The sequence below is a fragment of the Cupressus sempervirens genome, chromosome 5 (genome assembly GCF_028749045.1).
Source record: "Cupressus sempervirens isolate cs-2001-9-10 chromosome 5, ASM2874904v1, whole genome shotgun sequence".
In the NCBI taxonomy this organism is placed as follows: Eukaryota; Viridiplantae; Streptophyta; class Pinopsida; order Cupressales; family Cupressaceae; genus Cupressus; species Cupressus sempervirens.
In genome coordinates, this window is record NC_143122.1 from 280,762,044 (window position 1) to 280,906,222 (window position 144,179).

General features: G+C 34.9%; 1 protein-coding gene across 5 annotated transcripts; it reads left to right on the forward strand.

The window, feature by feature from the left end:
* Positions 1-30,045: 30,045 nt before the first annotated feature.
* Positions 30,046-101,811, forward strand: LOC149555672 (protein S-acyltransferase 8-like). 5 transcript variants are annotated; one of them, XM_089829797.1, is made up of 6 exons: positions 30,046-30,296; positions 30,472-30,793; positions 40,209-40,394; positions 68,754-69,059; positions 70,417-70,650; positions 100,835-101,811. In XM_089829797.1, exons 2-6 carry the CDS (start codon positions 30,755-30,757, stop codon positions 101,375-101,377), a joined length of 1,308 nt encoding a protein of 435 aa, XP_089685923.1. In that variant the 5' UTR covers positions 30,046-30,296; positions 30,472-30,754; the 3' UTR covers positions 101,378-101,811. The 5 variants fall into 5 exon arrangements, with proteins under 5 accessions (XP_089685923.1, XP_089685926.1, XP_089685924.1 ...); XM_089829800.1 differs by having other exon boundaries at positions 30,129-30,296; positions 39,506-40,394; XM_089829799.1 differs by lacking the exon at positions 30,046-30,296 and adding an exon at positions 35,314-35,402 and having other exon boundaries at positions 30,396-30,793.
* Positions 101,812-144,179: the final 42,368 nt, after the last annotated feature.

A 144,179-nucleotide genomic window follows, 5' to 3' on the forward strand; every position in this document is an offset into this window, starting at 1 on the left:
AGTCCACCGATGCAATCATCAAGGGAACAATGAAAACCACAAGATAATTCACAAGTCATCAAATTGTATAGCTATAAAAAGTGTGCATACACGAGACAAATTGTAATGCAAGAACTCAAAGGTGATCCTTTCTCCAATTCATCACAATAGAGGAATTTGTTAGCAAATGACAAATACTAGAACTAATTGATCACATAACCACTAAAACACAATAAAACCATTGGCTTTGTCACTATTCATGAACATAAATTCACAAAGGAAACACACATTCCAACAAGAAACACTACACACAGAATGAGAGCACCAATAGCAGATTGTATTGTATGAAAATACCCACCTTGAATACATATTACATCTTTGTATTTATAGGAAACCCCATCCGTAATAATTTTTTTGGATCTAGACCTTTTCCCTTGCAAAATGTATGCTACTAATTTTAAGCAAATTATATACAAACATGCTTCTAACTAGATGCTAAGTAGGCCTACACTCCTTATTTTATTTACTAAATGGTGGATGGACCTTTACATGGCTCATAAACTCATAAAGAAGAAGAAGATAAGAAGAGAAAAGACTTGGGATGATCTAGGAGTCTCTGGAACTTATTTAGATACAAACTCAAGCTCCATTGTGTGTCTCTATCAATTAAACTACCACCAAAATGCATTTTCAGTGCATAAAATGCTCAAAAAAGGAGCTGGTAGTTAATAGTTGGCACCATCACAACTGATCCAAAATTGTCACCACACTTGTGCACCTTCAAAGGCATCAGGACCAAAACTAGCAAGATTTATCTAAGTATCAAATTTTCAATTTCTAGAATCTGGGTTTTTTGTCCCTTCTATCAAAATTGGATGTGTCACTTTGAACTTTTGGATAATGATGGTGATCTCTTGAGTATCCAACAAGTCTAAGGACTCATACTTAGTTCTCAATTCCCTATAGTATTTACTAACCTCTTGCCTAATTTCTACAAAATCGTCTAGCTTGGGGTCCAGCTCTTTTAATGCTTCTTTGGTCTTGAAGATGCGCCTGACCTCATCTTTAGAGGATGCTATTTTAAATAGCACTCAAAGTTTTTGTATAACTATTTCAACTAAACACAATTATGTCCTAGGGTCATCTCTAAAAATCTCCAAGTTGGCTGCTATAATATTTATCTGCCTCAAAAAATTGATCAAGAGCCCTCTTCTTCATATCCTGAGTATCTTTATACACTCTAATCATGACCCTATATCATGCCACTATCATTTTGATTCAATCATCTATTTCATCCATTGTATATACATATAACATTATATAGTACCTTTGACCCTTGATGGTCTTTAATGCTTCCAAGTCATTGGTCCAAGTGGCTACTTCATCCATCAACCCAAAATCTTGGTCAACCACTCTAACTAACATATCAATATTCTTCTAGATATTGTATAGTCGGTTCATGTTTACCTTAATTATATGTACACCGCTATCCTCAAAACCATGATTCCATCTCTTACATGCATCCAAAAATGAATCACTTTGTTTGATGGTTGGAGTTCATTTGTTAAGGGCAACCAATAATGTGATCTCAAGATGATCAAGGTCCAATGAACCTACTATCTCCTTTACATACTCCTACAATAGATCATCCTATTTCCTTAATGTCAAAATTTATGCTTCATCTTGGTCTAAGTGGCTTTTCCCAATGATCATCCTTTACATACTTTCTTTAGTCCCATGGTAGTCAAAACTTTGGTCATATCTCTAGTGGCTTTTCCCAATACCACTTCCTTCATTTGGTAATCCTTAGGGGGGATATCTTCTATATCTGAATGAAGAGGAGGAATAGCAATATGTGTCATTAAATCATCATTCTAGTTCTTCATGATGAAGGCCAATTTCTTAGGATCACCCTGGATGGGTGTTGGTGTTGTTACTGCCTCTGTCAAGGCCTTCAGTCCTTCTTCCTTAGCATACCCACATACATCTTTTGACGAGTCAATACTTATCATTTCAACCATGTTGGATTATTACCCACAGGCATCATATACTAGACAGCTAAGGAGGTCATCTATTAAGTTGGCCCTTTCCCCCTATCACTCCTCTTTGGGGTCTTCTTCGCTCTCGGTGGCTCCACCATTAGACTAGTCATTATGGTTCTCAAAAGGAAAGGTCCCAATTCTACCACAAGTCGCATTGGTTCACTTTCTCCAATAATTTTCCCTTCCTCCAAGACTTCATCTCTATGCAATTACATGAAGTCAACCCATCCTACCATTTGAATTTTGGACTCTGTGATTGAAGGAGGTAATGGAGTGGCTACCTATTGTGGTGGAAGAGGAGGCGGTGATGATAGATTCCTTAGAGATGGAGGAGGTATGTTGAATCACCCTTGTGGGAGTAGAGGTAGCTTATTCCAATCCCTGCCCAATGGTTCTCTATCAAGAGTATCCTTTATTACCCCTCCCTCCAAATGAGTCCATGTGGGCATAAAATCAAACCCTAAAAGATCAAACACATCTGATCCATCTCCCTCTATTAACTCAGTCCACCCTTCTTGTTCCTGATTGGTGGACTCTTCCATTTGAATTGGTTGTTCTTGAATTAGAGGGGGTGTCCAAGTAGCACTTCTCCTTCTTTCTTGTTTAGTGACCCTAGATGACTGAGTCCTCTTATTTGGAGGGAGATATTCAATTTCTTTCTCTTGCTCTTCACCCTCTTCCTAGGGTATGGTTTCTAGAATTCGAGGTGAAGGAGTGCTTTTTTCCTTCAATTTCCTCTTCTTCACCCCGACCACCACTATTTCAGTCCTAGCCATTTTGGCACTAATAAGAATGCCTCTATTTGTGTTGGGGCCTCTTCAAGTTGAATCTCTTTAGGTTTAGCCTCTTCTTCCTTTGTATATTTCCTCTTCTTCTTCCCCTTTACTATGTCGCTATGGAAGTATGCCACCTCCCACTCTTCTTTGTAAAGCATCTTTGGCCTGACTGAGGACTTCTCTTGGTATGTAGGAATAGTAACCTTTGTCCCTTTACCCTTATTGGGTCTTGTAAGTGCTTGTACAATTGGGGCATTAGAGACTATCTCCAAGTAAAAGGGTTTCTTAACCGAATCATTTATAGGTTGGATGACATGCCTTTCCCAATGCTGGATGTCATCATTCTCCTCTAGGCCAATCTTTGAATTCATTAAGGGGTGCTCAAAGATTTTTTTCCCTATAATAGATGGGGTCCAATACATTGGAGCTATCCTTATTCCACACCTTTAGGGGTATAGTCAAATTGAGTGCCTTTTCTGCAAGTTGTAGACTCATCCTACAATAGTTCCTAATTCAAACATCATAGTCACGTGGAGAAGATCTTGACCACCATTATTTTAGTCCTAGCCTTCTTTTGCACTGAAAAGGATGCCTTTTTTTGCACTAGGGCCTCTTTGGGATGAATCTCTTTGGATTGAGCCTCCTCTTCCTCAGTAGGCTTCTTCTTCTTCTTCCCCTTTACTTTTTCAGCATGGAAGAATGCCACCTCCCCCTTGTGTTTATACATAGTCTCTAGCCTGACAAGGGACTTCTCTTGGTATGTAGGAATAATGACCTTTGTCCCTTTATCCTTCTTGGGCCTTCCAAGTGCTTGTAAGGTTAGGACACTAGGGACTAGCTCCAAGTAAAAGGTTTTCTTGACCCAGTCCTTTGTGAGTTGGATGACATGCCTTGCCTAATGCTGGATGTCATTGTTCTCCTCTTGGCTAATCTCTACAATCATTATGGGGCACTCTAAGATTTTGTCCATGTTATAGAGGTGGTCCAATACATCAGAGTTGTCCTTACTCCACACCTTTAGGGATATAGTCAAATTGAGTGCCTTTTCTACAAGTTGTAGATTCATCCTACAGTAGTTTATGGTTTGAACATCATAGTCATCTACGCAGTTCATCCAATGATCTTCGTTGGTCGCATGGGGTATGAACTCCCTTCTTGCTAGATGTTGGACATTACAATGTTGTCAAAACAAGGGCGGGGCATTGGATACTCATCTAATGGATATTGGTTCCATTCCACTTCATAGGTGGCAATATTTTGCTTCTGCTTCACCTCAAAGGGCCCTATGGTGATTGGCCATATCCATGTCTTTTTGTGCATCTTCCTTACTCTATCATAGGTCGAAGCCAATTGCCTAGAAATCTCTAGCAGTGTCAACCTATCCAATGAATAGTGAGGAAGCTTCTTAGGGAATAGGAGGGTCCCTACTACCTGAATGTATGTAAAGTTTGCACCCATCTGTGTTATTTTGGAGTTTGCCTCCATCAATATCCTCTTTGCATAATCTCCTTCTAGGAATTGAATAATGACAAAAATAAAAGCATCATTTACCATTCTATATTCTGGACTCTTTTCCCGGAGCTTCTTCCTTACTAGTTGAGGGTATACTATGTAAGACTAGACATTCAGATCTAACATGCTTCCCCTCTTCACCAATCTAGGGTAGTTAGTTGGGCAGATTGCCAACAAGTAGACCACATAGGAGGTAATGTAAAACCTTGAATCTAATTTCATCAAAATGAGATGTTCATCCAGAGAGTTGTTGAGAAGAGTTCCCCAGTTAATCTGTAGGCCTCTCTTCTTAATGGTTCCTATAAAGTGGACCATCCATGTCTCCAAATGACCAGTCACAAGGAATATCATGACTCTTCTCAGGAGCACTATGCAATAGCCAATGTCATCTACCATATACCCATAGGTCATGTCCACTTTCCCAGCTCTTTTATTAGGAGGGGGCCTAGTGATAAGATATTTATCTTGCACCAAGTCTTTAGCCTCTCATTCATGTTCTTGGTACCACATGTCTGCTATATCATAAGTTATCTTCTAGTATTGGTCTATGACTGGTAAGTGGAAGACCTTGTCAATGTTATTTGGGAAAATATCTAGGATGATTTCTCCAATTACGTTTTTCACTACATTCTCCCTAGGCACGTAATGGTGGGCCAGTGCCATGATAAACTCAGAGGATTATATAGACACGGGATGTGAGGCTACATTCACCAACCCACTCAGAATCAATGACGAGATCATATTTAATTTGTCTCATGACTTGTTGCATAGGTTAAAGAATGCATTCCAGTCTATGTGTCCCCAACTCCTTGACACTGGTTTCCAAGTGCTTGTCAACGAATTGAGACTTCTTTGGCACACCTTGAAACTTGAATTTCATTGGCATAGGTATGATCTCTACCACCATGGATGATGACGAAGATGTTATTTTAACCTACAGAAGAGACAAATGTCATAATATCATTGTCAAAAGATCAAAAAGATGTTTAACAACTAAGCTAGACTAGCAAAAAAATGACAAAAAATGGGGGAACTTAGCAAAAAAATACTTTTAGCACACTATCACACATGGTGCACCTACGCAAGTGTGCAATGTGTGCCAAGCACATTGTCCAAGGACCACCTAAATATTTGGTGCAATTATGCAATATGCATAAATTTGTTAATAAGGGGCATCTTGGTGTTGTGAGTAGGAGGTGCACACGACACACCATGCACACAATAGGAGGTGCACATGGTACACTAAAAACTAACATTAGTGTTTGGAGAAAAAGGAAGTGCAAGTATTAAGGTGAGAATGTGCAGTGCTCGAGAGACTAGGAATGCGAATGAGCGCAATAGAGGGGATCGCATTTATGGGTGTAAAGGTTCTTTGGCACACCTAGTAAAGGTGAACATGTGCACCTCCTATGCTTGTGCACTACATGGAAGGTGCATTTTTTAGTACACTTTGCACACATTACAAGGGTACACGTGTGCACCTAGTGCACATATGCGCTTGAAGTTTACCATTTGGTGGAATTTTGACTTCCTAGCTTTCTGATGTAGAACGCCACCAACCAACTAGAATCCTAACCTAGAACTATTGGAGGTCTGATCTTCGAGATGCCTAGAGAGATGAACTATTCTAGAGAACGGATTCCCTCTATCCTAAAAAGTGAAAGAGGGGGTCCCCACTTTCGAGTAAAAAATGGAGCGTGTGTTGTGAAGCCACAATAGTGATGAATTTATTTAATTAAATAAATTCATTATAATAAAAATAAAAATAAGTAAATCATAATCAACTATAAATTAAAATACATTAATTAAATAATATTTAATTAATATTAAATGGCACGGGATGATTTTAGGCATCTACAACACTAAAGTTGAACAACAAACTGTATTCTCAAAACAATCTAATTAATGAAAAAATGATTGAGATGAAAGGTTGAAGCATTGAATTATATACTTATGAGCACATTGAAAATAGCAAAGCACAAAATAATAAGAAAAATAATAAGAACCACACAATACTATTTTGGTGATAAGAGTTTTTGTAATTTGGTGATAAGAACTTCTATAACCTAGGGACAAGATCTGAAGAACATTGGTGACATAACTAATTAATTAATAATTTATATTAATTCTCTAAATGTGACTTGTTTTAATTTCATTCAAATTATTATGACATCATAAAGAATAATTGGTTGCATTCATATAGCATGGTTATTGTAGAATATGATTATGTTCATAATTAAAAGGTAAATAAACTCTTGCACACAAATAACTTATTCCACACAAAACCATAAAAAAAACAAAAAAAAAATTAAGGAGTGAGTCATCCTCCCTGGAAGTTGATTGAGTAAAGCTTCACATAAGAGGAAAAAAAATTAGTGGAATGTGAATCTATTATTGGTATTATGTATTCTTGATTAACAACTAGTAAACATACATATTTATGCTTGTCTTGCAAACCATATGCATAACAACTCACAAACTTTATAAAGATGAGTTTAAGATAAATGACTAGAATTATATAGGTAATGCTAAAAATGGTGAATTGGTTGCATGTCACTATTTTTAAATAAATACCAACCCTATACTTAACAATTCAACTATATTCTAAAGAGGGAATTGTTGGAAACTACAATTGGAACAATTATTATGTTGTCATTGATGCCAAACCTACTGGAGAGACATTGAATAACAGTGTATAGTGCCATATGTGTTGATTAATGAAGATGATTTGAAAAGAGAGATAACTAGATGAACTAGTGAAGTTGTTGAGTGAAGAGGAGCAAGTATGTTGGAATTACAATGGACACTTGATTAGTTAGTCTTTGACAAGATAATCTATTGTTTAATCATCATATGAAGTAAAGAAGACAGTTGAATTGATGTTTCAATGTTGAACATAAGTAAAGCCTAGTGACCTATGGTCGATTAATGAAGGTTAATGAAGCAGAAGATTAAGGAACTAACGAGTTAGCCAAGTAATCAGTATTCATTGAGTGTTAGTTATGGCCAGGCAAGATGAAGAAGAAAATGTAGTAGCGACTGAGCGTAGTGAAGATTGAGCAAGTTAGTGAAAGTCGAACGATACATAATAGTAGTGTCTGAGCTACACAATTATAACCTAGGAGAAGAACACAGTAATGGTCAATTATCATCAAACTACAATTTGTGAAAGAATCAAGCTTGAGGCCGACATAGATAATTTTTCATATTAGTCAAAACACGTGGATGATAAGGATTGATGAGATGGCATATTAAATGCATGAATTGAGTTTTTTATGCAATTGAAGGCAAGGATTTAAGGAGAAGTTTCTAGAAGTATGAAGACAAGAATAAAAGGATAGAAAGATGGAGAGATTCATTAAATCTAACCTAACCCTAAGATCTATGATGATGTTTGAGTGATAAAAGATCAAAACTACCTATTTGAGGAGGCATAAGATATGTTTTCAAAGGTTCATTCATCGTTGATTGGAGATTTTATGGAGAACCTATGAAGAATAGAGTAGCAAAGGAAATGCAAGAAGACTGGTGAAGTGTGATTGCTTGAAGGGTTACCGAGAAAATCAGTCAAGGAGATGAAAATGAAGTCCAGTCAATGAACCAACAAATCAACCGAATGGAGATTTGCATTTACAAAGTGAGTTGTGTTTTATAGATCAAACGTGTTCTTACTTTCTAACCATTTTGATGGTCAAAATCCTTTAATCAAGGGTGACCTAACAACCACTTTGTAAATCCTTTAATCAAGGTGACATTCTAATGTAATGATCCAAAGTTCTCCAACCAGGCCACTCCTAATAGGATGATTAAATCCTTTAATAGGGTCACACCTAATAGTGTATTTTGTAACCATTAACAAGGTTAGCTCCTAATTGAGCTCACTTTAGAAGAGTGAAAAGTGGTAGCATGTTGTTTGGTGGTTTTTTTTTCAAATTGGGTTTCCATGTTAAGTATTTGTGTCATATATGTGTGATACATGTTATTTAATGTTGTTTATTTATTTTTGGTAAACATATACTAAACAAAGAGTTAAGTGATGAATGAATATGTTAAGTTGTTGATGGGTTGCCATATGGACCAAGTGGTTTTATGAGTTTGAATAAGTTGTTTGAATTTAGTAAAAGATGAATAGGTACATCTAGACTTGAGGACAATAGATTCACCCACAACCCTCCCCCCTCTCAATTACTCTAAATATTCTAACAAAAATAACATGAATCCAAAATCTTTAGCCCACTAGAGAATAAACTTCTACAATCTCTTTCTCGATCATGAAGAGTTGTATTTTATGTGAATACCCAAATGAATGCCATTTTAAAATGCCAGGTGCTAGAAAGATTGCATTCCTAAATTATTCATGCTAATTATCAATTCTTATATAATAATCATGGGAGATTACAGGATACTATGGGTAAATGCAATTCAAAATGGGTATAAAACTAGGTAAGTGTACAAAGTAATATAAGGCATGCTTTTCACCCATCACAAGACACTATATTTATTTTTGAAGTTTTGAAGGACATTGTAGAAAAAGCTAAACATGTATTTGACATTGTTAGGAATAAACCACAAACAGAAATAACAATTACATGCAAATATAACCAATATCATAAAATAATAGATCACACAGAAAAGAACACCAGACACCAAGATTTAAGTGGTTCACCCAAACCTTGGGCTATGTCCACCAAATAGCAAGTCTGATATTATTACGATCCAGTAATTACAACTTGATTACAATCCGTAATCCCTTATAGCTCAATACTACTGCAAGAACCAATTTTTGCATCTCCTTATGAAACAATACCTAACCCTAAACCCTTTTATACAAGTATTAAACCTCTTTAGGGTTATAATTAATAATTACGTGTCAGCCCAAAATCCCGATAAAATAGGGCCCAAATTATTTTTTATGAAGTATGTATAGCACTTTCCTAGTCAATCACCACAAACTAACAATCTCCCACTTGGGAACTGATCGAGCTCCACACTAAACAACAATCTCCCACTTGGAGACTAATCTTGTAGTTATGTCGCTACTCCATGAGACTCCCACTAGATCAAACCACCTTGGAATCTATTGTTCTTTTATTCATGTTTAGTCTAGGAGACCAACCAAAGCTGAAGAGGAGCTCAACTTCTCCCTTGTTACTACCTTTGTCAACATATCCACTAGATTGTCATCTGTATGTATCTTGTCCAGCTTTAACTGTCCATCCTCCAACACTGATCAAATGAAATGGTACCACAACTATATGTGTTTTTCTTTGAATGCAGAGCTGAATTCTTTGCTAGATGAATGACACTCTAACTATCTATAAATAAATAATTATCTTTCTGAAGATGTCCCAATTCTTCCAAGAAGAACTGAAGCCATATCATCTCCTTGGCTACCTTTGTAGCGACAACATACTCTACCTCTATAGTGGATAAAGCATTAATTTTCTGTAACTTAGAAACCTAGCTCATGGCTACCCCACCAATAGTAAAGACATAGCCTATAGTACTCCGCCTGGTATCAATATCCCCTATCAAATCCGAGTCAACATAGCCCTATAAATTAGTAGTAGAGCCCCCAAAGTGTAAACACTTATTGGATGTTCCTCTCAAATATCTGAGAATCCATTTAACTGCATTCTAATGCTCAATTCATGGATGACTCATATACTTGCTAACAACTACCACTGCATGTGCAATATCTAGCTTGGTACATATCATAGCATACATCAAGCTTCCTACAACTGAAGAATAGGGTACCTTAGACATCTTTTCCTCCTCTTGTTGTGTCTTGGGACACATTTTCTTAGTCAACTTCAAATGATCAGATAAAGGTGTGCTGACAGCTTTAGCTTTCTCCATAGAGAAACGTTGCAACACCTTCTCCACATAATCAGCCTAAGATAGTGTCAATTTCCTGTTCTTCCTATCTTTACAAATCTACATACCAAGGATTTGTTTTGTTGCCCCCAAATCTTTCAGAGCAAATGCATGTGCTAATTGGCATTTTAGCCCCTTAATGTGATCCATGTTAGACCCAGCTATAAGCATATCATCAACATATAAACACAAAATAATGTAGCTATCATCATCCAACCTCTTAAAGTAAACACAATGATCTGAATGACACCTATTGTATCCCATGCTCATGCATAAAACTGTCAAATTTCAGATACCATTGCCAAGGTGCTTGCTTCAAGCCATATAATTTTTTCTTTAATTTGCACACTAAGTTCTCCTTACCTTTGACCTCAAATCCCTGTGGTTGAGCTATATATATATCTCTTCATCTAGAACACCATGAAGAAAGGTTGTTTTAACATCAAGATGCTCTAAATGCAAATCTTTAGTAGCCACAATATTTAAAATAGTATGGATAGAAGTCATTTTAACAATAGGAGAAAATATCTCATCAAAATCAATTTCTTTTTTCTATGCAAATCCTTTTACAACTAACCTGGCTTTAAATCTTTTCTTACCTCCTTCCTCTTCTTTCAACCTATAAACCCACTTAATCTATAAAGTCTTTTTACCTGCAGGCAACTTGCATAAATCCCATGTCTTATTCTTCAACAAAGAGTCCATTTCATTTTTCATTGCAGACTCCCACTGAATCTTAGTATCCACTTGCACAAATTCAACATAACATTCAGTTTCACGGGCATTTGTTAGTAGAATAAAATACAAAGAGGGAGAAAATATTTCTGAAAGTCTAATTTGCCTTGTTGACCATCTAACATTCACTAGTGTGTGTGGTATTTATTTTTGTGTTTGTTGCACATCATGAGGAATGGCTAGAACATCATTTATTGGAGTATCATCCAAGACTACATAATTATCTTCTTTATTCTCATGTTGCTACAACAGATCTTTGTACAACACTTTCTCATTGAATATGACATCCCTGCTTCTTACAATTTTATGATTTTTAAAGTCCCAAACCCTATAAATAAATTCATTAATGCCATATCCAACAAATACACATTTCTTTGACTTAGCTTCTAGCTTGGTTCTATTTTCAAAATCTATGTGAGCAAATGCTTCACAATTGAAGGTATTAAGAAAAAAATAATTCACCTTCTTACCAGTCCATGCTTCCATTGGAATACCACAACCCAAAGGAGTAGAGGGACCTCTATTAATCAAATATACAACAATATTGACAGCCTCCACCCACATGTATAAGGGCAACCCAACATGCAACCTCATGCTCATTGCACGCTCCATTATAGTCTTGTTCATACATTCCGCCACTCCATTTTCCTGTGGAGTCCTTAGAATAGTTTTCTGTCTACAAATACCATTAGTGGAGCAATAATCTTCAAATTCATGACTGTAATACTCACCACCATTATCAGATCTGAGACATTTTAATTTCTTACCAATCTCATTTTCAACCAAGCATTTCCATTTCTTAAAAGTTCAAAATACATCAAATTTCTATCTAAGGAAATAAATTCATACCTTTCTAGTTGCATCATTAATGAATGTAACATAATAACGAGAGCCTCCAAGGGAAGATACCTGAGCCAGTCCCCATACATCAGTATGCACAAGCTCTAATTCTCCTTTTTGTTTTCCTTCCCAATCTTCACAAAACTCACTTTCTTTTATTTTCCATACACACAACTTTCACAGAAATCCATATTAACATATTTCAGACTTGGTAAAACATTTTTTGAATCAAGTAATTTCATACCTTTCTCACTCATGTACCCAAGTTTGTTGTGCCATAGCATTGTATCATAATTTACAATAGCTATTTGTTCTCCCTACTCAACTGCAACAATTGTTCCTGAACATTCATTTTTCTCTGAAACGATTAAGGAACAATATGACCTGTACAAAGATATGAGGTGCCTACTTTCATACCTTTTGCTACTACAAGAGAACCTTTTGAAACCTTCCACTTTGTATCATTAAATTTAACTACACAACCCTCATCATCGAGTTGTCCTGCTAAAATTAAATTCCTACTCTACCTTGGAACATGTCTTACCTCATGTAGTAGCCAATAATTCTCATTCTATAACTTAATCTTAATTTTTCCCTTTCCAACAATTTGACAGGGTTCATTATCCCCCAAATAAACAAGTTCAAAATCCCCTTGGACATAATCAATGAAATAACCTCTATGAGGTGTAGAATGAAATGAAGCATCAGAATCTAAAACCCATGAATCATCAACACTTTCTAAAGATAGAAGCAAAGCATCCTCTTTGGATTTGTTACTTACCACATTTGCCTCCTTGTCTCCATCTGGTTCATCTCCTTCATTTTTATTTCGATTCCAACAATATTGCTTTTTATGCCCTAGTTTTCCACAATCCCAGAAGTCATTAGGTCCTCTCGGTTGAGACCTCCTCCCCTTTGACTTTCCTCTTGATTTCCCATGATTTCCAAAATTACTTCCTCTCTTAGTCATTTTGCCTCGACTTTGTGTGTTCAAAGCACTTCTAGATGTTAATCCACCTAAGGATTTCCTATGAGTTTCCTCACTCAAAATAACAGTGATCACATCATCATATTTTATGGTAGTAGATTTGGGAAAAAATTATTCATAGTCATTACCAAGCCATTCCAGCTTTTAGGCAAAGAACACAAAATCAAGAGAACCCTAATTTCTTCATCAAAATTGATACCCACAGAAGATAACTAACTAGTAATAGTATTAAACTCATTTAAATGATCTGTAACAAATCCAACTTCTGCCATTTTTATACTAAATAAATGCTTCATGAGAAATACCTTGTTTGAAGTGAAGAGCTTTTCATACAGTGTCACTAGGGCATTTATCAACTCTTCTGTTGTCACTTTTGTAATATTAAATGCCACTGATGGTGCCAAGCATAATCAAATGCTTCCAAGTGCCTTTTTGTCTAAAAGATCCCATTCATCATTTGACATAGATCCCTGATTCTTAGCTTTGCCTTTCGACAACTTCCATAAATCCTTCTAATAAAGATAGTCTTCCATTTGCATCTTCCATAATTGGAAGTTCTGCCCATTAAACCTATCAACCCTCAACTTACCCTCATCTGCCATCACTCCCACTCAACCGTGAGACTTTCTTGCAAAGGATAACTGAAAAACAACCTCGCTTTGATACCACTTGTTAGGAATAAACCACAGATAGAAATAAAAATTACATGCAAATATAACCAATATTAGAAAATAATAGATCACAGAGAAAAGAACACAAGACACTAAGATTTAACGTGGTTCACCCAAACTTTGGGCTACATCCACCAAACAACAGGTCTGATATTATTACGAACTAGTAATTACAACCTAATTACAATCTATAATCCTTTACAACTCAATACCATCGCAAGAACCAATTTTTGTATCACCTTATGAAACAATCCCTAACCGTAAGTCCTTTTATACGAGTATTAAACTGCTTTAGGTTCATAATTAATAATTACATGTCGGCCCAAAATCTTGATAAATTAGGGCTCAAATTTTTTTTTTATGAAGTATGTACAGTACTTTCCTAATCAATCACCACAAACTAACAATCTCCCACTTGGAAATTGATCAGGCTCCACACTAAACAATAATCTCCCACTTGGAGACTGATCTTGTAGCTTGTTGCTACTCCATGAGACTCCCAATAGATCAAACCACCTTGGACTTTGTTGTTTTCATGTTTAGTCTAGAAGACCAACTAAAGTTGAAGAGAAGTTTAGCTTCTCACTTGTTACTACCATTGTCAACATATCTATTGGATTTTCATATGTATGTATCTTGTCCAATTTTAACTATCCATCCTCCAAAACTAATCAAATGAAATGGTACTGCAACTTTATGTGTTTTGTCTTTGAATGCATAGCTGAATTCTTTGCAAGATGAATGACACTCTGACTATTTGTAAACAAATAATTATCCTTCTGAGGATGTCCTAATTCTTCCAAGAAGAAATGAAGCCATATCATCTCCTTGGCTGCTTCTGTAGCAGCAACATACTCTACCTCTATAGTGGATAGAGCATTAATCTTTTGTAACCTAAAAACCTAGCTCATGGTTGCCCCACTAATAATAAAGACATAACCTGTAGTACTTTGCTTGGTATCAATATCCCCTATCAAATCTAAGTCAACATAGCCCTATAAATCAGTAGTAGAGCCCCCAAAGTATAAACACTTATTGGATGTTCCTCTCAAATATCTGAGAATCCATTTAACTACATTCCAATGCTCAATTCATGGATGACTCATATACCTACTAACAAGTCCCACTGCATATGCAATATCTGGCCTAGTACATACCATAACATACATCAAGCTTCCTATAGCTGAAGCATAGGGTACCTTGGACATCTTATCCTCCTCTTTTTGTGTCTTGGGACACATTTCCTTAGTCAACTTCAAATGACCAAATAAAGGTGTGTTGACAGCTTTAGCATTATCCATAGAGAAACATTACTACAGCTTCTTCAAATAATCAACTTGAGATAGCGTCAATTTCTTGCTCATTTTATCTCTACAATTCTTCATACCAAGGATTTGTTTTGTTGTCCCAAATCCTTCATAGCAAATGCATGTGCTAACTGGCATTTCAGCCCCTTAATGTGATCCATGTTAGACCCAGTTACAAGCATATCATCAACATATAAACACAAAATAATGTAGCTATCATCATCCAACTTCTTAAAGTAAACACAATGATCTGAATGACACCTATTATATCCATGCTCATGCATAAAACTGTCAAATTTTAGACACCATTGCCAAGGTGCTTGCTTCAAGCCATATAAACTTTTCTTTAATTTGCACACTAAGTTCTTGTTACCTTTGACCTCAAATCCCCGTGGCTAAGCCATATATATCTCTTCATCCAAATCACCATGAAGAAATGTTGTTTTAACATCAAGCTACTCTAAATGCAAATCTTTAGTAGCCACAATACTTAAAATAATATGGATAGAAGTCATTTTAACAATAGGAGAAAATATCTCATCAAAATCGATTCCTTTTTTTTGTGCAAATCCTTTTACAACTAACCTGGCTTTAAATCTTTTCTTACCTCCTTCCTCTTCTTTCAACCTGTAAACCCACTTATTTTGTAAAGCCTTTTTACCTACAGGCAACTTGCATAAATCCCATGTCTTATTCTTTAGCAAAGAGTCCATTTCATCTTTCATTGCAAACTCCCACTAAATCTTAGTATCCACCTACACAACTTCATCATAACATTTAGTTTCACCAACATCTGTTAATAAAATAGAATACAAAGAGGGAGAAAATCTTTTTTGAGGTTTAATTTGCCTTGTTGACCATCTAACATTCACTCGTGTGTGTGGTATTTGTTGTTTTAGTTGTTCCACATCATGAGGAATGACTGGAACATCATCTTTTGGAGTATCATCCAGCACTACATAATCATCTTCTTTCTTCTCATGTTGCTGCAACTGATCTCTGTACAACACTTTCTCATTGAATATGACATCCTTGCTTCTTACAATTTTATGATTTTCAAAATCCCAAAGCCTAAAACTAAATTCATTAATGCCATATCCAACAAATACAAATTTCTTTGACTTAGCTTCTAGCTTGGTTCTATTTTTAGAATCTATGTGAGCAAATGCTTCACAACTGAAGGTCTTGAGAAAAAAATAACTCACCTTCTTACTAGTCCAATGCTTCCTCTAAAATACCAAAATCCAAAGGAGTAGAGGGACCTCTATTAATCAAATATATAGTAGTACTGACAGCCTCCACCCACATGTATAAGGGCAACCCAGCATGCAACCTCATGCTCCTTGCACGCTCCATTATAGTCTTGTTCATATGTTCAGCCACTCCATTTTCCTATGGAGTCCTTGGAATAGTTTTCTATCTATAAATACCATTAGTGGAGCAATAATCTTCAAATTCATGACTGTAATACTCACCACCATTATCAGATCTAAGACATTTTAATTTCTTACTAGCCTCATTTTCAACCAAGCATTTCCATTTCTTAAAAGTTTGAAATACATCAGATTTTTGTTTTAGGAAATAAATCCATACCTTTCTAGTTACATCATTAATAAATGTAACATAATAATGAGAGCCTCTAAGAGAAGATACTTGAGTCGGTCCCCATACATCGATATGCACAAGCTCTAATTTCTTCTTTTTGTTTTCCTTTCTAGTCTTCACAAAGCTCACTCTCTTTTATTTTTCATGCACACAACTTTCATAGAAATCCATATTAACGCATTTCAAACCTGGTAAAATATTATTTGAATGAAGTACTTGCATACCTTTCTCACTCATGTGCCTAAGTCTGTTGTGCCACATTGTTGTATCAAAATTTACAACAACTATTTGTTCTCCCTGCTCAACTGCAACAACTATTCCTAAACATTCATTTTTCTCTGAAACGATTAAAGTAGAAGGAACAATATGACCTATACAAAGATATAAGGTGCCTACTTTCACACCTTTTGCTAATACAAGGGAACCTTTTGAAACCTTCCAATTTTTATCATTAAAAGTAACCACACAACTCTCATCACCGAGTTGCCCTGGTGAAATTAAATTCCTACTCTACCTTGGAACATGTCTTACCTCATGCAGTAGCCAATGGTTCCCATTCTGTAACTTAATCTTAATTTTTCCCTTTCCAACAATTTTACAGGGTTCATTATCCTCCAAATAAACAAGTCCAAATCCCCTTGGACATAATCAATGAAATAACCTCTATGAGGTGTAGCATGAAATGAAGCACCATAATCTAAATCCCATGAATTATCAACACTTTCTAAAGATAGAGGCAAAGCATCCTCTTTGGATTTTTTACTTACCACATTTGCCTCCTTGTCTCCATCTAGTTTATCTCCTTCATTTATCTTTCAATTCCAATAATCTTTCTTTTTATGCCCTAGTTTTCCACAATACCAATAGTCGTTTGGTCCTCTCGATTGAGATCTCCTCCCCTTTGACTTTCCTCTTGATTTCTCACAATTTCCAAAATTACTTCCTCTCTTAGTCATTCTGCCTCGACTTTGTGTGTTCAAAGTACTTCCAGATGTAGTTCCGCCTGAGGATTTCCTACAAGTTTCCTCACTCAAATAACACCAATCACATCATCATATTTTAGGGTACTAGATCTGGGAACATAATTACTCATTGCCATTTCCAAGCCATTCCAGCTTTCAGGCAAAGAATACAAAATAAAGAGAGCTCTAATTTCTTCATCAAAATTGATACCCACAGAAGATAACTAACTAGTAATAGTATTGAACTCAGTTGAATAATCTGTAACAGATCCACCTTCTGCCATTTTCATATTAAATAAATGCTTCATGAGAAATACCTTGTTTGAAGTGGAGGGCTTTTCATACAATGTCACTAGGGCTTTTATCAATTCTTCGGTTGCCTTTGATACCACTTGTTAGGAATAAACCATGGGCAAAAATAACAATTACATGCAAATATAACCAATATAAGAAAATAATAGATCACACAGAAAAGAACACAAGACATGAAGATTTAACATGATTCACCCAAACCTTGGGCTATGTCCACCAAACAACAAGTCTGATATTATTACGATCCAATAATTACAACCTAATTACAATCTGTAATCCCTTATAGCTCAATATTGCTGCAACAACCAATTTTCACATCAGCTTATGAAACAATCCCTAACCCTAAGCCCTTTTATACAAGTATTAAATTGCTTTAGGGTTATAATTAATACTTACAGGTTGGCCCAAAATCTCGCCCCAATGAATTTATGATGTACAGGACTTTCCTGATCAGTCACCATAAACTAACAAAAGTTCATCTCAAAATGCCATCCAAAAGCTAATGGGTAGACATGCGTGCAAAATAAAAGTCCAGGAAATTTGTTTAGATGCTTAGTAGGAGATAAATCAAAGGGGCAAGACTTGATTTTACTAGTGGTACAATTTCGATGCAATAATTTTGTTAATAGGAGCACCAGTAAATCACCATTCCACATATAGAGACATTCCTACAAATGCTTCTAAGTTGAGGAATTTGGACAATGAAGAGAAGAGTAGTGTTGAAGTTAAAGACTTTGTAGAACACCTGAAGAGTTTACATGAAAAGGTAAGAAATCATACTAAAGCATTCCAAAAAAGGAAGTGTTCGGTGGTAAAATGGAAGCACTTTAATATGATGTAGACTTCCATTTTATGGGGCAATAAACCATTCAAATATGTATATGTGAGGGAAGGAGGGGAATTTCTAAGTACAATTCCACTTATGATTTGAATTAGATTAGCTGGGACCCAAAGGAAGAGGGGTGCTAAAGCTAAATCTAGGTTGAAAAGAGGAATACAATATAGAGAAATACACTCTCTTAGGCACTTAATAGGATAATATGAATGTAAAATTGAACTAATTGCATAAGAAATGTAAACCTAGATGTTATATGAATACAATCAACCCAATTAAGATGCAAATATAGGGTAAAGATATGAAATTAAATTAAATGTAAAAGACTCACCTTGAAATGCATAAAGGAAGATATATTTTTGCTCAATAACTTTCGAATTTGAATCTTTTTTTGAACTTCTGTATGTCAGTCTTGGAATGAAATGACAAAAGGAAAAAAACCTAGAAACCTCCCCAAAATTTGAGATTGAAGGACTATGTCGACTTGGAAGAACATCCTACAACCAGGTTGACCTAGTCTGCAACTCCAAAACTGACGACTCTAGAAAGGTTGCAAACTATGGGTTCTAGATCTGCAAAAAAATTCTCCCAACTAATCAACATAGAAAAGAAAGGTTTGGGGGTTGGGGTTTGACAAGGGCTTGCCTTGGTCAAGTCCTAGGTTAAGGAATTAACTGTAAATGGGAAATGTAAATGTAAATGATTTTAAAGAACAAGATAAATGTTAGGATTCACCTTGCCCGGGTGTATGTAATGTAGATCTTAAATTAAGAATGTAGGATATCTCGACACTTTGTAATTGATCCATTATAATTTTGTCACGGTGCCATGGATATGGATATGATTAATGAAGAGGATGAATGCTTCAATGTGGATCTCCTCCCTTCATGGCAAATAATATGCTAGATCTTGAAGAGGAAATGCTCACAAAGGATTCTTCAATGCTAGATAGAATTCTCCTTGCTTGAATGCTTGAAAAATGCTTGAATGCTAAAGACTAAAATATTCACTATATAATAAGAGCTTGAGTGCATGAATGATCTTGAGACATGAATTGCTTGAGATGAGATGATGATATACTTGAGATATATGAAAATGAAGCCTCTAATTCTCCCTATATATTAGTTTTTTGGAAAAAAAATAGTATAGGATGATTAGATAAGAATCATAAACTAACTAATCCCCCAAGGATTTTTAGGTCCAGATATCTGGAACTATCAGGGACTAGGTCAACTCAAGATGACCTAGTCCAGGACTATGTCAACCTAGGAGGGAAAAATAGTATAGGATGATTAGATAAGAATCATAAGCTAACTAATCCCCCAAGGACTTTTAGGTCCAGATATCTGGAACTATCAGGGACTAGGTCAACTCAAGATGACCTAGTCCAGGACTATGTCAACCTAGGAGGACTAGGTTGACCTAGGTCAAGCTAGTCCAAAACTATGTTGACTTGGGAGGACTAGGGTCGACCTAGTCCAGAGTAGGTCAACCTTAGTTGAAATGGTCCAAGAGGATAGGTCATGGGTACCACAAAGAGCTAGGGAAGATGCCAGAGAGATGAGGTGGAAAGATGGAAGAGATAAGAAGAAAAGAGAGTGAGCATGTGCATATCCATGGTCCAAATAGGGAATCCTGAAGATGAGGGAGCTCTGGTCTTAAAAGGCAAGTGTTTTCATTTTAAGACGATACATTAAGCCCACACTTTAGCAAGAGTATGAGGTTCCTCAAACTCATAGTAAAGTAGATCAAGAGAAAATCTTATTATGACTAAAGAGGAAAGAAATCATCAAGCCCCCAACAAACTTTAGTCTTATCACATCCAAAGTCAAAATAAAAGATATAAGCACTACAAAACATAGGGGTGTATTTACTTGCCCAATAAGGTTTGTGTACCTTATTGTGAACCACATAGGGAAAAGGAACAAGGGAAGAACAAGGGGGAAAGGTCTCTATAAAAGGGGGTGGCATTGAATAGTCTAGCAAGTGTGTGTGGCATGTTAGTCAACCCATCAGAGATGAACCAAATGGTCTAGAAAGTGTGTATGGAATGCTAGTCCATCAAGAGATTCAACTTCAAGGGAGCTCCATGTCCCAAAAGGAAGAATCGAAAGGAAACTCGAGCATAAGGATGCATGTCTCCTTATGGGATAACGACCAATCTTCCCAGACTGTTAGTAGTCAAAAGAAGGTTAACAAATAAGGATCATGCCTCCCGAACTGTCAAAGTTTAGAGAGAGATCCAAAAAGAGACCAAGCCCTCAGGAACTATCTAGATTTCATGGAAACTAAAAAGTAAAATGCAAAAAGAGAGAGAATAAAAAGCATGAAATAACAATGCATAGATTTGGGTATATCTTAGAAATCATACCAAGGATTAAGGTTGAAGTACTCCAAGCTATACACATAATCTATATTTGTATTCCATGGAAAAAAGATGAGTGGAGTGTATGCCCCCACGTTATAGTGATTGTAAATACCTTAATAGGAGCAATACCTTCAATGAAAGTGTACATCCATCCATGAAATAACATTTCCACTATGAGATGCCCCCAAGAGGAGAAACATATCAAGAGAAATGAGTACAACAAAATGATAAGGTGCAAAAGGGATCTACTAACTAAGGGTTAGTAAGATCATATGATAATATGTAATATTATGTCAAGTATGCTAATATCAACATTCCCCAAAGGAAGTAGAACTATGACACAATGGAGGAAAAGACACAAAAGAGAGATAAAAATAAGAGTATTTTTGGGTCAATAACATGGAGACCAAAAAGAATCAATGCTACCATATCATAAGCAACCAAGAAGACTAAACAAGACCACTGGTATGAACAATAGCACATGCACAACATAACATAGAACGACAAATAGAAGAAAAGAGGTACAAATAAAAAAATGTAGATGATAGAGTGATCACTTTAACCCCTTGCACTCAACACAAAAACAAGGTTCATTTAAAGCAATCAAAAGAAAAGAAAACAAAAAAGCATAACATGGGAGAAATAGAATGCAAGAACACTAAAAACTACCATTATGGATGGAGATCACGTCAAGAATTTTGGGTGCCCCCCTTCCCCCCATCTCGGTCCAAAATGCTAGGGGAAGGAATATGACTTGTGAGAGGAACCACATCCACAATAATAGGAATCCCAACAAGTTCTAAGCAAGGACTTTGAGAGTCACTACTATCATGACTAGGAGTGATTGTAAGTTGCATAAAAAATATGTTAGGTAAATCATTATCTACAATAATTAAATCATCACCACTATTATCATCTAAGTTATCTTCCATATCTATATTAAAAGAATCTAAAATATGAATAGAATCATCATGTTTATCCAAATGCATAGTGTTACCTTATCAAACTTCCTCTAAAGATAAACGTAGGGTGTGATAAAAGGAAGGTAAAGGTTGAGATGAATATGTAGGTTGAAAAGCAAGAGAATGAGCTTGAGCTTGATGGTTCTTGTGATGTTGACGAGCATGTTGACTATGAACAATTTTACGAGGGATAGCAAAATGATTGGGATCAACTACCATAGGTTCCACAAAAGGAACATCAATAGGTTGAGATGTAGGAGCTAGAGAGATGGATGTAGAAGGAAAGAAATGTGCAAAAGTAGAAGGTGTAGATGAAGTAGGCAAGATAGGCAGAGGTAAATAACCCTTAGGAAGACTAAGCTCCATAATCTTAGCTACTTTATGTCTTTGATAGTTTCTATAAAGATGAATAGGATGAGTAGGTGGTTTTTCAGGATGAGATGGCAAAAATAAATCAATCTTAGTACAAGGAAATCTAAGGCATTTATGAATAGGAGAAGAGACAACTTGCATGACAGAAAGCCATGGAATAGCAAGCTTAACTTCAAATTGATCAGAAGTAGGAATAACCATAAAGGTAGTAAAAACAATTTTCTCTAAAATAGTAACAAATAAAGTGATAGAACCTTGAGATCAGTAAAGAAAACCATTACAAGTTTGAATCCATATAGGAGTTGAATCATAAGTATCTCTATGTAACCCTTTATTAAAAAGATGTTCTTTGTTGATAACACTCACAACAAAGGAAGGATCAACCAAAGTTCCACGAGAAGGAATATGAGCCACTCTAGCAACAATGTAAAGAGGACCATTAGGTGCCTTAAACATATTAGACTGACTAAAACTAATAATAGATGGTTTTTTTTGAGGATTAGGTGGAAAAGAAATAGGAGGTTGAGACTCTAATTCAACATGATTAACACATGATTCACTTCTTCTATCTTATCATCATAAGAAATATGGCAATCATAAGAAGGTTGATTAATGACATTTTTTGAGTGTGAAGGCAAACGATTAGTATAAATCTACAAATTCTAATTAGGTTTTGTAACAAACTTTTTCATATGAATAAATTGAGAATCAACATAAATAACCTTAGAATCAATAAGGTATTGAATAACATTATTCAAACCATAAAAATTTTGAGTATCATGACTTGGTTGATGGTGATATTGATAGAAAATATTATAATCAAAAGACTCGGGCAAAGGGTTGCTAGGATCAATAGGACAAATAAGAGGAAGATTAAGGACACAAGTGTGAATCAATTTAGTCATCACCTCAAGCAAAGGCTTAGATAATTTAGTATATTGATGATTAGGATAAATTATAGAGGAAAAAGTAGTAGTACCTCAAGATGTAGTAGCCACTTGATCACCATCTGTATGTGGAGATTTGATTTTGATAAAGTTGTTAGATTTAAAGAACTTGTTTGAATATCCAGTGGTATCACTCTTATCACTAGAATTAGGAGCAATTAGAGTAGAGTTCTCGAGTTGACTCACTTGTAACCTGGTAATTTTGAAGCACTGCTCATAGGTGTCGAAAAGGAGGTATACTGAGCAAAGATAATTTTATCCTAATGCCCTCTTGTAAACTATAAATAAAAATGCATTGAATATCATGATCAGGCACATGATAAGAAATCTAAGCATACAAATTTTTAAATCTACCAATAAATTTAGTAACTTTGTCTTTAACATTCTGCTTACAATGCATTAAATTAGTTAAAGAAAATTGTAGACCAATATTAATCTGAAACTGTTGAATGAAAGCATTAGCAAGAGTTTGGAATGAATCAATAGAATAAGGAGGTAGAGAGCAATACCATTGCAAGGCTCTATCCCAAAGGTGTGTGGAAATTTTTTTAGCAATAAGCCTATAGTTGTGAGAAAAATCATTGCATATAGTTTAGAAAGTTTTAACATGCATCACATGATATCCCTTACTATTATAAGTCGTAAGACTAGTACCTTAGCATGTTCCAAAATAACAACATGAAGGATATCTAAGGGGATTCACCACATCACATGTGAATATTGTACTTAAATTGGGTAAAATGTGTGAGTTGTTGTTGTAAAGGACAGATAGTTTTTTAAGGTACTAACAATGGGTTCAGAAGCAACGCTAGTAGCTATAGGTATACTAGATGGATTAGGAAAGGTATAAGAATCGAACGAAATATGTAAGGATGTCAACAAAGAATTAGAAGAATTGAGTAAAGGGTTTGAATAATTAAAAAGAACTACATTATACGAAGGCAATGAAGAAGGAACCGAAGTAGGAGAAACACTCACAGGAAATGAAAGACTAGGAAGAATAATGCTTAAAGGAGTGGAAACATGTGTAGAAGTAGTCATAAGAGGTGAAGCATATGAAGGTATGCTAGAAAGAGTGGTAGAAATCAGAATAAAAGGTTCAATAGCGACAAAAAAAGGAGGAGGGTATCCTAACTCTTGAGCACATTTTGTCAAAGAATTGGCATGAGTATTAATAAGGTGAGATATACCATGCAAGATAGAAATGTTATTATCATCATTATTGACAAGCTTCTTAAGAGCTTCAATGGTAATAATGCTATTAGGATTCTAATTTTCATGAGCAAGCCTAGTTTTGAATTTATCAAATTCATTAGAAAGCTTATCAACTTGCAAAGGGGGAACTCTTAAAGCATCATCCTCATCGTGAGATGAGTGAGAAGAGTTATGCTTCATGATAGGGTTAAGATCATGAGAAAAAAGGTGAGTATCATCAAATGAACCTATGAGTCAATGACTTTGCCTAACGAGAATGCTATAGGTAGGGCTTCGTGTAATTAAGCTCCTAAAAAGAGGAGATGAAAAAGGAAAAAACTATTGATATCTAAAAAAAGTAAAGAACATCCAGTATAAGAGGAAAAAATATGCAAAATAATCCAACACCAAAAAGACAAAGGGTTCATGTTAGGTTCACCAAAATATTCAGTGGTAAAATGGAAGCCCTTTAATAGGATGTCAATTTCCACTTGATGAAGCACTGAGCCATTCAAATATGTATATGCGAGGGAAAGAGGGGAATTTTTAAGTATGATTCCACTTATGATTCAAATTAGATTAGCTAGGACCCAAAGGAAGAGGGGTGCTAATGATGAATCTAGGTTGTAATGAGGAATGCAATACAAATAGATACACTCTCTTAGGCCCTTAATAGGATAATGTGAATGTGAAATTGAACTAATTACATAAGAAATGTAAGCTTGGAAGTAGTGTGAATACAATAATCCCAATTAAGATGCAAATATAGGGTAAAGATGTAAAATGAAATGAAATGTAAAAGACTATAAGAATTTGGTATAGCTCTCATACCATGTAATAATCTGGTATAGCTTTGATACCATGTAAGAATTTTCCCAAGGAAATAATTCAATGCCAAGATCAAGAAGCTCAATAGATAGCACAGGAGAGACAAATGATGATCAAATGAGAATGGATATTAGATGATTGGATTAATTGGATAATTGGATGAATACATTATAGAAGTGCCTTGTATATAAAGGCAATTGATATGACTAGGAGTCAACAAAGAGACAAGCATAACAACTAAGCACATGTCCACCGAGAGTGGATTATCCTCCACTGTGCATGAATGTACGTGCAACAATGAGAGGATAAGAATGTAAAGGTGTATCTCATCAAGAGATGTATTAGACAACATGTGCTTAATTGGAGTGCAAACTATTGTGTTGTCTATATGACAACTCATATGAATATGCAAACTCCTAGGTTTCTACATGATAACTAATGTGAATATGCATTATCCTAAATAAACTTAGTAAAGTGTAATTAGTAAATACTTAATTACATAAACAAAGACTCACCTTGAAATGTGTAAAGGAAGATGTATTTTCACTCAATAACTTTCAGATTTGAATCTTTTCTGAACTTTCGTTTGCGCTTTTTCAAATGAAATGATTAAAGGAACAAAATCTATAAATCTCCCTAAAATTTGAGACTGAAGGACTAGGTCAACCTTGAAGGGCATTATACAACCAGGTTGACGTATTCTGCGGCTCCAAAACTGATGACTCCATAAATCTTACAAATAGTAGGTTCCAGATTTGCAATTCTTTTTGCTCCCAACTTCCAAATCAACACAAAAAAGAAAGGTTTGGGGGTTGGGGTTTGATGAGGGCTTGCCTTGGTCAAGCCCTAGGTTAAGGAATTAACCATAAATGAGAAATGTAAATGTAAATGATTATAATCAACAAGATAAATGTTAAGATTCACCTTACCCATGTGTATGTAATGTAGATCTTGAATTAGGAATGTAGGATATCTCCACACTTTGCAATGGACCTATCATAACTCCATCATGGTGCCACGAATATGGATATGCATTAATGAAGAGGATTAATGCTTCAATACAAATCTCCTCCCTTGATGGCCAAAAATATGGTAGATCTTGAAGAGGAAATGCTCACAAAGGATTCTCTAATGCTAGATAGAATTCTCCTTGCTTGAATGCTTGAAAAATGCTAGAATGCTAAGGACTAATCTTCACTAGAGTGCAAGAGATTGAGTGCATGAATGTTCTTGAGATGTGAATTTATTGAAATGAGATGATTAGATGGTTGCGATATATGGAAATGAACCCTCCAAGTCTCCTTGTGTACGAGTTTTCAAGCAGGAAAACAATATAGGCTAACTGGATAACGATCATAAACTAATTAAATCTCCAAGGACTTTTGAGCCCAAGATCCAAAACTATCAGGGACTAGGTCAACCTAGTCCAGACGAGGTCGACTTGAGTTGACCTAGTCCAAGAGGATAGGTCTTGGGTGCCACAAAGAGCCAAGGTAGATGCTAGAGAGATAAGGTGGAAAGATGGAAGAGAGAAGAGGAAAAGAGAGCAAGCATGAGCATATCCATGGTCCAAAGAGGGAATCGTGAATATGAGAGAGCTCAATGGTTTTAAAAGGAAAGTGTGTCCATTTTAAGACAAATATAGGAAATATAAGGAATTTCATATTGGAGATGAAGTCATGGTCCATTTGAGAAAGGATATATTTCCAACGGGATCATATAATAAATTAAAGATGAAGAAGTTTGGACCATACACAATGCTAAAGAAGTCTAGCGAACTCAATAATTTACTTATGTTTAATACTTTAGATTCAATTAAGCATCATAAATGAATCGTCAAAGATAAAATAATAGAAGCATAACGGAATGAATTAGGACCCACTTGATCTTCTGAAGAGATAGAGGACATCTTGGATAGTTATTTGGTTAGAAGAACAAGAAATATGAAAGATGAAAAGTATCTAGTTATATAGAAAGGATGACATGTTGAAGATTCATCATGGTTATTAATGGAAGATGTTGATTGCCTTGGTTTTCCTTTGAATACTTAAAATGTGACAAGGTTACTTCTCAAAATACCCTAGGTTTCTCACACATTAGCATTTAGGGTGTAATAACAATCTTGCATCACCCAAAAATATTGTCTAGTTTTTTAATAAGGGTTATTATGGGCAGGGTTATCATTTTTAACGAGTTTACTATTTTCAGTAAGTTTTCAAATGTGCATACTACGACATAAAAATGGGTCTTAAGGAGCAAAATGGAAAAATATAATATTTGGGAAAAGAATAATGGGAGTATCTTGTATGGTTTTGAAGATATTCATTTTTTCTAATTTTTGGTGTCTATAAAAATTTCAAATACATTTGTGAGGGCCTTAGAAGCCTTGAATCAAGTTGGAAGACCACATCTTGTAGATTTGATGATGTATGATAATTGAAAATCCAATGGTTGGATTAAAAGATATGACCTTTGAAAGTTGTACACTTTGGGAGAAAAAAATCCCTTGAAATAGCTAAAACACATTATGGGCATATTCTTTACATATTGCAATGTAGGGAACAATAGCATAGATGGATCAACCTCAAAAAGAGGGTTACAATTTCTAAAACCTTTTAGAATGGTTAAATTTTCCAAAATATAGAGAAGACAAATGAAGGTTTACTAGGGGCAGTTCTAATGGTACATTTGGCGCTCTAGCTTGTAGACTGTTGTAATGAAAATGCACATTGCAATGCCATTTTATTGAATATAATACGAAATAAGTGTTTTTATTCTTGCAATTTTCAATGTATTTCTCTATCATCTTGTGTGTTTATGTTAGTTAGGGGAGTACTCTTCATTAGGTATGCTAAGGAACTTCTTTATATGGATAAATTTCTACAAAAATATCATCCTTAACTAAACTCAAAGATTTTTAAGTTTTACCATGCTCTTATATCTTCTTTTTGTAAGAAAAAAATCCCTTTTTTATTGTGCTAAAATAGGTAAAAAAAGATAGATGGTACTAAAAATCAATTTATTGGGTTTATTAGATTAAGTTGAAGAGCTTCAAGAAAAGATTGTGTTTTCAATTTTTGCATCAATATTTCAGATAGAAACATTATGACTCATCATCGCAAGATGAGTGGATTTGTAAGTCTATAATTAATTGCTAGACTTGTATCTCATGCCCAATTTTTTTTTTAATACGTCATTAATTATCTTCAAGTCTAGAACCCAAAATTTCATTTCAAAGGATGCAAATATCTCAAGGAATCATGCACACATCTACCTTTTAATGAAAATATCCCTATCTTGACTAATAAGGATTCAGTCCTTGAATATAGTAGAGATGAGTTACTAAAAACTTTCTCTATGATTATTACTGGTGACATATGTAACTATACTTCATTAAACTGTTTAAAAAAAAGCTCCACTAAGAGTGGAAATTCTCATATGCAAAGGAGTGTTTGATGAATCCTCATAAAAATCACATTTAACTAGATGTTCATGGAGGAACTCAAGAGTTGTAAAATAATGGATTTCATGTCTTCAGACCAGGTGTGGCTATTGGAGGGTGTGCTTCGACTCAAGGTGATGAACAACATGCTCATACTCTCAATGAAGCCATCATAATTAACAATACTAAGAATAGAACTATTGGTTGACAATCAACAATAAAGCCTTCTTTAGTCTTGTTCCTCCACAAATCCATAAAACCATGAAAACCTAGTTTTGTATCTTTTCTCCTACAAGAGTACCAAGAATGCACCATTCTATTGCAAATATTCTCCTAGACAAATAGGTCCTACTAGGTAGAAGTAGTTCTAATTTTGGACACCTTGGAACTTTGTTGTTACATTGTCCATTGAACTTCAAGTTGAATTATAAATTCCTTATTACCCTTGTATTCCAACAATGAGTTGAAAAAGCTAGTCATTACTTCCATTTTAATAAGTGATATCAAGTATGGTTTCAAATTTATTATCTACTTACCTCTTTTAGGATGATACCCCTGAGCCTTTAAATGCACTCACATATCCCTCCACCAAGCACACATAGTCAAAGAATACGAGAATGCTATTGTAGGGGTCCATGATCATCACCAAAGGAAGTGACAACTAGTTTATGGGTTTGATGACACCACCCAACATAGTGATAATGATTTAGGCGTTGATTGCTCACTATCATGAATGAAGGTTTTCCTTACATATCTGACTTCCAACCACTTTACTAATTAACAATTGTTGAGTATTAAGACTTCCTTTAGGTAGTTGCTAATATTCTTTGTCCACTCAGGATTATTAGATGAACCTTTTAGAAAGACTTTAATAATTGAAGTGAGAGGACTAGATTGACAACAATACTTGTATATAAGATTACTTAATCTTTGTAAAGACATAAAATGTCATTTTTCAAGAATGAAATTTTACAAAATTTGATAAATTGTTGAAATATGATACAATGATTATTTGTACAAATCAAAACAATTTATGTACTTAAAACATACATAGATTATATTCTTATATTCATAAATTATATAATATTAAACTAAACTTTTATGTTTAATTTTCTATGAATCGGTTCCAAAATACATCTTCTTTTGTATTAATTAATATATTTCTTTAATAATTTGAGTAAGTATTCTTTGGATCGTTTTAAACTACAATAGATAAAAGGAGTTAATTTTTTTTGAAAATCCTTTTAAAAACGATTTAGTATTCTCACGGATGCGTAAACATTAGCTCTACTAATAACCTACTTTATAATAAATTAATAGAAACTACCATGCTATTGATAAAAAAAAGATTTCCTAAAAATAAGTATAATATTTAATATAAAATAATCCTAGAATTTAAAGAAAAATTCTAAACCCAATTGCTTCATTCTCCCAAACTGCTTGGTCTGGGAAACGTTATCAAATCCTCCATCGCTGACAGGCAGTTGACGTGGGAATGGAATGAAGCTTTTGACCCAAATGCGATAAGTTTTAGGCAGAGACATATAAATCGGTAAAAAGGCAGCCAGTCGACCAAGACCAAAGACCAGGCGACAAGGCAGTGAAAGAAACAGTCCCCAACGGCGTAGACCCCACGCAGCATACGAACAACCAGACCAGATCATCCACTTGAGGCCGGCGTTGGCTCTGGGCTCCACTTCTCCCCACATCACGGATTATGACCAAAAAAAATCTTACTTATTGTGAGTGGTAAATTGTTTAGTGAATTCGAAGGATCTCTGATTTGCGCATTTCGATGAATTTTTTAATTTATGCTAGTTAGCTTTTCTTAGATTGCATTTGTTCCGCTTTTGGGGGTTTGTTTTTGGCACTTAAAAAGATTTTGCCATTGCTTTTGTTTTGATTTTAAAAGTGCAGGTACTATCTAATGCCAGCAATCATCATCTGCCCTACTTTTCATTCGAGGTTGAATGAACTGTGGAAAATTAAAATTCGGTCAAGTGCTCTTGTCTTGAAGTCTTGGGTTGGGCTGCAACAATCTCCCTGCGCTTTGTAAGGATGGATCGGTGAAATGTTTTTCAGTTGTGGAGGAGGAACACTGTGGGTTATTGTTGCCCGTTGGTTAATTACTCGTTGTCATAGGTTCATCAGTTGTTGATTATGGTTTTGCTGGTTGCCTTCGCGCTCACATCAAAAGCCCATGGCCCAACGAGTGTATCAAGCTTGGAAAGGCAATAACGTATGACCCCAACCCTTTGCCCTTCTCTGGTGGTTTTATGTTTTTCTCGTACATTATTTTTCCTGGGACGTTTTATTATGCATGGTTTCAGTAAGATTTCTCAGTTTTATAGTGGCCTGTATGAATACAAACGTCTTTAAAGTCGATGTGCAATCAGCAGGAGAGATTCGATCGAAGGAGGAATTGTCTGATGGTTTTACACAAATTTTTATTTTATTTTATGTGCATTCAGTAGGACAGCTGGGACAAAGGAGTTGCTGTCTGACGTTTTTAAATCATCTTTTTTTTATGTATTTGCAATCGGTACGAGAGACTGTATTGAAGGAGCTGTTTTATGATCATGGGGCAGTCATAAAAGTTGGAAATTCTCCCTACCCAGGCTTTAATTCCACTTTGTATGTGGCTGAGTTTGTTGTGTAGCAATTGTTGGGAATGTTTCCGTGTGATATTTGCTTACAGATATTTAGAACGTGGTTCAAGTTTACTGCACCTTATGTTGGCCGAAAGTAAACAATCAACAGGGTATCGTTGCTTTCAGGCTCCAAATATAGAACAACATGCCGGCTTTTTAAGCTCTTCTTTCTGTGTTGTGTTATTTGTACCACACATATGATGAAGTTGCTGTTTAAAAAAGGTAGAGAAGGGTCTTAGAGCATTTGCAATTCGTAAGACTGTAGCCCAAGCATTACTCCACACTTTGGTAAAGGCCACAACTAAGATTTACCAAGATAACAAATTCAATAAAGGGTAGAGAGAAATTTAAAGAGAAAATGTTTTATGGGTCGTTTTAGAATAGAACAGTGACAATCAATAAATTTGGTCAGCTGATGAATAACGATGCACATACCTTACAATTCTAATCTTTTTGTGTGCATTTTCTGATTAACTTTGTCGTTGCTTTTGAGGGATTTTTGAAATAGATTTTGCATCGATTACCAGTGGCCTTTATATGGTAACAATTTAAATTCAATCTTCCTGTCACTTTTCACATCAACACTCTGAAAATTACCAAAGTAATGATAGAGAACAGGGGATTGTAAGTAGATGCCACAAGATAGTATTTGAGAAATAACATAGCTGTCAGCAAATTGTTATTTCTACATGCATGGACCCTGAACAATAACAGGCATGACGTTATTCAGTAGAATATAATAATTTCGGGTGGTTATAGAGCATATATTTACAAGAATCATTTTAGTATATATGGGAAGATGGTACGGGTAATCACATAATTATGATGCATATTTAAATCCTTTAAATTTGACTGAGGATAACTTACAGGCCAATTTTAAGAGCTAAATTTGATATCTTAATGACTAAATATTTAGTGGAGTTGGTAGAGGGTGTAGAGGGTGTACGGGAAACGGAAAATCCTGTAAATGATTTTGACATGATCAGAAACTCTTGTATAGAAGTTGTGTGGATGATGAGAGAGTAATGAGATTGAGCAATGATATCAACAAGAGGTTGCGACAAAGATTTTTTGGGATTTATATAAGTTTATGAGCTAAGGTTATATATGGATCTAATCATAGTTACACCGCCCTGGGGGATGGGGGGATGGCGGAACAGGGGGACAAGTTTCTGGGATGGGGGGACAGAGGGGCCTTAATTTGGGGACGGTGGGGGACAAGAGGGTTGAATATATCTATGCATATGGTACTTAAAAATGCTAGTTATGAAAATATGTATTGCAATATAGGATATAAAGATGTAAAAGAGTGAATACTTGAATATTGCATTGAATTGGAACATCGAACATTAAACATAAATAGTCGAATCTGCAAATAGTGAATATCAGGATGTCCCCCATTCTTGGTGGAGGTGGCGGAATTTGGTGGCGCCGTTGGGGACGGCGAGATGGAGTCCCCAAGTCTCCGGTGTGTTGAAGTCTTTGAGACGTCGGGCAAAAAGGGGGGGGGGGGGGAGGCATCCCCGTGTTACTGTGGATCTAATAAACTACCAAGTGACATGCTTATGTGTTATAATTGTAAAATAGAGGGATCGATAGGGATCAACTGGCCTTAAATTGCAGAAATTAGCAACTCATAATACTCTAGTCTAGGATGTTAAAAAGAGTGACATTGTACTTCTGGAAAAAGATAGGGACCATATAGTCTGACATTTGCAGAAACAATCAACTCATCATGCCCTACAACCTAAAATAGGGCTTCTAGTGATGCCATCATAGTTTTAAAATGAAGTAGGGACCAACTAGTCTGAAATTGCAGAAACTAGAAATCTCTAATGCTCCAGGACCTGGATGAGGGATTCTGGTGGTGTCAATGAATTTCCAGTTTCACCAATTTTGGATTAGCTGTTTCCTATTGATCTATATCCTTTTTTAGGACTATAAGCATGTACCCTGTTAACTTACTGGATTTATATACAACCTTAGCCTGAAATCTCATCTTAACAAAATAGTGTTGTCCTTTCTGAAAATCATCAGTAAGTGACATGACACCAGCAGCAGCCTTCCCTTAGGTCGTGAAGCAGGATGAGTTGCTTATCGGTTATCCTTAGTTACTTATAGCAATGGTAGCCTTAGGAGAATTGTAGAATGCACTTGCAAACAGAGCATAATGAATCTTAGGAATCAAATCATCAAACATATATAATTTTATTAATAAAAGGGCTTCCCTATGATTTGTTAAAATCATTTAGGTCAATTGCAGGCTTAGTTTCAGCACCTGAAATAATTCTATCACACATTCGATGCTCCATGACTGTGAGTATCTTGTATTTAAATATTATATTAGATCCAAAGCCTTGTGAAATTTGTTAGGCGTTAAACCAATTTGATTTTTTATTCTTTTGAAAATTTCATCTTCTACTGAATCGACTTTAGAAACATATCCTAGACTTTATAGGCATTTTCTTAGTAGAGAAAATACAAAGAAAATACTTGTTGTCTACTAATTAGGGCTTCCTTTAACCTTTATGCCAATGCAAAGACCTTATATTTGCACTGACTTCCTCTCAAGAAGCTTCTACTTGTGGTCTTTGCAATGGTATTCTTTGACTTGTGCTCTGAAAAGCAAGTACAAGTTGCAATAAAAATTGCTAGTCCAATTGCAAATTGCAACTTTGCTTGTGTTTCCCTCACCACATGACTTTTCTTCACTTTTTTTCAAGAATATAAAGCTTTTAATATTCACCCTTGAATGAATCAACTTTATAGACATAAAGAGCTTATTGGTTAGAAGCTGATTGGATCATATGTACATGTATAGATTGATCAAATTAGTGCAAAAGTAGATTTGAGTTGAAGGGAACAGCATTTTTAAATATATAAAGATTGACCAAGTGTTTTAGGTGTACAACGCTCTTGAACTATGAATGTATGGCATCATAAACAAAAATCATAACATGGAGTTGAGGACTAAGATAAAGAGGAGCCTCTACCATTTGACCTGGCATCATTAGCTCTATGTGGCTTTGTGTGTATCTTAGGAAATTCTGCAAATGCTGCTATAATCATAGGAAAATTACTTGAGATAGGGACTGTTTCAACAAACCAAAAGTATAAAATAATAAATGTGATACAATTACTTGGGAAAAAAAAGTTGTAAGAATTATAAAACATTTCTCAGCATGGTCTTTTTTCTTCATTAAAATTGTAGCAAGGGTATGGGGGTGGTAGCCCTTACTGGTATCAAGGGGTTGGCCCCCCTGTGGGGGTAATGCCCATAAAGGGGATTGAGGGGCACTGCCACCACTCACCAATTTTAGCCCTTGAGGCCACATAGGCCTTCATGGTTTATTCATGCCATTTTTCATGATTTTATTACTCTTATCCAAGTTTGATCCTCTAAGTCTAAACCCTTAAAAGAATGTGAATATGAGCGTCAAAGACATAAAGCAATAATTAGGCCCAAACTATGCCTGCTGTTTTTTGTTTTAATAGATTATTTTTTTAGCTTCATTTCTTTTTTTACTTGTTGCATATGCTTGCAAATGAAAGGAATATCATTTAGAAGCGTTAAAGATTATTTTAGATGTTTTATGTAGTGTTTTGATGTTTTTTATATTTGTAATTTTCCTCTTGTCATGGTTGAGGTTGTTGATGAGAATCGGGGAGTTGTACTAGACTGGCAAGTCACCCAATGCTTGAATCTCTAGGTCTTTCTCAAAATAGTTTGCTTTGAGTCTTTCTAATGATTTCAGGCAATCTTTCTCATTGTTTGCAAAAATAGGAAATGACACCTTTGTTTCTACTTGATGCCGATTGGTCGCACTCCACTGAGTGGATGAAAACGTATGTATTACAATTATATTCAGATGAAGACAACTAACATTCTATTGAAGAAAGTGAACTTTTGTTGCAGTTATTAAATTAAAAAATTGTAAATCAAATATCAAATTTGGAAATAGTAATTTTAAAATTAAATAATTAAATTTAGACAGTAGTAAAAATTAAGAAACTTGCAATATGATTTTGATTGCAAGAATTTGGAGGTGGTAATTTATGGTCATTGAGGTAGTGCCAAGCGTGATCATCCTTCCTATATTTGTTGCAGAGAGTGGAAACATTTGACTAGTGAAGACAACAAAATCAACAAACACAACTACAATTCCTCCCTCCATATCTGGATTGGGAAAGAGTTTGGTAAGTGTTTTACCCTTTGAATTTTACATCAAGGTATGGTGGCAAAAGGATTTCTTCTCTGTAATATTTGGGGGTCAATGCAAGGCAAAAAGATAGGTAGGATGGTTATTTTGGTTCCACTCAACTCAATTTGATTACACCTCTGAAAAAAGTCTATTCTGGATCTTCCTCTTTTTCATATATGATGAACTTCATCTTTATATGTAGGAGATATTTTCCACAGCAAGTCAAATATTGATATTGCTATTAGGATTTGACTATGTAGTTTTTTGAGTCAAATTCATTGACCCATGTTTTATGAGTAGCGGTTCACAAATACCTGCCTCTCATGAGAAAGAACAAAACACTTAGCACTCATTGCATTTAGGTGGTGCTCACAGAGGTGAAGCAACAAGACTTTGTGAGCTCTACTCAATCTTAATCACTAAGTTGACGCCTGTAATGTTCTCCTCTAGGCACTATGTATTTTCAGCAGGGTTAGCCTGTTAACATTGGTTCCTGTAGGCTAATACAGTGGTTGGGAAATCCATTCGGGAATCAGTGGATCTTGCAAGCGGTCATTTGTGGTGTTTTGGGTGCTTAGAACTGACTTCTGTCTTTGTAGGAGTCATTGTTATTTTTAGGCATCACTAGTAGTTCACAGGCTCAACATGTTAGTTTTAGTGTACAGTATGATTATGATTAAATATTTGAATTTTAAAAGTTAGTTTTAATATTTTTTATATAAATTAAAGTTGCTTATTATAAAGAGACTATATAAAATAAATTATAAAGTTAAATTATTAATAGTGACTTTATAAAGTTGCATAAATTGTGAAAAATGGTGCCCACTTTGGACAAATTAATGAAGTCAATAAAATAGTAAATTTAATGATTTGTTTGTGGTTTTTGAGGATGAGAATATAAATGTTTTTGGAGAGTTATTATTGGTTGAATACACAAAATGGGAGTTTTTAGGAGAAACAAGGGTGAACTTACAATCTTTGAGAACGAAATCTCTCATAGATTTATGTCTCTACAGGTGTGAGAGATCACCCAAGGGCACCACTAAGGTAGCCTCTATCAAAGATTGCATTTAAGCCATTAATTGCAGATTTTTATGAAGTATTTTAGAGGTTGCCTTTGAGCTTTCAATTACAAGTTTTGGTTCATATTTTTGAGAGGAAGCAGCTTTGGTTTTGGGTATTGTTTATATCATCTTTCTATAGCCGGGCAGTAGAGATTGATATATATGTGTAGAGCTATAGTGCCGATTGAATTATTAAAGAGTTGTCAGGCAAGGTTGTGAAGTATTTCAAAAGGAAATTTGTCTGCTATCTACAATGGTTTACAGGCGAGGTTGCATAATAAATAAAGGCCGTGTTGGTTTATTGGAGAGAATTTTCAGGCTGTACCAGGCTGCTGCAACCAGACATCCTCTTCCTCTTCATTCCAGCTTTTTCTTGTGGGGGATTTGGGGTTTGCTTGGTAGGCAGATTTGAAGCATAGGGTTTGGTGCATTGGATTTGCATGTTGAGAATTATTATTTCTTTCATGTAGCTGATTTAGTATGCTTGTTAAAAACTTAAATCATTCAAATGCAATCTGGAACTCAGGGATTGGAGAAATTGTGAATTGTATTGTCTGGATTTATTATTTTAATCTATAGCATTTGTTTCCGTGCATTTATAATTCATCATTCTTATATCAAAACAAGAATAATAATCAGAAAATTAGCAAAATTCACAAAATAATCAGAACGCTTGGAAAACACACACCCCAAAAAAATCAGAAGTAAAATATCCAGAACAGGGTGGGATATTTGAATGCCACTGTAAATATTTCCCAAACATGGTTTATCTATGTTAGTAAAGTGGATCTTATTCATTATGGGCTTGGTGAAGCTAAGAAAATATTCCACACAATCCTATGAAATGTTATGGAGGATCATTAACTTTACATTTGCTGCCCTCTTGTTGTTGGATTGCCTCCATAAGGGTTAAAGACTGGCTGATGACCATGCTGGATGGTACCTCTTATACCTTCGCAATTTGTCTCAAGACGATTATGTTGGATGCAAGAATGGTATTGGCAACATATTTGAAAATAAATATTTTGAAAGCAAACGAATCTGTATTTGAATTTTAAAAATAAATTACTAAAGTGAGAAAACATTTAACAATTGCTTTGTTTCAACTACCTTCAGCAGCTCTAATTGTGAGAATGATCTAGAAATGGCTCATGACATGTTGTAGTTTGTGATGAACATTTGGATCTGGTTGGCCCTATTATAGACTTTTTGATCCATTCTATTTTCCTATCCATACTGGATCACGCAAGTGGATAATACAAGTTGTCCAAATAAAATTCAAGAAGCATCACTCAACCAACATTCTAGCTGCTTTAGAATTTTTCTCATTGTCCATTATGACTTGGAAATTCTGAGGCCTACCTCTTGAATCCATCGTATAAGGTTGTTAGCAATAAATTGTGCATCCTTCATCTGCCCTCACAATCCTTGACTTTAAAAACATTATTTCTTCAGGGTACACTGCAATCATGTTGATACAATCTATTTCTTTCATCCTTCCATCCATTGGAAATGATGGACACCGTGTTTTCTCTCCATAAGCTGTAATAGGAGCCTATGAAGTTTCTATATGTTTGACCTCCTTCGATGATAAGGTCTAACTTGTGTACCCTTTTGGAGCTTCATTTACTATTTTATTATATCTTGCCAATATGGTGACCGGACAACATTGAAGGACAGACTGTTTGCTATTGCATAGAGACATGTTGCAATAGTTTGATCAACAATCTCTCTAACATCATTTTTAAATGCCCTCTCTAATGGTTCCTTTGATTTTTTTTCACATTAGTAGGAACTTCTTCATTCCTATCCAAGCACTAAATCTACGACATTAAGGACAGCACTATGTGAGGCAGGAACATATGTTTTTTGTGAGCCGCTGCCTCTCCTAAAAGGATTTCCTATTTATTAACAACTCTCGCATCTGCTTCCTCCTGGTGGTTGATATAATTTTCTTTTTTACAAGCAGGGTACATGCACACCATTCTTTTCTACACAGGCTTTGATTGCCATTCCTAAGAATGGCATGCAAAGGGGCTTTCACCCAATTGTAGAAACTTGTATATTATCAATTTAATTCATATCCAAACATGTGTCCCACAACATGAAATCTGCTGTATCATGTCTACATGCCTTCACAAGTGTGAACTTGGGTCAATTTTGAAGGAGGGTTGGCCTATATAGCTAGAACTTGGTGCCATCACAACAATGTCCTGACGATCTATCCATTTAATGAGCATACAGAAAGAAGTTTGAAAAATAAACCTTGAATGATATGTTTTAAAATCAAATCAAATGAAACTTGAACTATATGTTTCAATACATAAGGATTTAGATTTCCAATTTTCAGATTTTATTTTGTTCTGTAGTTTGATTTTAACTTTTGTTTTGCTCTATACCACATGGTTCTAAAGCGATGTAATAATTTATAGAACATAATTATTTATTAAAAAATGAGCGATCTGATAAATTGCATGATAAGTATAGGTAGTAGATAAACATATAAATTGAACTATCAATCCAATATATACAAATAAATAATCAGGGATATTACTAAGTGCATTACAATAGTCAAATATCAAACAAATTGATTAATGCAAATAAAAATTATAATGTTTATAAATAAGAATAAAATCCAAATTACCAAGTCTAATCAATATAATAATTGATTCATGGAGGAAGGAAATCTGTTTGTGTATGAAAATGTAGAGGAAGCATATTTATTTGAATTTTTAGAGCATTTCTTTTTCAAATGTTAAAAAAAGAAATTAAAAAAGGTTAAAACTTAAGACTTGTAGAAACTTTGAATTACTTAGAAAATCCTTGGCTCTACCTTGTTATGTTGGCCATTTAAAGTAGGGTGTTTGTTGTTTGAGCTGAGATTAGGTATATATTGTGTTTTATATTTGTATCTCTCACTGTGCTGGCATGCCTTTTCTCAAAGCTTAACAGAAGAGAAATTGGCTTATACTGAAAGGAAATGAATGAGATGACATTGTATAGGGTTTTAACTTTTCCATATTCTAATTTTCAGCAAAATAATCTGCCGATGCATAGAATCATGACTGAATCGCTTTGGAAGCACGACATTAGATTTGGAATTGCATGGGTTCAGGAGTTGTTTGGTGAATCATTTCCACTTGGAACACGTAAAGCCTCGGATAAATCCATAGAAGATTTTGTTGTGAACCAGTTTCGAGGACATTTTGTTCCCAGAATCAGTGTCCATTCCTGCCTATTCAGCAACTTAGCTGTTGCTAACATCCAGTTCTAATTTGTGTCCTTGTGTAACCAACAAAAGATGCTTTCCAAAGATTGACAATCAAGAATGTGGGAGATAAGTGTTATACATTCATTTCTTAGAAAATAAATGGCTTATAATCGATTGGAAAATTTAATGCATATGTTTTTATTTTATTTTATGAGTTCAGTGGCATAAACCTAGAAGATGTGTAATTTTTTCAATCGAAAGTACCATTGGAAGTTAAATGCAAATTTATTATGGTTGCATGTGACCACTGATTGTGTGGCGATTTGTATTTTTTTATTAAATCCATGGGTTTAAATTACTTTGAGCATTCCAAAAATGGAAAAAGTTATACTCTTGACAAGCCTAGTGACACATGTTGCACATATATATGTGATTGTCGTTTACAGTGTGCAAGCTCTCTCTTGTTTTCAATTGCTATTTGTGAGGAAGCTAATACATTATGCACTGTTGATTTTTTCATTTGCAGAGGTTTTTCCTGGGTGGAAGATTAGTCTTTGGGCCTGATATAAGGTCATTATTCATCACAGTAGTTCTAATCATGGGTCCTATAGCAATCTTTTGTGTGTTCGTTGTGAGGCATCTTTTACATAAATTTTCACAATACAACAGTGGTTATGCAATTCTGGTGGTGACAATTGTATACACATTCTATGTTAGTTTTCTTCACCTTTTTTGCTTTACAGTTACAGCAAATAGTTGCACATTCTATGTTAGTCTTGATTATTTAATATTTTATTCATGTAAAATAAAATTTGAAGCCCACATTTGCTGATAGGTAATATATGAAAGCCTTTTTAAAATGTCCTATTTTTCTTCCTTATATGTGGATGATGTTTTAACAGTTTTTTCACTTGCAGTTTAATTGAATAGTTTTGCCTTATACGTTGGGTTTGCTTGCCTATTGTGATTCATAAAAAGTGAAATGTGAATAATAAATTTCATCATCAATATTGTGTAGAAGTTTTTTTGAAGAGTCTTAAGGGTGCAGTCCCATGGAACGTGCTTTTATACTTACTTTGAGGACAGTCCTATGGAATTGAAAAAATGCAGCTAGAGTAATTTGAACCTTTAACTGTATAATGGGAGCCTGACATATATGACAGCAAACTGTATGCTGGTAGTGGGAAAGGGGAGGTAACAATTTTTATGTCTATGTGACATTTTAGATGACATTTTCTTATAAACCTGTGTGTGTGTGTGTGTGTCTTAATATTAGTTATTTAGCTCTCATATTAAAATCCTCACTTTCAGTTAACATTTCTTAGCAGAAAAGATATCAAAATTCCATGGGTTCCTTCGTTTGAAAAGGCTTCTAATTTTTCTTAGCAACACTGCAGAGTTGCCAGACCCAGCCCTCTAAGTTTCTTCTTATGCTTTGTTTGTTATGCCGTTTCAGTTTTGTTAAGGAGGGATGGGTGGGTCCCTCCCTTGTAGGGATTTGAGATGTCCGTTTACCCCAAAACATGCATCTATTCAGAAAATGCTACTATCTTAGTTAATGATTTCACTGGACTTTATTAGTCTATTAACGATATCAGATTTGTACAATCCATATCAATGTAGTTTCTTTTTTCTAGGTTGGATTATGTAACAATTTTTTAGCATCAACGTTTTGGATCACACTACATGACCCATCATCAGGATGCAAGGGAGCAAAGGAAAAGAAAATTGATGCATTCCCGGTGATCGAAAAGATTGATGCTAAAAATTTGTTACACTATTGAACCCAGAAAAATGAAAATACTTTGTTAGTCCATGTCATCATTGCCAAGGGGATATGCTGGACATGTCCCAACAATCTTCCCTTTAGCATTACCTGAGGGGATTTGAAACTGCAACCCTGCTTGCACCACTTACAGGGATTGAGCTGGCCATTTTCCCCAGAAGATCTATTCGGGAAACTGTTGTCATCTAAGTCAGGGATCTCCATGATTTCCCCATCCTGAAGTTTGATAATAAATAATTTTATTAAATCACAAAAGAATACTTTATAAATAAAAATATAGTTTAATAAATTATAATGAAATAAACCAATAGATTAAATGACAAACAAAGATTGTCATTATTATAAATAAAATAATCTTAATATGATTATCTGTTATTAAAATATTATTGAAATAATAATGTTAATCTATGAAAAGACAGGTAATAAATAAAATAAATAAATAAAAAAAGTTTGATAATAAATAATTTTATTAAATCACAAAAGAATACTTTATAAATAAATATAGTTTAATAAATTATAATGAAATAAACCAATAGATTAAATGACAAACAAAGATTGTCATTATTATAAATAAAATAATCTTAATATGATTATCTGTTACTAAAATATTATTGAAATAATAATGTTAATCTATGAAAAGACAGGTAATAAAGAAAATAAATAAATAAACAAATAAATAATAATATAAAATAATAATACAATAAACAAGAATATCACATGAGTATAGAAGCAATAACAATAAACAATCGATGATCACGATCAATCATATATACCAATGGTCAAGACTATGCAGATCAATAAAGTGACTAAATCTGACAGCAAATACTCCAACATGGATCTGTCAGATAAAGTCAGCGGTTATATGATTACAAGAAACAAGCACGAGATATTAGTCGTTCATAGTCAAAATATCGAGGATTTCAATGTGTATTATTACCTTATATCTATAATGAGCGATACAAAATATTTTTGATGAACTTAATGTCTTACATGAAAATCGTGCACTATGAACTAAGCAATTCATGATCAACGTGATAGAGTTTTTATGGTAGCATCAAGGAAAATGATAACTACGAAATATAAGCCATGGATACATTAATATATAACCTTCGATATGCTAAAGATAAAATAATCCATTGAATATCACAACTTAGTTAATACTGCCATAGCGATTCCTAAACAGAGAATGTACAAGCTGACATGTATCAGTGACAAAAGTACAAATGGTAGTTGAAGGTACCGATTACTAATTAGCCGATAGGCTATTTTGTAGGAGAATGTTTGCTGGCTTTCAACGTCTTATGCTGCCAGAAAAAATCGGAGGCGTTGTGCACCGGAAACGGGAAATAGAAAAACAAGTTAATAGTTGGCATATTTGATTTCATACTACAGTGCAATCTTGGGCGGAGTGCTAGCCAGGCTGTCAATGTGAAAGGCCAACTGGAAACTACAGTTAATGCTGCAATGAATGCACAACATAGATGTGCCCATCCAGGTTGTTTCCAGTGCAAAATGGATAAGGATCAAACAATCGCTGAAGGATCTGGAACTCTTGCTGACACAGCACAACCGCCCAGAACATTATAAAAGAAGAGGATGGCCCCCAATGTTTTCACAGTACAGTGAGCAAGTCGACTCCTGTGCAAGACTACCTCAGAATATGAGATTGTTACTCTATTGTTGGGTAGTTACATTATTTTAAATCCAAATATCTATAGACATCCTTATAAGACTGAGGAAATTGAAATTAGAATTTGAAAGCTGCTTGCATTGAACTCATGTGCTTTAGGGAAAAAATGCTATTGCACCCTCTGAATTGCGTGTTTGCTTTCTGAATTCAAGATTATGCAGTAAGATATTTAATTCAAAATTCGCCCCTCTAAATTGCGTGTTTGCTCTTTCAATACAATATTATGCTGCAAAATAATTAATTCAAAATTCCTCAAATTTAGAAATGCAAGCAAAATTTATGCTGGAGAAAAAAAATTTGATATTTTGCACTGTTAATTTTAGAATGCAACTGAAATCAATTCTTCGGAACAAACACCATGTCCATCAGGAAAAAAAAAGTAAGATGTATGAATGTTGTGGCTAAAAGCAGTGAGAGTTGGTGGTGGAAGGCAATGCCAGCGCCACTAATTTAGCAGTCAGAAGAGGTGATTTACAGAGTATTCTCGACCTTTCATAAAAATACCGACAACCTGATAAGCCATCAGGAAATGAAAGAGGGCTCAAAATTGAAGAAGAGCTTTTGTCCGTCATTGGAAAATGCTGTGAAAGGCATAACTCAGAAATAGCTACAACATCATCGGCTCCTACTATGATTGTTCTGCTGTACAATAGCGGATTAACATTGCCATAGTTATCGTATTTTTAAACCAATTGCTCAGACTGTAACATAAATTATAAATATAATTAGAAATTCGGAAGAAAACTTGAAACAGGGGAGAACAATACACTAAATGTATAGAACTGATGAAAGAATCTTTGTGAGAAAAATATTAGATGGAGAAAAGATTTAAAAATTGGTTCACCCAGACATCAAAATCTTCGTAGAAATTAAAACCGTCAAATTTACTACTTCCGCCGCTCTTTCTTGGCGCCCTTTGTTTGTCCGCACTTAATTCCTTTGTTTCGTTGTTATAATGCCATCGAATTTCCAAATTCTGTAAACAAAAGACATATTTGAGTGAGAAATGCAAGAAACATAAGCATAAGAAGAAAAAGGAATAGGGCTAGGGTTTTAGTGTTACATGTAGATGAAGGCGGAAGTAAACTCCAATGGCTGCAACTGCAGCTGTTGCAGTCGCTGTTGACCCTATGGCAAGACATATTGTCAATTAGTGACAAAACACTAAGTCATTCAGGAAGATCAGTTAATACTGCAACCTAGTTTTCCTTTAATCAGCATGCTTTAGTGTAGCCCGAGCAGATTGAGAGTATCTAGTGTTAACTGAGCACTACTATATGGAACAAGTTCACAGTGTAAACCAAGTCAGTAGTGTGAACTGAATCATCTGTGTTCGCTGAGTGTTCAATATGAACCGAGCATCTAGCATAAGCAAGGGATCACAGTGTTACCCAAGTGCCCGAGTATTACCCGAGTTCACTGTTTCACCCGAGCATCAGCATAACACCTGAATATGTAGTTTGACCCGAGCATCAACATTCAACTGACATGAAGATGTAATTTGATTATTGTAAAGGCACCTCCTGTTTTGAAGCCGACTTGGAATGAAAATATTGTTTGCTGGCTATATAAGAAAGGTGAATTGTTTTGTCTAACACGATGAGAGAGAGATGTAAGCAAGTGGAGCAAGCGAATATGGATTACAAGAAGAGAGCAGATTAATTAGCACGCTACTAAGCAGTATAAAGGGCAGAGCAGAGACATCTATCACATTCAGGTGGTTACAATCTTCAAAGGATCTATATCAGCAAATCAAGTTGTAAACAAGGATCGTCCTATTGACTGCATCCTAACAGGCGCATCGGGTAAATCCTCTAACAAGGTGGACCTAGCGGTTCTTTGTAAAATCTCTTAACAGAGTACATACATCATTGTATTGTAAAATCCTTTCACAAGGCGGACCTAACAATCCTTCATACTCCTAACAGAGTAGATCACCATAAGTGATCAGTTGTAAGCCCTAATAGGCCAACTTTATTACTGCAGTAGTGAAGCATTGTGGGTGTCATCCCCACCCCAATTTTACCTTCTCCTTGGAGGGTTTCTGGGTACCAAATATTGTGTCAAAGTATTATGGTATTGATTTCTTTATTTCTTTATGTTTCATGCATGATAATAGACTAGATAGTCATGCATGATAATAGACTAGACAATCTAATAAAGAAAGGCTAAAGCAATCTAAGTGAAAAGTTTGAAGTGGTTCCTAATTCACCCCCCCTCTCAGTCACCTATCTATCCTTACATTTCCAACAGCTGCTACAAGAGGCATGCTGAAATTTGCCATTTTGTTTTCCCTCTTTTTCCCTCAATTCTCACAGAATATGAACTCGGGAAAAAATACTGTAACGGTGGGAAGGTAAAAAAAGTGATTGTGAAGAACTTTGAAGGTTTAATTAACAGATTTTCAACCTTTACATAGAATTGGAAGACCTCCATGGAATTTACTATTTTAAATTGGGTTGATTGTTTGAAGCTTTATTTGCTTATTATAAATCGACATGCAATTTTATTTAAATAATACACATGGTTGTTTTCATCGAATCAATCGTTATTTATTTGTTGATTTCTTTTTTGGAAATAGTATATGTATAGACATGCAATTTAAATAGTATAGGTGGTTGTTTTCTATGAAGCAATTATAATAATGTATAGGTTTAATATATTTAAAATAAAATAAACAATCGGTTTACTATATATGTACTATATTATTATTATTTCTGTTTAAAAAATAATTATGCATTTAGATACTTATCCTTTCCAAATAAACTAAAAAAATTTAATTTAAAAAATACATATTAAAAACTTTGTAATTTAAAAAGATAATAATAGTAATACTTTAGTTTCCATTTTAAATTTTTATTTAGCTATATTTTGACAAGTAACTTTTATACTAATATACTTCAGAAAAAGTATTTACTAAAAAAATAACTAATTTGAAATATGTTCAAAAAGGTAAATTTGAATAAGTTAGTCTACGTTCATTTAACTTGAGACTATTATGAAAATGAAATGTAAAGAATAAATCACTTGTACACTTTAAAGCATTGTAATCTAAATATCCCTGTGCTTTGCAAATGAGAATAATTAAGATAACTTTACTATTTTGTAAAAGTTCTCACTCCACTTGAAAATAATTAATTCAACTTACATACAAATATTGTAAACATAATTATAACATTATCTAATAGACTTTATATGTACTTCATCTTAAGTCAAGGATTGATTAGTTGTCTTCTAAATTTCTTATCTTTCTTGATTAATCAATTTTGATGAAATCCTTAACCTAACATTAAATTTGAAATGTAGATAACAGATTCTTGCAATGAGAAAAGTGAGGTTGATTTTGACCGGAAACAAATTCGAAGAGAGCAAGCTCTAAAAAGAAATCGAGAATAGTATGCACGCCATAGAGATGAGATAGTTGTCCGTAGATGTAAAAGAGGCATAGATAGAAAGGGACAACAAGATTACAATCGACAATACTATGCAACATATAGAGAAGCCCAAAATCAACAAGAGCTAGGATTCACAACATGACCAAATACTAATGCTAACTTTATGGCAGCATTAAAAAGTTTTTGACATCAAATAGAGTCTTTGGTAAACTTACAAACATCCACTACATGTAAAGAATGTTATCCAAGCATGCTTTTGCAATCATCAAGCTCTAATCCTACTTGTAGGAGATGCTCCAATGAGAAAGTGATACGTCGATTCTCATCATCGAACAACATGGACTGAGGAGAACAACCTTTGGTGTTGTAAAGACTAACTTAGGTGGAAGAGATGCTTATTGCAAGAATCAACCCAATATTGCAAGTCATTCACAGTTTTGGGGGCCAGTATAAATATAGTGGACACATAATAAGCTTCGTGCAAGACATAAAAATATTGCAAAAGTGCTTCCACGAAGAATACAAGAATTAGATGTGCTCATAATCTGAAGGATGCATACACAAGCACATTATTACGATTGTTACATGAGTAGAAGTCATGTTATAGATGCACTGCAATACAAAGTTAGACACGACCCTTATTACAGTGATGTCAACATAGATGCTGAATGTTTAGTAGAAATCCTTGAAATAAGAACATATGTTTCGAGTATGCTTCATAGCATTGAAACATATGAGATGGTGATTCTAGACGATGAGATGGAAATTGATGGAGATCTAATTGAAAATAGCATTACATGCATGTCATTATTCATGTCTAAATTGCAAAAAAGGTGTCATGAGTTAGAAATTATTAAGAAAACATTAGAACTGGAGGACATGGATGACATCATCAACTGGCCTCAAATTTAGTCTTCTCCAATAAATGAGTACACCATTGAAGGCTTGTTGGATATGGCTTTTCCCACTTGCTTCCCGAAAGGATCTGCACAACACATGCAACCACGACTAGAAGAAGTGCAATTCCATGAGTATGCATTACACTTGATGAGATTTCATGACCACAGATTTGGAGGGCACCCTCAGTTTCAATATTTTATCTACAATCTTATGATGCGACATTACAGCCAAGCCCTCGCAACAACATTCATGAAGAGAAATGCTGAAGAGAAGATACCAATCACCATCGAAAATCTCTGTGTTCATCTAGAAAATCTCCTAGACTTACAGCTTGCTGAGGAACTCATGCACTTTGGATCCTTGATCAAAGGCACAAGACCATATTGGAAAATGTATCAGGCAGAATTAACAAACATGACCAGTCAACTAGAATCACCCACACTATTCTTCACATTAAGTGCAATAGATTCAAAATGGCCAGATCTACAATGTTTGATTGCACACGAAACACTTGTCAAAATGCAGTCAAGCAAACAACGTTTGGAAAACATAATAAATAACCCCCATACCACATCATTGTATTTGCATCAGCGATTCACAATCTTTTGCGAAGAGGTGACTAAAAACTTCTTGGTGCAAAAGACTATTGGTACCGCTACAAATGACAACATAGAAGGACTGCACACATACATGGATTTATTTGGCTCAAAAATGCACCAAACATGGATAAAATTAATTGGAAGAATGATGCAGAGCTTGAAAGAGTGCACAATTCTTTGACATCTACATATGTGCTTGGAACCCTCGAGATGCAATTCATAGAAACAATACAATATTTCGGTGTTTGCTGGATGATTTTATGTTTGTTGAGCACAGCTGAGATATTTGCTACAAATCATATGGATGACTGTGAAGAAATTATTAACATGTCCAAAGACATACAAAATATAATGAAGGAACCTGTTTGCACAAGAAGGGTAAAAATATAGAATGTCAATATAAAGCTCCATGGAAAGAACATAATGTTTCCATATTGTCATGCGTTAGTGACGGGATTAAAAAATATGAACTTGCACGAAATGATGACAGGCTAAAATACACAATAGGAACATGCTAAAGATTTGGAGAGCCAACATAGATTATCAGCCAGTTATCTCATGTGCCCTTGTTCTCAAGTACATCGTCAAATATGCAACAAAAGAAGAGAAAGCATCTGATACGTGCACTAATATGTTACAAAGAATATCGGCAACACAACAAGATGACACGCCAACCCTTGTTGCATATCAAAAATTCATAACAGAGTGTGATAGAGGGGCATAGGAAAAATGCCGCATGCTCCAAAAACTACCACTCGTCGTTTGTAGTCGTCCTTTCACATCCTTGAATGTTGGCCGAAAAGTGTTCCAATGGATAACAAAGAAAAAGGGTGAAATTGAAGTGTAGTCTACCTACCTACCTATAAAGCTACATTGAACGTCCTCTAGAGCTCAAAACAATAACACTTCTTGAATCTGAATTGTGCAAATCGTAAGCAATGCAAGTAGAAAGAGAGACGGGTAAAAGCCATAGTCAGTGTCTTCTCAAAGTTCTACAACATCCCAGATGAGGACTGAGGGCAGTTTGAAATATTCTGTTGGAGTGAGCTACTCCTGTATAAATGTTTTCGTCATATAGAGAATGAAATAGGGCTTAGAAAGGACCAAATTATTGCAAACTGGAAGAAACTGAATTCAGTAAGATATTATGTATGGCATGTTAATCGCATCATCAAAAAGAAAACAACCTCAAAAGAAGATGAGAATGACAATGATACATCATGGAGGAAACAACAGAGCTAAATGAATGGCAATTATTTTTGCGAATGGGGCCCTCAAATAATATTAACCTAAGTGAGCTTGATATGTTGGGTAGATGTGAGTTTGACCACAACAATAGGTGGGATTTGGTTGCAATCCTACGACAACTGCATGAATTTGCAATGCAGTTCATAAATGCAAAAAAAAAAAAAAAGGCAAGAAGAAAACTTCTTGTCTAATCTTGATATCCAAGCTATACATTGTCAAGAAAGAAAAATATTGCACTAACAGTAATTACAAACCACATTAAATGTCCCTCTACCAAGCCACTTCACATGATCATTCAAGGAACGATCAGTATAAGAAAATCCTACTTAATCACTTGCATACGAAATGCACTCAAGAATAAGGCACCGCATCAAGGAAGTGAGCTGCTCACACTAGCTCCTACAAGAGTTGTCGCGTTCAACATAAATGCGTTGACAATACATTCAATGCTCAGGATATCTATTAGAGAAATGCATCCATTGGAAGGCTAGGCTTTGACAAGATTCCAGTAAGAACTAAAGGACATAAGATACATCCTTGTTTATGAAATGAGCTTTATAGGGCCAAAAATACTATTGAAAATAGATAGTCGATTATGACAAGCATTTCTCCAAAATGAACACATATGCTTTGGGTGGAATCTCCATAATCTTGGTTGGTGACTTCGCACAATAGCCACATGTGATGGACAAGCCAATATACACAACACACTCTAGCACCGGAGTGCTATGGGCGCAAATCACAACAGTTGTCACCTTACAAACAATGTTTTGACAACAAGGTGAAAGTACAACCCAGACAATTTCGTTAAATATTATAGAACATACGAAATGCAAAACTAAAGGAAGAAGATTGGCAGTTGTTAATGACACACACAAACAAACAAGTACCATCAAATGAAAGGGAAGAATTCGACTAGTCAATGCACTTATTTGCTACCATGATAAAAGAATGTTGAAACTATTGAACTGTACAATTACGTTAAGTATTCCAACAACAAACCAGGAACAAAATGGACAATGCAGTTGGTGATGAACAACTTGTAAAACAAGTCTTGCTTTTTAAAGGCCATCGTGTCATGCTCACAATGAATATATGGACACAAGCGGGTGTTGTAAATGGATCTCTTGGGGAAGTAGTTGATATTGTGTACAGTCCTAGTTCCAAACTACTTGATATTCTAATGTATGTTACAACAAGGATCGATAACGACCCCATGGAACAAGGACCCCAAGCTTATACCAATAACTCCTATATCACTAGGAAGTCAAAGGTAAATACCACTCACAATGGCATGGGCTATAACCATACACAAATATCAAGGTCTAACATTGCGGAAAGCAACAATCGACATTGGCAAGATGGAAAGGCAGGGGTTGACATTCACAACTATGTCTAGAGTCAAAGCATGAGACGATCTTTGCATTCAGCCAATGTTTTCCTTCGAGAAATACTCTAAAATGCAAGATAACTCAAACACAATCTTAAGGAAAAAAGAGGGAGCTCGGTTACAACAATTCTCTCTCTAACAGTGAGGTACGCAACTCGACAAAACCATTTTCTTAGAACAATAAATGTTAGAAATTTCTCAGACATTCTTGGCATAAAATATACCCTTTGTTTCACTTTAGATAATTGATGTCAAAATGCAACACCTCATCTGTAATTCTAACGTTTTCTATAGTTCAATCTCCAAAGTTCTTGAAGCTAGCTATTCCTAAGCATGTTTGGAGTGTGAGATATCTACATCAATAATCAAATATGCTATGTAATAAAAAAATACTTTGACAACATTGAAAGATTTCAAGAGTAACATGTTAAGACATTTCGTGAAAGAGGAATATTGTGCAGACCAAAATAATATGTGGGCAGGTTTTGACAGCACTAAAATGAATCGAGTTAAAAAAGTTGATATTCTTTTGGAGGTAAAAGAATATTGAAATATGAATAACAAGCATTTCATATTGACAGTGATTTGAAATAACTTTCGTCTCCTATTGTCTCTTACATCTATATGATAATATGCAATGTAAATTACGAACGTTAAAAGGGAACATCTTGACCCTTGTTGTATTGTTTTTCAATGTTTTAATAGAATTATCCTTAATATATCTTTCTATCGGCGTAACCATTGTACCTCCTTTTGGTGCAAATGCTAGTAAATATGTTAGTATCAGAACTAATAAATTAGTGTGATGGAAGTAATATCGATAATTTAGATATCGGTAAGTCAAATAAGAAAGAATATATTATGTAGTAATCCAGTGATAAAATTTTGGCATAATAACCAATACATTATGATTAACATTGTTAATATCTATTAAAACATATACTAAACCAATTGTGTTAGGCGTGTGATTACACAAAGTCTGATTTGTTTAAGAAGAGTCACAACCCATACCAAAGGGTGCACAAACCATATATAATACAAATCAATTTCATTTTCATGGCTATGAAAGAGGAGACTATATATTATAATATAATTAGGAAGGATCACAAAAAGGAATATATATATATATATATCATCAATACTTAGAAAGAAATTAAATCACATTTAATTGCTTGCAAGTATTAGTAACAACAAGTTGTATGTTGTAACTTATCTATGCATTAATGCTAATTAATAGAATAGTATATCAGTATGCCATTAAGAATAAGGAACCCATACATGGTCTTGCATATATGAAATTAATATTAAACTCAAAATTATATATTTATATTCATATGTTTAAATAAATATATTAAAAATAAAAAATATATATCACTATAATAACAATTAAAATAATATATTTATTATTATGCATAATCAAGAACTCGGATCCAATAACTATTTGGCTAAGAAGAGAAAACTTAAGTGTTACCAAGGAGGGGCTTGTATAAATCCCAACAATGGATCTTTGTGCCAAGATAGGCTAGGGATCAACGACCCCGAGCACCTTGTGGGAAAAGTCCCAAGAATAAGGGCTTGGATCTGTAAACTTTGAGGGAATCCATTGCAAGTTGGTATCTAGGCAACCTGGGTAACACCGACTCCTTTCATCATTGAGCTAAAATAGTAATAAGGTAAGCATGAATGATAATAATTTGAATAGATAACTTAAATCTAATAGAATGAATGGCTATTTCTATTTGTGAACATTACAAAACGAACCCTAATTGAGAAATTTAGGATAAATTAAGATCGGTCCCAACATGGTACATTACAAGCAATATCAAAGCATGATTTTGCCATTCTACAGAGTCAAAGATGGAAACAAGTAACGATTCTAGTCAATAAGAAGGAAACAAACAATATGTGAATCATGTATATACTTCGTGTTTTCATGCGTTAAAGTGTATTCTTTGCGTCTCTTTGCATTAAATTGTATTCTTCGTGTCTTAATGCATTATATTCTTCATGTATGCTTCATGTTCATATATTCATATATTTCATATTTTCAAATGGATGTTTCAGGTGTGCTTCTATATTTAATTGACCTAGAACAGTAAGACTCAAAGATATGAATTTACAAATTAACATTAGAGTGAAAGACATTTATAAAATTATCATTGCCCGAGGACAAGCAATTTTGGGGAAGGCAGGACTGTGATGTCCTCATCGTAAAGTTTGATAATAAATAATTTTATTAAATTGCAAAAGAAATATTTTAAAATAACTAATATAATAGTTGAATAAAATATTATATATAAAGTTTAAACCAATAAATTAAATGACAAATAAAATTGTCATTATCATAAATATAAAAAACTTACTTTGATTATCTATTATTAAAGTATGATTGAAATAATAATGGTACTCTATGAATAGATAAGTAATAAAAAAAATAAAAATAAACTATTAAATTATAATATAAAAATGATTCTACAATAAACAGAAAGTCACATGAAATATGGAAGCAATGACAATAAACAATCGATGACCATGATCAATCATATATACAAATGGTCAAGACTATGCTGATTAATAAAGTGACTAAATCTGACAGCAAATACTCCAACATGGACCAGTCAGATAAAGTCAGCAGTTATATGACTCTGCAAGAAACAAGCATCAGATAGTAATCGCTCATGGTCAGAATATTAAAGATTGGAATGTGTATTATTACCTTATATCAATAATGAGTGATACAATATTTTTGATGACCTTATGTCTTACATGAAAACCAACCATGATCAAATAAAAAATTCATTATCGAAACGATGGAAATTTCTATGGTAGCATCAAGTAAAACGATAACTACGGAATAAAAGCAATGAAGATTTTAGTATATAACCTTCGATATGGTAAGATAAAATAATCCATTGAATATCACAACTTAGTAAATACTGGCAGAACTATTCCTAATCAGAGAATGTACAATACAGCATGTATCAATGACCATGATACAAACAGTAATTAAGGTACTGATTACTAATAAATATGTCAGTAATGGAAGTAATAAAATTGGTGCGATGGAAGGGATATCGATGGTTTAGACATTGGTAAGTCAGGGTTAAGAAATAATATCTTATGTAGTAATCTAGGGATACAAATTTAGGTAATTAACAATACACTATGATTAACATTTTTAATATCAGTTGAAAACATATACTAAACCAATTGTCTAAGGTGTGTGTTTACTCAAAATCTTATTTGTATAAGAAGAGTCACAATCCATACCAAAGGATACACAAACCATACATAATACAAATCAATTTCATTCTCAATGTCACTGAAGAGGAGAATACATATAATATAATTAAGAAGGATCACAAAAAGGAATGTATATCATCAGTGCTGAAAAAGGAATTAAATCATATTTAATTTCTTGCAAGTATCGGTAGCAACAAGTTGTATGCTGCAACTTATCTATGCATCGATATTAATTTACAGAATAGCATATCAGAATGTTATTAAGAATAAGGCACCCATACATGGTCTTACAGAAATAACAATAAACTCAGAATTATATATATTCATACATTTAAATAAATATATGTATTCTTATAGTAACAATTAAAATGATATATGTATTATTATTGATAATTAAGATTATAAATATAAACTCAGATCCAATTACTATTTGGCTAAGAAGGGGAGACTCGAGTGTTACAAAGCAATGGATTTTTGTCCCAAGATAGGGTAGGGATCAGCGACTTTGAGTGCCTTGCAGGCAAGTCCCAAGAAAGTCAAAGGGCTTGGATCTGTAAACTTTGAGGGAATCTGTTGCCAGTTGGTATCTGGGTAACTTGGATAACACCGATTCCTTCTGTCATTGAGCTAGAATAGTGATAAGGTAACCATGAATGATAATAATTTGAGCAAATAACTTAAATCTAATAGAATGAATGATTATTCCTATCAGGGGACTTCACCAATCAAACCCTAATTGGGAAATTAGGATAAACTAGGGTCCCAACAGGGTACAATACACTCTCATAGGAGGCTTTTAGACCATGTCACGAATCCAGAGGAAATATGATGGACATGTTCTAACACCCCCCGACCAATAGAAGAGAAACAGATTGATGTTAGAAGATGCAACCAAAGCAAAGAAAAAACCAAAATAGTGACAAGTATGAAGAATCAATATGAACTAGCAACAACATGAACTAGTAAGAAAGGGTGCCTATTACCTAACATATTATTTTTACAAAATAAGATAAAAAACTGGAGAGAGACTGACACCAAGGGCACAACCAAATTGTGAAGAACAAACTGAAAACTGAATTCAAAAAATACTGCTAAAACTGAAGAGTGCCATGCGGAAAGTGAGCAACCTATTCTGTGGTGGGCTTCAACATGAATTTTAACAAGCAGGTATTTCTATTCTTTTTGCAAGATAGCATTCTTAGTTGAAGGATGATGTCACTTTCATTTAGGAAGGGTCAAGCTGGACTGCAGGAGAAGCTACCATTGGTGACACAACTGTTTCACTTAAATTGGCAATAACACCTAGGAGAACCAGAAGGCTACTCTATTCCCTTGAATGTTAGCCCATGTGCAGCATGTTCAGGCAGTCAAATAAAAAATGTTTACTTTAAATTACTGATGGGTGATAGAAATGGGCAATGGGTGGGTGACAGCAAGGAATCTATTGTAATCTTAAATGATTGTTCCTGATTCCATAGGATGATCTTTTTTAGACCCGTTGAATATGGTGATAGGTGATGGTCCAATGGAAGAGTGTCCCCTGAGAGTCAAAACTGTGGCTGACAAGGCTGCAAGACAATCAGCAGCTTGATTACGTTAATCAAAAATATACTTCTAGGCAATAGATTCAAAAGATGTTGCCAAGTGGAACAAATATCCTTTCTTCAGGATAAAACATAGCAGACACTCCTGACGTCCACCTTTAAGTACAGCTTCAATAATAATTTTTCTCCTATAAGCTTTTTGATACCCAATTATTAGCCAACTCGAGGACTTCCAGTAGACCAAATTTAGTTGCGCTGATGTTGATTTTTGAGCTTAGCTTAATTGAGAAAGTTATGGATCCTAAGCGATTCTCATGGCACTGTCCACATTCACAAGGTCAGGATTTTCTCTGGATGCTTCATCAAAATTGAGCATAAGGAATACCATCAAACTTTGTTATGTTTAGTTGCTTTGCTCCTTCCTTCAGTATTGAGGCTGTCTTGTACATTTTTGTCAATTTCAAGGTTTCTTTCCTTTAGTTTGTAACATCATCTTTTTTTCGGTACCATGTCTGCTTGTTTTCTAATTTTTGTTGAATGTAGTCAATGAGATGGTTATCAGGAGTGGATGAAATCACTTGAAAGAATCAGGATGGGAAGCAGGTTCTGTGATTTTTCTTTAAGTAATCTTGTGATAGTGGTCTGTTTGCATGGAATATGACCTCTGCAGATAGATCTGTATGTTTTGGTTTATTGGGTTTCCTGTCCTTCTCCTGGCTCTGTTAAGGTTGTGGTTCTGGTTTTCCTTGCAGTATAGTAGTAGTTTATCTGCGATTTATTCCACTTTTAATAATTTCTTTCTGAAGTTCTTCCATTTTAAAGCTGATCACAGCTTTGGTTTCAACCTTTAGTAAACTTTGGAATCAAGATAAACAGGTGGCAAAAACTGTACGAGCATTAGCAGAGTATCATTGTTAGATTAACAGAAAAAGGTGTTTCCTTCCCAGATCTTCATGTATCCCACAATCAGAAGCAATAGGAAGAGAAATATTTAGGATTGCATGTACCATTATCTCTCATTAACTTATTCTTTCTCCTCTGAAAGTTCGGCCTTCAAAATCAATGTCTTCAAGCAATCACAAGAGATATGTCTTTTCAATCACATTTCGCTTTTATCATCAACTTATATATTGCTTTTTTGGCTAATTGTATATAAGGCAAAAGTTGAAGCTAAAATTGAGCAACTGTCGTTGTTATATTCTGCTGCTTACCTTCAAGCATGTTCCTGGCACAAATAAGATTTTGGCCTCCCGGACTACTCTTCAGATTCTTGTCAATATAGTTACCCGCATATCTTAGAACATCAGCAACATAATCCATCATGGTCATCCAATAGACCACTTTTTGTAGGTTTTAACTTACAAAATCTTATTGGCAGCAAAGAATTGGCGTCGAGTACTGAAAAGACACTTTAAGAAGAAATTGATATGTTGTTGCTTTCAAAGGAGAATCTCAGGGGAGGGAGCACAGAGTTCTCTACAAGTTCTTTTTCAACCTCTTATCAACTTTGACAATACGTTCTGAGAAGTACCGAAACCAAGTTGCTGTACACAAGACCCAACAATTTTAAAGACCCTTTTCTGATTTTTGAGACAAGTGAAGGGCTTATACACAGAATTCAACTCAGTTACCCTGTACAGAGCAAAACAAGCATAACAAAACTGACTAAGATTTGGGTAACAAGTTCTTTTTCAAACGCTTCTCAACTTATACAATCTCTTCTGAGAAGCACCAAAACCAAGTTTTCTGTACAGAAGACCCATCAAGTTTAAAGATCCTTTTCTGATTTTTGAAACAAGTGAAGAGCTTCTACACAGTTTAACCCAGTTACCCTGTACAGACCAGAACAAAGATGACTAAGATTTGGATAAAGAAGCATAAGGAAAACGAAGACAATAAATATTTCGCTCAACTTGTGTTCTTTCCATTGTTACCTGGGGACATATACTTCTTTCTAAAGCTTTGGTTTCTAGATTTGATTGAGTGTGAATTTTTTGCATCACACTCTGTGATCCATCATTAGGATGTAAGAGAGGTAAATTAGTTTAAAATTTTCTTCTCCTTTAGCTCTGTTACTTCTTGATGATGGATCGCAGAGTGTGATCTGAAAAGTTGATGCAAAACCAAAGCAGAGCAATGATAAGTACAGATTGTGAAAAGTTGATATTATTAACAAATACTCCTGTTTTTTTGCCATTTTCTCAGAAGGGAATGTCATGGGGACAGAACATTGCTCCTCTGTCCCAGATTTTTGGATTTTTTTGGGATGTTGTAAGGACTCTTGGTACAAGGGGAATGTTGCCTGCCATTAGATGTTGGTACCTTGACATTCACTGGAAGACCTATAAACAATATTGTTTTACTTTGGGAGTACTAATGCAGGTTTTGAAAATGCTAGTTGTGGAGTGTTGAGGTCTAAATGGGCCACATTGTACAATCCTATGAGGTAGTCAATGCCCTACAGAAGCTCTCGTAACACTCAAGGTCAAAATACTAATTGCGACAGAGAAGAAACTGGTGACATGGGACATGCATTGTGAGGACTGAGGAGTGCTAGTGGGCTCCTGATGTCCAGAGTAGGTAGAACTATGATCCTTAGAATGAAAGCTGAAGTGTTGGAGAGCTCTAATAGTAGTAGAGTGCAAAAGCAAAGAATGTCTCATTGATTTGACCCCCGCTGTGGGTCAACTAGTAGTACCCAATGGGTGCTTAATACCTTCAACATCAATGATGGGCTGAAAGAGGGGTGTAAATGTAGTAGCTCTAGGGACCTCACCAAGGTGCTTTGCCTGAAAGTGGCAATCTCACAAAGAAAAATGGTCAAGCATCTCTGATAAGGTTGCGAAACAAGGTGTATAGAGAACCACCAAAGCCTCTATCAAGCAATGAGGTGAGATGAACCATCAAAAAGAAACTTAGTAAGGCATAGTGGTTAACAAATAGAGAGGTATATGACGAGTCAATAGAGCTCAAATGCCCTAGTCATCCACATACAAATAGAGAATTTTTGTGAGCACTTTTCTGAGCTACTAGTGTTCAAAGAGGAGGAAAAATGTTCAAATGAACAGAGAGAGATATGATCAGCCAATACAGCTGGAATTCTCCAGCGGTTTACCTCCAAGTAGACACCTTTTCAATAATTGTTTTCTGAACCACTGATGCTGGAAGGGAAGAAAGTCTTTTGAACCATTTGAAATATCGGACCAACAAGTGCTGACCCCCCTGTCAAAGTCATGACAGTTTGAGAGTTTCATTGTGATCGCATACACTCAAGAATATTTCTTCCAATGTGCGGGTCTTTGCATCATGTTTCGGATATAAAATTGAGTTTCAAAAAGATGTAAATAGTAAGAACTAATTCATTGTCCTAGCTGATTGCATGTCACTGTATTTTAACAACTTCAAAATCTCAGAGTTGCTGGAAAATCCTCTGTCCTTCCTTGGGCGCATGTATCCCAGTATCCATTTTGGAAACGTATCTGATACTGCCCGGATACACATTGAATATTGTATCCATGCTTGCCTAAAAAAAGTTGATTTTCCAAGCGTGCCAAATACTACGTAATTTGATATTTTTAAGATGTGGCGTAAATCTTACCAATTTTTAATTAAAAAAACTTAATAAATACAATTGTTTTTAAAAAAATGGTATAAACAAAACCCGCACCAAAAGACAGAGAAAATGTTTTCCTATTCAGCAACCCATTTTGTTGGGTTATCTTCTAATGCAGCTCTACAATTAAGTTATAAATATTTGTGTAGCATTTATGTGTCAATATTTTTTTCAAAGTAATGAAAAACTCCTCTAATAACTTAGAAAATTGTGTTAAATATGTGTATGTGATATTTATTAATGTTGTATCCAGCCGTATCCATATTGGAGATCTTAAAAAATGGCCGTATTTCTACCCAATACCGTATCTGTATTTCTATCCATATCCGTATCCATGCTAACTTTGCTTTAGATCCATGAAGGCATGTGGCAAGGATATTCTCCTGTCATATTAGCTGTCTTATCTGTCACTTTATTGGCTATTTTGCAAGCCTAAAGGAACCTAGTGGTTCCATGGAAGGGGTTTTCAAATTTTAAATGGATGCTACGGTCCTATGGAGAAGATGCAGAATGTTTCTGTAGGAGATCACATTTTCAGTTTCAACCACAATATTGTAGGAATCTGTTTTTTAAACTGCAGCTAAATGTATTAAAAAGTCAAATAACAAACCGTTGCTGCCATGTGGCATTAAATTTTCTCAAAATATATCTAGTGGGCGTAATAAAGTTTGAGCCCTTGTATTCTTGTCATGGCTTAATTCTCGTGTGGAAAAATATATTCTTGCAAAAGATTCTGTTCCTTTCTTTATTATGTGAAGAAATTTTTCACAGGTTTTCTCGCATAGCGAAATCAGGGGCCACACCCCCATCCATGCGACCCTGCCCTAATTTTACCATATCAAACTGACTTAGAATACCCTACAATTTTTAGATGATTACAAGCATGTCCTATCAGTTACATTGTACCTATTTAAAAGATTGATTATCAAGCATTTAGTCCCTATGTTGCTAGCTCTAGTACAGAGTCAGGGATTCGGTATACCAGTATGTCAATGTTTTCCCTTTGGTATGGGATGGCTGGTTGCTACTGTATATGTTACATATAAGCAAACACACATAATTTTTAAATCATAGATTATAAAAACAATGATACTCGTAATTGCCACTGATTTTTTTTGAATACCTCATAATTTGCCAAAAAGAAAATGCTCATAAATTAATAACTCAGCCACTTGCCAAATGTTAACACTGAATATTACAACCAATATTGAAATATTCATTGAGAACATCATGTTTTCCTATATGTTGAGATCCCAATTACAATTAAGAAATAATGTGACAAGAGATCATATCTCATGACAGATATGTTCTTGTGAACCACTACTCATGAAGCATGGTTCAATGAGTTTGACTCAAAAATTACACATGAATCACTACTCATGAAGCATGGCTCAATGAGTTTGACTCAAAAATTACACAATTGAATCATGATAGGAATATCAAAACAGACCATAAGTTAATGCACCCAAGAGTTGGATCTAAATTCCTCATAACCTCCTCATTACAATAAAGTTTCTTTTGTAATTATAATACCAATAACTAGTGGGGATTTAGGAGAGGAGACCCCAATGAGGTCAAGGGGCAACATCCCTCATGGGGGCAATGGTTGAGCGACAAGGTCCCTCGTGTGGGTTTCAGAGCACCTCCCCTCTAGGTTGAGGAGCAGTGCCCCTAATGATGTCCAAGGGAAACAACTTGAGTGTATTCCCTATGGTGATATGGTGTTAAGTGGAGGGGTGGAGCCCTTGCAATTGAGTCCAAATTAAGGCCTTTGAAACCACACAAACCTTCATGACACACGATTTTCACAATTTTATCACTTGAGGGCAAAAATATGATTTTATCCTTATGTTGTTATAAAAACATTAAGCTTTTTCTTTTCTTTGGGCAGTCCTAGACTCCCAACGGGTTTTGATGGGAGTGGTGTAGGTTTTCTTACTTGGGTACACTGAGTTCCTAAATGCGACTTTGGGCAATCCTAAGTTCATATTATGAGACCAAAATTGACGACAAATCAATATGGGATTGAGACCTAGGGCTGTACCTAGTAAAATAGTTTAATCCCTTTCGGTTTACAGAGATTTCCATCTTTTTCTTGTACAATTCTTTGACCATTTAGTAATGTAAGGCATTTATCCATCTTGTTGGTAGTATGGTTTACATGGATAGCACATACTAATGTAGGTGTATCCTTGTATGCCCTAGTTATCCAACTTTCACCAAAGTCCCTATAACATCCTAGATATATCTTTGAAGTTTGGCATGAATGTTCTCAATGGAGGAACCTTCTATAGGTATTTGCCTTCTGTTTATGCACTCTTACTTGTGTGGTGAGAGACTGATCATTGGTTGCTTGTTCAACAATTCCATCCACTCTATTGGCACAAATTCTAGTTTTGGGATCCAAGCATTTATCAATGTGGATATTCATAAACTAGGTAAGGAGGTATTTTGCTTAGTGTATAAAATATGATATTTAATATCAAGATCAAGATTTAATTGCATAGATTTTGTGTCAAATTTTGTAATTTCCTCACGTTTAGGGTCTTTTGCTTTGCAACTAGCATTGGCCTCTAGGTTTGTGTTAGCTTGATTAGAGTGGTAATTTGATGTTACCAATAAGCTCACATGATCTAGTGAAGTTGTATGCCAGTTCCTAGTGTGGTCTCCAAGATTCTTGGAGGGAATGTCTGTTTTTAGTAAGTCACCCAATCTGATCCAGTTATTATAATTTGTCATTGGTATCACTCTTGCATAGTCAATTTCTGATTCCAATGCATTTGGACCTTTGCCGCTACCTGGGTGTGTTTGTGAGCTATATTTAATTAAATTTATGAACGTCACCGGCACTTCAGTACTATAGCTTGTTGGAAAGAGAACAAGAACTTTTAAATGTTTGGACTCTAGACACTGAAAAGTGACTTAAGTGCTGAAAATGTTTTAAAGATAAAATAAATCTCTTTTCAGAGTTAAAATGTTTATTAACTTAATATTGTTATTTAAAAAATGGAGTTTAATAGAAAGTTTTAAAAAAAGTTTACAAATCAGTTTTGAGAGTTCATTTGGAAGATTGTTCATTTGTCAGATTATTCATTTTCACTGATTGTGAAGTTGCTTGTGGTTGGGAGATTGGACATGGCCAAAGTTGCATGGACATAAATATGGATATGGTATTGGATGCATTAGGGCCATTTTTAAAGATTCCCAATATGGATACAGCTGGAACTGACGTTCATAAAAAACACACATATTTAACACAGTTTTCTAAGTTATTAGAGGAGATTTTATTACTTCAAAATCAAAATAGATAAATGATTGCTATATATATAGTTATGACAATATACAATATGCAAAAATAGTAGAGTTGCATTGGAAAAAAATGGATTGCTGAAATAGGAAAAGATTTCATTTGTCTCTCATTTGTTGTAGGTTTTGTTTAGACCAAAAAGAAAAGTGTGTGAATGTATTTCTTAAAAATGGAATTTTAGAAGATGTATCTTGAACTTTAAAAAAATCAAATCACATAGTATCCAACACAGATGGAAAATTAAGGTTTTTTGGGCACGTGGGTATAGTATCCGACATGTATCCAGGCCATATTGGAAACATATCCTTTTCAGATATGGTGATGTGTGCACTGGACGAGGACAAAGGATCGAAGGAGCATTTGGCTACTCTGAATGTGGTTCATCTTAGTCTTTAGAGGATGGAAACTCTCTTGGGGGCATTGGGTTTGGTGGTGGAAGATCTACCCTAGTTGGTGATTTGTGGAATCACTTAGATTTTGTAGGTGGATTAAGGTTTGAGGCTTGGTAATTTCAAATTTGTGAATTCCTATTTAAGAGAAATTTCAGAGTTCTAGTTTGGGACAAATTATTTGGAGAGATTGGACACCGTTCCTTGTTTAGTGTTTGGTTATTTTAAGTGCTGATTGATTTTTGGGTGTTGAAACTATTTGTTAAGAAGTGTCACTGCTCTTTTATCCTCTTTTATCTAACCCTTTGAGCAGTTTGAAAAGGCAAAAATGTCTGTGCCTTGAAGACAAATCAAGAAAAAACAAAGGGTGTAACTCAGCGCTAAAAGATAGAATGCACTAAAGAAAAGGGAGGATTCTTGGGTTATTGCTTTGGTGTGGCCACCTTATTATTTCTGCAATCATGGACTTCCATGTTTCATGGCGTGAGCCTTTTTTAATTATCATTATTGGATGCCAAATATGGTATATATTAGGCATCGCGACTAAATTTACTTGGACGTTATGAAAGAATAGTTTCAAAATTTCGAGTGATTGATTATTTATGTTTTTGCTGGGCTTGGGGACTAAGTTTCCAGGCGCTTGATGCATCGTTTGAGGCTCTAGATCTTGCTTGTGATTGCTGTTTCAAATATATACAGCTGTGCATTGGTTTTGGTTGTGGTTGGGAAGCTTTGTTATTGATAGTTTTGTTTGATGAGAGCTTTACTTCAGCTTGGCAGTTGGAGGTTAATATTATCCATTTTTATATGCTGGACATGGCTCTTAGAGGACGCAAGGGTTTAGCATTTATGCGCATTCACACTACTAGTCTTATATGCCCAACATCAAGCATCCATAGGGGGACGAACTGGCTAAAGTTTTCTGGGCCACTGTGCGAAGTTGTGGGACCTATATTGACAGAATAGCATGGATACAAGTCATTTGCGGCTTGCTAGGAGTTATCTCTGTTACAAACATTGATATTTGAACACTTTCTTGGTGCATAGATGCATGAAATTTAAAGCTGTTAAAGCTGTAAGTTATTCACATCACTGTTTATCCCAAAGTATGTGGTTTGCTGCCCTTCAGGTCAAAATATAAATTGCAGATGTTATCTCTGTATGTACCTCTATGAATGAATAATATAATCGGCAATAGTTGTTGGATATCTTTGGCATCTGTTGTTCTATTTCTTCTGTTAGTTTATTTTATGAATGTTGCTTCCTTGAACCCACCAAACAATATTATTTAACTAGGAATATCAGAAAAAAATTCTGTGAGTAGAAAGGGAGCAAACTGTTTGACAAAATAATTCAGAGAACAAGACTGCAAAAATTTGGGCAAATCCATAGGGAATTAGGGATGCTTATTACAAATCCATTGAATCATACTTAATGAACAGTAGTTTGCACAAACCCATATCTCATGAGAATGAATGGTCCTTTTAACGCTCGTTGCATTAAAGTGATGCTCATAGGCATGAAGCATTTGGACTTCTCAAGAGGCTGCCTATCCTAATACTACCACAACTCAAGCACGTAGGGATGGAGCTTCCCCCCAGAACATGCCCACTTAGCTTGCTACCCATTTGCAAAATATTCTGCAAGTATTGTACCTTATGAACCATGCATGATATTTTCCTTTAGCTCATTGATTGCAAGTGGAAGTTTTTTTTCATTACGTGTCAAATATGATATAAATATTAAGTCTCAACTATGTGAATTTTGATTCAAACTCATTGACCCATATTTCATGAGTAATAGTTTGCACAAACCCATCTTTGATGAGAATGAATTGTCTCCTTAGCATTCATTGCATCAAGGTGATGCCGACAGTGGTGAAGCATTGAGACTTACTTAAGGGAAGCCACCCATGCCAATGGTACTCTGACTTGAATGTAGTTAACCATGGAGTTCCCTCAGGATCAAATCCACTTAGCTTGTTACCTCATCAAGTGTTCTACCTTATGAACCATTCATCATAAAGCCCCTTTAGTTTGTAAATTGATAAGGAGTGATTTCTGCCGTGTGTCAAATACATATTAATATTAGAATTCTATTGTGTAACTTTTGGTTCAAATTCATTGAGCCATATTTTAACGCAGGAGTTCACACAAAATCCAATTCTTTTGAGAAAATTTATATACAAGTCCTCTTTGACTGACTTTCAATCTAAATTTTCTGGGAAACCTATGTCAGAGCAGAATTCTAGTCTCTTGAGGATTTCTTAGTCTTAGTAAAGAAAATCAATTATTCTCTCTGAGTTTTAAAACTGACCCAGCCGATAAAATAGTTTGCGTAGATTTCCCTTGCACCAGAGTGATGGACGAGGAGATGGCCAATGAAGTCTTTGTTATTGCAAGCAAGCATGGCACTTGTAAAGGTCAAAATCTCCTGTTTACTTAGATTATGACAGGTCACTTTCTTCCGTATAGTGGCTAATCAGAGGAATGCATTGGTCTTGAGGAATCCAAATGTTCTCGATTATCCAGTTTCATAATGGTAAAAGCACAATTGGGTTCTAACCTTTCTAACCTCCAGCAAGTTGAAAGTGGTCAATTTATAAGCAGCTGTAACAATGACTAAAGCAGATTCCTCTACTTGCTTCAGAGTTTCTTCCTAGATGCCCTTAAAGGTTTGCATCTGGCTTGCAGACTTTGGCAGAGGTGATCATGCAAGCAAAACAGTCTCTTAAGTAGTTCTTACATTATCCTTTATCACAAAATTGCTTGGCTGATTCCCAAATCTCGATTTTATTAAAACAGACCATGAGAAATCAAGGGTGTGGGAAGAACCCAATCATCCTTCTAGCTTCTAGGAATCACAACTTTTTCACCACTTCTGATTTCCTATGTAGTATACTGTTCTAGTCAGTCAAGTGGAGGAGCTAGTAAAAGTACAGAGTACAGTTCTGTGAGGGAGCATCTGTGGTTCTGTAGTAATTATTCTCTTCATAGTAAATTGTTGCTAGTGTATACGTTATATGTATATTTCATTTATGTTCAATAATAATTTATAAATAACCAACTTATTTTTATTTTATAGTTCCTAAAGTATTCATCTTTAATTGTATTTATCCTCATTCTCTTGGAGGATCAGATACATTTTAGAACAGGTACTTGCAAATTTCATTTTAATGGAAATATTGTTTTGCCCCTAGGGCTTGATGTATAGGCAGTTGTCAAGCAATTCTTGTCTGTTTTTCAGTTTTGTATCATCTCAATTTCTTTTCCTTTTAATCTGTAAGCTGTTGGATGAGAGCCCATGCCGCTTTATTAAAACATAAGTGAATACAAGTTACATCAAACCTACCATGCAGGAAGGAAAGAAGTGGAAGAGAAAGGAAAGAGGACAAAGAGAAACCTAAATTTAACTACAATGAAAAGAAAGGAAGACACAAATCCACAAGAAGAGTCAGCTATATAAAACAAACAGCTGAAGGATCCAAACCAACACAAAATTAAACTCTTTTATTATTCTGAAAAATGAGAGCATCCTTGGTCCATTGAACTCTCCTCCATGGCTTCCTCGGTTTTAATGCTTAGTTTTTCTGCCTCTGACTTTCTCCCCTTTTACATCTTCAAGGCACCACAATCTGGTTTTGATTTACTTCTTACAGCTTAAGAAATCTCGTATTTTTGTGGAGGGGCCAGCACAATGTTATGATCTTAATAATCAGGAGTTCTATCATCCAAGCCCTCATGAAAGGAAAGGTGCTTTCCGACTCAAAGCAATCCTTGTTTGGCTCATATGAAGTATCAGTCATGTTATTGTGAACAGTAATGATAGGAGGAAAAGCCTTTGTAGGCTGCACCGGAGGTAAATACTCCATAGGCTGCATTGCATCAGGTCTTGAGATTGCTTGGGCTCTATAAAGTAGCCATGATTTCTCCAAAGAAAATCAGCATCCGGAATTCCAGACTTCTTAATCTATTTTTCAAGGCTAACATGCCTGGTGCTAAATAAGCACTGGAAAGTGCAGGTGTCAATTTTGACTCTACTTGTTTCAGCAAGAGCATCAAAATGAAAGCCCTTAAAATTTTAAAACTCGAGTCCAATAACCAAAGGAAGAGTGAATCTAGATAGAAGGTGAGCAAGGTGTAGAAACGTCTATGATAGCACAGTCTTAAGAAATCTCACATTTCTGTGGAGGGGCCAACACAATTTCATGATCAAAATAATCAGGATTCGTATCATTTAGACTTTCCTTTAGCTCATATGAAATATCAGTCATGTTATCATGAACAGAAATGACTGGAGGATAAGCCTTTCTAGGCTGCACTGGAGGTAAAGACTCCATAGGCTGCATTATATAAGGTCTTGAGATAGTTTGGAGCTTTATAAACCTGATATGTCTACGATAGCACAACCCCTAACGAAGCTACATGCAACAACCATCTCTTACATATCTAGCCTAACAAAGGAACCCATTTGATTGATCAGGTTTCTGATTGATCAAGATTTCACAGAACAAAGGGCAGATTGTAAAGCCTGCTTTAGATGGGAACATTTATGATCTGGCTTGTGGCTGGGTCAGTAAAGGTGTCCATGGAATGAGAAAGAGGCGTGATTGCCCAAAAAACCATGGACCATTTTGAAGCCAGCATCTATCAAGCCACCAGAATGTAAATCTTACCAAGGAGAGTTGGGGAAAGAAACCTAAAAATGAAAAAGTCCCTTCTGGATAAAATTTGGATTATGATGGCTGCATAGACGCTTCCCATTTTGAACTACGAAATTACAATCTGCAACTAAGTTGAAAATAAACATACAAAAGTAAAAACCCAAAATCCAAAGATTCAGCTACAGGGATAGTCAGATTAGTCCAGGTAGATTTAGCCCATTCAATATCAAGCCAAAAGAAGGATGCCTCAGCATAAATCTCAAAATGAAAGAACAATCTCCAAAATCAGCAACAATCGAATTGATAGTCATCTGAAATGTGGAATTCTGTTGGTTCGTCAGAGAAATTCACCTCCACATCTCCAAAGAGCAGAGAGAGCCTCCATTTTGATTGACAAGCTCTACTGTGGGAGAGGAAGGTGGATTTGACAGTGGCTTGGTAAAGCTTGTTGAATCTGCTCCAAACAATAGGTACTGCATGGTCAGGTTTTGTTCTGTTTGTGCACCTTGAGGTTTCCAAATCCAAACAGGGAGGTTCCAACCCATTTGCATGCTCGGCATGCTGTGCCAATTATAATGGGTCAAAGGTGCGTGATTGAGGAGAGGCCAGTGTTGCCTGATGCTCTATTGGAAACCAGATCTGATCGTTGGTTTCTCTTGACTCCATTCTGTGTGCAGTGTATCATATCTGAGCATTGTTTATTCAACTCCATCCTGTATGCAGTCTTCACCTTTCTTGGTTCCAGTTTGTTTTTTCCTTTGCCCATGCCTTGATCTTCCCCCCTTGCTTCTTGTTTGTGCTCCAATCCTTAATGCCAATTTTCTGCACATTCCTGTCCCCATTTGCGCCCAAAAACTCATTCTGCAACCACTTCTCCTTCCCAGGATCCCTTCACACATCTTTGCTATATTTTATGTATCATTTCAATTATTTGGTCTTCATTTTGTTGGTGTAATTCCTTTCATTTGCCTGTCTTTCTTGTTCCTGTTTTAGCGATGGAAAATCCAAACGGTGTAATTTAAGGCTTTTTAAATGCTGTTTGTTGCTTCTTTTGGCCGCAATCTTTATTTCCTCTAATCTATTAAAAATCTTCAAAAACTGTGATTAGATTTTTTAAAAACATTGAACACTTACATAAAATGTTTAATTTTTTATGATGTTATTTAATAGTTAATTTAAGTGACAAATACATTTTCTTTTTGGATTTCTCCCTGATTGCAACAGTTTGAGGTTTTACATCTTTATACATTTCACATATGTAATTGCATTTTATCATATATAATATTTTGAATTTTGTCAAGCAGGTTCTTGTGTTGCTCTTGCTTACTTCTGCCAGGGACCCTGGTATTGTTCCCCGTGCTTTACATCCTCCAGAGCCAGATGACTTGGTTGAACCTGAAAGTTTTGCTGAACATTCTACTGGGCAGACCCCACGATTATCATTTCCACGTACCAAAGATGTAATTGTTAATGGAGTGTTAGTAAAAGTTAAATACTGTGAGACTTGCATGGTATATCGTCCTCCACGCTGCTCCCATTGCTCCATATGTGATAATTGTGTGGAAAGATTTGACCATCATTGCCCTTGGGTCGGACAATGCATTGGACAGGTATTTTAACTCATTATCAGATTTCCATTACAATGATTCTAGCAGTCAATTTTTAGGTATATTGTATTTTCTTCCCTTTATGTTCAAGTTAAATGCATTTTGGAAAATACATAATAAAGCACTCAGATTCAAAGAATATTCTGTGTTATCCGCTCACTTGTTTGACATTCATATAAGAGTGGTTTCTCAATTATGTAGATATTATCTTACTGAAGCTGTGGACATAAGATTGTTGTTACCATGTAAAGAGTCATTTTCAGTAACTATCATAGGATGGTCTTTTATACATATCTTAAAATTATCAGATGAACATGTTCAATATGTGTAAGACCTCTGCGTCAAAAAAATGTGGACAGAAGCATTTAGTTATCTAGTAGTTACCTTTTAACAGTAACTTTGCTCTCAGTTAAATTAGCAGTAGACTCATACCATCAGAAGTTTTGTAAGTGCATGAATTTACACTCCTAACACATAATGCTATTGATGGATATTGTATTCAAGTTTTCTTCTTTTGTGTTGAACTTACAGTGCATGATTGTGCTTCTTTGTGGACCGGTCACATGCATCTCAGTGGTGCTCAGAACAAAGTTTCATACACTACGGGCAGGAAGCCTGCTCAGTAACAGTCTATTAAAATCTTAGCCTTTGGTTTAGAAGACTGTGATAGCTTATGATTATTTCAGTTGTATCATGAGGTTAATCCTAAATGTTTGTAGCTTGCTTATGTACAAATGTAAAGGGAGCAAGCGATCAACAGTTGAACCAAAATCATAGAACATGATGCATAACTATAGCCAAAGTAGCTATCAAAATTGTTACTTCCTATGTAGACTTCTTTGTAGGTAAATGTGCAGAGTTGTTCGTCTCATGCATATTGGCTGTATATGCTGAAACAATTTTATTTTCTTATTTCTGGCAGTGATATAAACTGATTCAGTAACCAATTTTTGGCATGTGCTCACATGTGCAGATTATTAGTAATTATTAATTAACTGTTATATATGTATGTAGATATTTAATTTATTTGGGAAATGTTATATGAAATTAAAGGGTATAGTATCTGTTGGAAGAACTATGGTAGCTACTGAAATTATTACAGTTGGCATTGGTATCAAAGTGGTTTTCGAGGTTTTGTGAAGTTTTCTGCTCTTTAAGGTTAGCTGGTTGATGTTTATCCATATTTGACCCTTTGTGAATGATATATTTTTCATTATGTATGTGGTTCACAAGGCTTCCAATTTAAAATTATGCCTGTTTTCAGATTACAAACATTATCTCCATAAGTTTGTTCTATTTTACTGCCAACATCTGGATATTGCCGATAATCTGAAATAGATGTCTTTTATATTTCTGGCAGAGAAATTATCTCTTCTTCTTCATGTTTGTTGCTTCAGCAACTCTTCTCTGCATATATGCATTTGCAATGTCAGCCCTGTATATCAAGTTTCTAATGAATGGTGGCGAGCGTAGTGTTTGGGAGGCAATGAGAGAATCTCCAGCAGCAGTGATAATTATGATTTACACATTTATTTCAGTTTGGTTTGTTGGCGGTCTTACTATATTTCATTTGTACCTTATAAGCAGCAATCAGGTGAGTGACAGCCAAATCCTTATGTGAGTTTTATGATTTATCTATAATTTTTATGACTAGATAGAACTTTTATGCATTATGTATAAAACTTAGAAGCTTAATTTAATGTGAGCAAAGTTACAGTCGAAAGATATTTTCAAAGCAACTATGAAGTTTTGCATCCATTATGTCAATGCAATGCTATATTCTCAATGGCAGAAGTCCATAGGGTAGACCAACCAACACAAACAACACAGGCAGGAAAAGGAATGGAGCGGGCCATTTATATTTATTGACAATCACAAATCCACTTTGTAGTTAGAGGCGTTGTCTGGTATCTGAGCTAGTCAGGGGGCTTAGCTCCTACTTCATGGGTTTGTTTACTTGCTCATCTTTGCATCACAACTGTCATATTTCACCTTTATCCTTCCACATTTCAGATAACATTTTGAGTGGTGGTGACATATTTTGATTGATGGTTTTTTTAAAAAATCTTGGGTGGGCCATTGATTTCTTGCAGGGTAGTTGTAGGGTAGCTGGTACACCATGGATTGTGCATAAGGATTTATTTGAAAATAGTTAACAGCTGTAGAGACCTCTAAATGAGAATTTTTAATTTTATAAACCAATAAATATCTTGTTTGATATCTCCTAGAACAAAGACCATATGGCATAAATGTGGATTTTGAATCATCCATTTAATTTGTCAACGTAATAGTAGATATTTGACAAAAGTAAGTCCCAATTGTAAAGCAGTAAACATAAAACCAGAAAAAGCAAAGATGCCAACCAAGCAAATGAACAAACACATTAGTTCTCTACTAGTTGGTGTGCTTAAACATGGGGTTTGTGATTGTCCTCTTAGTTTTCTGTACTACTAACTGTAAAGTTTCTGCAAATTCTGCTACCAATCCAAGTGATATAATGCTTTTACTATTGCTGAAGATGGTCTTTATCAATACTGGACAGTATATTAAGTCTTCTCATACCTCCGACCAGCTCATCACCGCGTTTTTCTCACCTTTGTCTCCTTCACGGTGTGTGAAAAGACCATCCAGTATCACACCCTCCAGACCATTCAGACACTGTACCAGTCTCTTCAGGCAGCAACACTCCTCTAGTGGTTCTCGACGACGATCTCTGTCTCTGAATTGTCCATGGTTATATCCTTCTGTGACTGATTTCTTTGTACCAAGGAAGGATCCTTAGTCCTTACCTTGGTTTTCTTGGTTCATGTCTTGTTTTGTTTCTTCTTAGTCACTATTTGGTGCTCCTGCTTTGGCCGGCTCTTTTGTTTGTATGCTCAGTCCCATAAACCCTTTTTTGTTTTTTGTTGAACATTAATATTATTATTTTATCTTCTTGTGATGTACAGTTTTGCAATAATATAATTATATCTGCTATAAGTTGTATGAGGTTATGAATGCTAAACGAGCAGACCTTATATTTTCGTGTGTCCTTTATCTATAATCATACCCTTTATAAATATGTCAACCAAGGGGCATCTAGGGACATGCCCCTCTCTAGGTCGGCGTGAATTGTTTTCTTCTAATCGACTTCTAATAGAGGAATAGATTTAGTTAGTGATTAAACTAAGTTGGCCAATTTTATTCTTAAACAACATTGCCTTAAAGGAGATGCAGATCACACCTACAAAAGGGACAATTATATATAGGCCTTTATTAGTAAGGCATTTCATGCATAATCAGATCTATACAATTTGTACAATCAGACTAATATGAAATCAATGTTATAGAATTAACACTCCCTCTTAACTTGATAATCATATTAAGAGATAACATATCTAGCATCATCAATTAAGATGAATGAGCATAGATTGATACTCTATAGCTATCTGGATCTTCTAAGCATGTGGTATCATTGAACACATGATACCATGTCATATTACTATCCCTGTGATATGACTTATCACTTATACTTGTGATAACAATATTGCTTGGAATGCAACATCCAGGATAAAATCCGGAGAATGATTAAATTTTTCCTTTATCCAAGTTGTGACCCATAGGTCTTGGCAGGCCTATATCACAATATGATCCTGAGTTTAAGATCTACTAGTTCACAGGACAAAATCCGAAGAATGATTAAATTCTTCCTTTATCCAAGTTGTGATTCATAGGCATAGAAATGTCTATATCACAATGTGATCTTGAACTCATCCAGATCTAACAGTAGTTCTCTATTGTTCAGTACATTATCTAAGAGATTGTCATCTCTCATAATGTCTTTTATCCAAGTGTTCATTATCTCAAAGATCGTCACCTCTTAAATAATGAATACAAATGGTGGAGCCCATAATAGTCAATAGCCTAACAAAAATAATTTTAACTAAAAATTATTTCATTAATAATTAAATAATACAAATGTATTATAATTCAACGACACCAAGTATTTTCTTGAAGTGATTTATCTTCACTCGAGAGAGAGGTTTGGTAAGAATATTTGTTGTTTGATCTGTAGTACAAATGTATTCTAATTTTACAGTATTCTTGTCTACCATATCTCTTACATAATGGTAAGGAATCTCAATATGCTTGGACCTGTCATGAAAAACTGGATTCACAGAAAGCTTGATGGAATTCTGATTATCACAATGAATTACAGTTGGATTCATGGGTTGACCAAATAATCCCACAAGTAACTTTCTAAGCCAAATTGCCTCCCGAGAGGCCATTGCTGCGGCAATGTATTCAGCTTTTGTGGAACTTTGTGCTACTGATGCGTTTATATCCAAGATATCATCGCTGAGCCTAAACTGAAACAACATTTTGAAGTGCTTTTCCTATCAATAACACTTCCAGCCCAATCTGAGTCTGTGTACCCATGTAAGTCCAAGTCAACTTTCTCATACTTGAGGCCAAGATTGAGAGTGCCTTGTAAGTATCTCATGATGTGTTTGACTGCAACTAGGTGAATCTTCTTTGACTCACACATAAACTGACTTAAAGCATTAACAACATAGCAAATATCAACTCTTATATTTACCAAGTACATAAGAGATCCAATCATCTCTCTGTAAAGAGTAGAATCTGTGGAGGGTGATTTTGCTGTTGCTTCCTTAAGTTTATTTAGATTAGTCTCCATAGGAGAAGACATAGGTCTGCAGTTCCACATTCCAAATCTCTTCAAGATGTCTAATGTATACTTTCCTTGATTAAGTATGATGCTGTCAAAGTTCTGCCATACTTCTAGTCCTAGGAAGTAATGAAGAAGTCCTAAATATTTCATTTCAAATTCTTTATTTAGATCTTTCTTGCATTGATCTATAAGATGATTATCGACTATTATTAGTAAATCATCAACATATAGTATCAAAATTATCATATCATCTTTATCCTTTTTATAATAGAGACTTGGATCAGCTTCATTCTTGGAGAATATGAAATTGGAGAGATACTTATCGATTCTTTCATACCATGCCCTTAGAGCCTGTTTAAGCCCATAGAGAGCTTTCTTGAGCTTGCAAACAAAGACTTTAGCGTTATGAGTTTCAAATCCTTCAGGTTGCTCCAAATATACCTCTTCTGTGATCTTTCCATTCAAAAATGTTTTTTTCACATCCATTTGATGTACTTTTCATCCCTTCGATGCTGCAATAGCTAGGTCTGCTCTTACAGAGATGTATCCGACAATTGGAGCAAATGTTTCTTCATAACCAATTCCATCCTTCTGAGAGAATCCTTTGGCTACGAATTTGGCCTTATATTTTTCAATGCTACTTTCAGTAGCATGCTTGATTTTAAATATCCACTTAGAAGAAACAACAGATTTTCCTTCAGGCCTTGGAACGATTTCCCAAACATCATTCTTAATAATGGATTGGTATTCTTCTATGATAGTATCCTTTCACGCTGTATGTTTCATAGCATCTGAAACATTGGTTGGTTCTGATTTAGATAAATCACTCATGTTTGCTGTATAATTAGAAAATATTTTGGGTCTTTTGCTTTCTCTGAAGGTTCCAGATCGTGCAACAAAGTCTTGTGCTTCCTCTACAGTCTTAAGAGCCCAAAGTGGTCTTTTCTTAGGATTTTGAGTTTCCTCAAGATTAAGATTTTGAATATCATCTTCAATTTCTTCAATGTTCTCCCTCTGAATCTTAGATTCATGTTTTTCTTCAAAACTATGTATATATGTAGGATCTTCAGAATTGAGGGATCTTTTGAATGCTAAATTTTCTTTAAATATTACATCCCTACTAAGTTCAATGTTTTTCTGACCAGGTATTGAAACTCTATATGCCTTAGATGTTTCACTATACCTCACAAAAATACCTTTCCTCCCGCAGGGTTCTAACTTAGTTCTCTTTTCTTTTGGAACATGTATGTATGCTAGGCACTCAAATATTCTAAGATGTTTTATATTTGGTTTAACCTTAGAAAAGACTTCTTCAAGAGTTTTATCTCTAAGGTGAGAGTGAGGACTTCTATTTTGGATATAGACAACAGTAAAAAGATAATATTCTAAATTTTGATCAAATATCATAGCTCTTGCTGCTTCTATAATTGTTCTATTCTTCTTTTCTACTACCCTATTTTGCTGTGGGTTATAAGGAACAATATACTCCCTATTAATTCCTACTTTACAAAAATTTTTAAACAAGTTTGAATTATATTCCCCTCCATTATCAGTCTTAAGAGTTTTAATTTTGTGTCCTGATAAGTTTTCAGTCAAGGTTTTAAATTCTTTAAATCTCTTAAGGATCTCTTTCGATTCTTTACATTTTAAGAAGTAAATCCATGTTTACCTAGAGAAATCATGTATAAAAAGTATATAGTACCAGAATCCTCCAAGAGAAGGAACAAATAGGTCCACATAAATCTGAGTGGACTAATTCCAAAACATTGTTAGTTTTTCTAGTGCTATCATGAAATAGACTTTTGGTGTTCTTACCCAGAGCGCATCCTTTGCATATGCTTGAATGATCTTTATTCAACTTAGGTAAACCAGTAACCATCTTCTCCATATTTGATAAAGTTTTGAAGTTTAGATGTCCTAACCTTCTATGCCATATTTTGTTTATATCAACAGCTTCATGAATTAAGGCTCGAATAGGTTCTATGTTTAATTCATACAAGTATCTCTTTCTTTGACCAATCAACTTTGATTTCTTAAATGAAGAGTTCTTAGACCAGGTCATTACTTTACCGTCCATGAATGCAACATTATGTCCATCTTCAATTGCTGTAACAAAGATTAGATTCCTCTTATTCTTGGTACATAGAGTACTCTTTTGAGATGGCGAGAAATACCCAACTTCAGTTTCAAGGTGTAGTTCCCATTTTCTTTGACTACATGATTGGAATTATCACCTATCATAACTTCACCATGAACTTCTTCTGATATTGAGTCTAGTACTTCTTTGTATCTTGTAATGTGTCGAGATGATCCACTATCAATTACCCATGCCGTGCTTGATATTTCATTTGAAAGTGTAGAATACAATACACATTTCTCAGGATCATAGTTTTCTTCTTTCCTAGTAACATTTGTACAATTTACTTGCTGCTTTGAATTATGAGGGCAATTAAATCTATAGTGTCCAAATTTTTCACATTTTTCACATTTTATTTTGGATAAATCTTCCTTAGGTTTGTCATTTCTTTGATTACCCTTCTTTTTCTTCAAGTGCTTCTTCTTACCTTTATAGGAATTTGTGTTGAGAACATGAAGTTCTTCATTTTCAGTTTTCAATTTTCCTTCTTTCTTAAGTTTCCTAGACTCTTCTTGAATGCAATCTCCTTTAAGTCTATTGAAGTCTAGAAGATTGTCTCTAGCACTTACTCCTTGTGACAATGTTTCCCATGAGTCCAGTAACCCATCTATAGCTATAAGTGTTAGCTCATTGTCTTCAATTATGTTCCCTATACTTGCAAGTTCATCTCTTAGACTAGCCACCCTTAGGAAGTATGAATTCATAGATTCTCCCTTCTTTATCTGTGTATGATTTAGTTGCCTTTTTAGTGCAAGGGTTCTAGTCGCATTGTTAACCGCATATGCATTTAATAATGCACTCATCATATTAAATGCTGTCTGATGTTTCATTAGCATAGGTACTATTTCATTTTTAACCCCATCTAATATGATTTGCATGGCTTTCCTGTTTCCTTTAATCCATATAGTTTTATGTCAATCAGCACTAGGTCGCTTGGATTCTTTATCAACAAACTGAATTACATCATTGTCTTCAAGAATCATCATAATTCTGAATTTCCAGGCAACGAAGTGTTCTTTTCCATCAAACCTATCTTTGGGTCTGATTGTGCTAGCCATTGAAGGTAGGAGTTGCCAGATATTTTAGTTCTGATTGTCAATTTGCAGAGCCTAGGTTCAACTACTAGAGCTTTGATACCATGTAAAGTTTCTGCAAATTCTGCTACCAATCCAAGTGATATAATGGTTTTACTATTGCTGAAGATGGTCTTTATCAATACTGGACAGTATATTAAGTCTTCTTGTGATGTACAGTTCTGCAATAATATAATTATATCTGCTATAAGTCATATGAGGCTATGAATGCTAAAGGAGCAGGCCTTATATTTTCTTGTGTGCTTTATCTACAATCATACCTTATATAATTATGGCAACCAAGGGGCATAGGGACATGTCCCTCTCTAGGTCGGCCTGAATTGTTTTCTTCTAATTGGCGTCCAATAGAGGAATAGATTTAGTTAGTGATTAAACTAAGTTGGTCGATTTTATTCTTAAACAACATTTCCTCAAAGAGACATTGATCACACCTAAAGAAGGGACAATTATATATAGGCCTTTATTAGTAAGACATTTCATGCATAATCAGATCTGTACAATCTGTACAATCAGACCAATATGAAATCAATGTTACAGAATTAACATAACCGTTGTTTCATGCTAATTATCTTCTTCCTTTATTTGTTCCTTGTGAGAAGCTGTTACATGAATTCTTGTGGTGTGTTTAACTTTTTTCATCTGCACCAGGATTTTATTTTCTTTCAGAAGTTTGTTTTCTTTTCCTTGGCTTGTGGGAGATTATGAGTCGTACATGGGGCATTGTTGAATGATCCTCTCCCCGATCTGGTCTGATTTCCTTATATATTTTAAATTTTTTTTTCCCGAGTTTTCTCTTTTTTTTGTATTTTTTGGGGTTTTTCTTTTGGTTTCCAATAAATAAAATGGGATACCACAATATATAGTCCAACTAGTGACAACTAATGATTGCTTTAAACGACACAGCTTACCCATACAGTCAGTTACAGGTCTGATTATTACTTAGACATTTCATTTTGCATAAAATAAATTGATTTGGGCATCAAATTTTAATCTGCTAAAGAAAACCCTAGTACTTCAAATCTGCGATTGATAATTACTTCTAGACTCTGCATGCAGCTATAAACATTCTTCATAAAATTCTGATCTGAGATATTAGACGCAAACATCTCTGAACTCAGATCCTGTATATGCCTGCAAACCCTACGTCCTAGCTGGCTGTTGTTACAATTGCTGAAAGGTAGGCATGGCTGTTTATTTATGTGAACAATTATAGATAAATAATGCTCAAAATACCCAGGTTTGCAACCTTATCCTTCTAATCTGCTCTTTAAATGGTCTGATCCACAAATATTTCTGCAGTCAACACTGCTGTTACACCTGAAGCTGCTACCTATATGCCTAATGGTGAATTCAGGACTTCCAAAGGAAAGCTGAGGTTTTGTCCCACCTTCTGATCTTCAGGGAGTTTTTGTTCTCGAAAGCTTGAATCTTCTGCTCAAGCTCTTTCTCAGAGCTCAAACTCAATTCTGAGCTGTAAAAATGAGGCCTCCAAATGTTCTCTTATTATACCAAAGCCTAATTGGTGTTTTAGGGTTTTCTTCTTCATGCCTGTGCTTCCTGCCCGAAGGACAAAGCGGTCTCTTGGCCCTTCCTCGGGCCACACCAGATCCGTGAGACCTCGCAGAGGCCACACTCGGCAGCATCAACCTATCTCTAGCGGCTCTCAGAGGCGACAGCCTGGGGTACACTCTTGTCTTAGACCGTATCAAACTGTGTCAAACCATTTAGAATGACTTAGAGTGCCTCCTAGACCATCTCCCAATCTCCTCCTAAAAAATAGGATTCTGCATCTGCATATAGAGAAAGGTTTGTAAAGCCCCCACAAGGCTCCACTAACTCTGGTTGGGTTCCCTATCTGCTCTCCAGTGATAAAACATTTTTAACAATTTCTTCAAATCTGTTCTAAAAAAGTATAACTTCATAAAAAATAACAATTATTTTACTTTTGATTTTGCAAACACTAACTCTGGTTGGGTTCCCTATGTGCTCTCCAGTGATAAAACATTTTTAACAATTTCTTCAAATCTGCTCTAAGAAAGTATAACTTCATAAAAAAAAAAACAATTATTTTACTTTTGGTTTTGCAAACAAACACTTGATATTACTTACTTTTCTTTCCATTTTGTGGGTTCGAAGGTAATAGCTTTGATATTATTCATTTGGTTTCTGTTTGGGTTGACTTCTAGTGGCTCGTCTCTGCACTTTCAAGGGTTTGAGAGACTATCAGGGTAGGTTTTCTTTTCAATATTATACTTTCTTTGGCATATGCATTAGAAAATCTCCTAGTTACTGGATTCATACCTTGGATGCCGGATCTGGATTTGTGCTCAGGTTCGTACATTTTTTTTTCAAATTTTAATTTATTCTTTTTTGTTTATTATTTTCTTTATAATCACAATGACTTTGATTCATATATTCATACTATGAAATGATTTAGAATCATAGATAACTACTAGGAAATGATTTAGTTTTAGAATTATGTATATTTGGTAGTAGGTTATGTGGTTTTAGGTGGTCTTGGTAGCAATTTTCAAGTCTCCAAGTTGAAAAGGTGAGTTGAGCAATTTTGACTTGCTGGGAGGTTAAGGTTGTCCGGCATGTGGGTGAGAGCTGGGCTAATAAGCTAGTTGAGGATATGGAGTTGAAACCAAAGCAAAAGTGATGATGAGTTAGAACCTTTTGAAAATCCTCGACCTGTCTCAATTTGACCTTAGAAAGTTAGGAAAGATTGTGGGAGGTAACATTGCTGAAGGCATGTTAAATCCTGAAATTTGGCTATCTGTAATTTTTTGAAAGCTCCCAAAGTGTAGAATCTTTATTATAACTCCTATGAAGCTGAAACCAATTTCAAACATCCGGACAATATTTATATAAAACATGATTTAACTTATATTAAAGGATTATACTTATATTTTATGTAAATCACTTCGTCCTCCAAGCTAAAAATTGAATGTCTGGACGAAGAGACCAAGAGGTGGCGAAAATTCCTCAGTCAAGGCGCCAATGTTTGTCCTCTATCCTCAAAATCTCCACCTAAGGAGAAGAACCATTTTGATGAGGATTAAGTACCCAAGTCATGAGGAGGAAAAAAATTGAGGATAAGCGGGTGAAAATGATGATATTTTTGAGGGTAAAAGGAGAGTTTTGAATATGGTGCAGAGTGGCGAAATTCCTCTCTTCCAAGGAATTCTGCTGTAAGAAATTCCTTTAATCCTCTGGCCAAGAAGAGACACTAAACTTTGATGAGGTCAAAATGCCTAAGTCGTGGGAACAAAAAATTAGGATTAAAATCATGAAATTGTGAGGTAAGAGGTAACTTTTGTGACGCAAGAAAATGCTAATGGAGGGTGGCGGAATTCCTTTCTTCCTAGGAATTCTGCCCATAATAATTCCTCAACTTTTGAAATCTCTGCAGATGAAAATGATTGGCTTCCTTCATGAAATTAAACACCCAAGTTGTGAGGATTGGGAAGTGATGATGGGAGGTTAAAAATATTAATGTGGTGAGGGATATTGACCAGATTTTCTTTGAGCAAGAAAGGGGCATAAAATCAGGTTGAAATTCCTCTATTTGCAGGAATTCCACCCTTGATCTTTCTTCTCTCACCAAAATCTCCGCCCCTATAATGAGGACAAATTTTGATGTAAATCGAATGCCGAAGAGGAAAAGAAATAATCGATGAAGGAAGAGGCCAAACAATGATAGTTTAACAAATTTAAAGATGAAATGTTGAAGGTAAATAAGAAATTGAAGAAGCCAATATCAAAGGAAAATCAGATCTTGGTGCAATTCCTGTAATCCTAGGATTTCTGCCCAAAACAATTCCTCAAAATTCAAAATCTCTGCCCCCCTCAACATGAGATTGCTTAGAAAATTGAACAACACCGGAATTTGGTGTGGCTAAGGGCAGTAATTAGAGATGAACTTTGACAAAATTTTGAAGGGTGAAATCGAATTTTTTTAGCCAAGACAGTTAAGGATCAGATCAGATTGGAATTCCTCTAATCCTAGAAATTCCACCAAGAATTCAAAGAAAAAGTGGATGCAGACAACAGCAAACTACCTTCTAGCCCTCCAAAATGATGAAATCTGTCAATAACTTGTGGATTTACCAATGAAATGAGGCCTTTAAAAGAGGCTGAATTTTTCGAAGGAGAGGAGTTTTTATTCCTTACATCCCAAATTCCCTGCTATGGGCTGCAAAGGGATACAAGGAGACCGAACTTGCACAGTTTGAGAGGATAACAAGGCAATTTTTTCTCTTTTTGCCATCACCAATGAGATTCAAATGCATTAAGGATAATTTGGAGCTAATTTATACCTTTGCGAAATTACTGTCAGCCAAGGAATTCCATCCAAGATTTGTCCTCTACCTTCAAAATATCCATCATGGAGAAATTGACCAAGACTTGAGATTTTAATATCAGCCATTCAAAAGTGAAATAAAAACAATTTCAATCAATGAGATATGGATTCAAACAAGGAGATTAATCAGCTGAAATCTGGCAGGGAGCTGGTGTAAAATAGGCGATATATGGACCTAAAAGAAACAAAATTAAAATTAATCACCTCAATGATCAAGTTGGTCAGCATGGTAAGAAATAAAGTTTGAATTGGAATATTTTAATTGGCCTAAAAAGACCAAGCTGGTCCAATGTAAACTTGCCTTGTCAAGATTGAGGTTTTCTGTAGAAAAGGAAAGATAAAGATTCATTTCTCATAAATAAAAAACAAGTTTAGTTCTCCTATAAAGATGGCGAATTCCTTGACATAACGCTGCAAAATTTTCTTTAGAAGGCAGCAAGGTCTCATTAAGACAGTGAACTTACATTGGAGAGATAAATAATCTTGAATTGCCGTTTGTGAGCAACTTTGAAACTTCATAGAGCATCAATTTTGGACATTATAGCAAATTCCTTTCAAAACTCAGAGATAAGGGGGGCTAAGATAGACAAAATCTGGGCATGCTACTCATTGAAACTCACTGATTTTCCAGATTTGAAGTAAATTTTATATCAAAGTTGCAGGAGTAAGATTATCTTATCAATGAAATCAAACTTGGGATTTGCAAGAAGAATGAGAAATTTGGTCAAGTGCCTTTTGCCTCCTTGTTTTGATGTAGAAGAAAGGGGACTTTAGATGCAATTTGATTTCATATTTCCTTCATTATGTTTATTTCCTATCAAATTTGTGAGCTTAATGAAAGCTTGCCTTTGTTTTTTATGGTAAATCGTTCAAGGAGAAGCTAGAGATCAAGGAGATTATGGGGCCAAATTAAAGATTTCAAGGAGAGAACAAACAGATGCTACAAGGTCAACCTCAAAAGCTTCAAACAAGAAGATAGCTCAAGGACTTCAAATGAGGATGTCCAAAATCAGATTATTGAAAAATGAATTCAAGGATCAAGACCCAAATGGAGTCCAAGAAAGCAAAAAACAAGGACAAGAAAAATCAGAATTTGAAAGTGTAGAAATTATCACCAACTTGGATTACCTCTGGAAATCTAAGTTCATCTTGAAGGATCCAAGTGCATGATGACTTCACCATTTAGAGAAGTTCAAGTTGCAAGTACACTTTAACTTTGGATTCTTCCATTAAGGCTGACATTCCATTCGAATGAGGTGAGTTTTAGTCTCGAGACCATGTCGTGGACTTCCTTAAATCCTCCCAGCGATCTGATTTGGTCCAAGTCTGGATGGAGACTAGGAGATTGCTAGGATTACAAATTCTAACTAGTGGGTGGATTCCGCCCTTTAGTTGGGATTAATTTAATATCATTTTCTTGAATTTTATCACCATTTAGCTTCCAGCTATGCTCGTTTGAACCTTCCTCGATGATCATTGTTTAAAGTTCACCACTTTTGATTTGTGATTGAGAGGTTTTGAGGCTAAATCGTTACATGATTTCCCCAAATCTCATCACCATCTTGACTTGGAATTTTGTTTTCTCCTATTTCAAGCGATTGGGAGTCAAGGGTGCATCTGGAAATCATAAATGGGTTAGGATTTAGCCTCTTTTTTTGGGCATAATTTTGCAATCCCAAGAGGTGGTCAGATTCTGACCCCTTCTTAGGATTTCTTTTTCACACTTACATTTTTACGAATCCTCATGGTTTGCTTTAACACATCATCTTTTTACTTTTTGCTTGTTATCTCTTTTTTGTAACATGCTAAAAAATCTGAAACAAAGTTTACTAATTCTAAAATATTTGTTTAAGGCAAAAAGTACTTGTTTACGTTATGGAGTTGCATTTTGTAACATACTATTTATTTTTTTGAGATAAGCAATTGGAAATACTTATTCTATTCTAACATGAACAATAAATAAATTTGAAAACAAGCTAACAATTTTAATTACTTAATTAAAGAATATAAATAATTTGAACCGCATTTGCAATAGGCGAATTTACTATTTTAAAGTATTCTTTCTAAACATTCTAACTTGCAACTAATTGAATAAAATACTCAGTGTTCTTTTTGGACAAAGGTTTAGAGCTGGTGGAGGACCATCTTGTGCGATCATTGTTCTTGTCTCTCCTGCTCGTGTTTCAATCATGGGGAAAAAGGTATCATTGGGGCGTTCAACCACCCAACCATGGATCTTACACAATCTCCCTAGGCTGCTTCGAGACCTGAAGCAGACCTGACCCTCCGCGAGGGATGGTAGATGGTAAAGTCAAGACTCTTGGGAATCCGGTGTAGAGCCATTTACATCATGATTGGTCACACCCTGTAGCCTTATGTTACTCTGGCATGACATCTGTCATGGGTGTATCTAGCGACTCCATTCTGACATCCATTAATCTTACCTTGGCCAAGGATTTTCTTTATTAATCAGGAGTCATCATCTCACCTTCCTGCTTGACCCTAGGTTAAGGCATTCTTTCCTGAGACAGTCATCTGAAGGGTTTATAATACGATTTCATTGTATCCCAGTCCTTCAACTGAATTGGATCACACTGGCTGGTTGCACTATGTGGAATGATCATCCGTTAGATACCTGACTGGAAAGGATGTTAATGTTATAAGGTTCAAGAGTTAGTCTACTCTACTAACATAGGCTGTTCGTTGTTTGCTTCTTACATCAGTTAGTCTACTCTACTAACATAGGCTGTTCGTTGTTTGCTTCTTACATCAGTTAGTCTACTCTACTAACATAGGCTGTTCGTTGTTTTCTTCTTACATCAGTTTATGAGGTGATAGTATGGATCCTATTAAAGCTCAGGTTCCCAGTTCGTTGACTGATTGATTCAAGTCTGCTATTTCAAAATCGTTGGGTCTGATCCAATCCAGTGGAACCTAGTTATAGCTGAAGCAGACATGATTTTTACTGAAATTATAGGGGTAAGCATAATTACTACTCACAGATTTCTTCTTGACTCTCCTAACCTAGAGAATGTCAACTCCATCTTAGAACTGCAGTTATTCATTAATGATTCTGTAAGGAATACTCGATACATGCGCTGTTCAGTTATACAAGACTATATTTATGCAGTTCCTGTATACTGATGTGAGTAAGTCTTGAATATATATATATATATATATATGTCACAGCTATTTCCATTCCTGTGTACTATCAATCTTGGTTTTCTATTGTCCTATCTGAACTTTGGCAAGTTCACTATTCTTGTTTTCAAAACAAGTCCAGTTGGTTATCTAATTATTCATTAGGTGGTGGAAGATGAGCATCTGAATGTTCAAGCATGGCAATTCAAGATTCTCTGAGGAATGAACTGGTTTAACCCACAATAATGACGTTAATGTCCCGTTTCCACAGAATTATGTAGAAAACTGATTTCTTTGCAAACTATGGTTATTAACACCGGAGATATGATCCCATTTTCTGTTCTAGTTAAGCATAAATAGACTTATTTTTAAATTTTCAAGCAACAGAGCAAGGGTCACCTATGCTTTTTCTAGAAAGAAAGAGTAGATTCGTTCATTAAAATAATAGATAGCATAGATAAGATTCAATTGTTCTTTTCAGAAGAAAGAACGAATTCCCTTGCTATCCAATCTTGACTAGACTATTGGCTTCAAAGTTTAATTGCCTGGTTGGAAGTGTGGGTCTTCAGAATGGAGGAAAGGCACTGGCTATTGTGTCCTTGTTCCTAAGTAACCTGACTTGGAACTTCTACCAATAACCAATTTTCCTTATTGCAGTTGCATGAGCTTCAAGAACCACCAGTTTCACTGCTCTTCCCAACATAAGGTGGTGTATCAAATGAGTTTCTGTTTTCTTTTCTCCCTCCCTATTACCTTTGTCCTTGAATATTAAGGCATCCCTAGCAATCCTGGTCATTCGATTGTTTAACGTGGCCCCTTCCTCTACCAACCTCCCAGTCGTGCAAGGCTCTCACAAAACCGAACAAAACTCCCTTGCTATTTTTCCTAAGGTTTGCAGTGATGAAATATATGGATATCTTAATTTAGGGACGTAACATTATAATATGGGTGATGAAGAATGAATTAAAGAGGGTATAGATGACCTTCGAGAATTTTTTTCCGAACAATAGAGATGGAAGAAAATAATAACATTATTGAGATTATCTACGGTGAATGGGGAAAACTCCCAACACATGATAAATTTTCAGGATAATATTATGCTAGTAAAAAGGATCCCAAGCAAGGTAGAAGATGGATTTATTATAATTTATAAATTTCTAATGTTTTAATTATACTAAGATCCCATCTTCTATTTAGTACCAACTTTAATAAAGTGATAGTAACATCAAGATTGAAAGAGTTGTGATGAATAAGATAGGATAGGCTAAATGTCGGTCTTTATGTCACTAGTTTGATTAGGAGAAATGTTTAAGATAATAAATTGTCCATTGCGTTAGGAGGAAGCATAGAGGTGAGTCCCTAGAGTCTAGCCACCTTGGCTTCCTAGGTATAATTTGTTAGATCTTACCACTTCCAGGTTTTCTAGAACTCGACCATCTAATATCCCCTTTCCCGGTGATACCTTTTCCCCCTTTGGGTTTGATTCACGTTTTTCTTGCATCCAATCAGAACAAGTGGTTAAACATTGAAAATCAATTTAAGTAAACAAGATTTTCATCATGAAATTTCATCACCATGTCTATGAACATATTGCTATTAAAATAAGTTTGATCCATATAAATGATCAATAATTTTGATTACAATCAAGGTATAATCAAATAAAACCAAATTGAGAATTTTAAGTTTGCAATACCCTGAATTTTGAAACCGGAATCCGCCTAGGGCAAAATCTGCGAAACCACAGTTAGTCCACATATACCGCTTAGGGCACAAAAAGTTATACCACTATATTTTAATAAATACCATTTATGGCAACAAAACCATTGTTTAGATTAGATCTTTTCCCTCTTAGGGTACATTTAAAAAACCAATATTGTAATAGCAAGATTCATCTAGGTCATCAAATAGCAAAGACATGCTTAAAAGTGTCAAAAGAAAGGGGTCTGACACTTTTGGTTTCTTAATTATAAGACATAAATCCTTGTGGTTTGCCTAGCTCTTGATCACACCCCCTGGCAGACTTGACTACCCAACAAGCCAAATCGTCTTAAACTCAGACTCAAAGATTTGAAATTTGCTACCAAGACCACCCAAGACTATTAACCTATTGCTGAAGCAAAGAGAGGGGGTCCCCATTTGCAGTTAGTGATGGTGTGAAAACCTTACAATAGGTACACCCTTGTGTTCATGTGTAAGTTCAGTGTAGTTGGTTTCTTGAAGAAAAGAAATGTTCCATGTATGTTTGTAGACCACTGGCTCAAAAAATGGAGTTTGTGTTGAAGATTGTAGCTGCGATAGATATCTTTATCTGTGATTTTGTTATATATTAAAATTGGGCCTCTGCATTGCATCAACAACTAGAGAAGATATTTATAATGATATTTCTATCATATTATGCGAGTACAATGTGGCATTCAACGTGTGCTAGGTGTCTCCTTATATGGAGAGACGTGACATGTGAAGAGTCATGCATTTGGAAATGTGAAGAGACTTGTTTTTGGAAATTGAAGAGACTTTTGGTTATAATATAAGAGTCTCAATTCAATATAAATATGTGGATTTTTTGTGTGATAATGTATCACATCAATTGAAAATAATTGTACTTGAGCATTTATTATGTAACTTCAGTTTATGAGCAGTTTCGTAACCACCTTGAGACAAATGAACAGGTAGAATAATCACTGTGGATGACATATCTTCTTCTTATAGAGTCTTTCTAGCTTCCTTTTTGAACCAGTAAAGATGTTAAAGTTCAAATATTATACAACTTAATGAGGAAAATTTTAATAGGTTAGTTGCGTTGAGTTTTATGCCCAGAAATTAGATAAACAGCATAAGAAAAGTAAATTAAATGCACAAACACAAAAATTTAATCTTGGAAAAACCCTTCCACTTGAAGGGAAAAACCCAGCCACACCAACAAAATATCTATTTTATTTATGATAAAATGTTTGAGTAGAAGGCTTTTCACCTGATTGATTACAATACATTGAGCAATCACACAAACAGATTGCATTGGACCCTTCATTTTACACACAAAGGTCTCTTGAAATTCTGAATGTAAGACCATTCAAATTTTTAGAATATTCAACACTTTAAATTTCCACATGCATGCCTCTTTGCATGACATATGACACATGTCTTTTTAATTTAAATATAATCACAAATATCTCTCATTTGAAGATGACCATAATGGTCAAAACAAACATATTTCTATCTCATAAAAATAGAGATGAAGATCTCTATCGCAGCTGCAAACTTCAAATATCCCTCGTAGCAACAGATCTTTAGTCAGGCATGCACACATAGCTGCAATCAAAGTTGATAAGTTCACATATGTTATCTCAGCATAAATAATCCACCATAGGTTCTTCATAAGCACATAGAACGGAGTCACACACATGACTTTCACCGTGCCTGCTTGTAGAGGGTAGAATGAAGATTTTTATCTCAAAAAATTCTCCCAGAGAAGGATATATTTCCACCATGCCTACTCACAGAGGGTGGTCCACCATACCTACTCACAGAGGGTGGAATGAGGGCTTTCACCTCAGACTTATCCCAAAGAGAGAATACATCTCCACCATGCCTAGTCGTAGAGGGTGGTCCATTGTACCTATTTGCAGAGGTGGTTTGAGGGTTTTCACCTCAAACTTCTCCCAAGAAGAATGCATTAACAAGAGCACCTTGAATTTCTCTCATAGAGGACTCATTCTCAAGGAACTGTTTCTGAGACTTCCTTTTAATAGGGATAGCAAACTCATTGCTTTGATTAGCCCAATAAGTTAGAGTTGATTCCTATGTTTGACCAAACAAGGAGTATTAGAAGTCACACTGCTACATGAGCTAGTTGATTCTCAGCAAAAGGATTTGGCATTCTCCCTCTGTTGGTCAAGTGCCCTCTGAATCTTAATTCCTTATCTTAGAATAAATTGATCATAGTGACAATCAGTGATAACCTGCATGATCTTTCATGTACAATGCTCTAATATGCACTCCTATAATGCATTCTAGGATCTTTGCAGCAAGCCTGGAATGAAAAGTCACCTTACACCACTTTCAGATAGCTAATCTGAAAATCACTGGTAACTAAACAAAGAATTTTGTATCCATCACCAATCGGGATGTGTATAAGACTATCATGTGCCATCACAAAGAATCCAACTTGAAATTCATGACACCAACGAAGATTGTCAAGAATGATATCAACACCAAGTTTGAACATGTTTTAGCTTAACACTGAAACACACCATCACATGGTGGGATTTCACACCAATTGATCTCCAAGAATTTATTTTCATAGAAAGAATTGACTAAAATACTGCACATACAGACATATAACTCAGCATGAAGCTCACTTTCAGGCTTATACTAGCAACATACACCAAGATTTCTAATGATCCCAAATAAAGAGTATCTTCTTCTTTCAAGATTCCATACCAGATGTTGCTCCATGCCTCTAGGTTTGACTCTTTTTCAGCTTAGGCTGCAATCTCTTATCCCCCTATTGCTTCTCAATTGGTCTTGGAAGAGATTAGTAGAAGTGTTCATAGAATCATATTACCATGAAGAGAAATATATAGATAAATGATGATAGCATACATTATTTCCACTAAAATTCAAAATTCAATCATAGGATACTTATCTGTGTGAATTTTTTATTGCTATCAGCAACGTCCTAATGAATGAAGAAAAGATCCTTGAAGAAATGACCATCATGAATAGATGGCACTCCCGACTCATCTCCTGCAAGACGGTGACACCTCATACTGATGAGGGATTCAACAGACACCCCTCAGTATATTGTGATTTTATTAATTGAGCAACACAATCACAGTTGAAGGCTCTCATAAGTTCATAGAAGAAATATTAGCACCAACCAGTCCACTTAGAGCTCGCACAAGATCCTATGAGAGAAAGTCATACTTTAATTCTCCAGCACTTGATGGTCTTGCCTTAGTATTATAGCCTTCCCAAGAAAACCATACACATCTCTCCCTTTTGCCCATGGTTCCCCATAATTGTAGTGATGCTCCTCTATAAACAATTTGTCGTTGCTACGTGGTTGCTCTCTTCGAAAGTCTCCAACTATATGTCGTGCATATTTTGTGGGAGATGCCGACAAGTTATTGACCTGAGATGGTAAGAGGAATGAACTTAGTCTACCCGATCATAACGAGAAAATGCAAGAGGAGTGTTTCAACTTTTATTTTGCTACATAATATATCTGACCATATATGTGGAAAGATAATGGACGACAATCTTGGCATATACCGTCTTTACTGCTTCATAGGAACTGACAAACATAATCCATCGAGGAGAATAATATAAATGACAGTTACGAAGGCGACAATAAGATTGGAATAAATAAGACAACCGAAACTAGTCGAACTGAATCTGACAGAGATAACGAGAGGAGAGTTGATGCATGAAAATAGAAGAACGCTTGATGCTGCCACGAGAAATGTGAGTTGGAGATGACACTCGTCTATGCATTGGTGTAGGGCACCTAGGTGACATGATAGGTCATCTGACAAAATAGGAGGCTCATGATGGAAGACATGGGGTGATGATCCACCTCACTTAATATATTGCTTTATATTTGTTTGTAATAAGGATGATCCTTTTGTTTGGTCAAGGAACTTAAGTTGCCTTTATAAACCTAAGTTCACTTAGTCCTAAGGATCTTGCTTTTTGTTTATTTTAGCTAATAAAGTGACTCTTGGTGTGTTTTATGAGTCATTACATCCTATTAGTATCCTAAGAGTTGCAAATGTCAAGTAGTTAAGTCGTAGGAGGCAATAGTTGAAAAATTGCTTTTTGCAACAATTATTGCTAATGACTTTTTGACAACTTTTGCTAAAAAGTTGCAACTTGTCTTATAACTGTTCTAATTATCCAAAAATCAGTTGGAATGATGTATTTAGATTCTAACACCCTCAAGGAAGTCAGAGGTGTGATGTGGTGTACGTTCAAGCAGTATTGCATAAGAAATAAGCAGATTTTCTGAGCATTTATTGGTTGTACAAAACTGAATGGATTGGAAGATTGAATCCAGTTGCATGAATTGAAAGGTCTCTGAATTCTAGTTCTATTGCACTTGATTTCATCTTGGTAGGTTAAGTCTAAAGCAAGTTATAGTGGTTTTAGTAGAAGTGGGTCAGCAAACTCTGAAATTGAGGGTTTCAATGAAGATGTGGCCCTGACTTGCAATCCCACAGTTGGTTTTTCACAACCTTCTAGAATTTGTAAGGTTAGGGTATGTACTTTAAGATTCCTAAGTGGTAGATTTTTCTCAGGAGATCTAAGGGTCCTATGGATTGGGAGATTGAATCCAGTTGCATGAATTGAAACGTCTCTGAATTCTAGTTCTATTCCACTTGATTTCATCTTGGTAGGTCAAGTCTAAAGCAAGTTATAGTGGTTTTACTAGAAGTGGGTCAGCAAACTCTGAAATTGAGGGTTTCAATGAAGATGTGGCCCTGACTTGCAATCCCATGGTTGGTTTTTCACGACCTTCTGGAATTTGTAAGGTTAGGGTATGTACTTTAAGATTCCTAAGTGGTAGATTTTGCTCAGGAGATCTAAGGGTCCTATGAATGTGCCCTAGGCTGAATATTTGCATGTATTCAGTCAAGAAATTGAGGAATTTGAGGTCAGGGCTTGACATGGGTCCATAGAACTTGGTGAATGGTTGTTTCATGGTGGAATAAGTTAGGAAAGACCTTCTAAACCAATAAACCAGACCTAGGTACCCATCTTTGTTCATTACCAAGTGTTCCATGTTTGATTTGGCCAATTAGGCCTGTGAGGCTTGTGTAGGTTCAGGGGTGCTGGAGTAGGTTGGGAAGTTGCTATTTGGGGGATTAATGTAACTTCCAAAAGGGTATCTGAAACCCTAGTTTGTTAGCCATGTTCTATGGCAAAATATCAAGTTGTTGTCCTAAAACCAGTAAAAAGGTTACAAGGAGAATTAGGCCTCTTGAGAGCAATCTTGCATAGTGAAAGTTGGGAAAGCCAAACTTATGGTGAAAGTCTGATCCTTGAAGGTCCTTCAGAATGTTCCAATTGTTTGTTTGGTCCAAGGAGTAGATTGAAGACCATTTCCTAGTTTGTGCCCATTTGCCATTGTTGATCCCTAGAATCACTAAGTGGAAAATTTGTCTTGAAAGGTGGAAGATTGGACAGAAGTTTGTAACCATTTGATAGGTTATTGAAAGGAGTCATTATGGGCTCTAGAAGAGTTGATAAGGTGTTACCTTAAGTATATTGAAAGTTGTGGTCCCATTCACCTTTTGTTGTGAACACTCTGCATCAAGTGGTGTTAGAGTCACTAAAAATCTATCTGGGAAAATAAGATGGCAGAAGGAGATGACATTCCTTTGAGGATAACCAACATTAAGATGGCAAAGATAGTGAAAGAGCAAATAGTTGACAGTAGGGAAGTTAGGGAAGAGAATAGGACAATGGGAGAGAAATTGAGAAGTTGAAGGGGCAAGTACGGAAAGGACACTATAAGGAGTACGAGGAAGAAGAAGAAGAAGGAGATAACTTGCCTAACATGCCTAAGATTAGAGGATCATGGTAGCAGCCCTCTAGAGGGTAGGAAGGAAAGACAAAGGAGACTTACCCATGTTTGATGGGAAGTTGGAACCAGAAGCATGCATGGAATGATTGGAGGCACTTGAAAACTACTTTGATGCTGATTAGGTACCTACAAATCAGAGGGTGAGAATGGCAAAAGCTAAGTTGAAAGGTCCAGCCCTAGGTGGAATTTCCTCCAAATTGAAAGGATAGAAGAAGAGAAGTAGCCCATTACCACATGGAAGAGAATGATGGCAGAAATCATGAAGCAATTTTTCCCTGAGGATTATGAAGCGATGCTCCACAAGAGACTACATAATCTTAAGCAGAAGGACATGGATGTAAGAACCTAGTCAAGAAGAATTTCTTACTTTAACTCTTAGGTCTAAATTGTATGAAAATGAAAAGCAAAAATTTGCAAGGTACATTAATGGGCTTAGGTATAATATACAAGAAGAGCTAACCTTGGTGTCAGTGGAATCAGTCCATTAAGTGTTACTAACTTGCCCTTAGGATTGAGGAAAAGCAAAAGAGGAAAGGTGAACAAAATAATAGAGGAAGGGGGAACACTTTTAGGGGAAGAGGCGGATTCAATGGAAGAGGAAACTACCCAAGACACCAAGGAAAGGCTAGCTGCAGTCAAGGGACAGAAGGTGATAATAGCAGTAGAGGTTCCTTTAGGGGCAGAAGACCAAGTCCAAGAGGCAGATTTGGAGGAACAGGAACAAGTGTATTCACTGGAAGATGCTTCTCTTGCAATCAGGTTGGACATCAATTCTCTAGGCGTCTAGAGAAGATTGGTGCAACCAACTAAGGAGAAAGGAGAATTGAACTGATCGAAGATGAGGATTGTCAAAGTACTATTTCATTTCATACTAATGCATCTTCTTCAAACCATGCAGGCCCTGAAATTGGAGAAAGTTTGATGTTCAATAGATCACTCCTGATGTCACTCAACCAAGAACCTCCTCAAAGGAAGTCTATCTTCAAGACAGTTTGCAAGGTGAAAGGAAAGGTATGTAAGGTGATTGTTGATTCAGGTTCTATTGAAAATTTAGCCTCTATTGAAATGGTAAATAAACTAGGCTTAAAGAGAATCCCACATCCAAATCCCTATAAGGTTTCTTGGCTAAGTAAGGAGCAACAGACCTTAGTGAATGAGCAATGTTGTGTTGAGTTTCAGACTGGAGAATATAGGGATAAGTAATGTGTGAAATTGTAGATATGGATGCTTGTCATCTCCTTCTTGGCAGGCCTTGGCAATATGACACAAACGGCCAACATGAAGGGAAGACTAATCTGTATACCTTAACCAAAGATGGGGAAACTTACACCATGACAACATTGGTAGGAGAACCTAAGGATAGGAGTACACCTAGCACTATCATGTTAGTAGGTGAAAAGGAGTTCTTGAAAGGACTGAAAGAGGATAAGATGCCATGTTTTGCTGGTGTGATGAAACCTAAGGAAAACATGCCTAGGAAGGAGAAACAAACACAAGAAACCTTGAGGAGAGTTGGCCCAAGGGAAGTTGCAGATTTGTTGGATCAGTATAAAGGCATAGTTGCTGATGAAAGTACAGATACCTTACCACCTAAGAGGGAAATAAGCCATTGCATAGACCTTATTCCTAGGTCCACACTACCCAACAAGGCTGCCTACAAACTAACCCCTGAGCAGAATGCTAAAGTAGCAAGGCAAATCGAAGGACTATTAGAGAAAGGCTTCATAAGGAAGAGTATCAGACCTTGTGCTGTCCCAGCAGTACTCGCTCCTAAAAAGGAAGGTACATGGAGGTTGTATACTGATTCCAGGGCAATCAATAGGATAACTATCAGATACAGGTTCCCAATCCCTAGAATGGAGGATCTCATGGACTGTTTGGCAGACGCAAGATATTATTCCAAGATTGACTTGAAGAGTGGCTACCACCAAATCAGAATTAGAGAGGGGGATGAGTGGAAAACCACTTTCAAGACCAATGAGGGATTGTTTGAGTGGGTTGTGATGCCTTTTGGCCTATCCAATGCTCCAAGCACATTTAGGTGATTGATGAATGAAATCCTTAAGCCTTTCATAAATGTTTTCATTGTTGTTTATTTAGATGATATCTTGATTTTTAGCAAGGATAAGGATCAACATCTAACACATCTTGATATGGTCCTAAAGAGGCTACATAAGGAGCAGTTGAAGATCAATTTGGATAAATGTGTGTTTTTGCAGGAAGAGCTTGTGTTTCTTGGGTTTGTCATCTCCAAGGGCAACTTAAAGATGGATCCCTTTAAAGTTGAAGCCATATTGAATAGGCCTACTCCAAAATCTGCTGGTCAGGTAAAGAGTTTCCATGGCCTTGCTAGTTTTTATAGAAAATTTGTAAGGAATTTTAGTGGAATAAGTGCAGCTATGATTGATACTGTCAAAGGGGGAAGGAAATGTCAATTTAAGTAGACCAAAGATGCAGACCAATCATTTGAATATCTAAAGACAAGGGTGGCACAACAACCTATACTGGTTTTACCCGGTTTTAATAAGGTTTTCACTATAGAATGTGATGCTAGGAAGAGAGCAGTTGGTGGTGTCTTGAGTCAAGAGGGCACGCCTGTGGCCTTTTTCAGTGAAAAACTTAATGAGGCAAAACAAAAATACTCCACCTATGATCTAGAATTGTATGCAATGGTTCAGTCCCTTAGAAAATGGAGACATTATTTAGTACCTAAGGAATTTATTGTTTACATAGACAATCAAGCATTGAGGCTTCTGAATTGACAGGAAAAACTGAACCATAGACATATCAAATGCATGGAGTACTTGCAGTCATATACCTTCTCTATCAAGCCATTCAAGAAATCCAAATGGAGAGTGTTGGTATTTCTGCCTTAAAAGACATGTATCTTAATGATGAAGATTTTAATGAAGCTTATCAAGTTTGTTTGGAATTAGGAGATAGGTATCTTACTGATTTTGCAGATTATATCATTCAAGGAGACCTCTTATTCAAAGGGAGTCAATTATGTATACCTTAGTGCTCTATGAGGTAAAATATAATCAGGGAGAAGCATTGTGGAAACCTAGCTGGTCACTTTGGCCTTGACGAAACTTTGGAATTGGTAAGAAGGTTTTATTTCTGGCCTAGGATGCAAACAAATTTTAGGAAGTTTGTGAGACTTGCTTGTTCTGTCAGAGAGCCAAGGGAACAAGTTCTAATCAAGGCTTCTATATACCATTTCCTATACCTACAAAGCCTTAAGACTCAGTCAGCATGGACTTTGTTTTTGGTCTACTAAGGACCAAATCTGGTCATGACAGTGTATATGTGGTTGTGGACAGATTTTCCAAAATAGAACACTTCTTGCCTTGTAAACAACACATGATGCTTCAAGTATTGCAGGTCTCTTCTTCAAGGAAATTGTAAGACTCCATGGGCAACCTCTCACCATTGTTTCAGACGGACCCTAAGTTTGTGGGACATTTTTGGCGTACCCTGTGGAAAAGATTAGGCACTAATCTTGCTATGTCTTATGCCTATCATCCCCAATCAGAGGGGCAAACTGAGGTCATAAATTGGTCTTTAGGTAACCTTCTTAGATGCCTTACTAAAGACTATGGTGCTGTATGGGATACTATTCTACCTTAGGCAGAGTTCTGTTACAATGACTCCATAAATAGGAGTATAGGACTGGGTCCTTTTTAGATTGTGTATGGCTCTCATCCAAGGGGTGTGTTAGAGCTTTGAACAGTAGAGAACATTGGTCAAAGGAGTGCCCTTGCAGATGATTTTGCAAAAGTGATGAGGGATATCCACCAACAAGTCTGAGAAAAGGTTGCAACAGAGCTCTCAAAAGTACAAGCAGGCAACAGATGTAAAAAGGAGAGAAGTCCATTTTAGGGTTGGGGACATGGTCATGGTCCACCTTAAGAAAGAAAGGCTTCCTAAAGGGAAGTATACCAAACTGCACATGAAGAAGATTGGTACATTTCAAATCCTTAAGCAATGTGGTCCTAATGCATACAAGATTGCTTTACCTCCTGACACAGGTCTTTCACCTATATTTAATGTATCAGACATTTATGCTTGTAAACCTTCTACCTCTACTGACATTGGTGTTGCAGGGTCTATTGATTCTCCATCTGCAGATGTATTGCAAGATTTGCCAAAACAAGTTCCACCAAGCATTGAATGTATATTGGAAAAGAGGATCAGCAAGAAGACTAGGAGGCACACTTACCACGACTACTTAGTTAAATGGCAGGGCAAACCTTTGGAGGAAGCAACTTGGATGACTCCTAAGGATATTGAGAAGACTGGTATGAAGCTTTCAGACATTCCCACTCACGGGACTTGAGTCTCTTTTAGCCAGAGGAGTATGGTGCAAGGCACCTAGTTGACATGATAGGTCATCTGACAAAATAGGAGGAGGTTCATGATGGAAGACATGGGGTGATGATCCACCTCACTTAATATGTTGGTTTATGTTTGTTTGTAATAAGGATGATCCTTTTGTTTGGTCAAGGAACTTAAGGTGCTTATATAAACCTAAATTCACTTAGTCTTAAGGATCTTCCTTTTTGTTTATTTTAGCTAATAAAACGACTCTTGGTGTGTTTTATGAGTCATTACATCCTATTAGGATCCTAAGAGTTGCAAATGTCCACGTAGTTAAGTCCTAGGAGGCAATAGTTGAAAAATTGCTTTTTGCAACAATTATTGCCGACAACTTTTTGACAACTTTTGCTAAAATGTTGCAACTTGTCCAACTGTTCTAACCATCCAAAAATCAGTTGGAATGATGTATTTAGATCCCAGCAGCCTCAAGGAAGTTAGAGGTGTGATGTGGTGTACATTCAAGCAGTTTTGCATAAAGAATAAGCAGATTTTCTGAGCATTTATTAGTTGTACGGACCTGTACCGATTGGGAGATTGAATCCAGTTGCATGAATTGAAAGGTCTCTGAATCTGGTTCTATTGCGCTTGATTTCATCTTGGTAGGTTAAGTCTAAAGCAAGTTATAGTGGTTTTACTGTAAGTGGGTCGGCAAACTCTGAAATTTAGGGTTTCAATGAAGATGTGGCCCTAACCTGCAATTCCACAGTTGGTTTTTCATGGCCTTCTAGAATTTGTAAGGTTAGGGTATGTACTTTAAGATTCCTAAGTGGTAGATTTTGCTCAGGATATCTAAGGGTCCTATGAACGTGCCCTAGGCTGAATATTTGCATGTATTCAGTCAAGAAATTGAGGAATTTGAGGACAGGGCTTGAAATGGGGCCATAGAACTTGGTGAATGGTTGTTTCATGGTGGAATAAGTCAGGGAAGACATTCTAAACCAATAAATTGGACCTAGGTACTCATCTTTGTTCATTGCCAAGTGTTCCATGCTTGATTTGGCCAATTAGGCCTGTGAGGCTTGTGTAGGTTCAAGGGTGTTGGAGTAGGTTGGGAAGTTGGTATTTGGGGGATTAACGTAACTTCCAAAAGGGTATCTAAAACCCTAGTTTGTTAGCTAGGTTTTGTGGGAAAATATCAAGTTGCCGTCCTAAAACCAATAAAAAGGCTACAAGGAGAATTAGGTCTCATAAGAGCAATCTTGCATAGTGAAAGTTGGGAAAGCCAAACTTTGGTGAAAGTCTGATCCTTGAAGGTCCCTTGGAATGTTTCGATTGTTTGTTTGGTTCAAGGAGTAGATTGAAGACCATTTCCTAGTTTGTGCCCATTTCCTATTGTTGATTCCTAGAATCACTAAGTGGAAAAGTTGTCTTGAGAGGTGGAAGATTGGACAGAAGTTTGCAACCATTTGATAGGTTGTTGAAAGGAGTCATTGTGGGCTCTAGAAGAGTTGATAAGGTAGAGTTACCTTAAGTATATTGAAAGTTTTGGTCTTATTCACCTTTTGTTGTGAACACTCTGCATCATGCATGAGCATCTGCAATATCAATGCTGAAAAGATAATAATGAATAACCATCATAGGTATGGAGATAGCAAAGACTGAGCCATTCCTTTGACATTGCAGGCGAGGGTTATGACTTGACGGGTGCCCTGAATATCAAAATGAGGCCAATATGACACAACAAGAATGCTCTCTCATCTTTCAAATGATCAAGACGATGGAGACCAAGAATGCTCGCTATAACACAAAGAAGTAAAACTTTATTGACCTCCGCTAATCTAATAAACATCACTTGATTGCATGGAGACAAAGAATCCAGAGTTCACATTTGACGAGATAATGCAGAGACACATGATGCCACAGTTCGATCTTATTTTCCAGAACATATGACCTTATTCTCTTGATACACTTCCATATACAGAGGTCTGTTCATTTTCTATTGTCACAAAACCTCCATATGCACGTGTCGCCAATCTCTCTCCCTTGAGAAAATATGATCTCATACACTTATGCATAATCCACATGACACACAAGCATGAGCCACCTGACAATAAGAAGACGAATGATGAATATAATCTCATTCCCATTCAGATCGAGTAACACATAATATAATATAAACAATTATGAAAGAAAAAACCACCAATGAAGAATGATCCATAATCAATGATAGCAGCATGAGTTATCTGACAAACTTCAATTTCCATAACAAATAAGTAGCATTGAAGCGGCACTTACCAATAGATAATTAAATAAGCATAGCACAAATATGATTACTGAAATTTAGAACAGGACTTTAACATTCACTTGCTGAGCTGTTTCCAGATTTTGATTTCTGTAACTTCAATATGCTTCAGATTGAACTGAAAGTATTTATAAAACCCTGCTTCTGCCTTTTCCTCTGACATGCAACTTGTGATCAACATCACTCCTGAGATTGCTATTATCTAACCTGGTCTGATACCATGTTAAGTTTTATGCCCAGAAATTAGATAAACAGCATATGAAAAGTAAATAAAATGCATAGAAAACACAAGATTTATCCTGGTAAAACCCTTCTACTTGAAGGGAAAAACCCAGCCACACCAGCAAAAGATCTATTTTTATTTATGACAAACTGTTGTACAAGGCTTTTCACCTTATTGATTACCATAGACTGAGCAATCACATAAATAGATTGCATTTGACTCTTCATTTTACACATGAAGGTCTCTTCAAATTCTTAATGTAAGACCATTCAAATTTCCAGAATATTCAACACTTACACATTTCCATACGCATGCCTCTTCACATCACGTACGGCACATGTCTTTTAACTTAAATACAATCACAAATATCTCATTCAGCTGAAGGTGACCATAATGGTCATAACAAACATATTTCTATCTCATATAAGTAGAGATGTAGATCTCTTTCGCAGCTACAAACTTCAACAAGTTGTTTAAGAAATTGATTGCTCATTGCTTTGAGTATCTTAGAGATGTTGACCATGAAAGGAAAGTGAATTGAGTAAGTTTCGGAGATAGTATAATGTTTTTGGACACATTTATGTACTAAATGTCCACAAGCCTAGGCAGGTATTCTTGTAGTAGCACAAGGAAATAGTAGCATTAGCAGGAACTCCCTAATTCTTCTCTTTTAAAAAAAAAATCCCCAAATCAGAATTCTTTAGGCCATAGTTGTCTTGGGAACTTGCATTTCTTTTTTTTTCCATAATCTTGTTTGCGTTTGGTTCTTGCATTCTAGTTGGGAACAGTTTACAGTTTAGAAGGGGTGGTTGTTTTTCCATTATTTGTAGAAGGAACAACCTATCCAATCAACTTATTGTAATAAATAAATACGATTGACAGTGATTAATTAATTAAGAGAGTATCTTTACAAATTATGGATAAAAAAGAGGACAGGAATAGACAAATATTTATTATAAAAGAGAGAGAGACCTTATAAAAAAGAGAAAAGTAGTAGGTATACTTGTAGTTGTAATAGCTCAAGGAAATAGTTGAAAGATGGAATTACTGCACTCTTCCGATATTTTTTAACATTCCAAATTAAGTTCCTTTAAGGCAACGCTGTCTTGGATACTTTAGTAGTTTTGTTTCCTTACTCTTGTTTACATGTTTGGTTCTTGCTTTCTAGTCAAGAACAATTCACAATCAAATCTTACCACACAGTGACAGTTTTTCCCTTAATCGTATGATACCCAACCTGTTGAATTTGAGTTAATTTCTATAAAAATTAAGCTTCATGTTGGATAGCTAAGAGAACACTAATATTACTAATTATAAATAGAAAAGGGGATGGGAATAGAAAATTTAATTATGCCACTATAAACCTATAACCTGCAAATTCATGCCGAACCCCCAAATGAGAGTGAAGAAATATGTTGACAAATGAGGCAAATCTGGTCAAAGAAGAGCAATGAATAGGGAAATTTTTAATGACAATGGTGCCCTGAATAATGAATAGGGAAATTTTTAATGACAATTGTGCCCCGAATCAAAATGAAAGACATGTTTATATGATAAACACTATTGAGTTTTAGTAGAATGGAAAATTAATATATGTTATTTGGACTTTGGAGGGACCATACCAAAAGTCTTCCACGCTACAAAATAAAATTAAGATTATAGATAAGGTTGAAGAATTCAGTGGCATTGAAACAATAACCACAACAGTTATTGAATTTGAAGCTTTGTAACCTTTGTAGATATTCTTATATTCTTTAGATTCAAATTTGCTTCTTAAAAAAATCATGATGTCATTTTCAAATGTCAAAGCTGCCAATCTGAAAAAGAGAGCATTTAGTTTGTGTTTAGTCCAGATAGCATCTGTGAATGATTTAAGACTTTTGAAATGCAATGGTGATTGAATGCTTGATTTTTCTGGTGCTTCTGTACTTGCAGACTACATATGAAAATTTCAGGTACCGGTCTGAGAATAGAGTTAATCCTTATGATCAAGGACCAAGCAAGAATTTTAGGGAAGTTTTCTGCACAAGGATTAGACCATCAAGGAACAATTTCCGGGCCAGGGTAGAACAAGATGTGCCAAGACAGACTGCGTATGTTCCTCCAAATACAGAAAGTCAAGATGATACTGGAAATTTGCGGGTGAAAATTGGTTCTGACGTAGAAGCAGGTGAATCATCAACTGGAGTACATAGTCTGGAAGGGGAAAGCAATGAAGAATTGCAGAGTCAACATAGCAATAATCATGATGTTAGTTCAGACATGAAAGATGGCTATGAGGACGCATTTGCACGTGCTATAGGCCGGCCTATTCCCTCAGAGAACATTGACGCAAGAACTGGAGCTTATCCGAGGCGGTCTAGTTGGGGTCGAAGAAATGAGAATTTTGAAATCTCACCTGAGATACTTTCTCTGGGTTCAGGAATTACAGAGAGTGCTCGATTCAGTGGGCACATCACACCACCAGGAAACAGGTGAAAGTCAAATGCTCATGTTTCAGATCACTTTTCTACTTCAAATAATTCTTGTGAGGATGATCCAGATGCCAGATTCAATCTCTGAAGTTATTCTTTTGAACATTATTGTAGCAGCTAAAGCAACAGTTTCTCTTAATGAACTTGTATAGGGTTTGGCCCCTTCTTATTGGGTCCTTTGCGTCAAAGCTATTTCTGGATTCTTTAAATATTTTTATTTGGTAACAGTTTACCATTACATCTCTGTTATACTATTGGAACTTGTAATTTAGAGTGGCTTTGACCTGCTTTGGTCATCGCATCCTGATCGACTATTGAAACTTGTACCTTTGAGTCACATTGACTTATGTCAGTCATTTGTGGACATCTACAGAATTCCTTTGTTTTCATATTTACCTTTGTATAAATATAAAAATCCATTTTTTTTGCAATTCAAAAGTTCCAGTTGGACATAGCGAACATTTTGCTGAAGCTTTGGAACTGTGTGAAATGATGCTCAATAATTATTTTACGGGTACATCTAGCTTCTTTTATGGTGCATCAACATAAAAGTCAAACCAAAGTTTACTTGCAAGGGAATATTCATGCCCAAAATCTAAAACATTTTGGAAGTTTTCAGTGCGGATTCCAAGCTATCATTTATATATAGTAAGTCACCGATTTGGGAGAACAATTTTCTAGTGACCAAAATTTGAGGACTCTGTTTTGGGTCACATGGATGGTAAAAACTGCAGAAGCAGGATATATAAATTTTCTTTGTTGTGGGGGATGTCTGGCAGTTCCTCTTTTAAATACAATACTATCGGTGTTCCAATTTGTTCCAATTTGAATATTCAGAATTGGCTATTTACAAATGGACTTTGTTTTCTTCATTATTATATGTATAAATGCCAGCTTTACTATGTTAGTGTTTTAATTTGTTCCTTTCAGGACATCTCAATTCTCAAGTGTGTGGAACTAAATTATCTCTTCAAATTTGCAGAGGATGCTCTCTGATATAATCTACTCCTAAAATCTGAACAATAAACAGATTTTCTACTTACGCAAATTGTACAATTTCATCATCTGGGGCTTTTCCATGAATTTGTACTAACCGAGTGCAAATGAGATCTATTTTTTTAATCATGGAAATTGGAGCACAAGATTGAATTTTTTGTATCTTACCACGAGAGTTTTCTGTTATACAATTGAATAACAATATAAACTGGAAACATATACGATTCACTGGTGAAAACAAAGGCAAACAAGTTTGTAGTATCAATAGAATTGATTAAACATAAACCAATTTCTAGAACAATAGGAAATGTTATTTTGTGATTGAAAATAGCAACTCTTCAAAAGCTGCAAAAGCTACATTTAAATGAAGAGATAATAGGTGCTACACAAGTTGATCACAGATTTATTGTCCATTTTACAACTTAATTTCAACTTCAAATCTGTCACTATATCATCTTCCATTTCACTCTAGATCTATCAACCTTCAGAAACCTGATTCATCTTTGTTTGATGTTACTTATCCATGTCAATATGAAAACTTTGATTGGAGACAAACAAGGCCAATGCTGACAACCTGACAAGACTATAACTTGGTTGATATCGTAGATGAAAAACATGTTCTCCGCAATTTCTCACCTCAGGAGAAAACTTGACAAATACTCGGTGAAAACTTGGGAACTTCTTGGGAAAAAACGTGGCAACATATGAAATTGCTTAAATTTAATTAGAAATGCATTTTTTATTGAAAATTAAATGAGGAGATGCATTCAATGAGTTAGTAAAAGAGTGAAAAAAAGGAACAACATGAGTAGAGATACATATAAATGCAAGTTGGATGCAAAATGGCATCCTTGTGGAGTGGTGCTGGCTCGAACCATGATAGTATGAAGCGAAACTAAAATAGCAAATTCTCTTTGTAAAAGTAAAAGTAAATTTAATATCAAAATAGTTTGCATATTCCTCTTCCTAGTTCTAGTAAAAACCAAGGGAGTTGTAGAAGATCTAGTCCCAAGAGTACAATGTGGTTATGCCTCCTTGTTCGACATGGCTAGTTGTGGCTCGATCTCCATCCTAGAAAAAATGATGTTAAATCTTGTTCTTTAGACTCTAAAGCAATTTGAAGTACTTAGGAAATGCATTTTTTCATTTGTACAATCCTAGATGCCAAAAAATGGAGATAAAACAATGTTCCACCACCCATTATGAACATGGGGAACTTAGGAATGTGGGTATAAAAATATCAACTTATATTAATGCAATTTCCCCATTAATTTTATCTTTTGTTTCGTAATTTAAGTGCGGGTGTTTGGGGGCGACAACCCCTAGTGGGTCAAGGGACAACACTTCATTTTTCAAGCATTTGTTTGCCAAAATTCATGTGTTTGGACTCTCTTGGAAATCCACTTCATTTTTTCTTCAAATACACTCCGAACTGACTTAAATGCTTGCAAATGATCTTGCAATAAATTCAAGTGTTCTTTTATTTTGATTTGGACAACAAAATAGAAATCACAAAATGCAAATAGAACTTTTTCTTAGAAGTCAAATTGTGTTACACTATTGCAGCCAAGAAGTATTCAGGACTCCAATTTCTTGAGAAGAAAAAGTTGCACTTGTGAGCTACAACTTCTTGTGAGAAAACAACTTGCCGTCTAGAAGTTTGCAACTATCACATCTATGGTTGATATGACGAGACTCACATGGTTTCTTTACTACAAACTTGCTTATTAAAGTTCCAAATAGGGGTGCTGATACACTTCAAATTTTGATGTGTATACTATCTCATTTGACATGAAACATGCATAATGAAGGATTTTTAAAATTGTACATCCCCTATGGGTTTTTCCTCTTTCTCATCAATGGAAGTCAAATCGGTTTTCATAGATTGAAACCTAAACTTGAGCTTGTGGGGATTTGCTCACTTGGAAGTAATTAGTCATCATTTAATAGCATCTAATCATCTATCTTTGTTTTGTTTAACACATTCAGTTGAATCATGTATCTAATGGATGCTAAATTTATATTTGTGAATCATGGAACAACTTAAATATTTTTATTCATCGATGTTTTGTTGAGGCATATATCCAATTTATTAATAATTGAAGTGGCCTAATGCATATTCTAGTGAACTAGATACTGGTTTCAATTTTTTAAAGTTTTGTAACTTCTTGAGTTTACTCACATGTTGAATGAAACGTATCAAATTGGCTACCTCAAAAAGTCAAGCGAGTAGTAATGTTTCACAAGTAAAAATGTACTTTAACTAGGAAAACATGTGTAATAGGAACTACTTCAATGCATATTAGATGCTTAATATGTTAGCGTAATTGGAATAATTACCTAATTAATTATCTAATCGGGTCCTTAATTACTTCGTACTCTTAATTAGATTATCTATATGTAACACATCTTGTCTCTTTCATTACGATGTGGGAACTTGTCATGCTTTCTTTTAATCCTCTCTCAGGGTTTACATTTAGGGTTTTATCATTATGCTTATATAAGCATTGATTGTATATCTCATCATTAAATTCTTATCTAGATTAATCTCTCTCACAGTTGTATAATACCAATCATGGCTTTTCCTCTTCAGATGTGATGGGTGTTTTTGTTGCATGTGATTGAAGGGGATTATGAGGTTAGCTATCAACTCCAATATGACTTCTGAGCTTTGTATCAATTCCATCATGGCATCAAAACTCTAGATCCTCAAATTCCTATTCAAACATTGAGAGATCTAGAGTTAAGGTTTTGTAGCACTTTGGGCTCAAATGTACATTTCCATTATGTTCAAAGCATCCCAAAACTTATAGGATGGTTGGTGTTTCTTAAATCTAAGCTTTTGAAAATTTGGGGTTTTTTTGGAGATGAGAATCAAGGCATGATCTAGGGGTAAGTAGAATATTGCATCATGGAGGAAAACAAACCACACCATTGTGCTTGCAGTGAACAAAAAATCCCACAATCACTTGATTAAATACAAAGTAGGTTTGTGCAAGTTGAGACATTTTTTAAGGGGGTTTGACTTGGATTCACAAAAATTCATGCAAATGTATGACCTTCAACACTCAACACAAACAATAAACTCATTGCTCCTCCCCCCACCCTGCCTGAGAAAAACAAAACAAAACTTGTAGTCAATTTTATTTCCAATTATGTCAACTTAAAAAAAGAGAGTACACTTTTTCTACATAGGGTATAGGGGTTGTATGACTACGTGCATGGCAATTTCTTAGTGATGTTAATGAGTCCTTTTGCATGCACCATCCTTTAGCAAAATTTTACCCAAAAAATTCTATCTCTTCCATAATTCCTGTTGTATATTTCATTTAGACAATGCATGTATTGGTATTTTTTTAAGTAGGAGAGGCTTTTTCTTGGCAATAGGGAAATATTCCTTTACTATTTTGTTGAACTCAAAAAGACATCAACAAAATGGATAACAAGTGTAGAGTTATAAATTGCATAACCCTTTGCACTTTTATCTACGCTTTTGTAAGCACATCGATGTCCACTCCCCTAACATTTTAGTAGGTCTATTTCAGTCCTTGCATTAACCTTTGCGCTCTCAGGATCTCAAAGGTACTTTTCAACAACTATTGTTAGCGTTGCTCTTGCATGAATCATGCTTCTCTCTTGTCTCCAATCGCTTTTTAGCATGATTTTTTTGGACAATTACAAATCACATGAAAGTTTGTGCACCACACACATGTCTTGCAATATCTCAATGTTCAAATGCCAATTTTGAGCATTTTGACACTTGTCATTTATCTTGGTTGATGGAAATAACCTAGGATTTTTAGAATGTCTCAAAAGCCTCTTTTCCCCTTTTCCTCTCTTTTAAATTCATTTTTTTCACTTCAACCAAGCTCTCTTGGTTCTTGCACACAGAGTATAACACTTTACCTTCACAACTTTTCTCTTTCTCTCTCTTACTTGTGTTTACTACAAGAGTCTGAAACTATCACAACAATCTATGTATCTCTCTCTCTTGGCTCTCAAGCCTGTTCAATAATATCTTCTTATCTTTCTTGCATCTGTGAGCATCTTGGGATTTATTGCAATCCATTTACCTATCAAATCACTCATATATTTATCTATCAATTTGGTTGATGTAGACGTGGAATCACCAAAACATGGACTTGACTAAGGCAAGTTTTGAAACAACCTCAAACATTTTACCTCTCTTATGTGTATATAAGTTTATTGGAAGCATTCAAAAGAATGAGGATTTTCTTATGTTCTATGTAGTTTTGTGTATTCATTTACGTTATTTAATACCTTTTATTATATTTTGGACTTTCAGATTTCACAAGTTATGTGTATACCATCATTAATTTTTCTCTAGATTTTGAGCATTCTAGATGTTGAGATTTGTACAAGACTACAACATGTCGCACATATGTCTAAGCACCGTGCTAGTGTCCTTGGTTGAGATACTTAAATTTGGACTCTAGACTCTTTGTTATTTGGTCTTACCTTTTTCATAACTAGAGTTTTGATTGTATTTATCTATTATTAGATATTTTGACTAATTTAACTAGTTGGTGGTATTTGAATGTGTGTTATGAAATCGACTATTAAGGAAAGATAGTTCCCTTTCTATAGAGCTGGCTTTACTCTACATTTTGGTGAACTCAACATGAACATTACTGCATTACTTTTATAACATTATTTATCACTTGAGTCTTCCTTACTAATGGAAATGACAATAAAATATCTCCTCTCTAATCATTTTTTTTGGGGTGGTACCCCAATACGTCGACTTTCAATTGACTTGATTATGCATTGTTTCTTTGATTTGGCTTATTCTTTTCAAAATGCATTGGTCATCTTATTTTATTTGTTCAACTTCTAGTTTTATTCAAAGTACCAACAATGCTTCATTTCAAGCATGTGATGATGACTTGGCTCTGTCTATGTCCCTGTATGCCTTCAGTTTTTTTTGTAAAATTCCTTCAATTAGAAAATGCATTTTGCTGCATGAAGATGAGGTCATTGATACTTTTATCAATGTTACCATACAATCTCTTTATTCCAATGCACTCTTCCCTTGAGATGAAACATTTATGCATGATAAATCTTCTATCACACATGATCCCTCAAATGTCAATGTTGGTCAAGATCCTTCAACCATTTCTTGTAAAAGTTTCAAGGATACCACAAAAGTCACTTTTGTGACTATAGCTAGCCCTTCTCTAGAGAGATCTTTCTAATCATGGCATCCTTTTAAAAAAAGACTCACTAGTTCTTTTTATGAGATACGAAAAAAATCTAGTCCTTTTATAAAATGACAAACGATACTTACAATACTCATAACTAAGAAAAACCATACCACCTACTGAACCAAATCTTCCTTAAGCACATAAATCTCCATCCAACAACCAAGTGACTACAATCTTATTGATCAACTTCATGTTACTCAACTAAGATTTCACTATAGGATTTTCTTTAAACTACTCTACTTTACCAAGGTATGCTTAAGCTCTTCAACAGATACCACTAGATTCTTCTACTAGGTTTATATATGCAAATTCACTGATAGTTCATAGTCAAGTAGATTCCTCGAATATCACCTTCTATTTGTATGAACTCTTACCTTTAGAAGTAAGGAATGCAATATACCCACTTATGCTCGTCTGTATGCCAATGGCTTGGCATTATTTAGACTATCGCTGACACAAGTTCAACTCTTAATGTTTGTAATCTAGACCTATTGCCCAAAATGAAGGTCGATCCAAATTCTCTTGTTGATTCGTTATTTATTTGTGCGTTTGATAATACGAGTAAGATAGCCTTAAGCATTGTTATTTTTCCTTTAAAATTTGGACGACTTATTATTCCAACCTTGGTGTATGTTATATCAGGGCCTTTACCATGTAATCTTCTCCTAGGTAGACATCGGATTGAAATATTCAACCCCTCCTCCTTTATCTGATGTCTCCATGCCTTACTTCTTGTGAGTAGCCAAAATTTTCTCCAAAAGTGAAATGATTCCTTCCTACTCATTCTTTATCTGAACAAGAGGAAATTTTGTGATGGCTTCTCAAAGCCCGCTTGATTTTTCTTCCTCCTACATATAAGACGTTTCATTAGCATACTAAAATATAACTTCCTTTCTGTGCTTATCACCAAGTGCTAGCTCATTGTCCTAGAGAATGTAAGGCCTTTTTGGATTAATTACAACTTTTTGAGATAGGTGTCATCAACATTTTATCTATTGATGCACCATTTTCTTCTTTGTTGCATGACAAGTGATATCGAGTCTTGTATATATTCTGTCCTTTCTGCATGCTTAGTATTCTCATAAGATTCTTACATCTCCCCAACTATAATCTTATTTGCCTTTGTGCTGGCTAGTTCACTATCTTATCTTGTCTAACTTTGTTGGGACCGATTCACTATCTCACCTCATCTACCTTTGTAGGACTAATCCAGTATCTTATTAGGGGACAATCCACACATGAAAATATTTTTCCCTTTTGTACGACTATTTAACATAATGCAAATTGCTACCTATACCAATGCTATACAATTCTCTCACCCTACCATACAAGTATCTAGCATAAAACAATTTACTACTTGTATCAATATATGATCTAAAGCCACCCTATCATACAACTACCAAGCATAACATAATTTCCTACTCATATGGGTGAAATCTAAAATCACCCTATCGTATGGCTATCTAGAATAATACAACTTCGTAGCCATACCAACATAATCTTGATGATCCATATTTGATTGCCTTTGTTTAATAAGTTTTGTAAAAAAATAAATATTTACATGAACCCTAGCAACAAAGCAAGCTAGTGTCTATGCCATGTAATGTCTCTTCAATATTGGTTTATTCCTTGTCTTTTGGTTGCATTCTTTCTTAAGCAATCAATCTAACATTCTTCTATCCTTTTTAGAATTCTTCCATGTGTTGTTTCCTGTATTTTGGGGATGATACACAATACTAAGACAACCATTTACATCAAGGTTGTTGAGATTATGGGTGTTGCACACATTGCATAATATTTTTATATTGTATTATTTTATAAATATTATGTAGTGTTGCACCTAAATGGACGTGCAACATCTAAAGATTCCCATGGGATATACTTGATAAGTTCTATTATAACATTTTGATAATATTTCATGTAATTATTTAATATTGAGAAAAAAGAATTAAATTTTTAATATTAAATGTGAGGTCAATGGGTTAGGTAGCACATGGTTTTAGCACATGGTTTATGTAATACCACTTGGTGGTTTTGTGGGACTTGCTACTATATAAACAACCACAAGGGTAGTTTTTGGGGTGAGAAAGTGAGAAGAGAAGAAGACAAAAACGAAGGCTTAACAGGTTAGCCAAGGGAGCATTTGTGAAGGTTGGAAGCATGACATGAGATGTGTGGATTCATGCTTGTTCACATAGGTTGCTCGGTTGTGGCTATGTCATTGAAGGCTTGCATGGTTGTATTGCAATGATATTTTTTGTTGAATAATACATGGTGATAGATGCTTTTGGAGGCTAGGTTTTTTCCCTTAATGAGGGTTTCCTAGGGTATATCTTGTGTCACATTTTTGTGGGTATGTTGTCTATTCTCTTGCATGTGGATTTTAATTCCATATTTATTTCAGATCTATTATGGGTTATGTGGAAACGATTATATTCTTTGTTGTAAGTTTCCTTACAAAGGTCTCTTTCACTTTATTAAATAAAGAATTCTTTTTTCTTTTTTTTGTTATTTTAATTTGTGCTATCATGTTCTAATCTTGTGGCTTTGTTAACCTTGTTGTCTTGTGCAATATTTTCCATCTAAACCGTCAGTTTTGTAGGTCTTTAGCCTCAAGTCATGCTTTCTTGATTCAAAGTGTTATCTACTTATTGTATAATACTCTTTTGGCCCCATAATATTTGTTTTTAATAGATTTCTTTTAGTGTACATATTCATTTCATTCATAATCTGACTAAATTGGGGCAAACATGTAGAGTTTAAAATTGCATCCCCTTTTGCAATTTACCTGCACTTTCATAATCACTTTGGTGTCCATTCCCTTAACATTTGAGTAGGTCTATTTTAGCCCTTGCATCAACGTTTTCCCTCTTAGAATTCTCAAGAATACATTTTAGTAGTTATCTTTCAAAATTTATTTTCCATGAGTCATGTGTCTCTATTGTCTCATGTCATTTTTGGCATGATTTGTCTAGATACTAGAACATTGTGTGGATGTCTCTGTCCATACACACATCTTGTGATATCATAATGTTCAAATATTAATTTTGAGTCTTTCAACAGTTGTAACCTAGCTTGTTTGTAATCTTCTAGAATGGCTTGGAAGCCTCTTTTCCCATCCTCTTCTTACTTTTAAATTTATGTTTTCACTTCATTCAAGTTCTCTCGGTTCTTACTAACAAAATATCTAGCCCTCTTAGATTTCATACTCTCTCTCTCTCTCTCTCTCTCTCTCTCTCTATCTATATATATATATATATATATATATATATATATATATATATATATATATATATATAAGTTACAAGAACGCATTTTTCTCTACAACACTCAAACTTCCACAACAGTGTATGCATCTCTCTCTTGGCTTTCTAAATCCTATCTAGTAATATCTTCCTATCTCTCTTGTGTCTTCAACCATCTTGTAATTTATCACAATCCACTTATGTATTAAATCAATAATATATCTTTTGATCTATGTATCTTGCTAGCTATTGTGAAGGTGGAGACACTAAAACATGGACTTAAATGAGGCTAATCTTCGAATAAATTCAAACATTTTCCCTGTCTTATGTGTGTGAAAGTATATTGGAAGCATTCAAATGTACGATGTTTTTTTGTGTCTTATTTGTTTCATTTTTTATTCATGTTATTTAATATCTTTTATTATATTTATGATTTTTGTCTTTTGCAAGTTAGTTGAAGAACGCGATTGAGTTTTCTCCACATTCCAAGTATTCTTTGTCAAGGTCTATGTTGAGATAATGGGTGTTGCACACATTGCATAATATTGCTTAAATTTTATTATTTTATTTTATTTTATTATGTAATGTTGTATCTAGGAGCACCTAGATGGATGTGCAACATGTAAAGATTCCCGTGGAATATTTTTGATGAGTTGTATTGTAACATTGTGATAATATTTCATGTAATTATTTAATATTGGGAAAAAAAATTAAATGCCTAATATTAAATGTAGGGTTAATGGGTTAGGCAACACATATATTTTAGCACATGGTTATGTGATACCACTTGGTGGTTTTGTGGGACATGCTACTATATAAGTAGCCACAGGGGTAGTTGTTGGTGTGACAAGGAGAAGACAAAAAGCAAGAGTCGAGTGGGACAAGGCTTGACAGGTTAGCCAAGGGAGCATTTGTGAAGATTGGAAGCATGACATGGGATGTGTGGATTCATGCTTGTTCACATGGATTGCTCGATCGTGGCTATGACTTTGAAGGCTTCCATGGTTGTATTGCAATGGTATTTTTGCTGAATAATGCATGGTGGTGGACACTTTTGGAGGCTGGGTTTTTCCCTCAATGAGGGTTTCCCAAGGTATATCTTGTGTCACATTTTGTGGGTATGTTGTCTATTCTCTTGCATGTGGATTTTAATTGCATATTTATTTCAGATCTATTATGGGTTATGTAAAAAAGGTTATATTTTTGTTGCCAAGTTTCCTTACAGTCTATACAATACTTTAGCACATCACACAAACACTCTCTTACCACACTAGTTCCCTCAACTGAGATATTCAAATTTGGATCAAAGATTGTATCATTTGGTCTTCACATTTTCATAAATAGAATGCTCATTTTCTTTATCTACAACTAGATATCTTCATTAGTTATCTAGTTGGAAGCATTTGATATGTATTGTGAAATTGATTCTTAAAGGAAATAGTTTCATTTTTGTAGGTTCAAATCATACTTTGTGCATACAATGTTGAAATTAGGCTAAAGAGATATTGATATGAAGTTGGTTAGAGGCTTGATCTATGAATGCTTCTATCCTACATGCATCTGAAGGAAAATATAGTTCTTTTTACTTAGAGGGCTATAAATTCTATGTTTGGAATTTATTTTGTGTGATTATCGTGCAAACAAAAAGTTGGTTCAATCTTCCACACAAAGCTTATTACTGATATTTTGAAATATTAATCAAATATCTATTGTTTTCATTAGTTATTAGATCCTTCTTTTTGGGCTTCTTTCTTGGAAAACTCATGAATTAGTTGATTATCTTGAGATCAAGGATTATATTTTTTGCAATGAGAGGGTTTATTCTTGTCTAGTTTTCTTTAGTAGTTTTTTCATTCATTTAGCATGGATCATAGTCATGTTACTCCCTTTGTTTCACTCAAGTACTATTGGTTGGTTTTTTTGTTTGAATCAATATAAAGAAATAAGGGTTATAAAAAGTGATGATACAAATCTTGAGCCTATAGTTTCTACTAAGAAGATAAAGTGATTTAATAAATTTTAAAAGGCTTTTGGGACATGCATCATGTCCATGTGCCTAAATCTTCTCTCTCATTTTGAATTTTGCATCACACCCATTAGAGCATCCACCAACAAATTATGACATGTTTTTCAACAAAAAATCATTGGTATGTTGACAAACCTTTGTTGACCTTGCAATGAAACACCATCCGAGTCTTTGTTGCTGAAATTTTATTAGAGCTTGTGACAAACATGTCGCAATGCCAATATACTACGACCCTTGTTTATATCACATGAAAATTGATGAAAATTGTGATGCACATCCCTCAAAAATGTCCAATGAGAATGCTATACTTCTAACATATAGTTTCATCGAAAGTAAAACATTATCATCAGAGGTATGTGGGAAGAAGTCATTAAAATTTTGACAAAACACCCCTTGAAACCTTTGACAACAATGCCTTTCCTTTGATAGATGGTTTTTTGAGAAGTAAAAAAGTGTCATTAGAGGTTTTTGGAGAAGATTAATCCAAAATCAAATGAAACCCCCTAAAACCCTCTGATGAGAATGTTGTTTTTTCGATGGAGTAATCCATTAGAAGTATAACATTCTCTTCAAAATTTTTTGGGGGACGTGCATCTAAATTATGATGATATAGTTAATGGAGATTTTAGGACCCAAGGAATGAAAATAATTGCTTGGATTCTTGCTAAAATCTTTTACACTTTTGCAGCTCATCAATATTGGGGGTTTGAAGTAATTTAATATAATCACTTACACATTTGGACACAAAGAAGAATCAATGTTCAATGTTTATGAGTGGAATTTAACAAAGATATTATTAGTGGTATAATTAAAATAGGTTATTGAATTGTATCCCTGCACTTGTATTCGATCTCATAACCTACTCCTTACTTTTATATCACCTCAGCTTAGTAAAGGAGATCATTTGAATTTGAAAGATCCAACAAACATCTTATTCAATAAGCTGATGCGGGACAAAAATTAGGATGAATATAGTGAGATTGAGTACTAGTGTAAGGATGTGATTTAATATCGTAGGTCAATGACATCACCAACAATATCCTTGTCAATTTTCATTCATATCTCTACTCAGAATCTCTAAACTTTAGACATTGAATCTCCTATGTCTAAATGTGTTAGGGAATATTGTATTAAATTCCTTCAACCCCTAGTTTTGATGAGATGCAAAAGAGTATAGAAATTTCAAAGAAGATTATTGCATAAAATGTGAATGATGAAGTGGAATGGGCAACAGATCTAACACCAAGTAAACTAGTTCAATTGGAGTGCATCTGAGATTGGTCAGGAAGACAAGAAAGAGAACATATAACCAATATTTTATGAAATGAAAAGGAATCCTTGATACTGAAGCTATTTAGATATCAGAGGCAGACATACTCAAGGATGGAGTCACTCTTCAACAATTGGCAACTCAAGGGACTTGAGTTTTTCAAGTCAAGGGGAGTATGGTGCAGGAGCAACATGGAGACCCCTCACAATTTCATTCAATTTTGGTGTTTGATTTGGTAGTATGATTTTATTTAATGTTAGAAATATGTTGTAGTCCATTCATCTTTATTTGAAGTCATTTTTTCATATTTTGGTTACAATAAGGCTATGTTAGCCAATTGGTCAAACTAGGTCAATGCCAACCAAAGGTCAAAGATTCTTCAAACATGGGCATGTGATGAATTTTAAGGTCTTTGTATGTTTTTGTGGCCCATTGAACATTTTTTTTTGGGTCCTATTTGGTTTGGATTGAAAAATGCATAAGTGTTGCAAAATTGCAACTTTTGCAATTTCTTGAAGGTGAGCTATCACCTTTTTCTCTCATTGATATGTCTTCATGGAAGGTCAAAGGATATATTTCACACTTGTAAATGGATAGAGGATGACACTTGAAAAGGTTATTGAATAATGTGATTGACCACGCTGGGAAATATGTACTATACTTACCATTAAGCTCACTATATTTTTGCATTTTTACTCATACTTTCCTATTAGTTGTTAAGGATGGATTAAGGATATTTTTCATTGTATTTTATCCATTTTACTCACATTGATATGATAGTTTTGTAGAGAGTTTTTACTCTATATAGAATCTTGAGTTTTCTATTTCATTGGATTGTAACTAGGGGTTGTTTCAATGGACTATCTCTCACTTTAGAATCTTTGGAACTATGGAGCTATATGGAGGAGAGGGAGATAGTCCTATGTATCATTTTTTTTTTTTCATTCAAATCTTTGGATTCCCACCTTTATCATAATGTGCACTATTTTCTTAGTTATGCATTTTGGTATATGACTAGCTAGGGCTTGGTACCAATACATTACATAAGTTTGAGAATGATGTTGGATCACTATGTTAGCTTCATGAGTGAATAGTAGTAGTATTCATGTAAAGAAAACTAGAATTCATCAAGTGGGTATTTCTCATAGACCCTAAGAACAACATAATCCTTTATTTTTAGGTCTAAAAGCCTTAAATCTATGGTTTTGTGGGTTGGCGACTTAGGAGTGGATTAGAAAATTGAAACTTTGGAATCTTGTATAACTCTTAAATGGGCACCAAAATAAATTTTTTTTTTCCTGGGATGATTTGGTGTAATTTTGAGTTATTATCCAAATACTTGATTTGGAGGCCTAATTGAATTTGGCCTATTTAAAAAATTCTCTTTGTGGGTATTTTAATGAAGGTTGTAACCTTGAAATTGGTTGATTTGAAGTGATTGGGATACTAGGGGCCTCTGTAATGCTCTTGGTCATCTTGTAGTGAACGATCCTAGGTATGTGGGTGAGAATTGCTGTCGAGGGAGAAGAGTCAACTAGGAGTTTGGTGTATCCATAAGTGGGGTTGTAGAAATAGGTGAGTTTGTGGTGATAGGTGAAGTTGTGAGTATCTATACTCATGATACTTTATTGTCTCAAAATCTCGGAGTCTTGGGAAACAACTATAGTCTTGGCTTACCCTTGTTAATTATAACCTTACCTTGTCAAAGTCTTATTCTACTTGCATCAGTGCCATAATAGGGCTCTATCATGTGTATGACATTGTCATTATCAGTATAGGTGTTGTCAATCTTGACATACCCACCTTTCTTCTTGGATCCTTTCCTTTTCTCATACTTAAGCAGGGGTTCTTTGTAGACTTTATGATCAATATTAGTTTTGTGTCCATCCACCTCAACTTTGTCATTATCAATAAGATATTTAAGGAGGTGTTTAAGATTCATGTAGTTGTCAATTTTATGACCCTTGTTCCTATAGTAGTTGCAATAATGGTCATCATTCTACCACATAGGTTTGACTTTAGGTTTGTAGGGATTTGAATTATTTATAAACGTGATGATCTCATTTGATACCAATATTTTTAACACCATCTCAAGTGACTCTCCTAAAGTTGTGAAGGTACATTTGGTTCAGATATTTAGACTGATTTGTTCTTTTTTGATTCACTGGGTTTTCTTGGAGCCACTTGTTGTTTCACAACTTGGATATTGTTGGTCAAGTTAAAATGAGCTCTTTTGGTTTTATAAAGGATGCAATAACTACATCATGGGAAACTATGTTCTTCTCCTTGTTCCATGATTTGCCTTTGCCTTTGTTATTGTTATTGTTATTGTTGTTGTTGGATTTGTCCTTATTCAAAGTAAGTTCTCCCTTTTTAACCAAAACATCTTCAATGCATAGGGACCTTTCTGTCATCATGTCAAAGGTTGTAAAGATTAATTTCCTAAGTTCAAAGTGTAATTTAGGAATAAGGTTATTGACAAAGATGCCAATCTTTTCAAGGTTAGGTGTATGGCAAGGATAACGTGAATTAATCTTCCTCCATCATTGAATGAAATTAACAAAGGATTCATTGAAATGTTGTTTAATGTTGCAAAGTTTTAGGATGGTCACCATATGTTGAATATTGTATGGATACTATTGTATAAAGTGTTGCACTAGTTGATCAAAATACTTGAGAGGGAAAGCTAGTTTGGTGAACCACTCCATGGATTGTCCACTAATACTCCTAGGAAAATGTCTTATGAGATATGCAGGGTCATGTAAGAATTCCATGCTAAGAGTGAAAAACTCCCCAACATGGTCTTGGGGATTTTCATTACCATCATATATGTCATATATAGGAAGTTCAACCTTAGGAGGAAAATAAGACATGTAGAGATCTTTATCAAAGAGAAATGGACATATAGTCTTAAGAAAAAATGACATCTTAGGTTGTCCTTTCTCCCTTTTTAGCTATATCATTTCTTCTATTATTGGTTGATGACAACAAAGGTGATGGTTCCTTTTTTGAATCAAGTCCTCTACATTAAAGTTGTGTGGTAGTATCACTCATTGTGAGGCTAAGTGCATAAATAAATTGTCATTATCTTGATTCAAGGTTAAGTTCACGAGATTTCAAAAAGTATTGTCTTGTTGGATGTGTAAGATGTCTCCCTCATTGATTTCTACATCATAATCAACATCTTGGGACTCATTTTGGGATACATGATGTGTAGTATGATGTGAAGCATGTTGAGAACCATGTCTAGATGTGCGACATGAAAAGTCATTGTTCAAGAATCTATCTATTTCCTCTAAAAATTCTTGGTTCGCTTGTTATGTATGACATATATGTTTATCTACTTCTATCAAGGAGTTATCTTTCTATTTTGATCGTCCATTGAAGGTGTCAAAGAAACATTATCTTTCAAATGAGGGGGAGAGAAATATGACTCAAACTTACTGAGTGTTGTTGCAAAAGGATTAAACCCCCAAGGTTCCAACTCTTTAGAGAATGAACTATTAAAGATAGCCTTGGGTTTCTTTTCTTGACTTATCTAACTTTTAGTTTGCACATGCATGAAATAAGATGTAAGAGGCTTATATGATAACTTAAAGTGTGCTTGATTTCCTAATCTAGTAAGCAAATAGTACACTTCTCTAAGTGATGATGTAAAAGAAATGATAGCTTTCTACGAGGTGTCCAAGATGAGGGCTTGAATGCCCAAGGTACATTACTCGTGAACAAGAAAAGATAAGATAAAATAGCAAAGAGATCATAAAGAAAATATGGATAAGTGATACAATCTACTAACCAAGATGTCATAGTCAAGTAACTCAAGTTCTCTTTTTAGAAAATGGCATTCCAAATTACTTTGGTAGACTAGAAAATAGGAAAAGACCAAGAATGGGCAGACCTAAAGTGATTTTGGTCATGTTTTGAGCACTAAAAAATGAGCAACAACAAAAAGTTAAGTCATACAACAAAACTATAAATAGGGGATGATAAAATAGAGACAACACAATAAAACACAAGAGAGAAGACACTAGAATATCTCAAAATGGAAGAATTGGTAAAGTAGAATGATAGATCACTTGAAGCAAGATGATGTTTTGGATGATGTGCACATGCAACAAAACCTAGTGTCGTATGATAAATCCGAGGACAACAAATGATATAAGAATTTGGGAATGCAAATTAGTTGATTTTTTGACCCAAAATGAGTGTTTATACTTATTGTGTTGGATGTTTGACAATATTTGACAATTTTGACAACATTAAGGATCAATTATAGAAGCAAAGAGTTATCCAAAAACACTCAAATAAGATAAAGTGAAGTTAACTCCCCTGTCAAGATAGCTTGTTTGTGTTTGGACTTGTAATAGTTTCCATCATTTAGGTTTGGACTTTCTTCCTATGGCTTGAAGAAACAATGTAAATAGTATTCTCAAAAAATCCAACCAAGATCAAAGAAACTTGGAAGGAAAAGGCGACAATGATACTCAACAAGAGAGTAACATAACAAACAAAGCCTAACCCTAGAAAGAAAAAGGATTGATGCACAAAATCCTTGCCCAAACTAAGTATCTCAGAAGTAATGATTGTTTGGAGAGTGAGTGGACCTCATGTTCAAGGATTCCCCATTCACATTTGTGTACCTTAGAGTACGAATGGTGAGTATAAAATCTTTGGGTGATCTAGGTAGTCCACTTGGATTGGTCCATGCACAAGGATTATGAAACCTTTAGAGGTAAACTAGATGTAAAAAAAACTAAAAATTGTCTAGTAAGGGATTTTGTTCACACCAACCCCTAGTAGTCTCAATTTGAGATTGAGGCCTCACATCCCTATCAACATCTAAAAGTGTAAACACTTGGAAAGAAAGGCTAGGGCTACTCCATTCAATACAAGTAGGGTATCCTCATGATATGCGATATAAAGGATCCAAAGAGTAAAGTGGATGCATCTTTGGAGTCTAAAAATATTATTGATTAATGTGGGGTGGAATCACTTGCAAAATGTTTGTCCCACATGGGTCATTCCTAGAAGTTGGAGCTCTTAAACCAACAGACCCAAGTCTAAGGGTGACTCATTGATTATGGATTGGATCCAAGGGTCCAAGTTATAATTTTACCAAAGAGAAAATAGTATACTCCACCTCTTCACTTCACCCAAACACACCAAGCATGTTCATCACTGAGATGGATGCCATCTCCACAAGTACACAATCTTCTAGGTTTAAGATTCTCTCAAAGAGAGAAGAGCATACTCCCCTCACGTGTGAACACATAATGAAACAAACTATCTTTCCTTGCTCCCAAAAGTGTCTATCATCTAGTGAGGTCAAGGTCAAAGAGAGAAGAGCATAATTCCCTACACGCTATCAAGAAACTAAAAGGATTTTAACAAGGCCTAATTAGACTATTTGCCTATAGAAAGAGACTAAAGAAGATACAATATTTACTTGAACCTCAAAGGAAACCTATAAAGAAAATTACATTAGTAGTCTTTTTGTTTAGCATTTGACAAGAAAACTTTCAAATTAGTAAACAAGATATAAAAACATGTAAAAACTAGCAAAACTACTTGAGTAAGCAATGCAAGCTTCTGTAAAAAGCTAGTAAGTCAAGAATTACAATATAATATCAATTTTTTGTTTATTAAAATTTGAGAAATAAATTGATGGAAAACATAATGACATAACAAGACTCACCATGATATTGTACAATAAAGTTCTAGAAGTCATGCGATAAAACTCACAAAAATGACATAGCTCTATAAACCAAATGATAAACGTGTAGAAACTAAATGATAACCTCAAAATAGGCAGAATGGAAGACTGCAATGAAAGTCTATCACTTGCGGATTAGAGAAATATCACACACAAAATAGAGTTTTTTTGTATGATATGTCATACTCGAGTAATAAAATAGAAGATTTGTAATGCAAGAAACCAAAAAATACAAATGTGTAGAGCTGAAAATCGGTGTCAGCTCCACAGTGGGCATCGTAAGTGTATACCAAAAATATGAATACTTTTGTAAACCTTTGTATTTAAGAGATCTGATGAGTTTGGATTCTTATAAGGCTTTTTATAGCTTCCTATTCATGACGCACAAGAATCAAGTAGATGATGACAATGGCTCTAAAATGAACCCAATAAATAAGACCCCTACAAGATGCATTGTGAAATGAAAGATTCAAATAAATAATATAAAATAAGAGTGCAAGTATCCAAAGATCTCCATGCATGAAAATGAAAAGTAATCTAAATGATATGCAAGAATGCAAGTATGTTAAAAAAAAGTAACTCTAAATTAACATGGATGAAGAGTTTCTATTCTATCATAATTAAGCTAGATTTTCTATTCTAAATGCAAGAAATAAAATACCAATGCTAAGATACATGATAATGAAAAGTAAACACAAAAGGAAATGAGAAAATGATAGGATAACAATAGCACAAACTCTAGATGTAGCAAGAGTGAGGAGATAACTTCCTTCTAAAGATATTTGGAAATGAGCGGAAGATCAAGAGTAAGAGGAAAAAGAATGAGCACTAGTGGAGATTGAGTCTTGGTTGATCCATGTGCTCTTGTCTCAAGAGGTTAAATGAGTGGCTTAGATTAAGAGGCAAAACAACAAGTGGTTGAGATGAAGTGGTAAAATAACCTTTTGAAAAGTCAAAAGATTCCACTCATTGGAAAGTGCACCTTTAAGTGGGTGGGATTTAATTTTAATTTTAATTTCTAAAATGCCTTTTCATCTGTACTTAGGATAAAGGGGATTTTTATTTTAATTAAAAGGGGACACATTCTTTTAGTCAAATAAACTTAGAATAAAGTGGTAAGGATATAATCAAATGAATGATTATGTAATGATTTAATTAGGATTATTAATTTTTAATCATACAAAATTAATTTAACGCATACTAGTGGCTAATATTTGATTTAATTATTTGGAAAAGGGGCTTATAGTTTGCTACATAAAATATGGGTGATTGTAGTGCGCACACACACACATAAAGATAAATACACACATACATATATATCTATATCCACACACACACACACACACACACACACACACACACACACACACACACACACACACACACACACACACACACATGCGCGCGCGCGCGTAAATGTATATATAAATGACATCAAGCAAACTATTCAACTTTAACAACATAAAGGTGGCATTTTTATTTAGAATTTGAAGATAATGTCAATTGATGAAATGTGTAAAATTGGATGAAGTTTATGCCTATACTTTTTTTTAAAAGCCTTGAGTAGAAAAGTATGCATTTAAAATTTTTTTGAACTCTATTTTTTAGTTGTTGAAAAATGCTCAAAATATGGAATTTAGTTCCCACCAAACAATTATATGCAAATGATTTTTTTTGCTCTAATTTGAAAATATGTTATAAATGACATGTATATATAGTGCAAAAAAAAAGATTGGTTTTTGATTTATATTTCTCTGTTATAAGTACAAAAAGTCAAACTTATCAGACTTTCCCTATCAAAATATTCACCTTTTTAAAAATAAATTATATATACTTTAAGAGGATTCTCTCTTATAGTGTTATTTATAATTTTTTATTTATTTTTATATGATTTACTATTCTTTCTTCTTTATAGAATTAGTATAGTTTCTAATGTTAAAATACCTACTTACAATATTTTAAAATTATAACATATTATAACTAATTAAAATACTATGAAACCTATATGACCATAATGTCGACTCTGAGATTCTAAAAAGGGCCTTTTTAGCTTTTGAAGAAAGTTGAGTTTTGATAGAGAAATGATACTGCCATGCCCAAAATTAGGGAAAGAATCTATTAATCTAATACATTCTATAACTATCAGTTGTTGATTTAACTCTATAATTTTAATAGAAATAAAATATTTCCAAGGATAACAACAACATAAAACTAAACCAATACGACTAACAATTAAATATCATATCACTAAAATTTGCTAACTCTAACAACGGACCTAGTGAATATCTAAGCCATGATACAATGAATTAAATTATATATATATATATATAACAAAAGAAGGAAATCGAAAACTAACTACACATTAAAAATCCATTATCAAACACATCTAAAAATATTTATTTTAAAAAAAGATAACACAATACTATCATTTTAAAACATATACAAGTTAAATCATTAACAAGTTAAAATTAAAAAAAACTCCCAATATTCAAAATAAAGCAATTTAACTAGCATATACTTATATATATATATAAGCAACTAACTAACATAATACATTAAATTCACATCTTAATGAAATTAAACTAAAACTAATCTAACCAAACCTAGCCTAAGCTCGAACGAACTACACCCACCCCAAATGACCCCTAGCGCATTTCGAGCGCCTGTGTGTGCATTCCAGAAGGAATGCACACACTATCCCAGGGGGATCCCAACGCATCCTTGAGTGGCATTTCAAACAAAACATGGAGTGTTTAAAATGCAAGGGGTAGGCACAATTACACCCTGTTTCATTATGCACATGCCATTTGGTGGCATTAAATTTCATCTCTTCCCAATGTCAGACAAATTTGGGTTGCATGAAGCAATCGTTCTTCAGTCGACCCCTGCCAAGAGGCATTAAGTAGACGTGATGGTAAATTTACATGAGGCCAAGTTTTAAGTTTAAAAAAAAATCACCTACACTAGTCATGATTTGTAGAAGCCATTACTCATTGTCCTCTGAGTCTAGCTTGGCACCCAGCGATAGCATTTGACCACGGTGAAGTCATGAATTCCTACGTGCACGTAAGATCATGAAACAACGAAATAGATGGTGTAGGTGGAGGCTTAGGAAGGAGGAGTAAATGGTATTAAGTGCCAAAAGTTTATTAGGCAGGTGTTCTTTTCTTCTCCTTTTAAAAAAAAAAAAATATACTTCCCACACATTTAACAATTGCTTTATAAGCCAAACCTATTCACTTGCATAAATGGAGGATTCGGTAATGGATTTTTGTTGTTATTATTATTTTTTTTTTTTTGAAAGGAATATTTATGAGGATATTCTCTGTCTTATGGGAATTAAAGTTCTCTCCCATACATTTTCCAAAGAGCTTTTTTACTTCTGGAGATGCAAATTTTTTTGAAGCCAATTTTTTTTAAAGTGTTGATATATATTTTTGGTTGTTAAGAAAAGAGTGATTTCTTTCCTAGAGACAACATTGTTTCCTTTTAACAAGCATACTAATACAAGAAGATGTGACTAAGGTTATATTTTTTCTTTCTCCTATAACTTATGTTTTCTACTTCATCATATAACAAAGGTATATGTGCCTTTTATTTGAATTCAAGGAGATGCATAATTCCTTAATTAAATTTGATTTTGTCACTGATATAATTTAGCAAGGAGAGAGGTAAATTTGTTGTCCACAATGTAGGATTATTCGTTTCCTCTTAATACATATAACATTGAATTGAAAATTTAACATATCCAATTTCTTTTCCTTAACATATTTGAAAACTTGAGAGTTCATAATTCGAAAACATTATCCATTGATCTATTTTCTCACATACATATGCATAATTTAAAATCACATAAGAGCAATGCAAGGAGGTTTTCACAATCTTTTTCTTTCTCTTTTATTCAACCTAGTTCAAGGCTCCATCGGGAAAGAACTAGTAAGAAAACCTGACCTCCTTGCCAAATCACCATACCATAACATAGTCCTTTCGGGGCTAAAATTCAAGAACTTCTGTTCTTCTACAAATGCCCTTTTGAGGCCAATGCAATAAGGATTTTTATTCCTTCCCTTCCACAAGAATTTAAATTTTCATACAAAGTATGTGATGACAAGTAGGGGCCCATACACCCTACCCTCTTTCCCTCTTCTCACCATGAGAGGAGACTCTACACTATTGAGGTCTAACTAAGGCCCTTCCCCCATACTTGACCACTTCTTCCCTATCCAAGGGTGAGTAATGCCAAAAAAATCCCCATGAAACCTCAAAATTTCAAAGCAAAGCATAAAAATGACATCCAAGAACAAGTTAAGATTCCTCCCAAAACACCCTCAACACACACATACAAGCAATACAAAGATCATCACAATGCCTTATGAATGAATCAAGCATGAACAATAAGAAGAAACATGATCAAAAGAGTGAAGAACCCTACCTTCACAAAAAGTTATGATAAAATGACAAGTTGAGAAGAGCTTATCCTTCCTTTCCTTCAATCTTCAACTTCTCTCTAAAAACTAGAGATTGGGTAACAAAAACAAAACTTTCTCCAAAAAGCCTCTAAATATGATCCTAACTCAATTAGACTTTAGGTAACCCCAAAGTGGAGTGTGAGTCACCAACTCATGGAGGAGACAAATCAATTTTCGCAATCAACCAAAAGTAGAGTTTTTGAGTGACCCTAAAAGTCAACCTAAGAGGCTAAGGGGGTGGAAAGTACTCCCAACACATACCCGTACCCCTAGGATACTTAAATTTAATGTTTTTAGGCCTTAAAGACTTAATAGGAAACACAAAAAGGCTAGGAGAATAGTAAGACCAATTAACAACCTTCAAAGAAAGACAATGCAAAGATAGCACAAATTAACAAGGGGTTTAGTTTCGTCTTTCCATTGGGTTTCCTAGCTAAATTTCCTGCACACTCATTGCACACATCAAAGTTCAAGAAACACATGTATATATATGTAAGAATACGTATCAAGAAATTCATGTAAATTAAAACATCCATTTTTCTACAAATCAATTGTTTATCTTATTCTATTCATTAAAATTGGAAAATCAAAGTGTTAGTTCTGCATTCATTCACTTCATCATCGTACATGTTTATAAAGCATTAAATGACGAAATCAAATATCTGAAAGTAAAGCATCACACATCATAAATGGCATAATAATGTTTAGTGTATCAAATAATGTTCTGACATATCATGTCATGAGTATCAAAATAATAATGTATCATCGATGCTAGGATGGGTCGGAGCGAGGCCTCACAGATACAAATAAATGAGAATTTCTATAAATTGTAATTTTTATCTTTGTAGCTGCCACATAGGATGCTACTTCAACAAGTTTGGCCAAAGGGGGTTCAATCGAACTAGGTTTGATCAAACTAGGCCCTTAGCCTCATATAAACAAATGTTTTTTGAACTATGGGTTTGAATGAAACTAGTTTGACTGAACCATTTCTGAGTGAACTATTTTTGTCATGTCAATGCCATTTGATGCCACATACATTTGGTTGGAACCCTTCCAGTTAGACCTCCTTTGACTATAATCTCTTTGGTCAAAAATCCCCTAAATGTCCTTTGTTGTGACACAACTTTGTACTTTTACCCTTACCTTCAACTTAGGCCTGTCACAACTAAAAAAGAAGAAGAGTGTGATATGGAAATCAATGATGAAAATATGACATAAAATTCACAATTTGAAACAGATAATTTTAAAATAATTATTATATAAATCTTTTTTATAGGAAATGTACCCACTAAACTTAATTTTTTATTTTCACTTTAAATTTCAACTCCAAATTTCTTTTTTCATGAAAGCAAAAAATTACATGCAAACTCCATTTTAATGGAGCTTCAAATTTTACATTTTTCAAAAACTCAAAATTCCAAGAAGAGAAAGTTATCCTTTTTGTTCAAATTTTAACATCACTTTATACTTTTTTCTTGGACCAATAAAAGTCCAAAGCCTTCATAGTTTTATAAATAAAGAACTTTAAAAATGTGCATCTCTATTTAGATCCACCACTAAAGAGGAAACTTATCCAATCTTGAGTAACTAATATAATAGCATGTTAGACTTACGCGAAATAGGAAAATACATTATCTTATACAAGTCCAAGTTTATAAAAGAGGGGCTATATATAGTAGCCTTAAAAAATAAAGAAGATTGTGATTAAAAATCCAAACCAAGGATCTAGCCACTTCAATAGGTATAATAGAATATGCACAGAAAACTAGATACTTTCTTGCATACCAATTGTTAAGAATAATAACTCAAAAAGGGATATCTTATCCATATTAAAGGCTTAAATCCAAGAAAGTTATAAATTTAAACTTAAATATGATTCCTACTTAAGATCAATTTTCTATTATTAAAATTGTTACATATTCCATTGAGGTTCATTGGTTTGAATTATATCCCTAAAACTAAAGATTAATAAGAATAATCATGAAGATCATATTCACATGTAGTGAACCAAAATGATTAACTTGCAATAAATTTCCTCAATTTCCATTTCTGCCTTTTATTATTAATTAACTATTATCTAATTATTTAAATTGCAATCTATCTTTCCATTGATAGGTTGGGTTTCCTATTAGAATATATGAAGAGATCTTAGCATTATAGGATTAAAGTGGTTTAAATACAAATACTTAATATGAAAGGATGAAATTTTTATCACTTTTAACATGTCATGTTATGAGTGTGTTATACTCATCATGTCCTATGTTTTCTAGTTCATCTTTCCTATGCTTACCTTCTCTATATATATGGTTTATAGTTGTGCTATTAAAATATTTCAATAGGTTTAAAGCTTTGGACAATAATGAGTTCAATATCCAATTTGATAATGATTCATTTATCAATGCATTAATTATAATAGTTGAATCCCCTTTAATTTATAATTGACTAATTCCCATATTTTTGCATAATTCTAGACCCACAACAAAAGTCATGAGTTCAACCTAGTTATTAGTCTCCAGCTCTATTGGTTTAGCAATTTTGGCGACCTCTTCTCCCATCACGTTATGAATATTGCATCCAATACTTGCTATTCCAAGATTTCCTCTAGAAGCTCCATTAAAATTGATCTTGAACCAATTTGAGACATGGGGAGTCACTTGCATTCTTTATTTTTGTCCTATGTAATACCCCTCATTTGTTGTCATTGTAGATTTTGTTGTCAAGTTCTATTTGACTCTTCCATGGACATTTGTCCCTTGATATTTTAAATATGATTACTTTGATATGTAGGGTAATTGATTATATCATATAATAATGGTTACTTACTTGCAATGATGATACTTTCATGTGTACATTTAGTGATTACGATTTCTTTCGTAATAATGATGCTTTGATTGCTTTGAATTAGTAAATATAATTACTTTCATGATGATTTCATATGATAGGCCTTCACGTGACAATTACTGTATATTTATGATGACGAGTTAATCATATTAGAATATGATGCTATTTATACTCATGATTTACTTATGGTACTTACCCCATACTTGCATGTGTATGGCATGAGTGCTTGTTTTTTTTTACGTGCTTGATGTGGTTGAGGAAGGGAGTCGTAATCACTTGCTAGTTGGAATCTACATGATGCACCACTCCTCGTCACCATTTTTTTAGCTTTTTTGTATGTGTGTGTGTGTGTGTGTGTGTGTGTGTGTGTGTGTGTGTGTGTGTGTGTGTGCACGTGCGTGCATGCGCATGTGCATGCATACTCATATTTTATGTAGGTTACAGGTACTGAGCATTGACTTTTCTAAATTGCCAAGATGAGCATGCCCTATCATACTAACTCAATTAAGAATAAGGAGATAATGTTAAGGTCCAATCTAGCCAAATCTAGTTACTGTCCTAAGAAGGAGGGCATGCATTTGACTAGCTACACTTTTTGATCCCACGAGTTATCTTCGCATGTGTTCTTTAATTTTAACTTTGGTTAGTTTTGCTCATGTTGCTTTTATGTGGACTTGGCTATGTGAATTACTAGGTAAATGATTTAATTATGATTCTTGGAGTAATTATATGATATTGAAATTAGTAAATATTATTTGATTAAAATGAATTATTAAAATATGAGGATATTTATATAATTACAAATTAAATAAATATGTGCCTTAATTTTAAAGTCTAAATTGGAAAATTAGATAAGGTAAATTGAAATATTAAATATTAAATATTAAATATTAATTTATTATAATTATTTAATTAATAATGATAAAATTAGAGTTGCTTTAAAATACTGGACTTTAATTAGTATTATTAATTAAAATTATAAGAAATGCTTTTAAAAGTGCTTGCAAAAATAAATAAAGTGGCTTAAGTGTGCATGAGAGGATTAAAAAATAAAAGTAATTAGTATTTAATGGTTTTTTAGAAAACTAGAGAACATAAACTCTAAGTAGGGATAGGGCTCTTTATTAAAGACTTTTTTTGGTCATTTCATCACACACATATTTTAGGAGAACAATTTGTGAATTGAAGTTAAAGAATTGTTGAAGGATTATGAGTATTTTGAATTGCATGTGTTCACCAAATTATCCAGATTTTGAGCTATCAAATTATGGTAGAGTTTGAGAATCCATTTGTGGAAATTATTTGGTAAATATGTCTACCTCATATCTACCACATTGCTGAATTTTATCCATTGAAATTTATGGAATGAAATCTCTAGAACAACTTTGGCTTGCATTTGAAAATAAAATAAAATAGAATCATGTATTGAATTAGAAACTTACATGAGATGTAAGCAATAGAATAATGTTGCTAAATTTTATGTTGATAACTTAGATCTAAGCAATGGTAGAAAATTCAACACTAAACTTTAAAGGAAAATATTTTTTTATATCGGTAATGGGTCGAAGCCTTGAATTTTTTTGTTTTTGAAATGAATTATTAATATACATTAAGCTTGAGTAGACTCGAGTCCAAGACCTCCTAGTTGAGAGGCTCACAATCTACCGTTGTGTTGTAGGCTCTTGCCTTAAAGGAAATTGATTATTATCACCTAGGGTTTTGTTGAGCCGTTGTTTTGTATGATGCTTAACGACATGAATCCTTTCAAACTCCTCTTTTGAAAAACTGATCTAGGATCAACTCCAAGGTTTTGGGTGATCTTGCAACCTACTAGAATCCACTCAGTGGAAGATAAATGTGTTTGTAAATAAGGAGGCCTTTGCTGGTTTGAACCAATTTTAGATAAGATGATCAATCTACTTGCTGTTTAGAAATTAACCACAAAAAAATATGCTTTTAGTATTTTTGGTTTTTAAATGAATGCAATCTAACAATACAACTATATGAATTCCTAATTTAACCAAAGGTTAGAAAAGAAAATAAAAAAGATAAGGTAACAAGAGATGAAAGTAAATAGCATAAAAAAGGTAAATTTTTAATAGACATAAACCACAAAAACAACACGTCTGTGAGTTAAATTGTTGAAAAGATTGAATAGGAAACCAATGAAAATAGGAGCAACGCTTCCTCAAATCCATTAATGTAATCGTTGGTGGAAACTTAGTAAAACAAAATGATGTTTGACTTCTTATCAAATTACAAGGCCAAAAAAAGTATGCTCATGCAAGAGGAGAATCTATGTAGGAACAATAGGGTGATCTTCTCTCCAACTCAATACGTCAGAAAAATTTGTCAACACATAGAAAACACTAGAGCTAAAATATTTCACGATAAAATCAACACAACAAAACTATTGGCTCCATTATTATCATGAAAAAGAATCCACAAAAATAACACACTCCAGCAAGAATAGCTACACTTAGAATGAAAGCACCAAAAGAATATATTATTGCATCAAAATAACAACTTGGAATACATATTACATTCCTAAATTTCTAAGAAATCATCTCCTTAATTTGTGTTGAGAGTGAGATCTCTTTATGCAAAAATATGATTCTAAACTAATAAAATAAATCTATTTATGTACAAACTGACTCTCTAAATGATGCTAAGTAGGACTCCACCCTTGTTTTTATCAATTAATGGGTGCATGAGCCTTTACATAACTTAAAAATAATGAAAGAATAAGTAGATAAGAAGAGGGAAGCTTTAAGAGGATCCAAGAGTCACTATAAACTCTAAAAATGGAAAATTGGCCTTGTTTGAATGTTTTTGGGAGTTAAACTATCATCAGAATGCATTTTCGGTGCATGGAAATATCTAAATTTGGAACTGGCAGTTAACTATTGGCATACTTATGAATTTTTCAAAATTTATGGTGAACCTTTGGAGTAGCACACCTTGCACACCTGCGCACGTTGCACACCTTGATGAAATTTGTGCAAGGTGCTCAATTCACCAAAAAATCAAAGTACTCAGTTTTGAAAATGGTTTCTGGTTTTTTCTTAGAGGAAGTCTGGGAGCACTCTTGAGTACTTATTTTGCCCCTTTTAATAATTTATACCCTCCTTATATCAAAACATTGTCATAGACTTGAGTTCCTTCTACTTCTTCTATCTAAAATCCCAAAGTACATGTGTTGAATTTTATCATGAATAGTTTCATAAGATGAGGAACTTGTTTTGGCTCATGTGTCCAACTTTTGTATCTTTGATCTTTAGTGTAAATTCATGAATCTAAATTCATGTGTGACTCCTTTGAAGGTGAAGGTTACCAAACTCTATTTCTATTGATAATGAAGATGCTATGATAATCTATGCACTTGCACATTATGCGCCATACTATGAAGTCTATTCCTTGATTTTTTCTTCTCTCTGACTACCCAATCCTTCCCAATCAAAGATCAGGTGATCCAGATTATCCAAAATGATCAAATTTTTGAAAATTTTTCATATATTTTTTAACAAGATTTTCTAGGTCTTTTTAATGGCTTTTTCGAAGGTCTTCTACTCAAAATTTCAAGTTGAAACTCTCATCAGTCTCTAAAATTGGGCAATTGAAAGCTCACTATTTTGGGGACTTAAATTATATTTTTTAGTTCTTCTTTCCAATGGTGTAAATAGTTTTGAATTCTGAGGTCTAGGTCAAAATTTATGACCCCAACAAGTTAAGGATGCCTTTTTATCTGCACAAAGAAGCAAAAATTAGTCCGAAGAGCTAAAAACAAACCCCAACTAATAAAAAACCTAGCCCAAATGCTCCAAAATAACTAAAAAATAAGTTAATCCCCCTTTTACCCCTAATGTGAAAAATAGTGCACCTAGCCCACCTTGACAAGTGCGCTTAGTGATCCTTAATTAGTCATTTTATGTGCAGTTGCGCACCTACACATGTGCACATCGTTGTGGGGTGCACACATGTGAAGCAAGTGTCAGGGGACTAAGTCCTTTAATGTTTTGTGAAAGGGTGTGCACCTATGCACATTATATGCCTTTAGGTTTTTGAAAGGTGCACTTGTGCTCACCTTGGGGAGGTGCCTTTCCTTAAGTATTGTGTTGTGTGTGCATACCTTCAAGAGGTGCACATGTGTGCACCTTTGGTGTCTTCTAGCACTTATGTGTTTTAGTGGTGTGTGCAGATTTGAGCACACCTTTGGAGGTGCAGAGGTGCTAGAATCGAGAGTGCACTAGGAGTAGTGAGGAAAGGAGAGGGGGATCCTAGGATTCCATAGGCTCGAGGTTGGTGTGCACACCCTTTGGAAGTGCATACATGTGTAGGTGTGCATGTGTGCATCTCCAAAGGAAATGGGTGTGTACTTGTGCCTTTAGCATACCTACACACCTTGGATAGGTCCACATGTGTGCTAAGTGTGCCAGTGCACATCCATGCACTAAAACACCTAAAAATATCCCAAATTCTCCAGTTCTGACACTTGGGTTTTCTCAGGTAGAGGACCAAGGCTTGACCTAGACTCCAGGTGGAGTTCCCAAAATGAACTAGGCCTTAGAAAAAAATTCTACTAGGGGGTCCCCATTTCTAGGAGAAATGGGGTGTGTGTTGTGAAACCACAATAGGTTTGACAAATAATTAATTGAAAAACTTCAATAGAAACTCTCGTAAAGATTTATCAAAGAAAACTCATATTTGTCTATGATTTAAACAAAATTTATTAGTTGAAAATATTTTTGAAAAGAAAATGCATTCAAGATAGAAAACTAACTATATTATTCTTGTGTGTTTTAAAAGATCTCAAGCATGCAAAATAATAATTACATGAATTTTTATTGAACTTGCTAGGGGAATACGCTTTGCTAGGGTTTTGCATGCAACACAAATTTTTCTCTGAATTCATCTCTGGTTTTGTACTTGTGATGCCACATTTATTATGGGAGTATTAGGGGTTTTATTATGGCTTCAACCAAGTTTAATCCAGTTGTTAAGACTAGTGCTAGAGTTGTTGAGATGAAAGTTCATGGTGCCTCCACAAAACAAACATCATCACACGTTTATTCTGAAAGTGTTTCACAAGGTAAGGCATCCTCTGATATTGTTTCAACCTTTGATATTTTGATAATACTTGTGATTGTTTATAAAAGCATATTTGATATGATATTTTATGGGTAGAACTCATAAAAGAATGCTTAAAGAATGGGTTGCGAAGTCTTGGACTCCCTGAGGGGTCTGACTTGAGGGTGTTTAGAGCCTCACCAAGGGATTTTTCTTGTTTCTATTTGCTAATTCCTCCCAAATTGATGCGATTGTTAACTATGAGCCTTAGATAGTGAGGTCCTCGCTCTTGATATTCTAGTGATGGTCTTGTGACTTGTTTATCTTAGATCAAAAGAAGCTGAAGGTCCTTGTTTCGGTCAAGTTTTCAGGTCTTCCCATGTCTTGCTAGTCTTTTATATAGGCCATTTCTCAAACCCCAGGTAAGGTTGTTTGTATGGAACTTGAAATTTTTTTCAATGCTTATTGCTAAAGAAGGGTTTGCATTGAAGTAGACATTTCTTGTGACCTTAAAGAAACTATTGATAGCTAGGTCAGGACTCACACAATCACCCAGAATGTGCTTTATTTGAACCTGCCAAACATCATCTATCAATGTTAATTGACTGATCACAAGATCATGGATTTCTCATTGGTTGTGCCTCCCAAGCTGGCTCTTATCAAGGATTCACAAGCCAACCCTATCGAGAATGGAAAGATGAGAGGACAACTGTTGTTCACAAGGGTAAAACCTCCTTTCTGCCAAAGAAACTAATGTCCTCCTCCACTTATCCATCACTATAGATTTTTCTATGCTAGTTACACTGGTGGTGCCACTACCCATTTCAAACCCTGCTTCTTAGGGAACTAGGGCCTCTATGGGTGTTTTTTTGACCTGCTTGGGTCTACACTCCACATGCAGTCTACATGATAGTTCCTAGCCTTTATAGAGGTCTCATAGCTAGATGGTTATGGAGATGAACCATATGGTGGTTTTCAGAAGTGGAGAATAATCTCTAGCATATATTTTTCTCCCACCTTCACCATTAATTCCTTCTTGTACAATAGTTTCATCTCTCTTGGGGATGAGGATGACATGCAACAATTATTGTTAAGAATTTTCTCTCATGGAATGTACAGAGTCTCATAGATGTTCATTGCAAATATTATGTGTGAGACACCACACGTTGGATTGGTATCCTAGATTTTTTGTGTCCCTGGGAAGTTAAAATTCAAAGTTTTTGCTCAATGTTGCTTCTCATGTTATTTGGCCAGATAACACTATTTTCTCTTCCTAACATGAAGCTGGTTGAGGTGGTATAGTTACTCTTCTCTCATCTCATTTAATTTCTTCATTATTTCTTATGACCTTGACCCCATGCAAATGATTTTATGGATTTGTTGCCTTTCAATAATCATTCCTTTGGCATATTTAATGTTTATGCTCCAGATGATGCTGTGGAAAGATCAAAGTTATGGTGTTGGATGAAGGATTCTTTGCCACCTACCACTTCGGTTGTATGTGGCAACTTCAATATGGTTGAGCTGGCCTTTGATAAAGACAATATTATACCTTTTCAGTGGAAAGATGGTGAAAGAGAAGCTTGGTATTACATGCATAATAAATTAGGCCTTTTTGATCCTAATGCCTATCATCACCGTTCTGGTGGGATTTAGCATACTTGGTCTAACTTTAGAGTTGGATCTGACATGATTTTTAAAAGGCTTGATCGTGTGATGATTACTACATGATTATTTTGCTCTTTTTTTGAGGATAGGGAATTTCCTATCATTCCTCTGCAAGATGTGACTTTGTTAGACCACTATCCCATTCTTTTTACTATTTTTTGGTAAACAACTCAATGATTTATAAAACACAAGTTTTCCCCAACATGTCACTATTGAATCATGATCTCAATATGGCTCACATTTTGTATGTTTGGAATTTAGAGCCTTGACCCTAAACCCACATTGGGTGGATTCAATATGGAATTATTCCATCTCCTGTATGGCTAGATTTCTTGACATCTACAACATGAAACTTACGACACCACCACAAAAGACCTACGTGTAGCCTTTTATACCCTAGGCATGAATCTATTTGATTTAGATTTTTAACTTCAACTTTTCAATCTTTTCCATCAGAAGTAGGCTGCTGAAAACTATGCTTCCAGAGCTAATTAGATCAAGGCTCATCTTCACTAGCTTGAGATTAGAGACCAAACCTCAAAGGAATTTTTTCAAGTTCTCAGAGCTCGTCACACCTTGATAGTGATTAAAAAAAAAAAGGAAGGTCAAACGATCTTCTCTAACCTACCACACCTTCTTCAAGGCCTTTTCTATCATTATGAGAAGGTTTTCACTATGCAAGATAACTTTGCAAAAACATACCAAGCTTTGAAGGAATGCACTGTTTTTACTCCTAATTAGTTTGCAATTGAGAAATTTTCCTTCTATATGCAAATGCTCACCCTCAGTGACCTCAAGGAAGCTATCTTATCTATGGAAGATGATAAGGCCCCTAGATTGATGGTTTTCCTTGTGAATTTTACAAAGCTTTATGGCATTCTATTGAAACATATTTATGCAAAGTCTACCTTGAAGCATTTTACTCTAAATCACTATGTAATTTTATTAACAAAGAAAACATCAAATTAATAGCCAAAGCTGATGATCATGAAGATATCTACAACTGGAGACCTATCACTTTGTTGAATGTATCCTACAAAATCATAGCTAAAGCCTTGGCTCTCAAATTCTATCATCTTTTGCCTTTGATTGTTGGCCCTGAGCATACATGTTCAATAAAATCTAGATACATCATCAACAAAATTATTGTTTTCTAAGAGGGTATGGAATGGGCTCATCAATCTCAGCAACAAGCTCTATTTATCAAGATTGATTTTGTCAAGGCTTATGATCATAAATGGCCTTTTAATCTTGCTATGCTTCAAGACTTAGGATTTGGCTCAGTCTTTCTTGATTAAGTGGAGATGCTCTTCAAGGATGCTTTTTCTTGGATCACCATTAATGACAAGCAATCTAAGGCCTTTGGGATCTTTAGGTCCATCAATCAGGAATATCCTCTGGCTCCAAATTTGTATGTTCTTTTTGTTGAAGGGTTTGGGTATCTACTTGCCAATGTCATTTCCTTTGGTCTTGTTAGAGGCATTGCTCTATGTGAGTCTTCTACTTAGCTTGTCAATGGGAATTTTGTTGATGATTCCTTCCTCACTATTATTGAGGACGAGGAAAATATATCAAATGGTCTCCACTATTTGGATACATTTTTTCTGGCCTCTTGATATGCCATTCAATGGCACAAAAATCTATGCTACAAGAAGTCTTTTCTCCCTATTTTGCCTTGGCATATGCAATATCAATGCAAATGAATTCAACACAGAGACATCTTCCACTTTATGGGTATCCCTTTTTCTTTTCATGCTTTGGCTGTTGACCTTTGAAATGTCATGCTTGCCAAGATTTCTAAAAAGTTGGAATATTGGCTCATGACAACCCTTTCTATGGTTGATAAATTCTAGATCAGTTCCAAGGTTTTTGCTTCTACCCATGTTTACTATTCCTCTTGTTGGGTTCCTTCCAAGGCCTCTTATTTAAAGCTTGAGAATCTTCTCAAAGATTTTCTTTGGGCCTTAGGTTTTGAGCATCATGAGTTTCATAGAGTCGCTTATAAGCATTTTTGTTTATCCAAGGAGTCTGGAGGCCTTAGCCTCATCTCCATGGAGAAACAAATTCTAACTTTATGTGCTAAATGGGTTATTTGAGCTCTCACTGGAGATGAAGCCTAGAAGATTCTTCTTAGGCATTAAATTTACTTTGGTTTCTCAGTCATTAGACCTGCATGGAAGGGGATTGGATTTCAAACCCTTGTTTTCACTCTAGAGTCTATGCAAATCTAGGGCTCATTTTTTGTCTAGCATCTAGAGAGCATGGGAGGATGTCAAGCCTTGGCTTTGTTGGAATGGAGATGGTTTTAGAGATGAGCTTTGCATGAATCAAAAAAATCTTTGGTAGTGACCCTTTTTTTCCATTCAAGGTGTACCTCTTTCCAAGAATTAGAGTGCCAATGTGTTGCATTTTTTCAAACATGGCATCAGGACTCCCAAAGATCTCTTTTCCCAAGTTACACTAAGTCTTAGATTATGGGAGGATATGTAGGTCTAGTTTCATCTAACTCACCTAGATAATCAAACTTTTGATTTACTGGACTCTGATTTTCCTTCCCATATGCTTCACAAGTTGGGTATCCATCCTGTCAAGCCTTAGTAGAAGGACTAGAGGTGGTATCCATGTTCTCCTCTTGTCATTACAAACCCAATATAAGATACCTTAGGCTGGTGCCTCATGTGCCTATGTTTGAGACTCTCAACTAGCATTAGCACCTCTAGTCTTCATAGAAGAATTGGAGATACATGTTTGATACTATTTGGAATGCCATCACTAAGCTAAATATTGCACACTTTGCCTAGTATGTCCTCTTTGTGGGATTGCCTCTAGGTCCTTAGCTCAAGCATTTGGGTCTTCCTAACCCTCATTGTCCTTTTTGTGGGCAACTAGAGTCTTTCCTATATATCTTTTGGTTGTGTCACTGAGATAAATAATGTTGGCTCTGGATACATGACTTTTTCAAGCCTTTCAAGCCCGAGCCCTTTTCTTGGCATATGGCTTTGTTGGGTGATTCTCCTAGAACCCCTTCTAAGCATACCAAAATTTTTCATGCTTTTAGGATGGATATTCTTTTCACTCTTTGGAAGAATAGGAATGTGTTTTTATTCACTCATAGCTTTCTTGATATAAATATATCTATGTACAATAAAGCTTGCATATGTAATAATGTAATGATGTAGATTCAAGTACAAGACAACAAGGTGGCTCTTGAGGTGGCCCACCTATAGGAGGTCCTTAATCAGTGGGATAATGCTCCTAGTATGGTTGCTTAGGTGCCACCAAATTTTTTGTTGATGGATTAGACTCCACCTTGTGGTTTCCATTGGGGCCATAGCTCCTCAAACCACCGCTCATAGACGTCATGTTCCCAGGCTTCCCACCGATGGGGTTTTGGTTGGTCCCTAGTTGCTCCTCTTGCTACTCATGCCGCCTTTGGTTGGCCTGCTATTGGTTTTGACCCTAAATGGTCATTCCCCTGACTAGATGTTGTGATTTCACTCCCCAAAGTGGAGGGAGAGGGAGAAAAATAGAAAGATATTGCTGCTGATGATGGGTGGGCTCCTCTTGAGCCACCCTCCAACCACACTGATGTATGGGTTTTTCAAGATCGTCAATATTCACCTCCCTTGGTTGGCACTGCTTTAGCTGCCTGAGGGAAATATATATATATATAGATGAATAGTTGTTTAATTTTTGGCTTTGTCATGTGAACTCTTGTGGGGTGATCTTGTATCCCCCAACCATATTTTTGTGAATATGTAACTTTAATATTTAATAAATAGAGAAGGGACTATTCATTAAAAAAAATTGCATACTTATTTTATTTAAAATAAAATAAAATAAATTTTTAGATTTATAAGGAAAAAGAAAAAGAAAAAGAAAGTTAATTAATTATTAATTTTGTAAATTTAAATAAAATAATATAATAATAATTTTTAATTATTTGAAAAACTTCAAAAGAAACACTTGTAAATATTCATTAATCAAAACTTATATTTGTCTCAAATTTAAATAGAATTTATTGGTTGAAAATCTTTCTAAAAAATGAATACATTCAAGATAGAAACCAAGTATATTATTCTTGCATGTTTAAAAAGATCTTAGGCATGTGAAAATAAAAATTGCATGCTTATTTTAATTTTAAAAATATATAATTTAATTTTTGAATCTACGAAAAAAATTTAAAAAAAATTTAAAATCTATATATATATATATATATATATATATATATATATATATATATATATATATATACATATATGTATGTATCTATATGCACATACATACACATACATACATACATACATACATACATACATAAATGCATACATATGTACATGTATATATATGTATTTATAAATACATATATATATATATATATATGTATATACATACTTATATGTATAATTGATTTTAGAAAAAGAAAAATAATAAAAAATATTTTTTTATTCATTTCAAAAATTAATATAAATATTTTTATAATATGTGGGTTTTAAAAATAATGATTTTATTTATAGATTTTGTAAACTTATAACTAGATATAGATATGGTTTAGCTATATTTGAAGAGAAGTTATAGTGGTGCTCACTATATAAGTATTTAGTTATATATATATATATATATATATATATATATATATAATATAAGCAAGAGGCCAAAGCTATTGATTACATAGTAAAAAATTACAACTCAACTCGAGAGGCACTAAGAGGACGGAGTTGGGAGAAGTCATTTAGTTTTGCGTGTCATTTGAAAGATAGAAAAGAGAGATACAATATGTGAATCATATTTTTATTCCTGCATTCTATTTCCCATTCAAAATTCCTTCATCCAGTTTAGTCTTGAGATAACATAGCCAAACCACAAACAACTCATGGTCTACTTTGTTAATCTATTAGTTCATAGAATAATAATTTAACCACAATCTATAATTTGTCAATTTTAAAACCATATATCTTAAAAGGAGATAAGAGGACTAATAACTATCATTAATGAAGCAAAGAAGAGGTACAAAAATACACATTAACATAAGAAGCATTTTTTAATTTAAAAACTGAATTCAAAGTACATAGCTCAAATAAAAAGTCAATCAATAGGCATAAAAGAAGGGGATTAAGGTTCCTCCTCCTTTGAGATTCCTTCATCCTCTACTCCTAAGGTATCCAAATATCATTACCAAAATTAATTATCTTTTTAGAAAGATCTCACTCACATCAATACCATATTCGTTAACATATTTATCCCTTTAATGATGTCCTATGTTCATTAATATATAAATATTCTCTACCTTAGGTTATTGAAAGATCAATTCCTTTATTAGCTAACTCGTCTTCCCTCTTATTTCCTTCATGATATATATGGTTTTGTCAAAATAATTACAAAGCACTAGGGCTTTGGATGATTGGGCATCTAATCTCCAATTAGTGAGGGATCGTTTCCTAAGGGCATTGATTATTATGGATAAGTCACTTTGTATTTCTAGTTTCTTGAGTTCCAATTCCTTACAAAGATTCAAACCCTCTACTAAAGTAGAAATTTCTTCCCAATTGTTGGTAGCTTCCCCGATTATTTTGGCTATACATGCAATCTCTATCCCTTCGTCATTATGCATGTTGCATCCTATACTAGCCTTACCAAGATTCCCCCTACATGCTTTGTCAAAATTGAGCTTATACCATCCTCTCTTAGAAGCCTTCCAAACACATTCTTCTCTGTTTATGTTACTTTCAAGGTCCCTCTTCCCTTTTGGCGGGGGGGGGGGGGGGGTGGTTTCAATATAATCCACCTACCACACATATTCTCATCCCAATGAGACATGCTTTCCCCTTTGAGGATCATAGACATCAATCGATTGTTTGTTATTTCAATGATTAAGGCTTAAATTTCATTAACAAGATGATCAACCTCCATCTTCTTGTCTAAAATATTCTTTTATTTCTTTCCTTCCATAGTTACCAAAGAAATATGGAAGGAGAGGAGATCCAAAGGTTCTTGTAAATGCTATTTGGTTTCAACAAGGGCCAAGCTAAAATAAAATTTAAGATGGAGTTAGGGAAGATCAAACTCCACCCTAACTTAGAATACAACCACTGCTAGTAGTGGTTTGAGAAAGGAGAATTAAGAAAAAGGTGATCTACTAATTCCTCTTTTGATCCACAAAGGAGGCATCTACTAGGCCCTTGGTAGCCCATTCTCCTAAACCTATTTGTTGCCAAGGCTCTATTGTGGAGAATAATCTATGTGAACATTCCTATCTTGGGGAGACAAAATTTATCCCAATAGAGATTAGTAGGAAGAGGACTTTTAGGGAACCCTAGAGAGGATTATATAAGCTTATAACACATCCTAGAACTATAAACACCACTCTTGCATCCATCCCAAATAAGGGAATTTTTACCTCCCAGAAATGAAATTTTCCTAAAAAAGTCCTTCTCACTTAAAGGAACATCCTCCTCATCCAAGATTTTCCATTGCCATTTAGGACTTCCTTCTTTAAAAATAACATAATCCTTAATTCTAAAAGCCCACTTGCACTTTAGATAACCCATTGAATGGAGTACAAAAGGGAATTTGTCTAAAGCTTTGTAACCACCCCAGAGCCATGCCAAAAAATTACTTCCTCTCCATTCCCTACATCCCAAGTTAACTTATTCTACATGACAGATCTACATTTAAGAAAGAAATTCCAAATTCTTGAGCCTTTAGGGTGATTGACTTTTGTAAATAAATTAGAGGGAACCAAAGAGGCAAGGTATTTGTGGTAGAGGATACTAACCCATTTTGGGTTTGGGAACTTTAGCATTCTCCATGCTATCGTGGCTCCTTAATCCTTCCCTTGTAATTTAATATTCTTGATACCAACCCTAGTTTGCTCTTTTGGTTTACAAACTTGATCCCAAGATACAAAGGGGAAATTTTTCTTCTCATTCAACCCTTGCCAAATTTTTTTTTTCTAAGAAGCCTATTAATTTCATTTAGTTTACTACTTGGTAGGTCTAGAAAGGAAAGTTGATAGATAGGTAGGCTTGAAAAGACTAATTGAACTAAAGTGTTTCTTCTTATCGATGAGATCCATTTTCCTTTCTATCCTCCTAGTCTTTTTTGAAGATTCTTTAAAATAATATCCCATAATTTGGTTGATTGAGTACTAGAGTTTAAAGGTATCCCTAAGTATTTGTAGGGAAGGGATCACTTGTTGAAGTCAAAAATATCACAAACTTGATCTTCCACACTTGGTTAGGTGATAAAGAAAAAGATGTTTGATTTACCTTTTTTGATCTCTTGACCAAAGGCCAAAGAGTATTATGTTAAGATTCCATTTAAAGCAGTAACCTCCTCAATTGTGCTCTAACCATAAAGCATGGTATCATCCACAAAATATTGATTCATAGTTGATTCTAATTCACTAGTAATATAAATTCCTCTAATTTGGCCTAAATGTTGGAAATTTGATTGAAAAGATCATTGTGAGAAGAAGATTGATTGAAAGAGGGAGATTGTTGATAAAAGAATTTTTTCAATCATTATTTTGTCATTGATGTCAAACTTGCTATTTGTAGGAATGACAATTTCTTGTAAGATCCAAGTATTATCACTTAGTTGATTGATGAAGAGGATTTAATCAACAAGATGTAACAAAAGCACCTAAGGGAAAGGTTGAGTTTTGTTTTTGTAATGAAGTGTAAGGATTAGCTAAGACTATGGTTAAAATGGTGCATTGATGACATGCTCAAAGATATAGAGGTTGGTCACACTTAGAAACTTTGGGGTATAAATTGAAACAAGGTTGACTGCAAAGCTTAAACTAAGTTCATTAGTGAGTGCCAAGCAAGCTAGTTTAACCTGAGAAATTTTTTAGTTAGAATCGAGCAAATGCAAAATTTAGTGTGTGCTGAGTAAACTTCAGGTGCTGAGTGAAGTTCAAATGTTGAGTGATATAGGAGTCAAGAAAACATAAAAACTTAGTGGATGTCGATTGAATCCACAATAGGCACCAAGTATCAGTAAAACACAGTTGATGCCGAGTAACACAATATGTGTCGAGCACCAAAATTTCAATAGTGTCGAGCTGCTGCATTATTGAAAGGTCAAAGAATCACCAAATATGAGATGACAAGTTTGTTGCTTGAATTTTGTAAACTAGTTGGAAGATAAGGATGATGAGCTGGTGGCACATAATTCTATGTAAACTATTTTTGAGTGAATTCAAGAGAATTCTTCATAATGTTTCTAGAAGAAACAAAATGTGAGTTAGATTCAATGAATCCTACCTAATCCATTTGAACTAAAATTAAAAGGAGGGAAGAATCGAGTGGGAAAAGAAATTTGAAACTTCTATTTAAGGAGTCACAGATCAAGAAGTAAGAGTTGCTAGAGTGCCACATTGCAAAGTGGTTAAATGGTGTCAAGGAGAAGACATCTAGGAGAAGGAAGAACAGAGCATAGAGACTCTACTTTGATGAGGGGTTAGGAAGAGAGGATTACACTGGTATATCGAGCATGGAGACTCAAGGAGACAAAGCTTGAAAAGAGGGCAAGCTGTCAGAGCTGCAGAGACTGAAAGCCAAGAAAATGAAGACGAGCTAAAAAGTGATCTGAAATCTACAAGTTAAGTTGTATGCTATAATTAGGTCAAAACCCCTTACTTTTACTCTCTAGCAATTGTATTAGTTAGGGCAAAAAAAAATCTTATGGAATTAGGTTGGTTTAACAACCATTTGTAAATCCTTTAACAAGGTGACATTCCAAACGAATGTTCTAAAGTCCTCTAACTAGGCCCACTTCTAATAGGGTGGTTAAATTCTTTAACTAGGTCACATTTAATAGTGTGTTGTAGCCTTTAATAAGACATCACTTCAAAAGAGTGATAATTGAGTAGCATGTTATTGGTGGTTTTTTCAAAATTGAGTTTTCACATAAATTACTATGTTATTTGTTGATCTTTTCATGTGTTATGCTTGCATGTTGATTTACAGTAACTTGCTGAATAAGAAAGTTAAAGCTTGGATGAATAAATAGTTAGATGGGCACACTTGATGAAAAGTTTGAATTGGACATTTGGACCTTGTATAACTAATTCAACACCCCCCCCCCTTCCCAACTCTTACTTATACTAAAGAATTTATAAAAATTGGTATCAGAGCCATCTGCTGATTTAGTTTCAAGGTACTAGAAGTAGGAAGATCAAGAGGTCTAAGAGAGAAGTTCCCAAGCTCAAAAAAGACAACTTCATTGCATGGAAAGGTCTAATGAAATTGCACCTTGGATCAATAGGTGATTATGAAAAAATCTCAATTGAATTGGAGCATGTAGATCTAGTTGGACCCCTCTTTGCAGATGATTTGAACAAAAGGAAGGAGCACAATCAGGCAATGTTGGAGATTTCTTCTGCACTTAGTTATGCTAAATTTGATGACATCAAAGGATGTGACATTTCATTCAAGATGTGGAAAGCCTTGTCAAGTATCTATGGAGGAGATCAGAATGTTTAGAGAGCAAAGAGAGAAAGCCTCAGAGGAAAGTTTGATGACATGAAAATGGAGGAAGGAGAGAATGCTGCTCAATATGGCTCCAGAATGAAAGAAGTGGTAAGTGCGATAAGAAGTCCGAGTGGTCATTTGGAAGAAGAGACTATCAATAAAAAATACTTAAGGACCCTATCCCCATCTATGCTATTAGAGTTTTAGCCATCCAAGAGCTAAGGTGTGTACAAGGAAACACACTAACATTTGAAGGAATAGTGGGAAGACTTACTGTATTTGAATTGTCCAACTTTGACAACTATAGACTTGGTAACCTTGAATCTACTTTCAAGGCCAAGTTGACATTAAAATACACTAAGGAGGTGAAATCAAAGAAGAAGAGTAGAAAAGGGAAATATGCATCTAATGACAACAACACAGATGAGGAAGATGTCAAACAGTTAGAAGCACTACTAGCTAGAAGATTCCATAGAGGGAAAGGTAAATTCAAAGGTAAGCTTCCTATCATTTGTTTTAATTGCAATGAAGTAGGTCATATTACTACAAGGTGTACACAGAAAAAGAAAAAAGAAGAAGGAAACAAGTACAAAAACAAAAGAGAAGATGATAGCAGAGATTACAAGGACAAAGGCAAAAGATACTACACTATTGAAGAAGATTCTGATGAGAATGATGATGAAGTGGTCTATGTGGCCATGAAGGATGAATTATATGAAGATGAAGCAACAACATTGGTAACTTGTGTGAACAAGAATAAAAAGTGGATCATAGATAGTGGATGCTCACATCACATGACATGAG

Excerpts from the sequence above, each read along its gene's own strand:
- LOC149555672 (XM_089829797.1), top strand. The coding sequence starts at position 30,755 with ATGGCCCAACGAGTGTATCAAGCTTGGAAAGGCAATAAC. Across the intron at positions 40,395-68,753 it reads CAATTGTATACACATTCTAT|GTTCTTGTGTTGCTCTTGCT; the intron begins GTTAGTTTTCTT and ends TTTGTCAAGCAG. Across the intron at positions 69,060-70,416 it reads TCGGACAATGCATTGGACAG|AGAAATTATCTCTTCTTCTT; the intron begins GTATTTTAACTC and ends TATTTCTGGCAG.